Here is a 137,249-nt window from a genome sequence, read left to right on the forward strand (position 1 = left end):
AGAGAGAGGGAGGGAGAGAGAGAGGGAGAGAGGGGGAGGGAGAGAGAGAGGGAGAGAGGGGAGGGAGAGAGAGAGGGAGAGAGGGGAGGGAGAGAGGGGGGAGGGGGAGGGAGAGAGGGGGGAGGGGGAGGGAGAGAGGGGGAGGGGAGGGAGGGAGAGAGGGGGAGGGGAGGGAGGGAGAGTGGGGGAGGGGGGAGGGAGAGTGGGGGAGGGGGGAGGGAGAGAGGGGGGAGGGAGAGGGGGGAGGGAGAGAGGGGGGAGGGAGAGAGGGGGAGGGAGAGGGGGAGGGGAGAGAGGGAGAGAGGGGGAGGGGAGGGAGAGAGGGAGAGAGGGGGAGGGGAGGGAGAGAGGGGGAGGGAGGGGTGGAGGGGGAGAGTGGGGAGGGGAAGAGAGGGTGGGGGAGGGGGGAGGGAGAGAGGGGTGGGGTGCAGGGGGAGACAGGGGGGAGGGGGGAGAGGGGGAGGGGAGAGGGAGGGGGAGGGAGAGAGAGAGGGAGGAGAGAGGGGAGAGAGGGATGGGGTGCAGGGTAGAGAGGGTGGTGGGGAGGGGGATAGAGGGGGAGAGGGGAGGGGGAGAGAGTGGAGTGGAGAGAGGGGGTGGGGTGGAGGGGAGAGAGGGGAGGGAGAGAGGGGGAGGGGAGGGAGAGAGGGGGGAGGGGAGGGAGAGAGGGGGAGGGAGGAGGGGAGGGAGAGAGCGGGAGGGAGAGAGGGGGGGAGGGGAGGGAGGGGGAGGGGGGAGGGGGGAGAGAGAGGGGGAGGGGGCGGGAGAGAGGAGGGGAGGGGGAGGGAGGGAGGGGGAGGGGGGAAGGGGAGGGAAGGGGAGGGAGGGGGAGGGGGAAGGGGAGGGAGGGGGAGGGGAGGGAGTGAGGGGGAGGGGAGAGTGAGGGGGAGGGGAGGGAGAGAGGGGGGAGGGGAGGGAGAGAGGGGGGAGGGGAGGGAGAGGGGGAGGGAAGGGAGAGAGGGGGGGAGGGGGGGAGGGGGGAGAAAGAGGGTGGGGAGAGGAGAGAGAGAGGGTGGGGTGGGGGAAGAGAGGGTGGGGGAGGGGGAGAGGGCGGGGGGGTAGAGAGAGAGGGAGGAGAGAGAGGGGAGGGGAGAGAGGGGAGGTGCAGGGGGAGAGAGGGTGGCGGGGAGGGAGATAGAGGGGGAGAGGGCGGGGGGGTAGAGAGAGAGGGAGGAGAGAGAGGGGAGGGGAGAGAGGGGAGGTGCAGGGGGAGAGAGGGTGGCGGGGAGGGAGATAGAGGGGGAGAGAGGGTGGGGTGGAGGGGGAGAGAGTGGAGTGGAGAGAGAGGGGGTGGGGTGGAGGGGAGAGAGGGGAGGGGGAGAGGGGGGAGAAAGAGGGTGGGGAGAGGAGAGAGACAGGGTGGGGTGGGGGAAGAGAGGGGAGGGGTGGAGGGGGAGAGTGGGGAGGGGAAGAGAGGGTGGGGGGGGAGGGGAGGGAGAGAGGGGTGGGGTGCAGGGGGAGGGGGGAAGAGGGAGGAGAGGGGGAGGGGGGAGGGGAGGGGGAGGGAGGAGAGAGAGGGGAGAGAGGGATGGGGTGCAGGGGAGAGAGGGTGGTGGGGAGGGGGATAGAGGGGGAGAGGGGAGGGGGAGAGAGTGGAGTGGAGAGAGAGGGGGTGGGGTGGAGGGGAGAGAGGGGAGGGGAGGGGGGAGAGAGGGGGAGAGGTGGAGAAAGGTGGGGAGAGGAGAGAGAGAGTGGGGTGGGGGAAGAGAGGGGGAGAGAGGGTGGGGTGAAGGGGGGAGGGGGAGAGGGGAGGGGGAGGAGGGGAGAGAGGGGGAGTGGGAGGGGAGGGGAGGGGGGGAGAGGGGAGGGGGAGAGGGGAGGGGGGAGAGGGAGAGGGGAGCGGGAGGGGGAGGGGGGGGGAGAGGGGGAGGAAGAGGGGAGGGGGAGAGGGGGAGGGGAGAGGAGGGAGGGGGAGGGAGAGGGGGAGAAAGAGAGAGAGGGGAGAAAGAGGGTGGGGAGAGGAGAGAGAGAGGGTGGGGTGGGGGAAGAGAGGGTGGGGGAGGGGGAGAGGGCGGGGGGGTAGAGAGAGAGGGAGGAGAGAGAGGGGAGGGGAGAGAGGGGAGGTGCAGGGGGAGAGAGGGTGGCGGGGAGGGAGATAGAGGGGAGAGAGGGTGGGGTGGAGGGGGAGAGAGTGGAGTGGAGAGAGAGGGGGTGGGGTGGAGGGGAGAGAGGGGAGGGGGAGAGGGGGGAGAAAGAGGGTGGGGAGAGGAGAGAGACAGGGTGGGGTGGGGGAAGAGAGGGGGGAGAGGGGAGGGGTGGAGGGGGAGAGTGGGGAGGGGAAGAGAGGGTGGGGGAGGGAGGGGAGGGAGAGAGGGGTGGGGTGCAGGGGGAGGGGGAAGAGGGGGGAGTGGGAAGAGGGAGGAGAGGGGGAGGGGGGAGGGGAGAGGGAGGGGGAGGGAGAGAGAGGGGAGAGAGGGATGGGGTGCAGGGGAGAGAGGGTGGTGGGGAGGGGGATAGAGGGGGAGAGGGGAGGGGGAGAGAGTGGAGTGGAGAGAGAGGGGGTGGGGTGGAGGGGAGAGAGGGGAGGGGAGGGGGGAGAGAGGGGAGAGGGGGAGAAAGAGGGTGGGGAGAGGAGAGAGAGGGTGGGGTGGGGGAAGAGAGGGGGAGAGAGGGGAGGGGTGGAGGGGGAGAGTGGGGAGGGGAAGAGAGGGTGGGGGAGGGGAGGGAGAGAGAGGGGGGAAGGGAGAGAGGGGTGGGGTGCAGGGGGAGAGAGGGTGGCGGGGATGGGAGGGTTGGGGAGGGGGATAGAGGGGGAAAGGGGAGGGGGAGAGAGGGTGGGGTGGAGGGGGAGAGAGTGGAGAGAGAGGGGGTGGGGTGGAGGGGAGAGAGGGGAGGGGGAGAGAGAGGAGAGGGGGAGAAGGTGTGGAGGGGGAGAGAGAGAGGGTGGGGTGGAGGGGGAGAGAGATGGTGGGGGGGAGAGGGGGAGGTGGAGGGGAGAGAGGGTGGGGTGGAGGGAAGGAGGGGGAAGTGGGTGGGGTGAGGGGGAGGGATGGAGGGGAAGCGGGTGGGGAGGGTGATGGAGGGGGAAGGGAGTGGGGGAGGTGCAGAGGGGGGAGGGAGGGGGAGAGAGGAGGAGGAGATGGAGTGGAGGGGAGAATGGGTGAAGGGGTCAGAGAGGGTAGGGGAGGGGTAGAGAGGTGGGGAGGGGTGAGGGGAAGGGGAAGTAGTGGGAGGAGGGGAGAGGGAGAAGAGAGGGTAGGATAGGTGAAAGGGGGTAAGGGAAGATGGGGGCAGAAGGATGAGTGGAGGAGGAAAAGGGGAGAGGAGGGGGAAGGGAGAGGGAGGAGTGAAGGGGAGAGGGAGGGATGGGGTAGAGAGGAAGAAGGGGCAGAGAGAAGTGGAGAGGGGAGGGATGGGAAGAGTGGGGAGAGAAGGAAGGAAGGTGGAGTGGGGATGGTAGGAGGGAGGTGAAGGATATGGGAGGAGGGAGGAGAAGGAGAGGGAGGAGAAGGAGAGGGAGGATGGAGGGGGAGAGCAGATGGGGAGGGAAGATTGGGTGAGGTGGGAAGAGGAGACGGAGAGACAGATGGTGCTTTGCTTTATTCAACTAGTCTAAATTTTAATGTGACCAATTTGCCATCAAAAGTTAACATTCAACAATGTGTTAGTCTAAACTTTTTAGCAAGTATAACAAGAGGTTTGTAGTAGCTGTTAGTATACACAAAAGATACCTTTTAAGGGGGAAGCATCTGTTCATATTAATATGAGGAGGTACATTAAAGCTTACAATTAGTAGGTATGAGTGTGTATTTCCCCAGAAGAATCACAGATTTTATTCATACGTAGTCATTGCATTCATAAGACCAAAGGATTCTACTCATATGTCTATGTCCTATTCTCTTAAACATTAACACGTCTGCATTAAAATCAAAGTTTTAAAAAAATGACAATTTATCACAGGCCAACCATACCATTACTTCTGCAACAACTACTTTAGAAATAACTATCATCCTTCCTCTTTTTAATAAAATACCCTTCCCCTAAATGAGTTCTCCCCAATCTTCAGTTGGCACTAGCAATCTGACTTCCCTACCGCACAAGCACTATGTCAAGCTGCCTCTTGCATGGATGCTGAACCTTTTTAAGCTCTGTTCTGATGTTCCGCTGGCAGGGTGGAGATACATCTCTACCAAAGGATATGTAAGGCATCCTCTCTCTGTTAGCCTGCAGGTCACCCATGGGCAAGGTTCAGCACATGCTTAACACCCTTTTGTCCCCACTCCCGGTCACATGAAGCCATGGGAGGAGATGGTGAATGGTTGTATGATCAGCTGGTGCCTATCGTCAGTCCCGGTTATGCAATGACCGTCGTCATTCAATCTCTGAAGAGTATATTGATAATGGCTGGAGTCACCCATCTTGTAAAGATACTGCCCAGAAGAAGGCAATGGTAAACCACTTCTGTGGAAAAAATTAGCCAAGAACAATCATAGTCATGGGACCATAATTGCCTACGTCATACACGGCACATAATGATGACGATTCTGATGTTGCTCTGTCCCTGGCTTGTTCAGAGTCATAGTCAAAGTCATACTTTATTGATCCTGAGGGAAATTAGTTTTCGTTAAAAATAATTAAATAGTAATAAAACCATAAATAATTAAATAGTAATATGTAAATTACGCCAGGAATAATTCTGATTGAATACTTAAATTACCAGGAATTCTCAAGAATTATGGGGGTGGGGGCTACTTCACAAGATCGAAGTAAGTTGCAGAAATTTATAAAATTAGTCATGTCCATCATGGGTACTAGCCTCTTGACATCTTCAAGGAGTGGTGCCTTATGAAGGCAGCATCCATCGTTATGGACTCCCATCACCCAGGACATGCCCTCTTCTCACTGTTACTCTCAGGTAGGAGGTACAGAAGCCTGAAGGCACACACTTCACAATTCAGGAGCAGCTTCTTCTCCTCTGCCATCTGATCTCTAAATGGACATTGAATCCATGAACACTACCTTACTACTGTTTTTATTTCTTTTTTTTTGCACTACTTAATTTAAATATTAAATAGACATATCTATACCTACTGTAATTCAGTTTTTTCTCTATATTTATCATGAAATTTAACTGTACTGCCATAAAGTTAACAAAGTTCACAGTATATGCAAGTGATTCTGATTCTGTTAATGGAAACAAAGCATTTCAACGTATGTTTCGATATATACGTGATATAAATAAAATGAATCTGATTCTGCATCTGAAAAAAGGGGAAGAGGAAAATTATGTTCAGGAAGGATTGGCCAAAGGCTTAAAGAGAAGGAATGTGAAACTCGTCCAAGATAAGGTGGTCTTGCAGGCAGCATGACACTTTGCTGCTGAATGAGTTCTCCAAGCGACTTACAGCACCATACGCTAAAGACCTTGAATGTAAGATTTCTTGAGAGGATATATGGTTCTGATTTGTCACATACTAGTCTTTCATTTTCAGATTAACCTCCTCAAAAGGACTCAGGTAATAAATGCATTTATCACCTGAGTCCTTATGAGGAGGTTAATATTTAAAATGATAATGTTGTTCATTTCTAGGATAGTTTCATCTTATTCATTTCAGGACTCCTTCTGACAAAGTAGGTTTAGGCTTCTAATCATCCATAGCACATCACCCCTCCATCACCATGTGTGTGCCATACCCATTGTATATTTGAGTGATATTGTAAATATATTGTTTGATTAAGTATTCTGGTTTGTTTAGATAATTCATTACGGATTATATTAGAAATAAGTGAATTACATACAACATGACGCTACCACATGATATGTGCAGACCTCGCTTAAAGTAAGCACAAAGTTAGACTCGCATTTCACATTCTTTTGTTTTCCTTTCAATTAATTTTATGTTTTGGAGTTACAGAACATAACAGTGACAACAAAGTATTTTTAAAACGAACCTACTTGTGGAAGCACAGCAAGACATTCAAGTTTTAAAAAAGCAGTGCAGTACATATTCTTCAGAAGAGAAGACACAATCGAGTTTACTAACAAGGCAGAAAATGGAAGAATTCACGGGTTCATAAACAGTGAGTTCCGAGTGATAACAATCATTAAAAAAAAGAGCAGAAATGGCTGGCTACATTGGAAAGATTGATGTGTTTAATTACACGACAGATAACTGGATTTTATATGCTGAACAGATTGAGCAGTATTTTAAAGCAAATTGAATACTCAATGAAAAACAAGTACCAATTTTGCTGAGTGCATTGGATTTAAAGAGATACAGTTTGCTTTGAAGTGTAACTGTTTCAACCAAACCACCAAAACGAGCATGACTGATATTGTGAAAGTAAAAGCAGGAACATTTAGAGCCAAAACCATTGTTGATTGCAGAACATTTTAGGTTACATTAGCAAAATAAAAAAGGAAGCTGAGTTTATTTCCATGTACGTGGCCAAATTGAAGAGATTGTGTCTCACTGGTTCAGTAATGGGATTAATGATACAGTGAGAGATCATTTAGTTTGTGGAATCTTACAAGAAAGTATTCAAAAACAACTCCTAATTTATATTTAAAAGAGCAGTTGAAATAGCTGTATCAAAGGACACAGCAGACAGAGACGCAATTGAATTGCAGTCAGGAATGAAAAAGAGTGTGAACAAATTGCAACAACAAATGGAAACTGGCCTAGACAAACAAATTTTGTTACTGTTGTGGCAGGGGCTCACATTCACCAAACCAATGCAGATTTAGGGCTGAAACTTTCAGAAAATGCAACAAAGTAGTACACATACAAAAGGCATTCTCAGTTAGACAAAATAAACAGACTGCACAGGGAAGAGAAAAAGCTAAAAATTCAAGCTGCAATTTCAAATCTGCATGCTGTTGATGAAAAAGCTGATGGTGACGAGAGTGACATAAAACAGCGTAACCTTAAGATTTACAATGTGAAAACTATCAACAAACAAGCAACATGGCTTACTGCAGAAGTGAACAACAAATTAATTAAAATGGAATAGGATACTGGCTTGGCTGTTCAGTCATTCCACATTATAAGTTGCAATGGCATTTCAATGATACTGAACTGAACCCTGCAGATATCCAACAAAGAATCTATACTGGAGAAAATATCATTCATGTGGGTGTGACATTCATAACAGTGAAATATTCCAACCAACAAGCCACATTGGGCCTGATGTGATAAAAACAGGAGGGCCTGCATTGTGGGGATGTGATTTACAGAGACAACCACAACTTGATTGGAGACCCATCCACAATTTGCATGCCACACTCCCTGCAATGAAGACAACTGAAATCAAATTAAGAAAGGCACTGGATGATGTCACGGCAATGTTCAAGGAAAGCTCAAACATATCAAGGGTAAAATGGTGTTACTACGCTATCGCCACGCCCATGTTTTGCAAAGCCCATCCAGTTCCTTATACAATCTCCATGGGAGGCTGAAAGAATACTTTCCACAGCTGAGTGGAGCCCGTGGGCAACACCAGTAGTCCCAATTACCAAGGGCAATGGGTCTGTCAGGATTTGTGGTGATTTTAAGGTCACCATCAACCCAATATTGAAAGTAGATCAATACCCTCTGCCCAGGATAGAGACTATCTTTTCCAACCTTTCTGGAGGGAAATGTTTGCACTTGGAATAGTTTTAGGCCCCATATATCAGAAAGGATGTGTTGTCATTGGAGAGAGTCCAGAGGAGGTTCATGGGGATGATTCTCAGAGTGAAGGGGTTAACATATGAGGAGCATTTGGCAGCTTTGGGCCTGAACTCACTGGAGTTTAGATGAGTGCGGGGAATCTCATTGAAACCTACCAAATGTTGAAAGGACTAGATAGGGTGGATGTGGAGAGGATGTTTCCTTCAGTGGGGGTATCCAAAACCTGAGGGCACAGCCTCAAAAGTGAGCGGCGACCTTTTAGAACAGAGGTAAGGGAAAATTTCTTCAGCCATAGAGTAGTGAATCTGTGGAATGCTCTGCCACAGACTGCAGTGGAGGCCAAGTCTGCGGGTATATTTAAGGCAGAGGTTGATAGATTCCTGATTGGTCAGGGCATCAACGGATATGGTGAGAAGGCAGGTGTATGGGGTTGAGTGAGATCTGGGATCAGCCAAGATGGAGCAGACTCGATGGGCTGAATGGCCTAATTCTGTTCCTGTGTCTTATGGTCTTATACCTTCTGTACTCTTATAAGTGAGCTTAGCTGAGGCCTTTCTACTTATGGAGATGGAAGAAGTACCCAAGGTATTTCTCACCATAAACACTCATAAAGAGCTTTATCACTATAATAAGATTACTTTTGGAGTAGCATCTTCACCTGTCCTCTGGGAGAAAGCTATGAACTAAGTGCTGCAAGGCTGCCCAGGCACCCAGCGTTCCTGGATAACATCATTGTTACCCGTAAGGATGACAGGAAACATCTCCAAAATCTCAAGACAGTGTTAAAAAGATTAGAAGATTATGGGCTCAGACAAGCCTGAATTCTTCAAACCAAGCATGACTTACTGTGGACACCCTATTGACCAAGAAGGATTACACAAGTGTGCTGAGAAAATTTAAGTAGTGGTGGATGCTCCAAAGCCAAAGAATGTGTCACAGTTCATAGTCATAGTCATAGTCATACTTTATACTTTATTGATCCCAGGGGAAATTGGTTTTCCTTACAGTTGTACCATAAATAATAAATAGTAATAAAACCATAAATAGTTAAATAGTAATATGTAAATTATGCCAGTAAGTTATGAAATAAATCCAGGACCAGCCTATTGGATCAGGGTGTCTGACCCTCCAAGGGAGGAGTTGTAAAGTTTGATGGCCACAGGCAGGAATGACTTCCTATGACGCTCTGTGTTGCATCTCGGTGGAATGAGTCTCTGGCTGAATGTACTCCTGTGCCCACCCAGTGCGTTATGTAGTGGATGGGAGACATTGTCCAAGATGACATGCAACTTGGACAGCATCCTCTTTTCAGACACCACCGTGAGAGAGTCCAGTTCCATCCCCACAACATCACTGGCCTTACGAACCAGTTTGTTGATTCTGTTGGTGTCTGCTACCCTCAGCCTGCTGCCCCAGCACACAACAGCAAACATGATCACACTGGCCACCACAGACTCGTAGAACATCCTCAGCATCGTCCGGCAGATGTTAAAGGACCTCAGTCTCCTGAGGAAATAGAGACGGCTCTGACCCTTCTTGTAAACAGCTTCAGTGTTCTTTGACCAGTCCAGTCCAGTTGCAGTCTTTTTTAGGTTTTGTCAATTACTATACAGGTTCCCGCCAAACCTGACTACTATGCTCCACCCCTTGAATTCTTTACTGCAGATCCAGATGAAATAGCAATGGCAAAGTATTGTGAGGTGGCTTTCCAAAAGGCAAAGGAAATGGTGATGTCAGACACTGTACTTGGACATTATGATCTACATCGTCTTTGCCTGTGATGCCTTGCCTTATGGTATAGGTGAAGTCATGTCACATGTTATGAGTGATGGAAGTGAACACCCTATAGTCTTTGCATCATGTTTCCTTACTACTGCTGAGAAAAATTACTCACTGATTGACAGAGAGGCCTTGGATCTGGTTTAAGATGTAAAACATTTTAATCGTTACTTGTATGTGGAGGGTTTACCCTCATTACCGAACTTGCCATTGGCGCAGGTTGCCTTATGTCAGGTTTGAAAGTTGTACTATCCAAACAGAGAGCTAAAGTATTAGAGGAGCTACATGCTGGCTATCTAGATGTGGTCAAAATGAAAGTGTTGGCTTGAAGCTTTGTCTAGTGGCCTGACAGATCAACAGTGCTTGCCATGCACTGTTCAGGTGCCAACACATGCAGAAGATGCCAAGAGCAGTGCCTCTGCATTCCAGGAAATGGCCTGCATTGCCCTGTCAGAGGATTTATGTAGATTTTGCAGGACCATTCATGGACACAAATTTCTTGGTAATAGTGGACGCAACTACAAAGTGGTCAGAAGTGTTCCCAATAGTCTCCGTTACAACCTTGCACACTGTTGATGTGTTGAGAAGCCTCACCTCAAGAACTGGTGTTCCAGAACACTTAGTCAGTGACAATGGACCACAGTCTGTTGCAGACAGTTTCAGTCATTCCCAAATATGAATGGAATAAGACACATTACATCTGCACCGTACCACCCAGCTATAATGGCTTGGTGGAAAGGTTTGTCCAGGGTCTAAAGAACACACTGCGATCAATGTCGGCAGAACACACTACACTAACACTGAATCAGAAGCTCGTCAATTTCCTCCTCGCATATTGCAACGCAGCACACTCCACAGCCAACAACTCACCAGCTATGCTGTTCCTGGGTCGTCCCCTAGGTTCGCACTTGGATCTCCTCAAATTCAATCTCAGGAGTATGGAGAACAAAGAGCTGAGACAAATTGAAGGCTCCTCAAACAAGGAAGTTCGATATTTCACTCCCGGACAAGAGGTCCTGGCGAGGGACGATAGAGGTGATCAAAAGTGGGTACTCAAAAAGATTAAGGACAGAACTGGACCACTCTTTTACACAGTGGAGATTGCACTAATATCACCTAGGGACGACACATTGATCATTTGAGGAGAGGAGGGAGAGTCCATTTTTGGAGAAGAAAGGTGGCTACTGCTGTCAGAACCACTTCCTGCAGTACCAGAGTCAACTCCTACAACCACTACAGAGGAGGCCCCAGAACCTGAGATTGTTTCACAGCCACAGGTCTCACCTGCCATGTAGTGTGACCTCCCTTGTCAGGAAAGTCATTAACCCACAAGAGTAAGAAAGGTTCCACAGCAATTAAATCTTTAGGCCTGTATGGGACAATTTAAAATTTACTATGCTGTGTATGTCTGTATAGCAGTTGTACTATATAGTATACAGTATATCGTTGAGATACATTCTCCACTGAGTTGGAGTCTAAAGAGGGAGGAGTGTTGTGTATACAGTATGTGTTTCAGCAATGTTTGAGTAATATTGTAAATATAATGTTTGATTAAGCATTCTTGTTTAAATAATTACTATGGGTTATATGTAAAAATAAGTGAATTACATACATCATGACCCCACCAAGTGATATGTGCATGCCTCACTTAAAGAAAACACAACATTAGACTTGCAACTCAGACTCTTGTTTGCCTTTCAAGTAATTTTATGTTTTGGGGTTACAAAGCATAACAGTATCATTTGGCATATTCACCCACTCTCCTTGTTCACTGTCTGGGTAGCACAGCATAATATAAATATTAAGACACAATAGGCTGCATATACTTGAATCTCCACAAAATACTGGTGGGATTCCGCAGGTCTGGCAGCATCCGTGGTTGGAAATTGACAGTCTAAATTTTGGATCATGACCCTTTGTCTATCCAGATGAAGGAACTTGACTCAAAATGTTGACTGTCAATTTCCGTCTGTAACATAAATGTCCTTGTGTTTCAATGAATTAGTGTTTCTTCTATTTACTGAGGGTGTCCACTGTCATTGTGATTATGGCCGTTTACATTCCCACCCCCCGTGCTAATATTGGGGAAGCACCGCATGAGTTCTACAGTGCTTTCAGTGACCTCCAAGTCACACACCCTAATAGTTTCTTTATTTTTGCTGGCAGCTTCATCTACGCTAACTTGAAAACAGTCTGCCTAAATTCTATTAACATGTTGACTTTGCTACCAGAAGTGAGATGCTGGTTTATACCAACATCCGTGGTGCATACTGGGCTGCTCTCCGTTCCCACCTAAGATACTCTGACTATTAATATGCTATGCAAATTCCTGCATACAGACCACTGATGAAACGAATCAAACCAGTTCAAAGGGATATAAGGTAATAATAATAATGTAATAATCTTCTTCTCCAGCACTTTACCTTTTCCATCCTATCACCTCCAAGCTTCTTACTTCATCCCCTCTCCCTCACCCAAGTGACTTAACCTATCACCTTCTACAACGCACACAAAATGCTGGAGGAACTCAGCAGGTGAGGCAGCATCGATGGAAATGAATAAACAGTTGACGTTTCTAGCCGAGTTCCTTCTTCATGACTGAGAAGAAAGGGAGAAGATGCCAGAATATCGGCTGGTGGCGGGGGAGCTAGCTGGGAGGTGGTAGGTGAAGCCAGGTGGATGGTAAAGGACTGGAGAAGAAGGAATCTGATAGGAGAGGATAGTGGAACATAGGAGAAAGGGAAGGAGGCGAAGTAATAGGCAGGTGGGAGGAGAGTTTAGTAGAATATAGAAGAAAAGAAAGAAGGAGAGGACCCGGGGGTGGGGGGGAGTGATAGGCAGGTGAGAAGAGATAAAAGGCCCAAGTGATGAAAAGAGGAGGGGGAGGGAATTTTTTTACCAGAAGGAAAAGTCGATATTTATGCCATTAGGTTGGAGGCTACCCAAAAAGAATATACTGTATATAAAGTGTTGCTCATGCATCCAGAGCATGGTCTCATTTTGGCACAAGAGGGAGCTATAGTTTATTCTGCCATCTTCCACCTTCTGTCTCAGTCCTGAAAAAAGTTTCTTGGCCCAAACAATCGACTGTTTATTCATTTCTATAGATGCTGCCTGACCTGCTGAGCTCCTCCAGCATTTTGTTTTAGTTGCAGGGGAAAAAGCTTGCTTGTATTTACCTTCTCTATACCCCTCAAAATTTTGTATACCATCATAGGATCTATCTCCATTCTCCTATGCTCCATGGAATAACATTTCCCAATAACTCAGGCCCCAAAGACCTGGCAACATTTCTGTAAATTTTCTCTGCACTTTTTCAATCTGTAGTTTCCTGTAGTTAGGTAAGCAGAACTGCAAAGAATATTCAAAATTTTCCTGGCAATTTTTCAGTATGTGCTTTCCTATAGTGAGGTGACTAGAAGGCCATGACGACCAGAACTGCATAGGATACCCCAAATTCAGCCTCATTAATATCTTATACAACTTCAACATAACATCCAGTAACTTCCTCAATGCCCTAATTTATAAAGGCCATTGCGCCAATGTACCTATGATGTCACGTTCGTGGAGCAATGGATCTGTATTCCCACGTCCCTTTGTTCTACAGCACGCTTCAGAACCCTGCCATTCACTGTGCAAGCCTTACCCTGGTTTGTCCCTTGAAAGTGTAACATCACACAATTGTATGCATTATTCCATCTGCCATTTTCAGCCCTTTTTCCCAGCTGGTCCATTACACGCTTCAAGCTTTGACAGCCTCATATGGGTGTTTTGTTCCATAGCGTCTATGGATGTGCCATATACCTCCTGAGCAAGTGGGTTTTGACAGATTTGCCTATAAACATTCCTGCCAGATATTGATCTGGTACTGACCAAAGCTCCTTGGTATTCCTCATTCCTAGTTTCACGAAGGTTGCAGGTTGAAGGTGAGATATCTTATTCTTTATGTTGGCTATATCCTCTCACCTTAAAAGAGCCAGAAAAAAAACCAATCCCACCATGCTCTATCAAGGAATTCAGCTAATTTTTTGAAGGATCCATGGAGAGATTAGATTAGATTAGATTATAAGGACACGCAGTCCTCTTTTATTGTAATGCATGCATTAAGAAACGATACAATGTTTTTCCAGAATGATATCACGAAAACACATGACAAACCGACTTAAAAACTAACCAAAACCACATAATTATAACATATAGTTACAACAGTGCAAAGCAATACCGTAATTTGATATGAACAGACCATGGCACGGTAAAAGTCTCAAAGTCTCTCAAAAGTCCCATCACCTCACGCAGACAGTAAACCTCCAGCGCCACCAACTTGCCGGTGCAGCATCCAGGAAGCATCCAACCAGAGTCCGACTCCGAGTCCGTCTGAAAACTCCGAGCCTCCAACCACTTCTCCGACACCGAGCACCATCTCTGCCGAGCATTCCGACCCCGGCCCCGGCAACAAGCAATAGGCAAAGCCGAGGATTTGGGGCCTTTGTCTCCAGAGATTCTCGATCGCATCGTAGCAGCAGCAGTGAAGCAGGCATTTCAGAAGTTACTCCAGGTGTTCCTCCGTACTCTCACGGCTGTCTCCATCAAATCCGGATTGTGCACGGCCCCCCTAGTTACACATACGATATCATTCGGAACGGCCGCATGCGCTGCGTCGCACCGCCATCTTCTCCTCCCTCCCTGTGGAGAGAGGGAGATCAAGATGTCACCTATTCCCTCCTTTTATGTCTAGAGTTGGGTAGTCAGGAGGCTGTGAGATGGCAGCCACTCTCCTCGAGGCCAATGGAGGATGTTTTCAAAATTCCAAGACACATGATTAGTAGTGTGAACAGTAGTTTATATGTCTCCTTCAGTTTTCTGTGTTGTCTTTCTTGTTGCTGATTGGCAGGTGGGCAATATATTACTTTTTGGGCAAGGGAGGGGTTGGAGGTTTTGGGTCTGATATTCTTGTTGGTGTTTTTTTGTGTGGGCAAACTGTAAGTTTTTTGTGTCCGAGAGAGGAGGTCGGGGGTTTGATGTTATTGTCACTGTTTTTTGTGGGAAGGGTTTGGGGGTTAAGGGGTTAGATGATTTAGCTGTCGTGTCCGAGTGGGCAACCTGTTAGCTTTTGTGCGAGGGTGGGGTTGGCGGTTTTGAGGTTTGCAAATTTTGTTTCTTTTTCTTTTTGTGCGGGAGGGGTTGATGTTTTTTCTTTCAGCAACTCCATGGTTTTTCTGTACTTCATGGCTATCTGGAGAAGGTGAATCTCAGAGTTGTATTCTGCATACATACCTCGATAATAAAATGAACCTTTGAACCTTTTGAGGAAGAATAGATGATGCCGCTGCAGTGTAGCGGTTAGTGCAATGCTATTACAGCCAGGGGCATTTCAGAGTGCAAAGTTCAATTCCAGCATCAGTAGGGAGTCTGTACGCCCTCCCCGCGGAATGCATGGGTTTTCTGCCACAGTCCAAGGATGTATTGGGTAGGTTAAATGGTCATTGTAAATTGTCCTGTGATTAGTTTAGGGGTTTGTCAGGGGATGCTGGGGCGCAAAGTGGCTCTAAGGGACAGAAGGGCCTACTGCACGCTGTATCGCTAAATAAAAGGGTAATGAAATATGGTTACCAACTTTAAATGAGTTGGGTGGAGTCTTGAATACCAGGTTGGATCAATGTGCAAGGAGGTAAGCACCCTTATAAACTGATGGTGGCATTGTTTGGAATGTTTCAACTAACAGCTGGAAGATGGATGGGATAAGGGTTGAATTGAATCAAACTGCTGAGGTAATTTTTTTGTAATGAGATGATCAGGTTGATATATTAAAAATCAAAAGTGTTTTGTTTACACTTAGAGAGAGACATTTTACTAACTACTGAAATGGTTGATGATAATTACAATGCGCATTTGCAAAGTAAGATTCAGAACATTCCATCGTATTATGAATTTGCCACTCACTGTCTTAAAGGAATAAAACACATATGTTTTCAAAATGTAGATATATTTTAATCTTCCAACTAATACAAGCTATAGAATAACAATAGGGGAAAAAAACCTTAAATATTCAGCATTGTTGAAGTGAAACTGTGTTAACATCTTAGGTTCAATCAGAAACAAGGGAAATTCCGTGGATGCTGGAAATGCAAGCAACACACCCAGAATGCTGGAGGAACTCAGAAGGCCATGCAGCATCTGTGGAAAAGAATACAGTCGACGGTTCGGGCCGAAACCCTTCATCAGGACTGGGAAAAAAAATCCTGCTGAAGGGTCTCGGCCTGAATCATCAACTGCACTCTTTTCCACAGATGCTGCCTGGCCTGCTGAGTTCCTCCAGCATTTTGTGTGCATCACTAACATTTTAGGTTGATGACCTTTTAGGAGGAATTCAGAAGATTTAAAATATGCACAGAAGCAACGATCAAAGTTAAAGGTGCGGGAATGTGAAAGGGAAATGGAAAATCAAAAACCTGTGTTTGAGTAGTGATAACATGACACAAAAAAGTGGGGCCATGTTAAAGAAACCAGAACTTTGTTCAAAAAAAAGGATAGTTAGATTGCCATTATATTACTATTTCGGCACAACTACTTATTTTACTTGTTATGAAACGTAACGGAAAATGTTCCTGAGGTAAACACGAGAAAATCTGCAGATACTGTAATTTCAAGCAACACACATCAAAGTTGCTGGTGAACGCAGCAGGCCAGGCAGCATCTCTAGGAAGAGGTACAGTCGACGTTTCGGGCCGAGACCCTTCGGCCTGCTGCGTTCACCGGCAACTTTTATGAATGTTCCTGAGGTGACATGTTTCAAGCTGTTGGCTGTAATTTACTGACTTTCTAAAAGTGGCTCATTTCGAGCGATCACGGTTTACACTTTTCAGTCGGATGGGGCCTTTTCCCCGCATGTGCTAGGCCAGGCACAGGACATTACCTTGAAGCAGGGCGGAGGTGTTTTCAGTTTCTGCATCAGGGTATGCCCCGGGAGGAGAAGTTACTACACAATGTACTGTACTGCCGTTTGTTGGTGTGTGTTGACAGGCACTAGGCCTGGAGCTGTTTATTGGGCTGTTGCCATGGTGACAGCGCCGGGTTGCGCTCACAAATTGCGCTCTCGCCGTCGGTCACCTACTCGGAAGCCGAGCGGTTGACGCAGCAACATCGCGGCCGGTCCCCGGCGAAGGGACCGGGGCCTGAAGTGTCGCCCTGTTCGCTTCTAAGCTTCCAGCATGTCGATGCGAAAGCTGCTGGCCCGCGGCTGGCAGCTAGGCCGGTTGACCTTGCGTCACGTCGCCTCCGCGATCAGAGTCGGGCCGAGGGCCCCGGTCCTGCGGCCTCGGGTCAAGCAGCCGCTTCAGTACGTGCTGCCAGCCCGTTACCGTTTTTTCCGCCACTCGGTTGGCAGCCTGGCCGCCCAGCTGCAGCGCCAGGCGTTTCGACGGCACCGCGGGACCTTGCTGGCCTTCGGCCTGGGCCTGGGCTTCATCGAACAGCAGGCAGAGGAGATAAGAGCATGCACTACTGTGTGCGACCAGTTGCAGGTAAAGGGATCTCAGACCAAATTCCCTCATTAAGGGAAAATATGTCGTTTTAGTACCCAGGTTCGCGTGTTTGAAGGAAACTTGCAAATGTCATACGGAAAAAAAAAAGATTTTGCGCATAGACCGTCTTATTTTAATTTGATGTTCACTGGTTGTGTTTAATCCTATGGTTTTAAATAACCAAATACATGATAGCTCTCAACATCAATTTTGCGGCGAATAGCAATTTTATATGCCACCGCTGTCTGATCTCTTGACTGGTCGCTGGTTCTATTCGCTGTAAATTGAAGCGAGTTGCACATTGACATTGTAAATTTGCGTTGAACATTTTTTTTCCACAATGAGATTCTACATTTGCAGTGCAAGAGAACTTGGCTGACAATAACACAGATTTATCACAGCTTTAAAATTTACTTGCATGTATAATAAGTAAGGATGCATGTCTCTGGAAGCTGAACGTCCAAGGATACACGGTGTATCGGAAGGATAGGAAGGTAGGCAGAGGGGGAGGCGTGGCTTTATTGGTAAGAAATGATATTAAATCGTTATAAAGAGATGATATAGGATCGGAAGGTGCAGAATCTTTATGGGTCCTCCAAACAGCTGCAGGGATGTGGACTACAAATTACAACTGGAAATAGAAAAGGCTTTTCAGAAGGGCAGTGTTATGATAATTGTGGGGGATTTTAACATGCGAGTAGATTGGGAAAATCGGGTCAGCACTGGATCTCAAGCGAGAGAATTTGTAGAATGTCTGTGAGATGGCTTTTTAGAACAGCTTGTTGTTGAGCCCACTAGGGGATCCGCTGTACTGGATTGGGTATTGTGTAATGAACCCGAGGTGATTAGAGAGGTTGAGGTGAAGGAACCCTTAGGAGGCAGTGATCATAACATGATTGAGTTCACTGTGAAATTAGAAAAAGAGAAGCCGAAATCTGATGTGTCGGTATTTCAGTGGAGTAAAGGAAATTACAGTGGCATGAGAGAGGAACTGGCCAAAGTTGACTGGAAAGGGACACTGGCAGGAAAGACAGCAGAGCAGCAGTGGCTGGAGTTTATGCGAGAAATGAGGAATGTGCAAGACAGGTATATTCCAAAAAAGAAGAAATTTTCGAGTGGAAAAAGGATGCAACCGTGGTTGACGAGAAGTCAAAGCCAAAGTTAAAGCAAAGGAGAGGGCATACAAGGAAGCAAAATTAGTGCGAAGACAGAGGATTGGGAAGTTTTTAAAACCTTATAAAAGGAAACCAAGAAGGTCATTAAGAGAGAAAAGATTAACTATGAAAGGAAGCTAGCAAGCTTTTTCAAGTATATAAAGAGTAAAAGACAGGTTAGAGTAGATATAGGACCGATAGAAAATGATGCTGGAGAAATTGAAATGGGAGATAAGGAGATGGCAGAGGAACTGAACGAGTATTTTGCATCAGTCTTCACTGAGGAAGACATCAGCAGTATACCAGACACTCAAGGGTGGCAGGGAAGAGAAGTGTGCGCAGTCACAATTACGACAGAGAAAGTACTCAGGAAGCTGAATAGACTAAAGGTAGATAAATCTCCTGGACCAGATGGAATGCACCCTCGTGTTCTGAAGGAAGTAGCTGTGGAGATTGCGGAGGCATTAGAGATGATCTTTCAAAAGTCAATAGATTCTGGCATGGTTCCGGAAGACTGGAAGATTGCAAATGTCACTCTGCTATTTAAGAAGGGGGCAAGGAAGCAAAAAGGAAATTTTTGTCAACCTGTTAGCTTGACATCGGTGGTTGGGAAGTTGTTGGAGTCGATTGTCAAGGATGAGGTTACAGAGTACCTGGAGGCATATGACAAGATAGGCAGAACTCAGCATGGATTCCTTAAAGGAAAATCCTGCCTGACAAACCTATTACAATTTTTTGAGGAAATTACCAGTAGGCTAGACAAGGGAGATGCAGTGGATGTTGTATATTTGGATTTTCAGAAGGCCTTTGACAAGGTGCCACACATGAGGCTACTTAACAAGATAAGAGCCCATGGAATTACGGGAAAGTTACATATGTGGATAGAGCGTTGGCTGATTGGCAGGAAACAGAGAGTGGGAATAAAGGGATCCTATTCTGGTTGGCTGCCAGTTACCAGTGGTGTTCCACAGGGATCAGTGTTGGGGCCGCTTCTTTTCACATTGTACATCAACGATTTGGATTATGGAATAGATGGCTTTGTGGCTAAGTTTGCTGACGAAACGAAGATAGGTGGAGGGGCCGGTAGTGCTAAGGAAACAGAGAGTCTGCAGAGAGACTTGGATAGATTGGAAGAATGGGCAGAGAAGTGGCAAATGAAGTACAATGTTGGAAAGTGGTTGGCAGAAAAAATAAATGGGCAGACTATTATTTAAATGGGGAAAGAATTCAAAGTTCTGAGATGCAACGGGACTTGGGAGTCTTCGTACAGGTAACCCTTAAAGTTAACCTCCAGGTTGAGTCAGTAGTGAAGAAGGCGAATGCAATGTTGGCATTCATTTCTAGAGGAATAGAGTATAGGAGCAGGGATGTGATGTTGAGGCTCTATAAGGCGATGGTGAGACCTCACTTGGAGTACTGTGGGCAGTTTTGGTCTCCTTATTTAAGAAAAGATGTGCTGACGTTGGAGAGGGTACAGAGAAGATTCACTAGAATGATTCTGGGAATGAGAAGGTTAACATATGAGGAACGTTTGTCCACTCTTGGACTGTATTCCTTGGAGTTTAGAAGAATGAGGGGAGACCTCATAGAAACATTTCGAATGTTAAAAGGCACGGACAGAGTGGATGTGGCAAAGTTATTTCCCATGATGGGGGAGTCTAGTATGAGAGGGCATGACTTAAGGATTGAGAAAGGCGCCCATTCAGAACAGAAATACGTAGAAATTTTTTTAGTCAAAGGGTGGTGAATCTATGGATTTGTTCCCATGGGCAGCAGTGGAGGCCAAGTCACTGGGTGTATTTAAGGCAGAGATTGATAGGTATCTGAGTAGCCAGGGCATCAAAGGTTATGCTGAGAACACGGGGGAGTGGGACTAAATAAGAGAATGGATCAGCTTATGATAAAATGGCGGAGCAGACTCGATGGGCCGAATGGCCGACTTCTGCTCCTTTGTCTTATGGTATCTTTTATGTTATTGCTCCAGATTCATGTGGCTTAGTGCCAATTCTCTTGTTGAGGTACTGAAAGAACAAAACAACTTAAGACATCAGTTTCTAATTTCGTAGAATCATTACAGCAGTGAAAGAACCCGTTCAGCTGATTAAATTTGTTTTCTTTTTGTAATAGCAATCCTGTTTATTTAATTCCCTGGTTCTCTTGAAGTTTATTTTGGTTCATTGATTTGTCCATGCAGCGTTAATTATGAGTAGGGGTGTGTGTGTTAACCCCTTTCATGTGTCTTTTGTTTTTTCTTCCGATTACCTCAATCTGTGCCCTTTTGGTTCTGTCCTCTTAGATGGGAACAATTTATTTGTATTTGCTTTGCTTGAATGTTTCATTATTGTCAACACATCTATCGGAACTTCCTTAAATCTTCTCTGATCCAAGTTTCACCCATCTGTACATTCTGCTACTGGCACAGTCATTGGAAATTACTGTTTCATTAACTGTTTAGTGATCACTGAAACTTTCCTAATACTTGTAGAATCCAATCATTTCTAGATACTGTTTTGAATGCCCCTGTATTTAATATCAGATTTGACCAATATAATGTGGAATTGCTGCCTGTGGGCCAGTATCTCAAAAGGGAGATTCTATACCTTTTCAAGATGGTGGAACAAATTAAAAGTTAAGAAGAAATGTCACTACTTTTTAAAGATTTTAGCAAAATCCCTGTCATAGAGCCTTTTTGATTATTTAGGATGATGCCTTACTTTCCTAGGTATACCTTGGATCATTTCAAAGGTTCATTTAGTATCAAAGCGTGTATCCATATGCAACCCTAAGATTTGTCTTCTCCAGATAGAAAGGAAAGGTACATCGCATCTAGAATTTCTCCGGTTAGCGGACGATTTCCCTCCACGCCTCTCTGACGTAGTGGGAAACTGCGTACAAGGCAGGTTACAGCAGTGGTTTGCCATTGCCTTCTGCAGGGTGAGTTTCCAAAGAGATCACCAGCCCAGCACGGATGGAAAGCGTGCAGGGGAGCCGGCTGGATTCGAACTCGGGACCTTTCATCCCGAAGTCTGCCACCAGCCGGGTCCTTCTCCAGATAGCCATGAAATAAAGAAAGAACATAGAAGTCCTATAGAGAAACACCAAACCCACACACCATACAAAAAAGAACGGGATCTCAATTGTCAACCCCCAAACCCCACTCCCCCCCCCCGCTCAAAACGCAACAAGAACATTGACCTCCAAATTCCCCTCCCCTGCACAAAAAAAACTAACAGATCGCAATAAGAACATCAACCGCCAACCTCCCTCCCCTCATACAACAGAACAAAAAGAAATGGGCAAAAATCAAAGAATATAAAAACCTCAAGTCTGGGGGATAAAATCCATGGTCCATAAATTCATTAGTTCAATCCATAACACAGAACAACAGTAACATCCTCCTTCATCGTCGAAAGAGAAGGACATTTGTCCAGAAACCTGGTGGTAAAGGGTGACAGCTTAATTCTGTGGACTAATGAAAGTGCTAGTGGCAGACTTGAAACTTTGTCTGTGCTACTTCCAAAGCTAATTGAAGGCTTTTAATTCATTCAAAACAAAGTGCTTTTTAAAAAATTTCCATTTCCACCCATTGATTACAGTTTGTGCCTTGCTCTTAATAAAATTGTTTTTCTGCTTTTTTTTTCATTTGGCAGACACAATTTAAAAGAAAGAAAACAAAGTATGAAAGCTCTGTACCTTTGCCCACTATTGGCCATTGTTTTGAAGATTACGAGATTGGAGACCCCCTTGGAAAAGGATGTAATGCAGCTGTGTACAAGGCCTTTATTTCTGAAGGGGCCAATCCAAAATCAAGCAGTAAAATAATGACAAAAGAGCGACAGCCAGAAAGTGAAAATGAGGAAAAGAAAGCTGCTGTTGTACCAGATGTCACCAGTGTTTGTTCCAAAATAATAACAAATAATTCAACAGTTTCACAGGAAACATCAAGTCTGAGTTTTATAGTTTTGAAGAGGGATCCACCTTCTGAACCTGTGGGGGACGCCGGCTACCCGAGCATCAGGAACGCCGGCTACCCGGGCACTGGGGACGCCGGCTACCCGGGCACCAGGCCTCTGGGAGACACTAGCCGCCCTCTGGCTTTAAAAATGCTTTGGAACTTAAATGTGAGTTAAACAGATATTTGCAGTTATCAGTGGAATCTTTTGTATTCATGATTTACAATGAGAATTCCCCATCTGAGCTCAAACTGAACATTACTATTTAGGGTTGTACAATATTAGAATTGAGCTTGAATACAGATCATAGCATAGTGGTTAGCATGACACTATGACAGCTTGGAGTTCAGAGTTCAATTCTGGCGCTGAATGTAAGCAATTTGTACATTCTTCTTGTGACTGTGTGGATTTCCCCTGTGTGCTCTGGTTTCCTCCCACAGTCCAAAGGTGTACTGGTTAGTAGGTTAATTTGGTTGTTGTAAATTGCTGTGATTAGACCAGGGTTAAATATGTGGGTCGCTATGTGGTGCAGCTTATTGGGCCGGAAGGGCCTGTTCTATACTGTATCTCTAAATAAATAAATGTGGGGGGGTGGGGTGAAGACTTTTTCAATTGCTGCATATACTTTCAGTTATGTAAATCTCAAAATTATTCCTCTTTTAAGAAAAACTAACAGTAGGATTGAGAAATATTTGTAACAAAAGTATCGACAGCAGTTAGATTCTGCACACTGAACATAGGAACCTGACCACTGGAATTGGCCTCATCTTGGGGTCCGTACAGCAGAGTAATTAAACTCTTCCCAAGTGGTACCAAAATCAATTGCAGAGGACAAATAATTCCTTCAGACTAATAGGTGGCTGTAGAGATGTTATCCTTGCAATACAGTCAGCACTATTCTCACCTAGAAATGCCCTGTGACATAAGAAGCAACATTGCTGCTCCAGTGACTGGGGTTCGCTGCTGATCGTACAAGGTTTGAGTGTTCCTCCTGTGATGATGTAGGTTTCCTCTTAAGTACTACAGTTTTCTCCACATCCAAAAAAGTTTGTAGGTTAACTGGAGTTGTCAATTGCCCCAATTGTCTAGGTGAGAGATAGTCTGGAGATGAACTGATGGGAATGTAGTAAGAGAAAAAAGGGGTTAGGGTAGAATTAGTGTAAAAATATATGGTTGATAGTTGGCATGGATTTGGGGGGCTGAAGAGCCTGTTTCTGTATTGAATCTCTGACTCCCCTCATACTGCAAACCAAGGAGATCTGACTTCAATTTTCCCTCACATCAACACTTCTTTCAGCAAGGAAGGACTCTACTGGGAACTGAATCAAGTTCCATTTATGTCCCAGGGGAAAGGGATATTTGGGTCTTTTCTATACTCCCACAAGGCACTGATCAAAGTTGTATTTTTTTCCTCCATAGTTCTCTTTAATTTACAAAACAGCCACTGATATACTAACGCAAACAGGAGGAATTCTGCAGATGCTGGAAATTCAAGCAATACACATCAAAGTTGCTGGTGAACGCAGCAGGCCAGGCAGCATCTCTAGGAAGAGGTACAGTCGACGTTTCAGGCCGAGACTCTTCATCAGGACCCTTAACAGTTAGTCCTGACGAAGGATCTTGGCCTGAAACATCGACTGTACCTCTTCCTAGAGATGCTGCCTGGCCTGCTGCGTTCACCAGCAACTTTGATGTGTGTCACTGATATACTACTTGCTGTAGTTAAAATATCAAATTTAATGCAAGAAAAAGGCTCATTTGTTGGAAACTTTATTAACAATTTGTAGATTTCTGAGTTGGGTCATGGCTTGCACTTAAGTCTTTGTGTCTTGGTTCTGGTTCCTCATATAATGAAGATTATTAGGTGACAAAATACTATTGCCATGATATCAAAGTTCAAAGTACATTTATGATCAAAGTATGTATAAATTATACAACCTTGAGATTTGTCTGCTTACAAACCTGAGAGAATCTAGCTTAAAATAAAAGACCAGTGCCCAATGTGCCGGAGGGGAACACAAATTGCGCAAACAATAAAACCAAACAACAGCATGTAGATGAAAAAATTAAGTCCATAGACATGAAGCCCATAGCCTCAACCTCGGTTCGTCATACAGTGGGGCAGATCGCTGCAAAGCTTGCAGACATGAAGCCCGGAGCAGTCTTATAGCCTCAGCACAGCGAGCAGAAGTGGCGCGACCCTCGCCTCCGGTTGCGACACCCTGCATTTTCAGTCCATCTGGGCCAGCATTTAAGCTGTCCAAACTCTGGGTTGTCCCCCACACTGGGACCCGGGCCTGCCACAGCAATACGCTCTGGGCCCGGACTCCACCACCACGTTCCGGCCTGTAGCCAACCTGTCCAAATTGATCTGGCGCTTAGATTGCTCCAACTTCGCTCTTGGTTTAGGCTCCAAAACAACTCTGCTCCAATATTTCTCCACTCGCTCCAACTCCATCTCCGATTCTGACTCCATTTTGAATATGCCTTGACTTCACTCCAGCCACTTCTTCTCAAGTGTGCCGTGATCAGACTTTGCTTCGCATGTGAACGCCTTGAGCCTCGAGTCAGCCTGGCCTTCACTCGCCTCGACATTGTTTGCGGTGATCGTTTAACAGAAAAAGTGTTATTCATGAAGTATTTAGTTGTATTTCTTGCCTTATGAACTACCAGTAAGTTGTCACCCAGCTTATGTGGTGACATCTTAAACTGGATACCCCACCCCTCCAAGCTCCTCATTGTAAACTTCTCATTGCAGGCAGAGTCATCCAGTGATGCTATCCTGAGAACAATGGGGAAGGAACTGGTGCCAACCATCCCTAATGCTTTATCTGGAGAGTTTAGTAAAGCCAAAGAATTAGTTCTGTACGTATTGGTGCTTTATTAATGCCTCTTTAGTATGAATTTGTTGAAATAAATGACTGTAGATAGACCAACAAGTTAAATTCTGTTGATATGGGGTGGATTTTCCTTTTTCTGTTACATTCAGTCATCCAAGTTTACCTGCTTGTCTGATTTAAAGTAAAGGTGCAAGGAAAATTTCTGTTTGTTATGAATTCATCTATCTTGTTTAAAATGTGTGAATTCAGATAGTCTTTAGTCTTATTTTATCCATTTTCCTCATTCTGACTCTTGTTAGAACACAGTTGTGCTTGTATCCTCTGGTCCCTTACTAATAAACTGTACTTTTGCCTTTTTCTTTCTCTCTATCTTCTGAGTTCTCCTGCGCAGAACCCCTATGTTCTATTTTCATTCTGGCTTTACTCCCTTCTGATTGTATCCTTGGATTCCCATCCATTTGACAATCTGATTTAAACCTTTCCCGACTGTTCCCTTGTCCTAATTTGTAACATGGTTTTAGGCCAATTACGCCCTGTAGTGTATAAAACACTAAGATGGGCATTAGACCATTACTTCCAATGACAACATCATTGATAATCAGAACACACATTTCACGTGACTGGCAAAAGGACTAGAAGTGACAAAGATTATACAAGCGACCATGCAAATTGAATCAAATGCATTCAATAACGTATTCAGTTAAATAAACCATTACAGTAACATGGTTGCTAGGTAACCAAAGACAGATGGGTAGAAGGCTAAGTGAGGTAATTTTGTTAATAAAGGACAAGCTCACTGCAATCATGATATAGAGGCAGTCTCAGTAGAGATGAGAAACATTAAACAATGAAGTTTCTAGTACTGTATATCAGAATCAGGTTTAATATCACTAATGTGTTGTGAAATTTGTTTCCTGACTGCATTACAGTGCAATATATAAAAATACAATAAATTACAATAAGAATATATATACTCATTGTACAAAAATAGTGAGGTAGTGTACATGGGTTGGTTCATTGTCCAGAAATCTGATGGTTGAGGGGTAGAAACTGTTCCTAAAACATTAGGTGTATGTCTTCAAGCTCCTGTATATCCTCCCTGGTGGTAGTAATAAGAAGAGAGCATTTCCTTAATGATGGATGCTGCCTTTCTGAGGCATCACCTTTTGAAGATGTCCTCTATGCTGGGGAGGCTAGTGCCCATGATGAGAGGCCTTCTGATGGTAGTTAGAACGTGAACTTATAAGAAAGGTACTGCAATGACCGCAAGGGATAGAACACAAATAGACATTAATATTGGTGGAGTTGTAGGTTGTCTAAGTGGAAATAGATCAATTGAAATTTGAGCAGAGTAGTGGCAGATGGAATTTAATCCAGGCAAATGTGAGACAATGTATTTTAGAGATGCTGGCAGGACACGTACAGTTAATGGCAGGAAGCTTGGTGTTAATATACAAAAAGATAAAGTCCATTTGATCTACAAGTTCATAGTTTTTTGAAAACAGTAACATAGATGACTAGGTTACAGAAGAGAATTTATGTGAGGTGTTGTAGTTGGAACAGTTTTGCAGCTGTACAATAGATACATTAGTCATGTCTGTAGTTAGTGTTGCTGCACTACAAGAAGGATGTGGTAATATGAGGAAGAAATGTAGAAGAGATTCGCTAGGATGTTGCCTGGAATGGAGAGTTTTCATTATGTTATGAGATTAGATAGACTGGATTTGTTCTCACCGGAATGTTATAGGCTGATCTTATAAAGGTTATAAGATTATGAGGAACATGGAAGGGGTTGATGGTCAGAGTCTTTTTCCCAGGGTAGGGGAATCTACAATTAGGGGGCATGGGTTTGATGTGAGAGCAGAGGAATTTGAAGAAGATTTGAGGTGAGTTTTTCCATACAGAATGAGGAGGTGATGGAGACAGCAAATTAAAATGTTTAAGTGGCATGAGCGTCACAATCATCATAGACAATTATAAATCTGTACATCAATAAATGACAATATTACTTTTAGCAATTGTTTCCTATAATTTGAGTCCTACATACAGTTCTCATCAACACATGTATAGGAAAGATGTGATAGTGCTGGAGAGGATGCAAAAGAGATTTATTAAGGGACATTGATTAAACGTAGTCAGTAGAAGATTAGAGAAGAAATTAGGAAGAATTTTTTTTTCCCCAAAGCTTGAACAAGTTAACAGAACTAGAGCTACTCTACTTGGGATTGAAGTCTGCGTATACAAACATTCATGGAGTGAAAAAACCATGAATCAAGATAGGAATTCTGTAAATGATGTATAATGCAACTCCACCAACCTGTTGGGAGTGCAACAGCAATTTCAATTGAAGTAATTTAAGTAGAGAAAGGGAAAATTCAGTAATGTAGCATAGGAAAGTATATTATTGTTTAAGGTCAGGACACTTTTTCAGAATTGAAAGAATTACTGTAAAAAGTCTTTTTTTTAAGAGCAGAACAAAAAGTAAGTCTGTGAAAGGATGGAAAGCGGGAACTCATGATAATGTGCATCACAATCAGCATAAACAAGTTAGGCCAAAGTATCTCTTTGTGTGTTGTCAGATTCTATGACCCTATAAATCTGTACATCAATAAACTTATAAACAGTAATAACAGGAAATGCAAAAAAAAATTAAGGTATAATGTTGAATGTTATCTCACCTACAGATATTAGGCCACAGTCATTAGTTGTAATTTTCTCTTGAACTACATGACTTCTCTCTCTTACTCTGGTTAGACCCTCCTATTATAACATAGGGAAGCTGAAACCACATCCAAACATCATCCAGATTGTCCGGGCGTTTACAGCCAAAGTTCCTCTGTTGACCGGAGCACTGGAGGAGTATCCTGATGTACTGCCCAAAAGTTTGAATCCCAACGGGTTTGGACGCAGCCACACACTCTTTCTGGTGATGAAAAGGTAAGTAGTTTAGACTGTGCTTACTGACTGAAGCACTTAGCTCTGCAAAGTAATGTGCTTAGTGCTGGGAGGGAAGGCAGCCTGATTTGACCATGATAGAACAGGTAAGTATATGCTACAGTGTAGAACACAAGAGATTGACTGAGTTTTAGGAACGTAAGAGCCTATAACCTACATAAGCAGGATATAGGTATTCTACCTCATGATTCACAGATCCCACATTGATATTGGAACAATACTACAAATAATGGTGCAATGTGAAAGGTTTTGATTTTTAAGGTTATTACACGGACCTCTTTTTATATCTATCTGAATTGTCTATCTTTTGTTTAATAAGAAATTATCTTTGGAAAATGGTGACCATATTAAAGCTGTGGGGCTACAATATCTGTAGAGGAACTTGCAATCTGTACACAAGTGGATCTATTATACATGTGATTTTACAGCTACTGGATGTTGCATGTGTGCAGATTAACTGTTGCTCCTTTCTTGCTGTCTCAGGAATGAATGAAAAAATGTTGAGATCTATTAGCTACAATTGCTCATACTTAAGATAATTTCAGTTAATACTCAGACTATGCTTGGTAATAGTATTGTAAGCAACTTGGGATGGAGTTTTGTTGCAGCATTCCAAAGACTAATTCTTGAGCAAAACATGCTATGAACTGCAATTTAAAAAAAAAATATAGGTTGGCATTTTGTGGTATATTCGTTCATTTGTTATGTGCCGTGTTGTATCACATGGGCATTCATGGTCTTCCAATGACCATGATTGTTCATGGCAAATTTTTCTACAGAAGCAGGAGTCAATGCTGCCTTCTGGGCAGTGTCTTTATAAGATAGGTGCTCCCAGCCATTAACAATACTCTTCAGAGATTATCTGCCTCGTATCAGTGGTTGCATAAGCAAGTCTTGCGATATGCACCAGCTGTTGGTGACCATCCACCACTTGCTTCCATGGCTTCACATGACTCTGATCATCAGTTCTGTATTGAGTTAGCTGATCTCTGTGACAATAGGACTGGAATGCACATGCTGGGGATCTATACCTCCATTGCTGTGCACAGCTTAGCATGTGGGAGGAGATTGATTTAATGTAGAACTTTATTTTGAAGTTTCCGTGGCTACATAATTTTGTTGCATGCTATGTTGACATTATGTTTTAAAGAAATAAGATTTTGGAACAAAGGAGCATCACGGAATCAAGAATCAGTTCCTTATGGGGGGCGGGGATGGAGAAAATGAAGAAAGTAGAAGAAAAGGCCTTGGGCCGATGCTATGAAGTCCTGTTAAAATTTTTGGTGCCTTTCGAATAAAATGAAGCAATGTGGGATCTCTAACAGGCTTTTCGATACATTTTGGGCAAACCAAATGCAGCTGCTATTTGTCATTTGTATCTTAGCTATCCATGTACCCTGAAGCAATACTTGAAAGTGTGTAGCCCCTGGAGTGGGTACGCTGTGCAAATGATTCTTCAGTTACTAGAGGGAGTGGATCATCTGGTTCAGAATGGCATTGCACACAGAGATCTGAAGGCTGATAATATTCTGGTGGAGTTCGATTCAGGTAGGGGCAAGGAAAGTTCTGTAAACTATCAAAGTTTGTATTTCTGAAACTTTCAATGACTTAAAACAATTTTTGTTTAGTAAAATGTTCAATCTTAACAACAAAGAATAAACAAAGGTAAAGTATAACATTCACAAAAATTATCTACAACAGCAGTTCAGTGAATGGCATAGAGACCATTGCTGATCGTATACCGATGTCTAACTAAAAGGAGACTTTATGTGTGGTGGCTTCATCATTTGGAAGTTTTTTTTTAATCCCACCACCACAAATATTTCTTTGCTGCATTTTTTTTTCCTAAAAGAGACTTGCAGACTTTTCATGACTCATCAAAGAAAATAAAGGTAAGACGTACAAGGTTTGTGCAGAATTCCCAAACATACTACTATATAGGGGGAAGACCTGACCTTGTGTCTACAACATACATTTGTCTTACATTTTTGTGAAAGATGAAAGTGTTTACTGTCAATTTTTCATGCAGTACCCACCATACTATTTCTGTGATACCACAGGAGGCATTTGGTTAAACATGATTCAAAAAGTTTTTATATCACTTTGCCCTCAGTTGTAATTTTTTTAATAAAGGCAGCTTGTGATGTAAAAACAAACACAATTCTTCTATTTTTGTCCACTGTTTAGTTGGCTGGCCACGTTTAGTGATCACGGATTTTGGCTGCTGTCTGGCAAACTGTGATCGTGGATTGAAGCTTCCCTTTACCAGTATGGAGGTTGACCGGGGAGGAAATACCTGTCTCATGGCTCCTGAGGTAAGTGCTGGGGCAGCACAAAATGAATCTGGCACTTGAGCGTAGTTTGTGTTTGAGCTGCGATGTGCATTTCCACAGCCGCACTCAAACCAGCTGCGAATGTTGATGCACAATGGCTTAAATCAAACCCCTGCTCTTGTCCTTTTTAGATTTGTACAGCAGTGCCTGGACCCAGAGCATCCATTGATTATAGCAAATCTGATGCCTGGACAGTCGGTACACTAGCCTATGAGATCCTGGGACTTCCAAATCCCTTTTATCCACATGGAATGAATTATCTGGAGAGCAGGAGTTATGAAGAGAACAAGCTACCACCTTTGCCAGACTACGTTCATAGAAATGTGAGACGGGTGGTGAAGCTTTTGTTGTGCAGAGATCCCAAGAAAGTGAGTACAGTAATTATATCCAAAATTATTTATTAACAATTTCTATAGGAGATTAACACATTTTCCTACCCTTGCATGGTTAAAATGGTACATTTTAAGGTAATGTACTGTAGCTCGGTCTAATTTAGGATCAATAACATGTTCATCCATAAATAAATATCAGATTCTGCAGATGCTGGGAACCCAAAGTAATAACCCCCCCACCCCCGCCCCCGGGAGAAATTCAACAGGCAGCATCTATGGAGAGAAATAAAGAGCTGATGTTTTGGGCTGAGACCCTTCATCAGGACTAGAAAAGAAGAGGGAAGGATGAGGTGGGGGGAAGAGAGAGTACAAGCTGGGAGGTGAAACTAAGTGGGGTGGGGGAGGGAAGATGAAGGCAAATGTGATGTTGGATGTGCTGACATTGGACAAACTTCAGAGGAGGTTCAAGAAAATAATTCTGGTAATGAAAGGGTTATTGTATGAGGAGCATTTGATGGCTCTGGGCTTGTACCCGCTGGAATTTAGTAGGATAGGGTGGGGGATCTCATTGAAACCTATTGAATGTTGAAAGGCCTAGATAGAGTGGATATGGAGAGGATGTTTCCTATAGAAGGGGAGTCTAGAACCAGAGGGCACAGCCTAGAAATAGAGGGGTGACCATCTAGAACAGAGATGAGGGATTTCTTTATTCAGAGGATGGTGAATCTATGAAATGCATTGCCACAGATTGTTGTGGAGCCAAGTCACTGTGTGTATTTAAGGTGGAGGTTGAGAGGTTTTTGTTTAGTCAGAACGTGAAAGGTTACAAGGAGAATGGGATTGAGAGGGAAAATACATCAGCCATAATGAAATGGTTGAGGAGAGAACGGGCTGAATGGCTAAATTCTGCTCATATGTCTTATGGCCTAAGTGAGAAGAATGGAGATTATTCTTTCTTCCTCTGTAGATCCTGCCTGACCTGTTGAGTAACTCCAATATTTTGTTGTGTCATTAAGTAGATTTATCTTCCTTTGAATTTACTTTGAACTTGTATGTAATAATGCAGATAGCAGCCTTTCTCTGTACTAATACCAGTTGCAGACAGTGGTAGGTAGTTCTTGAATTTAATTTTGTTTTCTGTCTCATTCATTATTTTACTTTTAAATGTGGAGCCTTGCTGGGCCGCAGGTTTAAAGTCACAGTGTATACTAAAATGTGGCCGCTTACTCCATGTCAGAACCAAACTCCTGCTTCATCTTGTTCTGGAGCGGGGTTCCCAACCTTGGGTCCACAGACCCCTCAGTTAATGGTAGGGGTCCATGGCATAAAAAAGGTTGGGAACCCCTATTCTAGACAAATGCCTTTACAGCTGGCATCACTGGACAGGGAAATAAAGGCTACATGCTGCAGGCTGTGGTATATAAACCACCGAGATCTGATTGAGCACATTCCAGTCAACCCCTCACCAGAAGGATTTTCTGACTATTGCTTGACTGACCTGTGGAACAGTTTTCCAGTTTAGTCATACACCTCGATGTTTGTAAGGAGCTTGCTCCCCCCTCCCCCAATCAGTAAGATGATTCATGTGAGGCACCAATTTCTTGCAATATCTCTTTGATTCCCTTAACATTTTTAATTCTCCAAGTTACTGTCATGAATATTCTTGTCATTTGAGGATTCTCAGGCTCTTTAGGGTGTGAAGAAATTTCTTTTCTCTTTAATCTGAACAGCTAATTACTTGAGACTGTGACTCTGGTTTGAGGCACACCAGTCAGGGGAAGCATCATTCCTGTATCTACTTTGTAAATTTTTTTTACATTTTAATTTTTTACTTTTTATTCTTCTAAACATGAGAGTATAGACCCAGTATGAATAATCTCTGCTCATCTATGATAAACCTGCCATTGCAGGGATTCCACTTGTGACTACTCACTGTCATCTCCATGTCACAGCTACATGCTTCCTAAGGTGAACTGTTCCAGATACAGTCTCACCAGAGTCCTGTCTACTTGGAGCAAGATGTCTCTATTTTCGTACTCAAACCTTCTTGCAATAAAAAAACTGTTATGTCATCCTAATTACATATTAACTTTCAGTGATTGTGTATAAATGCATCCACTTGAGTGCCAACAACATTTAACCTTTCATCATTTAAAAAAAAATGCTCCACCTTTCCATTTATTTCCTGTAATATATTTTGCCAAGTGTGTTTTTATTCACTGACTTGACTTGTCATTGTCTTCTGAAGCTTCATAGTAACTTCCTCACAGCCCGTAAGATATAGGAGCAGAATTAGGCTGTTTGGCCCATTGAGTCTGCTTTGCAGTTCCTTCATGGCTGACCCGTTTCCCTTTCAGCCCCAATCTCCTGGCTTCTCTCCATATCACTCATGCCCTTGATAATATCAGCTCTGTCTTAACACAAAATAATCTGCAGATGCTGTTGTCAAAGGAACACTCACAATGCGCTGGAGGAACTCAGCAGGTCAGTCAGCATCAGTTGAAAAGATTAGTTGACATTTCGGGCCGAAACCCTGACTTGGCTTCCCCAGCCACCTGTGGCAATGAATTCCACAGATTCACTGTTCTCTAGCTAAAGAATTTCCTCCTCATCTACATTCTAAATGGTGTCTGTCTATTCTGAGGCTGTGTCATCTGGTCTTAGATTCCCCCAGCATAGGAATTATCCTCTCCACCTCAACTCTTATCAAGGCCTTTCAATGGTTTTCAATCACTTGATAGGTTTCAGTGAGATCCCCACTCATTTTTTTGAATTCCAGTGAGTACAGGCCAGAGCCATCAAACACTCCTCATATGATAAGCCTTTCAATCCTAGAATCATTTTCGTGAACCTCCTCTGAACATCTCCTATGCCAGCACATCCTTTCTTAGATAAGGGGCTCAAAACTGCTGATTATCGTAACATTACTACCTCTCCAGCATTGTTTTCCAGCTGTCCGATACCCCTTCTCGCCACTCTTATACACTTTTTACATATCTGAAAAAATGTTTGGTATCCACCTAAATATTATTGGCTAGCTTACTTTTGTATTCCATCTTTTCCTCCTTTATGTTTTTTTTTTGTTGCCTTTTTTTTTAAAAAAAGGCTTCCCTATCCTCTACCTTCCCACTAATTTTTGCTCTATTATATGCTTGTTCTTTGGCTTTCCTGTTGGCTTTGACTTGTCTTGTTAGCCACTGTTGCATCATCCTGCCTTTAGAATATTTCTTCTTCTTTGGGATGTATCTATCCTGCATCTTTCCGATTGCTACCAGAAACTCCAGCCATTGCTGCTCCACCGTCATCCTTGCTAGTGTTCCTTTCCAATCAGTTTTGGCCAGCTCCTCTCTCGTGTCTCTGTAATTCCCTTTACTCCACTGTATTACTGATGTATCTGACTTTAGCTTCTCGTTCTCAACTTTCATGGTGAATTCTATTATGATCACTGCTTCCTAAGGATTCCTTTACCTTAACCTTGTTCATCAATTCCATTTTATTGCACAACACCAAATCCAGAATATCTGATCCCCTAGTGGGCTCTATCATGAGCTGCTCTAAAAAGCCATCTCATGGGCATTCTACAAATTCCCTCCCCTTGAGATCCAACACCAACATGATATACCTAATCCACCTGCATATTGAAATCCCCCATGATTATGAACATTACCCTTTTGGCATACATTCTCTATCTCTTGTTGCAATTTATAAACCACATTTTTGCTATTCTTTGAAGATCTGTATGTAATTCCAATCAGGGTCTTTTTACCCTTGCAGTTTCTTAGCTTGACCTGCAATGATTCTACACCTTCTGATCCTATGTCACTTTCTAATGATTTGATTTCATTTTTTACCAACAGACCATTTTTTTTACCACACCACCCCCTCCTCCTACCTGCCTGTCCTTTCAAAACAATGTGTATCCTTGGAAGTTAAGCTGCTAGCTATAATCTTTCAGCCATGATTCAGTGATATCGACACGTCATACAAACCAAACTGAAACTGTGATGACTATGATTTGTAATTTTGCCCTATCATCAGCCTGTCCTTGCTAGCAGTCTCACTACACACTAGCTCTATTTGTAAACCAACTGCATCATCCTCAGCCCTATGCCTCTGGTTCCCATCCCACTGCTGTTAGTTTAAACCCTCCCAAACAGCTGTAGGACACCTGCCTGCGAGGATATTGGTTCCCCTCTTGTTCTGGTGCAACCTGTCCCTTTTGTACAGGTCGTATCTTCCCCAGAAGAAATCCCAATGATCCAGTGCCATATTGCCTTCAGCTTTCTACCATCAGCAAACTTGAATATATTACACTTGGTTCCTCTCCTTTTTAAATTATTGATTTCAATTATAAACAGTTGGTGCCCCAGCACCCATTCTACAGTACTCCATGATTCTCAGCCTCCCAACCTAAAAATGATGTGTTTACTCCTTGGATTTTTTTGGCCAATAACAAATCTCAATCCATGCTAATAAATTACCACTAATACAGTAGACCCTAATTTTGTTTAATAATGTTATGCGGCACCTTGGGCTTCTGAAAGTTCAAATACCCCACATCCCTGTTCTTTTTCCTAGATCTACTGTGCTAGATGAAACCTCAACACAAATCAACAGATTTATTAAGCATGATTTTCCCTAAAGAAATTCACAATGATTGTGTCTAATCTTATTATTTTCTGTGCTATGTTGCCATTTCCTTATTGAATTTAGCATTTATCTCTAATACTGATTTCAGTCTGACTGCTCTGTAGGTTTGTTTTCTGTCGTCTTCCTTTCTTCAATAATGCGGTTGCATTTGCTACCTTTCAGTGAGTGGGAACTGTTCTAGAATCAATGGAATTCTGGAAGATTACAACCAATGCATCCTCTTCAAATTATTTAAATAATATAATTGAAATCCTTGGCTGCTACTCATTTTCATGTCTTGGGTCTGTTATTCAAGAATTTAAGATTTCTAATCTTAAATTCATGTAATTGCTTTGCTATGATTCTTATTCACTTACTACTTTCCATGACAAACCTCCTAAAATCTTACAATTTGTTTTGTAATCTCAGTGTTACTATAAACTATAAATACAGTTTTTTCACTTTTTTTCTTCCCATTTATAGCGCCTATCAGCAAGAATTGCTGCAAACATGTTGCACCTACAACTGTGGAATTCAGAGCTTCTCACGTCAGCTGAAATCACTGCGGAGAAGTTATTCGACTGGCTTTGCTACCAGCTTCTGCCCACCTGCCTGCAGTTTACAATGAGTTGTGAATCAACAGTGCAAACCGAACTGAAGAGGAACTTCTTGGCAAATCTCAGCTTTGAAGATCTAAACCTGGCACTGGATCTACTGCTAGTTGGGGAAAAACAACTAGTTTGCCAATAATCCTGTGGGTTCCAAAACTGAAATTAAGAGGAAACAAATGCTACTAATTACGAGTCTAGAAATAAAGCATTGAATTTAGCTCCTAATTAAAAAGATGAATATGCATTTAATGAATTGGGGCTGATGGTGGATAAGTAGTTAGAGGTAAATAGTTGTTTTTTTTGCCATTCATGGCTGGCACCAAGGAGGATATCCTTAATTGGCTTCTGTAGAACTTGAACAGTTAGGAAATAAATGTGCAGATTTGTTATTAACTGTTTCCTGAAGAATGTTAATTTGAAATGGAGTCCAGCTCATTGCTCAGATAACTTTGCATTGCTTGTATCTCACCCTGAGAATGTGAATTTCAGGGTAGTATATAGTGAAATATATGTACTTTAATTTAAAAACCCCTATCCTGGCACAAAACACTTTAATCTCTTGTTTTTTGTTCCCATTTTTAAAGAAAGCTTTCCATGACACAAAATGCAAGCATTTATCAAGTTGTAAAAGGTGAGTGAAGTGAAGACATTGTTTAAATAGCACAGGTGATGTCACAAAAGCCATGTTTTTTAATGTATATCTTATAGGAAGAAAGTGGACGTTAGGAGTTCTACACTTGAGATTTTAGGGAAGGAGAAAAAAGTTTATAGATGTGAACTATTAATTCAGTGCGTGGAAAGTCTGATTGGTCTTGAATGTAATCAAAGCACTATTTTCCTTGTTTGTGATTTCTGCATTGTGAAATCTATTAAGCTAATGACTTGGCATTCACACTGATCAACAGATGTGTTCAGTTTGTATTTGCAGTGTAGCTCTATTAAACTGATTTAAGTAAAAAAAAAAGATTGAAATTTTGAACAATGATCTCATTTTTGTTCTTTGCCATCAGAGAAATCATTACTTTCTGCTACTGCCTACTCTCCTATGTGAAATTTAGACACCTTCTCAGAAGTATACTGAACTATAAAACCTAATTGGAGACAAAAGGGAATATGAATGCTGGAACCAGGTGAGGGGAGGGGATGGGAGATATGAACAAAGAGAGAGTATACTTTTTAAGTCTACGTGGTGAGGGAGGAGATGGAGAACAATGAGGATGTGAGATGCTTGAAATTGGGAATAATAATTTCTCTATCCCTCCAATACCCATCCTCCCCTCGACCCACCTGGTTCTAAACATCAATCATCTCCTCTCCATCTGGTTCCAACTATCACCTACTCCATCCCCCTTTATATGAATATATACTGAAACCTTTTTCTGTTCCTTCTCAGTATTTGATGCAGGTTCTTGAACCAAAAGATTGACTTGCACCTTTTGCTTCCATTTGAGATCTCAGTGTTCAGTTTTTGTCTTTTTTTTAAAAAAAAATCAGGAAGGAATTCCTTTTCAAACTGTAAATTCATGATCATTAAATATTTGAACATAATATTAAGCCCTCATTATTTGCACAATATACATATTAAGATGGATCATTCATCATCTGCTCAGGCAATTATTTACAATTGTTTCATTTCATTGCTCAGATATTTCTGACCCACTTTGCCACATATTTGTTATCTTCTCAACACACACAAAATGCTGGAAGAAATCAGCAGGCCAGGCAGCATCTATGGAAAAGAGTAAACAGTCAATGTTTCAGGCCAACACCCTTCATTAAGACTGGGGGGGAGGGGTGGAAATGAGAAGTCACAGTAAGAAGGTGGGGGGGGGAGAAGAAGTATAAGGTGGTAGGTGATAGGTGAAACGGGGAGGGGGGAGGGATGGAGAAAATAACTGGGAAATTGATTGGTGAAAGAGAAAGGGGAATCTGATAGGAAAGGGTAGAAGACCATGGAAGAGAGGGAAGGGGGAAAAGCATCAGAGGGAGGTGATGGACAGGTAAGGAGATAATGTGAGAAAGGAATAGTGAAGGGGGGATGTCAATTACTGGAAATTCATGGAACCAAAGTTCATGCCATCGGCAGATCAGAATGGGAATAGGAAATAGAATTGAAATGGGTGGCCACTAGGAGATCCCACTTTTCCTGGCAGATGAAGCGTAGGTACTGAATGAAGTGGTCTCTCAGTCTACGTCGGGTTTCACTGATATACAGGAGGCCACACTGGATACTGTAGATGACCCCAAGAGACTCGTGGGTGAAGTGTTGCCTCTCCTGGAAGGACTATTTGGGGCCCCTGAATGGTGGTGAGGGAGGCGGTTCAGGGGCAGGTGTGGCACTTGCAAGGGTAAGTGTCAGGAGGGAGATCAGTGTGGAGGGATGAATGGTTAAGGGAGTCATGTAGGGAGTGATCCCTGCAGAAAGTGGGGGTGAGGGAATGATGTGGCTGGATCCTAATGGAGATGGCAGAAGTTACAGAGAATTATGTGCTGGATGCAGAGACTAGTGGAATGGTAGGAGAAGAACCCCATCCCTGGTGGGGTGGTAGGAGGTTGGGGTAAGGACGGGCGTACAAAGGTTTATTTATTATCAAAGTATACAACTCTGAAATTCTTCTTCTCTGGGTAGCCAAGAAACCAAAACAGGCAGCACTATCATCAACACTCAAATCCCACCTCCCCGCACAAAACAAATGAACAAAAATGGAACAGACACATCATCCCCCAAATCGTGCGCAAACTGGAAGAGATGCAGGTGAGGGCAGATTTGATGGTGGAGGAAGAGAAGCCCACTTCTTTGAAGAAGGAGAACAGCTCATTAGTTCTGGAATGAAAAGCCTCATCCTGACTAATGCATGGGAGATGGAGAAACAGAGAGAAGGGGATGCCATACATAATTACATCAATTATGCATGTAGAACACAGTATTGCAGTTGCAGAGAAAATGCAGATAAGCAATTAAAGTACAAGGGCCAGAAGGTAGACTGGGAAATGGAGAGTTTGTCTTTTAGTGTGTGAGAGGTCTGTTCAAATGTTCCGTGTCACAACCGGGATTGTTTTTAAGAAAAGTTTTTTTTTGTCAGTAAGTGGACTATATTTTTCTCAATGTTACCTGGTGAGTATGCATTATCCTTGGATTGTTTACCTTTTCTGTCTAATTGTCTCTGCACTAGCCCTGGTTTCTCACTTTGTTTTGTAGGTGTCTCATTTGGGATCATGGGGTTGTTAAACTTGGTATTTATCACTTTTATTCAACTTGAGATCATTTAATTGGCATGGTAATGTCAATGTCCGAAATTCCTAGGTGCCCCAGGGTGTATTTCAGGGGGAGAGAACAACCTCTCTTTGTTGTGTCGTCGTGGTCCCTTGTCAGGTGTAACTCAGACCGAGTTGTTCTGTGTATCAGGAGCGATATCAGTTCATCAAGATTCTGTACAATTTGCCTGTGGTCTTGTTAGCTTTTTCTTGTTAATTTCTGTAATAAATGTTCAGTTTTATTTTAGTTGCTAAAGGCTCTGTGGTTCCTGCACTTGAGTTCACTAGTGACCCTCACATTCCAGGTCTGGAGGACCTAAGTTATGTGGAAAGATTGAATGTTAGGACTTTATTCCTTGGAACGTAGAAGATTGAGAGGAGATTTGTTAGAGTTATTCAAAATTATGAGGGGTATAGATAGGATAAATGCAAGCAGGCCTTTTCCGCAGAGGTTGGGTGGGACTACAACGAGAGGTCATAGGTTAAGGGTGAAAGATGAAAAGTTTAAGGGGAACATGAGGGGAAACTTCTTCACTCAGAGGATCGTGTGTGTAGAATGAGCTGCCATTGCAAGTGGTGCTTGCGAACTCTATTTCAACGTTTAAGAAAAATTTGGGTAGGCACATGGCCGGGAGGGCTATGGTCCCAGCGCAGGTCAATGGGAGTAAGCAGTTTAAATGGCTCAGTTTGGACTAGATGGGCCAAAAGATCTGTTTCTGTGCTGTAGTTTTCTATGACTCTGTCTGATAACAATAGGATAGAAGCTGTCTTTGTGTCCGGCGCTATATACTCTCAAGTTTTTGGGAAAAAGAAGAAGACCCAAGGTAGCTGGAAGCGTAGATGTAGTCAAAGCAGGGAAACTTGTTTTGTGTCAATGACAAGGCTGCATTCAACTCTGCAATATCTTGTGGCTGGGAAATGATTGTACCAAGATGTGATGCATCTTTAAAAATTAGTAAGAGTCATTTGGAACATGTGCTTCCGTGGCTGGACCAGGACAAATCGTTGGCCGTATTTACATCAAGAAACTTGAAGCTCTCGGCCATCTCCACGAAAGCACTATTGATACAGAGAGGGGTGTGTACTTAATGACTTCCTGAACTTAATGACTCCTTTATTTTACTGACATTGAGGGGTAAGTTGTTGACTTGACACTGTGCCACCAGGCCTTCCTGTGCACTGTCTCATCATTTGGTTGAGGTAGGAGCATCTATGGTGGTGGCATTTGCAAACTTTTAAATGAAGTTCGAGCATAATTTACTCACACAGTTGTGAGTATATAGGGAGCATGTTAGTGGGCTGGCAGCACAGTTTTGCAGAGCACTGATGTTGAGCGTACTCATGGAGGAGGTTTTGTTTCCTGTCTTTACTGAATGTCAGGCCAGATGGATTGCAAAGGCAGGGTGTCAGAACTGATGGCAAGAGTCCGGCCGGTTCTACTCATTGTCCTGCAAAGTTTACTCTGCTCTCCGCGATACTGAGCCTGAGGTTGTGAACCTGCTCTGGGTTTCGTGTCTATGGACTCGCTTTCGTTCTGAATGCTCTTGCTTGCTTTTATTGTTTGCAGGATTTGGTTTTTTACCTCTCTCTGCACATTGAGTGTTTGTTGGTCTTTTTAAAAATGGGTTCTATGGAAATATATCTGTAACCCTGGTCTTTATGGATTTGTAACTTCATAGATGGAGTCTATGAAATCTCAAGGTGCAGGCTGGTTTGTTAGGGAAAACTTACACAAGTCTGTGTTTTATGGGAGGAAGCTGTTTTTTATATGATAGGTGATTTGTTTTATGGCCAAAGGGAATGTTTTGACAACAGAGTCAACAGTATAGAGCTTCTAAGAGAATGAATGTGAAAAAAAGGTTACTGAGGAATGTAAAGTTATTGAATGGATCAACCTAATTACTGTTCTCTTGTAAAAGAAAAGGTATAAAAGAGCATTGGTTGGAACATATGATCGCAGCCATTTTTCCAGACGAAACTTGGCTGGAAGTCCTGCTGAAGGGTCTCTGCCCAAAAAGTGGACTGTACTCTTTTCCACAGATGCTGCCTGGCCTGCTGAGTTCCTCCAGCATTTTGTGTGTGTTGCTTGGATTTCCAGCATCTGCATATATTCTCTTGTTTGTGATTGGAATTATACCTCCCCTTGGAAGGAAAATAATAAATGCATTAATAATATGATCCTGTCTGAATTTGCTGTAGTTTGTTTCTGAAAATTAGAAGAGGACAGAAATGCCTCAGGGAAACTCGGGAGTAGCGGCCGCTGAAGGTAAAGTTTTTTTTTACCCTTGGTAGTTTGACTTCTGTTTTGACTTGCTTTTGCCCTACACACTGCTATGGCCTCGAGTGGATCAGTTTCTCTCCTCGTGATTCCGATGTGACGACAGAAACTTTGAGTAAGAAAAGAGATGAACACTAAAGGCTGACCTAGCATCTGGGACACAGGAAAGAGATGTGCACCAACAATTTGGATAGCTTTTGGTGCCGGGGACACTTGTACAGGTCGGCCTAGTGTCTGGGACGCATGTGCACAAACGTAGTGGATTTTTTTTTCTGTCAGGGACACTTGTACTGGTCAGCCTAGCATCGGAAACACACGAAAGTTTTCTGAGGTTATATGAGAAAGGAAATTAGTAAACTATCCAATAATGAAAAGGTAAGGGGGATACCAGGTGCCAGAACTAAATGGTGAGATCTATTAAACACTACAGGACACTGTGGTGAAAACTGGTAAGTTGATAGAATATTAGTAAATGTAAACAGAACTAAATAAAGATAAAGTAAAAGATGGGGCAGGGTGCGTCTTTCCCTGATCTAAAAAGAGAAATCAGCACAATGAAAAAAGTAGCACTGGAAATAATACAAAGTTCTTAAAGCAGATACAAAAGCTGCAGAGCCAACTTGCTGCATAGAGAGGAGAAATATATGCTTATAACAAACAGTACGCCGTTCGGGGGTACAGCAGCTGAGGGTTATTGTTAAGAATATCGGGACATAGGTGCCCGGGGATGACCAGAGTTGTTCCAAGTAATTAACTGCCAGAGAACAAGGCACAGTCTTATGATAAATGAAGATAGGAAATTGATTTTAAGGTGCTTGCATCTGAACATGCACTCTGCTTTGTCAAGCACAGCGATATGCTCGGGGAATAAATGAGGAATTAATATGATATTGACTCATGGGTAATAAAAATGGGGACCCAATAGATGAGTTACATAAATGTTACCAGAGAAAAGGAAAACACCCCATTGCATTTGTATCCCATCTGTGGATGGTGTTCCAAGGCATGTATGGATCAACATTAGATCGAGATCATTTAGAGCCAGAACCCACAAATAGATGGTTAATAACATTAGTGTCTCATGGTACTGCCAATTCTAGAAAGTTTGATCCCAGTGACCCTGCACATACTGAGGCATGGATACTTAGGAAAATGATTAGACCATGGGAGAGGGAGCTGCAGGCAGCCAAAGTGTTTTCCTTTTGAGAAAAGTACACGGGATGTCATGTGAGGGAAATGCAGGTCAGGGGAGAAACCAGCAGAGGGATTGCTGAAAGTAACACATTGCTGGAGTGTGCCTTCATCCAATTAGGGAAGCTGTTGTCGAGGACAGTACAGCACTCAAATCTGCTGTTTCACCTGGGTCATTACGCTCGGGACTGTAAAGCAAACAGTTCATGTAATTTCAATCCTAACAAAAGTCAGAGATTTCAGTTGCACAAGGGTCAGATATATTGGAATTTTGGTTAATGTGGGGATTTCATGCTTTAAAGTTGTTGAATTTTGTGGATGATGAATAACTTCCAACATTTCTTTGTTTTAGAGACTTAGAGTAACATATTTCCTCAATGTTGTAGATTTGTAACTGAATATTATGGCAATGGTTTAACCTTGAGGAACAAGAGATTTTCTGAGATTTTCTGAAAAGTGTGAATGGTTTTCCATGTAAAGTATGGCCACTAGAGAGATAAAAGGAAGAAAGGAGGGGGGGGACAGGAAGAGAGATGTGCTGTTATAAGAGACTGTGCCATTAAGAGGTTGCAGCAATGTGTTAATGTGTGCACTTCGTTTCTCTCTTCCTTGGTCCTTTGAAAAATGTATGAAAGCTTTTCACAATGGGAATTAACTGTGTATTTTAAGTTTTGAAGTTACTTGCAAGAAACAACAGTCTTGGCTGCGTATTTTTTTTAGTCTGTGTTTCTTTATTCATGGAAAAAGAAACTCAGATTTCATACTGGCCAGGTGTAATATGAGTTGAGGCAGAAGTTTGTGCATCTGTATTTCGGATATGAGATGTCCACATTTCTGAAAGAAATGGGCATTGAGGGAAATTGCTGTTTGGAAGATAATTAAATTGTGACTTTGAAGTTAACAATTTTGGAAAGATTCTAATAATTTTGAGAGCAATTCTAAAAGCTGCTTTGCTAATAAGACTGCTTTCTTTTATAGAATATAAAAATGTTTCCTGAGACCTTTAGCATATTGATTTTGAGTTTGAGGTTCCTTGGAAAATAGTTTTGATGCAATCAGTGTTTTGTCTTGTAAACTGCAAATGGAAGAGGCTAAGGAGTCCCTGGGTGGGGGGGGGGGCAGTTCTAATCTAATACAGTACATGGATGGACTCCTATCGACCTCAAGCAAGGGAGGCTTTGAGCAGGACTCCCTCTACCTTTTACATGAACTAGCTAAGAAAGGCAATAAAGTATCAAAGCAGAAACTATAGTTTGTACAACCAAAAGTTGCTTATATGTATGCTTATTGCAGGATGCAAGGTCATTGATTCAGACTCCAGATTAAAGCAATCGTTAAAGTCACACACTCAACTACTCTTAGGGAAATGAAGTACAAACATTTGTATTTCCTGGGGATGACTGGGTATTGTAGGCAGCGGATTTTAGACGATGCTGTTATTTTCAGGCCTCTTCCCAATCAACCAGCTCCGGAACCTGAGGAAGCGTTTGAAAACAAGCAATTATATTTGCCTCATTTTTGGGCCTCCCAAATCCAAGCTTCACCTTTTGTTTGCCATGAGTAGTTTGTTCAAATCATTTTGACTCAGAATCACAGAACAAAGGCCGGTTGTTTATTTCAGTGCTCAGACCCAACAGCATAAGGTTTATTGGATTGTCTCCCAGCAGTGGCAGTCTCTTGCCTTGCTGTTCAGTGTAACACCCGACTCCCCTTAGGTGAACTCACGAAATCGAGTTTAATAAATTAGAATTACTTGCTCTGCAACTCCTCTCCCTCCGGAGGAAGACGGTGATCCACACTGCTGTGAAACTGTTACTCAAAAAGTAATAGCCTCACGTGGACCTTACTGATAATCCTATCGTTAATGCCGATTTAATGTTCTTTGTTGACGGTCCAGCTTTATGTAACGACATGGAAAACCATGCGCAGCGCATACTGGTCAAATGGATGAGGGCTGTAAAGAGCAAAAAAGCAGAAGATTACACTGCAAAAGAGGCAGCAACAAGGCCCACCCTCGTTGTGCCAGAAAGAAGCGTCCCTGATGACACCTCCTACTGTGGAGGATACAGGAGCATACCAATCTATTGCTCCGTTGGCTGAAAGGGTAAAGTGGGAAAAGCTGGGTTACAGACAGTACGATGGTGTGTGACTTCACCCCAATGACTCATTAGTGTTGTCCCTGGGGAAGGTAACATTTGCCTATGGAACGGGTAAAGCAACACAGAATCTGATTAACATGACATCAGCATTGGGAAAGTTAACACATGAAACTGTATTTGCTCTCGATCAAACCCAACAAGCAATATCTAAAATGTTGACAAAATTGATGGTGGTCTGTACAGTAGCATTGGGGTAAAAAAAACTGCTAAGTCAAGTAAGGTCACTTTTTATTGTCATTTTGACCATAACTGCTGGTACAGTACACAGTAAAAATAAGACAACGTTTTTCAGGACCATGGTGCTACATGAACAATACAAAAACTACACTGAACTACGTAAAACAACACAAAACTACACTAGACTACAGACCTACCCAGGACTGCATAAAGTGCACAAAACAGTGCAGGCACTACAATAAATAATAATAAATAATAAACAAGACAATAGGCACAGTAGAGGGCAGTAGGTTGGTGTCAATCCAGGCTCTGGGTATTGAGGAGTCTGATGGCTTGGGGGAAGAAACTGTTACATAGTCTGGGCGTGAGAGCCCGAATACTTCGGTGCCTTTTTCCAGATGGCAGGAGGGAGAAGAGTTTATATGAGGGGTGCGTGGAGTCCTTCGTAATGCTGTTTGCTTTGCGGATGCAGCGTGTGGTGTAAATGTCTGTGATAGCGGGAAGAGAGACCTCGATGATCTTCTCAGCTGACCTCACTATCCCCTGCAGGGTCTTGCGATCCGAGATGGTGCAATTTCCAAACCAGGCCGTGATGCAGCTCCTCAGTATGCTCTCAATACAACCTCTGTAGAATGTGGTGACGGAACCACGGATGATTTGAATAAACATATCATGGCTTATCTCCCAAAAGACATCATGAAAGTTCTAGAAGGAAGTTACGGGGGTTCATCAAGTTCAAAAAAATAAAAATAATCAGATTAGCTCAGGGTGAGATGGGTAGGTTGTTGATGGAAGGCTGTTCCATGGTGGTTCCAAATATAGAATTATAGTATCTATTTGCGATATCAGGATTCGATTGAACTACTGGGGGAAGAAGCGTTACCTATTTACTGAGATCACCCTAGAGTCAGTCGACTTTAGCCAAAGGAATCAGAGAACAGCTGATCACATTGAAAAAATGTGGCCTTCGGACCTTGTTGTTTAGTACGGAATGTGCAACAGAGCTGCAAGCACGAAAACGACGACTTTGCATTAAGCTGTTTGCCAGTGGGTGCTTTACGAGAAATGCTGAGTGAGCATGTGTTACCATAAATCGGTCTGTCACTACAGCCCGTGACAGATCGCGCTCCTGTCCCGAGCTGCTGTGGAGAATGTGGAAAAAGAGGTGGGCAATTCAAACAGGCTCCTGCAATTGGCTCTCAAGTGACCTTTGTCCAGGGTGGGCTTCTCAGGCTGAAACGTAAATGGCAGTTTGAGGGCTCCAAAACATTATTGAAATGCGCTGTGACGACAAACTGCAGAAGGGTGGTTTCAAAGCTACGAGTTGACCTCGCCTCGTTCGGTCAGAGTCTTGGGGGCGGGGGGGGGCGTCAATGTTCCTGTCTAAAACCTCTGAGATAATCACTCTTTGCTCAGTGGGTTACTGGGTTCTTAACACGCTAGGAATATGGTTTTGCTGGATTCTGCAATATCTCCCACAGTAGCTTTTTCGGTGACCCCACCTTGTTGTCTCCTCCCCACCCCCATGACTTTAGTTGATTTTAGTTTGTATGATTTAATGAAGTCCAAAGATCCTAATATGCCCGAGTCTGTTGGTTCATCAACATGTTAAGGGAAATTATTGTGATATGTTAATCATTTTTACTGGTGGATCAAAAGATAATTTAATTGGAAATGCTGATGTGCCTGAATTACAAGCAACAATAAAGAAATCTCTTACAGTACTTACCATTTACCACCTTGCCATCATTTTGGGCTTGCAGTGGGTGGAGGAAATTTGTCCTTGTAAGGCTGTAATTCTTTCAGATTCTTTTTCACGTTTGATTAGTCTTAAAACAGGTAATTCTAGTAGGTTAGAATTACTCCTGGAAGCTCTTCAAACTTTATTTCATATTCAAAGTATTGGTTTACATGTAATTTTCTTATGGGCCCATGCACATTGAGGGAAATGATCGGGTTGATATTTTGGTCAAAAAAGGAAGCTGGTAAAGGTTCGACCTCCCTCTTAGCAAATCAAAAGCTATGGGGTTGGTGGGGCCAAGAATTAGGGGGTCATGACAAGACCTGTGGAATAATGAGCATAAGGGGAGACTCCTTTGCAGAATGCATAAATCTGTTGGATTGATGGGAGAAGAGGTAACACAAGAAAGGGAGGGATTATATTGGCGCAACATCTTCGCAGATGAAAACTAGTAGGGGTTTTATTTCCCAACTCTACACCACAGTCTAGTCCAGTTGGCGGCGGTAATGTACAGTACTGGACTGTCATGCGCCGGTCAAAAGTCAGAAGGCTCAGTAAGTATGGAGGGGTTTCTCTTTCGTCGTGTCCCTTCTGTGCTGCGGGGTCGCCCGTGGCTGCTGCGCCTAGTGTCCAACCGGAATCTCTCCTCGCTAAGGCTGAATATACCCAAGAGTGCCGCGGAAGTGGCTCGTCCCGTCGGAGTTTGTTCCATGATGCGGCTTCCAGTGCAGGATTCCTCGCAAGGCTTGGATGCTGCCTTTCTCGGAGTGCCTTTGGATATTGGCACCTCGAATCGGCCTGGTGCCAGGTAAGGAAAATGAAGGAAATCAGTTGTAATTTATCTGCCCCTAATTTGGAAACACGGAGTGGCGCAAAAGGGACCCGTGCCAACAGAAAAGTGAGTAATAATCAAAAGGCACAGCTGTAGCAGATTGTAATAGCAACTGAACATAAACTGGTGCTCCAGAAGAGTGGAAAGTGCGAAAAATGTGAGAATAGAATTTGGAATGGTGGAGCAACGTAGACGTTATTTAGAGCTGGGTTCCAAAAGTTGCCAATGTTTAAAGTCCGAACGATCCTGGAGTTTACGCTGAGCTGTAGGAGGTGAAAGACAGAGGTGGGAAACTAAACCAACATCAGAAAGATTAGGGCCACGGATGAGCCCATGGGCACGGATGCGTAACGAGTACGCGTAAATCATGGTACGTCTTCCAGTCGAGGATCGTAAGTTAGAATGCCAGTACAGCTGCTGGGGAAAATGAACACAGCCAATGACAAAAGTTGTAATTGAAGAGTTAATGCCAGCTATGAAAGGACTGAATTGTTTAAAAGCCCATTTAGTTTGGGGTAAGAATTCTGACACCTTTAGTCCGTCTGCCCGTTGTCACTCCACGCACATAATTGATTCTTAACCACCAGCTGAAATATACAACCTCAGTTCAGCTCAGTTCAAAGGTGATAAATGGTAGTTTGACCACATCCTTTGATGACGTAACTATTACTTGCAAACAATCTCTCAACAACAATGACAATTTGTACTTGAATTGCACTTTTAAGGTAGTAAAGCACCCCAAGGAGTTCACTAAAGCTTCATTAAAATACTAATTCATATTCAAAGTTCAAAGCAAAATTTATTGTCAGAGTACATATATGTCACCACATACAACCCTGAGATTCTTTTTCCTGGGGACATATAAAATGACAATAGGACAGAATGAGCTCAAGTATGACAGGTTTCACAATCCTGCAATCTAATTAAAGAGGTGTTTGATTGCTGGACTCCCTGATACACTGCCACACCATTATCACACCTACACCACAGAAAAGAATTAAGCTTACAGACAGATAGCAAGAACATGACAAATTAATTTAAAGGTATTTGAATGATTACTATCAAACGGCAGTATATAAAGCAGTAATTTATTCATCCATGAGACCATAAGATATAGGAGCAGAATTAGGCCATTTGGCCCATCGAGTCTGCTCTGCCATGTCATCATGGCTGATCCAATTTTCCTCTCAGCTCCAATCTCCAGCCTTCTCCCCATATCCCTTCATCCCATGACCAATCAAGAATCTAAGGAAGGATATCTAAGAAAGGATGTGCTGGTGTTAGAGAGGATCCAGAGGAGGTTAACAAGAAGGATCCCAGGTATATAAGGGTTAACATCAGAAGAGTGTTTGAAGGGCCTGTACTCACTGGAGTTTAGAAGGATATGGGGAACCTCATTGAAATCTGCTGAAAATTGAAAAACCTGGATGGCGTGGACATGGAGAGATGTTTCCAGTAGTGGGAGAGTCTGGAACCATAGGGCAGAGTCTCAGAATAAAGGGATATCCCTTTAGATCAGGTTTGAGAAGGAATTTCTTTAGCCAGAGAGTAGTGAATCTGTGAAATTCATTGTCATATGCAGCTGCGGAGACCAAGTCATTGGGTACATTTAAAGAGAAAGTTGGTAGATTCTTTATGAGTAAGGGTGTCGAAGGTTACAGGGAGAAGGCAGGAGAATAAGTTTGAGAGGAAAAGAATAAAGAAGCCATGATTGAACAGCCGAGCAGACTGAATAGGATGTATGGCCTAATCCAGCTCCTGTCTGATGGAACTGTGTCAGTGCAGATATGAATATATTATGATTTCTCTCTAAATCTCTGCTTTTAACAATCCATATCACTCAAGTTCCACCATAAGCATAACAATTGCACCTATGTGCCTAACTCTAGTTCCATTTTCTTCATCCTTGAGACATGGTCGTTAATGAGACAAATGTTGCATTTATTGGCCCTAAACTACATCTTGCTACATTTGAGAAGTTGTGGTGGAATAGAACCTTGTGCAAACATGAACAGACAGCCCACTGTAACCTTGATGTTTAGACTTAGGAGTGTCTTTAAGAATATTCTTAACAACTTCTACTTCTGCACTAAATATAAAATTAAGCAGTGCAGAACATTGTAATGTTCTAATTCACTGTACCATGTATATCAGGGTATCCACTAACAATATCTGCATTATGTCAACTTGACATCCACTTGTCATAAACATAAGAGATTCTGAGATGCTGGAGGTACAGAACACACATAAAATGCTGGAGGAACTCAGCATTTGTGGAAATGAATAAACAGTTGACGTTTCAGGCTGAGACCCTTCATTAGGACCGGAAAGGAAGGGGGAAGATACCAGAATAAAAAAAGATGGGGAAGGAGAACAGGGACAACCAAGAATGTGATAGGTGAAGCCAGGCTGGTGGGGATTGGGGAGGGGGCTTGAAGTAAGAAGCTGGGAGGTGAGAAGTAGAAAAGACATAAATAAATAAAGGCATCCGTTAGTCTTGCGAGACCATGGATCTGCGCCTGGAAAGTCTTCACTCTCCAGGGTGCGGGCCTGGGCAAGGTTGTATGGAAGACCAACAGTTGCCCATGCTACAAGACTCCCCTCTCCACAACACCGATGTTGTCCAAGAGAAGGGCATTGGGTCCCATACAGCTTGGCACCGGTGTTGTGGACAAAGGACTGGAGAAAGAATCTGATAGGAGAATGGACAGTGGGAGAAAGGGCTCTGGGGTGGTGGTGGAGGGGTGGGGAGTGATAGGCAGGCAAGGGGAAGAAGGAAGAGGCTAGAATTAGAAATAGGACCAAGGGTGGGGGAACTAAAGAAAAGATAGTTAGCAGCAGAAATCAACATTCATGCCATCAGGTTAGAAGCTACCAATATGGCTTATGAGGTGTTGCTCCTCCACCCTGAGAGTGGCCTCATCATGGCAGAAGAGGAGCCATGAGCTGACATGTCAGAACAGGACGGGTGATATGAGTTAAAATGTTGGCCAGTTGGAAATACCACTTTTACAGATGGAACAGAGATGCTCGACAAAGCGGTCACCAAGTTTACATTGGGTCTCACAAATCGGGAGCACTGGATGCAATAGACAACCCCAACAGATTTGTAGGTGAAGTGTTGCCTCACCTGGAAGGAGTGCTTGGGGTCCTGAATCCATCTTGTGCTCCCAATCATTCTATCAGTGAGATCATTACAGTGTCTGATGGCAAGAGGACCCTAGACTGTGCAGCACCTTCTACAATGGCTGTGCCAAGGATGCGTGTCCCCCTCAGCATGTACTCCTGTACTTTGTATCAGCTGCCAACATTCCATGCAGATAACTCCTTGCACTGGAAAACCAGCAATCTTCAAGCATCTTTTACCAAGTTTATGATCCTCTAGTAGATGTTTGCCTCAGTTCACATCCCGGGAAGCGGCCCAAAATACATACGGTCTCATAATGAATATTGACAAGGACCTCTGCATTATTTTACAGATGGTTCACAAGGAGGTGGCTATCTATCTCATCCATACCACAGCTGCCTCGTGCTGTGGGATGAGGACTCCAGAACTGTGAGAACTGATGAGAAACTCCATCTCACCAGCGAAGCAGAGTCTTGGCATTTGTTTGAGATTTCTGGTGTTGAGCCAATTTGCAAATAGCTTTGGCAGTCTGTTCAGGGAATGATAAGATACATCATCTCCTTCTCCCTGAGGCCCGTGATTATATTTTATGTTGATTAATACCCCGTTGGCTCAAGGTCAATGAGATTTACCTATGGTTTGCATGAAGAACAGCTAATATTGTGTGGTCCAACTGAGTCAACAATTTCTGCTGTCCTCTTCCCCCCCACCCCCAGTTGCTTGTATATGAACATAATGCCTCCTTTCCTCAAGGATCCTAATATTCTGCCAGCTATCACTGTGTACTCCCAGCAGTTCTGGGCTGATTTAGGCCCACAGAGCCGAATAGGGTTCAAAGGAATGAGACATTATTAGTTCCTTCAGGGTCAGAGACTGTTTGCCAATGTTTGAAACCTGTCTGAGGGAGGTTGTGCTGTCTGGGGCCTTTTCATTGTATAGGCCAGCATCAGATTTATAGATCTATCATACAACCACTTGCCCTCTTCCTTAAGGTTACTGATTATAACGTCTCCTCTCTGTGAGCATGGTTCATCCTGCTCTGTGCAGTAGACTCTGGATTGAAGACGATTGTGATGGATCTTGAGGTAAGGAGCAAGGTTTATTGGCTCTTTTTCTCTTGGAGTCTCTCCTCAACACCCAGACCCATTGACAGCTGCAGAAGCAGATTTTACATGTCTTATTGATGCATTTCCCACTGGCTTTCTCTCTGGTTGAGATAAATGGCCATAAACACCCAAAGCAAACCTCCTTGTGGTGGGTACAGTTCCAATCAGAGAAGCTTTCCCATTGATTCTCATTCACTGTAAATTAGCCAGGGCACCTTGATGCTGCTGCTTTGATGTTTAAATCACTCATCCAACATTTAGATCTTTTCTCCACGCTTACACTGTAACGAGACTGAGAGTGGATAGCCTTGGTAACATCCATCAAAACAGAAGTTAGTAAATGACAGAGAGAAGGTTTTTAGGAATATGGGCAACTAGATCACATTTCACCTGCTTTATGTGGACAGGACTGATAACGTTTTCATCCTTGAGTGGATTCTAAAATAATGTGGTTACAAGTGTGATCGTAGCTCTGGGGATCCTTTCCTTTGTTGCATATATTGCAACCTGTTACTTTATGTAGACTAATCAAATTGTCTGAATGATGGTTGGACCTCAGGAGGATCATGAGATGGGTCAACCACTCATTAACAACACCTTGTCTTTTTCACTCACATGCAAGGCAAAGATGAAGTTAGATGTTATTTCTGTTCTTTGATTGCATTGTACCTGACTAAATGAGCCAAGACTAGGGTTTTGGTTTGACCATTGTCAGACAATCTCTTCCATCCTGCATGGTAGCAGAGCTACTTTACAAAGAAGGGTGCCTCAGAATGAAGACCGGATTTCGTTGCTATAAGATGATCAATGCTAAATGGACAGCTATATGTGGCTGCTGGATGGGCAACAATAAGTAGGATGTTTCCCTGTTTCCTTCACAGCTTCTACAGGTGCATTTTGGAAACTTTGTCCTTCAGTTCTCAGAATGTAGCGTTGGTACTGCATCGCTCTTGGAAATCAACTCACTCACCCATTCCGTGTTCTTCTTGCTGTATCAGAATTAACATGAGCACTGATTTGTCAGCAGGAAGGCACATGTTGCATGCAGTGGGAGACATTCAGCACTGCTTGTATTATGCATGACAGCCTAACAGCGCATTGGATCCATTGTCAGTATGAAGGATCACACTCTCTTAACAATAGTTTACCAGCCTGTTATCACCAATGTCTGTGCCTGATACCTTGTCAGTACTTGAAGGTTAACCTAATTTTATTCCCGTTATATTTTGTTGGAGTAGTTTGGTACAACAAAATGACTTCCATTTCATTGTGTGGCAGCAACTCAATGCATAAAAGCATGCAGACATGGTTAAGAATTTCAGTTGCTGTTCAGACAAAGGATGAGAATGGGGAAGGAATGTGATTTAAATGACTTGGACCACAGAATGATTGGTGGTGCTGGACGGGGTGGTTTGAGTATCTCAAAAACTGCTGATCTCCTGGGATTTTCACACACAACAGCCTCTAGCGTTTGCAGAGAATGGTGCGAGCAGCAGTTCTGTGAGTGAAAACACCTTGTTAATGACAGGAGAATGGCCGGACTGGTTCAAGCTGATAGGAAGGTAACAGTAACTCAAATAACCATGTGTTACAATAGTGGTGCACAGAAAAGCACCTCTGAACACACGACACATCGAACCTTATAGTGGATGGGTTACAACAGTAGGAGACGATGAACATACACAGTGGCTACTTGATGAAACAGGATGTACCTAATAAAGTCATCACTGAGTATATATAAGACAGGCTAAAAACAGAGGATATGTTTTCTTTCCCAGAGATGACTCATGCAACAGATGGTTTCAGTACAATCTAGTAATCATGGTTGCTATCTCTAGCACTGACTTTGTATTCCAATTTATATGATTAACTGAATTTAAATTTATTTGTCACTCTGGTATCTGAATTTGTACCTCCAAAACCTCAGGTTTCAATCTAATTACTCCGGTTACATTCTCATTCATAAATGGCGAGTACTGGAGTCTGCCTTGCCCATCTGATTAGCCAGGTTAGCCAGATCACTTGCCATGATCAAATTGCACTGGTTCTTCTATTCAGTGCTAATCTCCTATTCTACACAATCCATCATGCAGGATGTCAGTCAAGCCCAAAACATGGGTGAGCAGTCAAAGGTATCCTGTTCAGTGTGGTATTTGGCAATAATATCTCTCCGCTGAAAGGAAAATTTGCAAGCAAAATGTTAAGTGCTTTAAGTTGATAAAGAAAATTGTAAGTGGTATTACTTGCAAATCACAGTAGAATCATCTTTTCTTTTTGCTTCTCTGTTTAGGTTTGGCCCTCGACATATCCGAGCAGAGTCAGCCATGGTCAGAGCATACAACAGTGCTACTAAGGCAGCCCCTTTCGAATCCCTGATGGTGGCTGACATTGGTGACATCAACGTGAATCTTTATGACCTGAAGAAGAGCTGCAAGATTATCAGGGAATCCTTTAAGAAGATTGTATCTGCTGGCTGTATACCCCTCACCATGGGTATGATACTGCATGGTCCCTTCTGTCAGTTGGGGAGAAGGAAGAAAAACTTAATATAGGAAGGCAAAAAAGAATTTTGATCCATGTTATGGAGCATATTAGAAATCACTAATTATATGTGTTTGATGTGACCTAGGTGGTGATCACACTATAACATACCCTATACTACAGGCATTGGTAGACAAGTAAGTTTTTCTGCTTATTATTGTAATTGGAATGCATGGGACATCCTAAATTCTGTATTTATTTTTAAATGGACATTGAATCCATGAACACTACCTCACTACTTTTTTGGGGGGTTTTCTGCACAGTATCACTTTAACTTAACTATTTAAAAAAATATTATATATATATAATGTAACTCAGTCTTTTTTCTCTATATTTATTTATCATGTATTTCATTGTACTGCTGCCATAAAGTTAACACATTTCTCCACATATGCCGGTGATATTAAATATGCTTCTCCTTGTACATGCCCGGGGAATGTACGCTGGCCTTTGTTTTACCTGAAACTTTCCCAGTTGATTACCACCCGTGCAGAGGAAATATATTTTCCTCTGATCCTTTTTCTTTCCTCTCCTTCCTTGAATATGTTAAACTTTGAGGTTTCTTTCTGCAGCTGTTATCCCTTTCAGTATTTTATCCATGGTCACTAATTATGAATCAAGACTGCATTTTCTACCAAAGGAACATCATAGCCAGCTGACTCCCTATGTTGTTCCAGGAGAGGTTGATGAATATTTGTCAGGGTTCGGCATCCTACTCTGATTTCCCATCATGCGCTACCAGGGCAGTAGTTTTGCACAAGCTGGTTCACAGATTTATGTCAATTAACTGAACGCAGACTTAATGGTGAACTTGCCTCTTTCCTGGAAGGTTGTCTCTGCAATTTACCAGGTAAAATCCTGCCACAAATAGTATAAAATCTAAAGTTGAAAAATATTTGGCAACTGTTCAAATAACTTTATACTTTATTGTCGCCAAACAATTGATACTAGAGCGTACAATCATCACAGTGATATTTGATTCTGCGCTTCACGCTCCCCGGAGTTCAAATCGATAGTAAATATTAAATGTTTAAATTATAAATCATAAATAGAAAATAGAAAAGGGAAAGTAAGGTAGTGCAAAAAAACCAAGAGCCAGGTCCGGATATTTGGAGGGTACGGCCCAGATCCGGGTCAGGATCCCTTCAGCAGTCTTATCACAGTTGGAAAGAAGCTGTTCCCAAATCTGGCCATACGAGTCTTCAAGCTCCTGAGCCTTCTCCTGGAGGGAAGAGGGACGAAAAGTGTGTTGGCCGGGTGGGTCGTGTCCTTGATTATCCTGGCAGCACTGCTCCGACAGCGTGCGGTGTAAAGTGAGTCCACGGACGGAAGATTGACTTGTGTGATGTGCTGGGCTGTGTTCACGATCTTCTGCAGTTTCTTTTGGTCTTGGACAGGACAACTTCCATACCAGGTTGTGATGCACCCTAGAAGAATGCTTTCTATGGTACATCTATAAAAATTAGTGTGGGTTTTAGGGGACAAGCCAAATTTCTTTAGCTTTCTCAGGAAGTAAAGGCGCTGGTGGGCCTTCTTGGCAGTGGACTCTGCTTGGTTGGACCAAGACAGGTCATTTGTGATATTGACCCCGAGGAACTTAAAGCTTTTGACCTTTCCACTTGTGCACCACGATGTAAATGGGGTCATGCAGTCCGCTACTCCTTCTGAAGTCAACAACTAATTCCTTCCTCTTGCTGACGTTGAGGGATAGGTTATTGTCTTCGTACCATGCCTCCAGGTTCTTAATTTCCTCTCTGCACCTAAACTCATCATTATCCGAGATATGGCCTACAATTGTGGTGTCATCAGCAAACTTATATATTGAGTTCGATGTAAACTTGGCTACACAATCATGGGTGTACAGTGAGTTCAGCAGGGGGCTGAGTACACAGCCTTGTGGGCCACTGGTGCTCAGAGTGATTGTAGAGGAGAGCTTGTCCCCTATTTTTACAGCCTGGGTCCTGTCTGTGAGGAAGTTGAAGATCCAGCTGCAGATCTGAGTGCTGAGGCCCAGGTTCCGGAGCTTAGGAATCAGTTTATTTGGAATGATGGTATTAAAGGCAGAGCTGTGGTCAATGAAAAGGAACCTTACATATTGAAAAGTAAGAGAAGAAATAACTGGATATGTAGAGAAGGAGGGAAATTAAACACTCATTACTTGCTGTCCGTGATGGTCTTTTGTGTTTTCTTTAAATCAGATATGGTCCAGTAGGACTGGTTCATATTGACGCACATGCAGACACAGGTGATATTTCGCTTGGAGAGAAGATATGCCATGGGACGCCATTCAGGCGCTGTGTGGATGAGGGATTGCTTGACTGTAAACGGGTAGTACAGATCGGGCTCCGGGGTTCAACTTATGAACCAGATGGTTATCTTTGGGGCCGAGAACAGGTAACATATTTTCCCCCTTATAGTGCTTATAACGTGGCTATCTGGTTGGTCAGGTGAACTCGAAGTGTTTCTATTCATTTTTCCATACTCATCTCCTTTGACTTTATTTTCTCCTAAAACATAGAAATAGGAGCAGGAGTAGGCCATTTGGCCCATCGAGACTGCTCAGCTATTCACTATCATGGCTGATCTGGCCATGGACCCATCTCCATCTTCCTGCCTTTTCCCCATAACCCTCAATTCCCCTACTAAGCAAAAAATCTACCTAACCTTGTCTTACTGAGGTAGCCTCCACTGCGTCATTGGGCAGAAAAGTCCACAGATTCACCACTCTCTGGGAAAAGCAGTTCCTCCTCATCTCCATCCTAAATCTACTCTCGCAAAGCTTGAAGCTATGTCCCCTAGTTCTAGTCCCACCTACCAGTGGAAACAACTTTCCTGCCTCTATCTTATATATCCCTTTCATAATTTTATATGTTTCTCCAAGATCTCCTCTCATTCTTCTGAATTTCAGGGAGTACAGTCCCAGGTGACTCAATCTCTCCTCACAATCTAACCCCCTCATCTCTGGAATCAATCTGGTGAATCTCCTCTGCACCACCTCCTGAGGTCAGCTGTCATTCAGTTTGTGCAGGTGCCCCTGCCCAACAGTACTTCTGTGAATCTGTGCAAGGAACTCTTGTTACACATATTGAGTAATTTCTCAAGGCCCAGCCTGACTGTTTCGTCCCACAGCAATTTTCGTTTACTCAAGACATCAAAATAATTAAGAACACAGTTTAAAAAAAAACCTAAACAGCCTGATTTCTTGCAGACCTGAAGTGATCAGACTTGGCTTCTATTGTGTGACTTCTCAGGGGTGGATGAGCACTTCCCCATGTGGTTGTTAACTGATAACAAAGCAACCCCTATTTACCTCTCTCACAGTAAAGATAGCAAGTTTTATCAGTTAAGGAGTATAGCACAGTGACATGGCTGGTGCATGATGATAAGTGGTAACCAGGCAGCAAAACGTTAAAGACATAATAATTGGAATTTTTAACTATTCTGTTATAGATTAGGATAGCAAAAACACAGGGAGTAAAAAGTTGGAGGAGTTTCTGAAATTTGTTCAGGAGAACGTTTTGTGGCCCAAGGTATAAGATAGTGTTGCAATTAGACCAAGTGGAGCAAACATCAGTGGGGGAGCATCCAAGAAACAGTGATCACAATCAAGGAAAGTTAAAATAGCAATGGGAAGGAATAAATTACACACCAAGTTAAAACTATGCAATTGAATTAGGGACCATTAAAGTGGCATGTGAATAGATCTTGTTCCTGTAAACTGGAATCAAAGTTTGGCAAGCAAAACTGTAACTGGGGGGGGGGGGGGTAGTAGCTTCGGGTGGAAATGTTTCGTCTAGGTACATTCTCATGATGGAGCAGGGTAGTGAAATTAAAAAGCAGAGGTTTCTAGATGACCAAAATGAAGTAAACAGCAGAGGGGAAAAAAATCATAGATGTTATTTTGTTCACAGAAGTATGGACCAAATTCATTACATGATGGTAGAATGGAAGAAAGAGATGCAAATAGAGAGCATGAGCAAGGAGGCAGCACATAGAAAAGGGTCCATAAATATTAATCAAGTACATGAACAGGGAAAATGTTGTAAGATTCAAAACTGTTATAGTGAGGGGTACAACCAAGTTGTTAACAGAAGGAAAAGTAGGTTTGAAACAAATCATGTAGTACATGTAGTCAGTTCATTTAAACCCATGGTTTGTAATTGTTCAAGAAAAATAAATCTATCAGTCCTTTTGCCCCGGGCATTTATTGTTTCCAGGGTTTCCGTGTGGTTACTGGACAGGACTGTTGGCTACGTTCCCTTGCTCCACTAATGGATGAGGTGAGGCAGCAAATGGGAGATGGCCCTGTGTACATCAGTTTTGATATTGACGGACTGGACCCGGCCTTTGCACCTGGAACGGGAACTCCCGAGATTGCAGGTCTTCAACCAAGCCAGGTAACTAAGCACAACAAGTACTCCACGGTAGAACGAACCATGCTTGACAAGTGGGTTCAAGTGAGCTTTTCCAAAGTGATAATTTGAAGATTAGTTTTCAAAGATTCATTTTCACAAAAGTTTTTTGAAAAATCAGATTAAAGGTGATAATGTCAATTTGATTGCCTTTTCTCCCACGGGCAGATTAGTAAATGTGTTAGGTCCTTTTCATTGGTATTGGTTCTCACAGGGATTACGGGAGAAGAATCTGTCTTCAAGTAATGTTGCAGAATATTTTATATAACCACTAGATGGGGTTCTGAATTAAATCTCATCTGAAGAAAGCCCTTCCATTGTGCTGAATGCATTCATTGATTATTTGATACCCGAAGCACTCGACTCTACAGAAAAATTAAGAACAGGAGTCAAACACCCACCCCCGCTGGCTTACTCGACCATTTAAAGGGCTGATTGTATCCTTATCTACATTACCACTTCCAGTAACCTTGATTTTATTCTCTAGCTATCTCTGCCTTAAAACATATTCAAAGACTCTGCTTCCTTCTGAGGAATGTTCCAAGGACTCAAGACTCTGAGAAAAAAATAACTCCATTATTTTGATGTTATAATTTTAACAGTGAACTCTAGTTCTAGACTCTCCCACTCAGGTTCTAGACTCCTGTTGACTTCCACTCCACGTCTATCAAGCCTTCTCAGGATCTTATTTTTAAATCAAGTTCTTTCAGTCTTCTAAACTCCAGCAAATACAAGCGTCATTAGTCCTAACGTCTCCCACTTCAGATATTAAGTGTGCTAAAACAATCTCTGAACTGCCACCAATGCAATAACATTCTTCCTCGAATAAGGAGACTAACACTGTTCTCCAGCTGCAGTCTCATCGGCATCTAACATAAAAGAATAACTTCCACCTCACAATGAACACCATTGTTAATTTCCTAATTACTTGCTGTATCCATGGTTTAAACAACACTGCTTCCAACCTAAACAGCCAACGAACCAACTTTCCAATTGCGTGGCCACCAAAATATGTGAAACATTTGAGAGAGCGGTCTTAAAAGGTAGAATTACAGGTTAAAAGGAAAACTTCTTGGCTACTCAGATCATTCATGAAATTTTGCATGTAATGTGGAAATGGAAAGAGGCTCCTTGTGTGTTCACAGGCTTTGGAAATTATCCAAGGGTGTCGGGGGATGAAAATAATCGGCTGTGATTTGGTTGAGGTTGCACCAGCATACGATACTTCTGGTGAGAAAACATTCAAATTAAATTTCATATCAACATATCTGCGGAATTGTGCAAAGTGGACCTAACAGAGATAGTTATTCATAATTATGAAACTGTCAAATGCCAGCTTAGTTGAGTTAGTGGTATTTGCCATTGAAGTGAACAAAGTACATAAGCACAGAGTGGTGCGTTTGAGTGAGGCCCTAGTGCTAAATAAAGCAAATTGGAAAACCCGTTTTGTGAATTCAAAGAAAGGAAAATGGTGGGTGACACCCTCGAGCTTCCCTGTTGTATATGACTGATGGTTGAGCCCTTTCCCAGGAAAAACCCAGGAAAACTAACTTGTATATAGTGTCAACACCACTGCCAAGGGGTGTTAAAATGAAGAATAAATAACAATAGTAATATTGCAAATGTATGAAAGGGAAAAGAATTCATGCCATTTAAGTGTATCTTTTTCTTTCAGGTAACACAGCTCTGACAGCTGCCAATCTGCTCTTTGAGATGCTTTGTGTTCTACCTAATGTTAAGTATTATTGAGATTTATGGGTTATTTGGGTTAAAATGATGACACAAGCTCACGGTGGGGATTCACCTTCTTACAGTCAAATCCATTTTATAACAGCTCTGTTCAACTTAGTATGTACACAATAGGAGATATAATAAAAAGAATCTTGAATGTGCAGTAACACGGTGTGAAGCTTTAACTAACTTGCAGTGCAGTGCACACCACATGAAAACTGAATATGCTATGTTTGCAGAATGGCTATGTTTATAAGCCAAGATTATATTAATATTACAAATGCTTACTTAAAATAATCTAAACTGCAGTAATTCCTTATCACAGATGGGCAAACTTAAAGTATTTCTGGTTATGAATAACTCTTTTAATATCTATATGCAGTACAAGTTCTCCGCAGGTTATGAATACCTGACATATGAACAGCTGTACATGTGCATGAGCATTTGGGAAATTGGCAGGTTAAATTTGTCAGCTGCTGCAGGCATCTTCTGCCACATGAGAACTCATTTGTGGCTGCAATTCTGACTTGCAAACTGTTTAGATTATTGACATGTTCACAGGAACAGAACCTTGCCACTAACCTCCTAATAGCAAACTAAACTCAAGGTCTTCCATTGCTTTACACACAAGAGATTTCGCTGATGCTGGAAATCCAGGGTAGCACACAAAATGCTAAGGAACTGAGCAGGTCAGGGAGAGGAATAAATAATTGATACTTTGTACTGAGACCCTTCATCAGTTTGGCTTGGACTGAGCATTTTAAGGGCTCCATTCAGAACCCCTGTACAAGAGTTTCCTTCAATAATAAACCATGGTGCTTTGGGAAACACAATCTGCAGTCAGATCCGCAGAGAATAGGCGGTGCAGATCAAAGCAGATGAGGTAATGGGATAAAAAGATGTAATGGCTGTTCATTAGATCAGAATGAAAGGATAGGTTGTTCTTTGCTTTCAGCATCCTGTGCAGTGTGACCCTAACTTCTAGATTGACTTTGGATGTATCTGTTGCTGGCTGGAATATATGGGCCTCTGAGGTACTCACACAGAAGGGGCAGCACGGTTGCGTAGTGGTTAGCATAACGTTATTACAGTGCCAGCGACCCGGGGTTCTGTAAGGGATTTATACGTTCTCCCCAAGACTGTCGTGAGTTTCCTCTTGCATTCCCGAGTCATACGGGTTAGTAGGTTAATAGTAGACAGGTGCAATTGGGTGGTGTGGGCTTGTTGAGCTGGAAGGGCCTGTAACCCTAAACTATAGATTAAATTATTACTTTCATGGGCCTTTTATGCATGGATTTAGAGGAATCGTGCAAGTAATGACAATTCAGTTTTCTAACATGTATATAGGTCTCCACAAACACATCTCACCCAAAATATGGCACAACTGTACAACTTTTAATTTACCGAAACACACCAGACCATAGTAGACTGTATAAGTATACAATTTTATCAAGGGCACCTTCTGAGGTTTTAATTATGCAATTTTTTTTTTGAGTACAGCTAATTACTTGCAAATAAATATAAATGTTATTCTATTTAAATGAATGCCTACATTTTGCATATTTAAAGTGGCATATAGTGTCAGAGACATTCAGTGGTGCAAACAATGAACTTTGGACTAGAACTGCATATCAATTTAAATGTTGCAAAATTTTTTAAAAATGAGATTCTTTTGTAAACTTATTTTGTAATAACTGAATGGGTAAAGACACTAGCCCGTGAAGTATTAAAGCACACAGGACAGATTATTGCAAGTTTTACCCAATGATAGCCAGGAGAAAGTTAAACACAAGAGATGCATGAAATCCACAGCAGCACACAGAAAATGCAGAAGGAACTCAGCAAGTCAGGCAGTATCTATGGAAATAAATAAACAATCGATGTTTCGGGTCGAGACCCTTCATCAGGACTGAATAAGGAATCAGAAAGTTAATATTAAGGACTCTCATGTCTAATCAGTATTGAGAGATCACTGTTAAAAAATAGATTGGGCCAGGGCAGGATTAATTTTGTTTTGTGCAAGTGGAGGTCACCATGTATGAATGGTCAGCTGAGTCTCTTGCAGAGAGGGACATAAAAGTGAGACAAAAAGCCACTGTAGATATGATCTAAGACTCATGGGTGTCATGCCAGGAGTGACATATCAGAAATTTGAACAGTATGAAATAACATTTTTCGCAATGTTTTTAATTTAAAGAGAAATTTCATAAGCAAGAGGATATAAACTCAAGCCTTAGCTAATGCAGCAGATGACGGGTAAAAACAAAAATCAGATACGTACTTTACATACAACTGAATTCCTGAGCAGATCTGAAATAATTGAACTATATTTCATCGAAATTTGAAAGAAAGGTTGGTCAGAAGGAGCATTTTCCCCACAAACTGAAGTGGTGGAAGCTGGGGATTCAAGAATTAGGGGCTCGGTGGAAGTTACCCACCTTCACTAATGGGCACATCAAGCAATCCACTTGACCCATTCTCCTAGTAGGGAAACAGTGCTGGAGAGGATCCCGGGGGAGATACACATCAACTTCAGCCATAGATAAAACACACATTTTCTTGTGGTGCACCTGCTACCAGAAGACTAGCCTGCCTGCTGTGCAGGACTGTTGGTCATCCAGCTACCTTCTGAAAAAAGGATTGTTGCACAATTTTTAGGCCATTATCTTTCACACTCCATGTCTTCTCCAACGCTGATCAACAGGGCATAAATATCCAATATTCTCTGCCTTTATTTCAGACTCCATTCTCTTGCTGTGACACAAATGGACAGCAAGCCAGGTATAAATAATCCTAAACTTCTAAAATTTAATAAATATATTAAATACAGTTTACATTACTTGAATTAGATACTGCTACAGGCAACCGTGCAGAATAAATTATTTCAGTCCATTAGTGAACAGTTATAGCTCAACTCTGTTAATATTTGATCTAATCTAAAGCAGACCACATGTCCGAACTCTGCTTCCCCAATAGACTTGCACAACTTTAATCCAGCTTCCTGCAATTGAGACTTAAACTACAATTAAATTCCAGTTCCAAAACACTTGTCATTCTATTGGTTAGATGCAATGTTTGCCAGGTCAGAAGATTAGGGGTTGTTCAGAAAGACAAATCTGTGTTTGGTTCAAGCATTAAATGATCAACAGTGAAACGCAGCACGGGTGGAGTGGAAGGGGTTAAACAAGCTTGCACTAAGGAACGCAAGACGAGCAAGGGGAATTGAAATATGCCAAGTTTCTACTCCCAATTACCATCAACAGTTCTTGGTAAATGCATCTTACGGCTTTTGAGGACATTATCGCTGAGTGACTTTGACTCAAACTAACTTTCAGTTCTAATATTTCAGCAAAAGCTACTATTTTCAGGAGGGAGGTGGGGGTAGAAAAGGATAGGGTTGGGTAGTGGGGAAAGAGAACAGCTGAAAAGTGCACCAGGCAAAGTAAAGTTTCATAAAGACTAACTGGCAACTTCAGAAAAGTCTGCTAACTCAATTCCAAAATAGAGGACAGGGCTAAAATACGCTGCTGAGAAAAAGAAAGCAGCTTTATTTGTTTGTTCTGCGGTGAAGGGAGGGGGAGGAGGTGGGAAGCTGGAGGTAGCTGCCTGTCTATTTTCATTTCCCAATGATTGCTGGTAAACGTACCATGCACAAGGAAGACAGGGGAAGTAGGGGGAAAAATACACAAAACTTGAGGTACAAGAATTCAAGTACTGTACTTATGCAAACTCTGCTATCCATGACTCATATATCATCATTGTATTACCCACCTGCTTTAAAAATTCACTCACTCACCAACTCCCAATGGTTGCAGTGCAAATTAAAAAGAGTTTATTCTTTTCCTGGTCAGACAAAAGGATTGTGTGAACAGAACTTTTAACCGTTCATTTGCCTGGTTCGTCTGTTTCAATTTACATGACTTGTTTTTGTTTCAGCTGTGTAATGCAAAGAGGACAAAATATTATTTTAAAAAATGAGATAGAGTCGTGTACTTCTGCATGATGAAAATGTGGCTCAGATGCAATTCGGCACAAAATGCTACCAAGACTACAGAATATCAGTGAAGCTCAGGCCAAAATGGTACATAATATCGTTGTGGAATCCCTTCAAGCAGCCTGTCCATCCATAGGTTAAGTCTGTTGAGCAGTTGCTTGGTCTGTTTAACAGATGGATTGGAACTAAATGTATGTTGGTGTGGGTCGTCTGTTTCCTTTGTATTAGCTGTCGTGTCCGATCCAGTCCCGCCTTTTGTTGCTTCTGAGCTATTCAGTGCACCATGGTTCTCAACTTCATTATGGAGTTTGGGTTTAAACAGGCAAAAGTATTTCCGATGGCCATTTAGTGCTAATACGTAGCCAGCATAGTTCTGGTTGTGGTGATTTTCATTTTGTTTATCGGAAATTCGGGCAGGGTCCTTGGCATACTCTAACAGATCTTCCAGCCACTTGCCATGTTTTGATAAGTTTAGAAAGGAAAAATGTAACGACTTATTCCTGGAACAAAAGAAAGAAAACATTTAGAATTGCACAAAGGGAACATCTCAATTTTTAAACAAAATATAGATACCAAGGATAAAACAACTAGAAATTAAAGTATCTCTGTTAAAAGACATTTCAGCTACCACTAAATTTACATCACATTTCTAGGTCAAAATATTGAATGAATGATGAAAGCAAAATAATTGCAATTATACAATTACTCATTTTCCACAGTTTTGATTTCCAGTCTCAACAACAACAACAACAACAATAGAAAGCTGGCATAGTTCTCTGTGACTTTTAGGTGTTTTACCTTTTGTATCAACTCTGTTACTGTTTCCCTAGCTCTGATTCAGTTTACACTGATTCCAGCTAAGTATCCTGCCAGTCAGCTTTGCATAAGGCTTGAATTTTTAAACTTTTACCTAACAAATAGAATCCAAGGCTCATCTGGATATCAGAATTTGCAGTTACATTTTTCTTTAAGCATGCTGCATTGATTTTTAAAATGTTCACTAACTTCTGTCCAATTTCCTTTCTTTGTGGATGTACTATTTTGACTCTTCTGAGTTGGTGGGGAGAAGATGTCACGAAACAAACTGTTATCCAATATAGATAATCAGGCACATCCTCTCCATGACCTACTGAATAAGCAGCGGAGCACCCTTTCCAACAGGCTCACTCAGCTCTGCTGTCACAAGGATTGTTACAGAAAATCTTCCCTATCACATGCAATAAGCATATACAACAGTTCACATCTGAGCAACAGAACACACATCATAGTACAACGATCTCCACTTCATTACTTCATACATTATTATTGCACATTGGTACATTATTATTGTGAATATTATTACTCTGTACACTTATTAATTAAGTCTGTACACCGCTAAGTGCAGTTTTAAATGTTGCTGCTGTAACGAAAGAATTTCCCACTTGGGATCAATAAAGTACTTATTATTGTTCAGTAGCATGCTAGTGGTGAAAAGACCATAAAAGTGCAGGTAGAAATGAGGAAAAATAAAAAAAGGTGTTTGCAATTACATGAATTGTATGATAAAGCCAGAACTTTATAAACTGTAGTTTACATTTTTACTGATTAGTTTCAGTTGCATCTGTGATTTTCTTTATGAATAAGCAAAACATCTTGATTTTTCTTTTCGTAAAACTCTGATAGAAACAGGATGAAAACAAACTGAACCAAAGATAAAGAAAAATTCAAGCCCTACTTATAGGATTGAAGGCAATCTTATTATCTCCCAGAGTGTAATATTGTAAGCTGACCCGCTGTTACTCCATTGAGTGACCAAATCCAAGTGAAGGGACCCAAGACCAATTAACAGTAAGGGGGAAACAAATGAAATTGCAGGTGATGAAATAGGAAGCAAAAACAAACACTTGAAGAACTCGGCCAGTCAAGCGGCATCTCTCAGAGATGCTGTCTCAGGAGGAGGAGGAAGTTCAACAAGGGATTTCATTTCGTTGGCACACACTTGAAATGTGGCTGAATGCAAATGTGTAAGTATCCCTGATTAATGTACTTACCACATTCACTGTCTGGATCTGTCAAGGAATACAACTTTATGTGATGGGTGCTGCAAGGATAGAGGAAAAAATAACAACAGTGGAATATGGTTCCTCTTCTTGTGTTAGGGCCAGATTAGGTAGGAATAAATAAATCTGTTATCGTCAAGAGTTAGGGTAGGGTAGGATAGGGCACGTGAGTGTGCAAAGATCTGTTATCATGCATCGGAATCTTATCTAATGCCTCCTTTCATTCCCCCCCCCCCAACCCGTGCAGACTCTTCTACTACTGTACATGGTCAGTTAATTCACAATTGGCTAGGGACTGCACCAAACTTTTCTAATGATTATAATGAAGTTGTGGAAAGGTGCTGTATTTCTAAACAAGATTTTACAATTTCCACCCCTACCCACCATTAGCACATACAAAACTCACCAGGTAACAGGATAGACTTCGTGTGCAAACCTTTGTATCAAAATATTCTTCGTAGCATCAGTAACAGCAACCAGAACATTTATGTTTCCAGGCATGAGGCGCACAAGGTTGCTCATATAGTTAACATAAGTCAGTTCAGTCACTTCCACAAAATCCTGCTCCGATGACCTAATTAGTGAAGGAAAATTCATTACTTAAATAGTGCTATGGTTTCATTTTCAGATCCAATTTTACCTTTCACATCTTAAAATTGAGTAAGAGATAACTGCTGGCCAGGCTTCAAGAACAATACAGTAAAACTCAGAGAATCTGGTACTGTTGAAACTTTACTGAAGAATTTCTAGAGTATTGGATGTTATTTTTTTTTTAACAATATCCCAATTTTAATTCACTTTTTCTTAAACGTGTGTTACACAGTTTTATAATAAATGTTCTTAAATGAACCAAGTGAGTGGAAAGAGAGTGAGGGAACTAGTCCCTCAGTGAATGGAAAGGGATCACAGCAAACATCACCAGGTGAGCCACATACCAAACCACTGGGATTTCCAGCAACATACATCAAAGTTGCTGGTGAACGCAGCAGGCCAGGCAGCATCTATAGGAAGAGGCGCAGTCGACGTTTCAGGCCGAGACCCTTAGTCCTGACGAAGGGTCTCGGCCTGAAACGTCGACTGCGCCTCTTCCTATAGATGCTGCCTGGCCTGCTGCGTTCACCAGCAACTTTGATGTATGTTGCTTGAATTTCCAGCATCTGCAGAATTCCTGTTGTTTGCACTGGGATTTCCAAATGGTTGGATAACTGATTACTAGTTCTACTTGACCTTGAAGAATGATGTCCCCTTAAGACTTTTCATACAAGTTAGGGGGTTGCCATTGTGACGAGAATACACATAAATTAAGATGTTTGCTGGCCTGGGCTTGCACCAGTGGCATCAGCAGTGGTCTGCCACCTGTCCTCAGGGGAGGGAGAGATAAGGCACACAATGAAGCAGCATTTGGAGGTGTTAATGAAGGAGCCATCAGTCTGGGTATCGTCAAGAGCGGCTCCCCCTTTGAACCCTGAACTGTTTGAAGTGATGGACAGGCGATCTGGAGATGTGTAATGAAGGGACGGGAGAGAGAGCTGTCTAGAGCGGCTCCCCCTTTGAACCCTGAACTGTTTGAAGTGATGGACAGGCGATACCCCAGCAGGGGGATAAAAAGGGACAGGTTCGCTAAGGCAGGACACACACGACACCCGAGGTAACGAGACCCTGGAAGCGGTACGCCTCTCACAAGTCGGTGGGAAGTACCGGGCCATAAACGCACAGGGTGGAAAGGTACGATCAGTGGGAACCCGGTGTGTGTCCACCCTCGCTTGGGTGCCGGGTTCACTGCAGAGGATCCACCGCATCTGGAGGAGGGGTCACAGTCGATGACCTCAGGTGACATCACAAAGGACCCGCCCGAAAGCTGCTTGTGAGCAATATCGCCGGTCTGTGAGTGGAAGCCGTTCTGAATGATCAGTCATTCTCGTTCTCTCTCTCCCTCCCCCCACGTTGTCCATCGCCATGGCAACGATTACTGCGAACTGAACTAAATTGGACTGAACTTTGTGTCACTTTGAAATTGGTCATTTACCCCTAGACAACGATAGAGCTTGATTGATGCTGTTATCTTAATTCTGTGCACATGTGTGTTTATCATTGCTGAACTGTTGCATTTATTATCCTTTCGATTACTGTGTTGCTTGTTTCTTTAATAAAACTTTCTTAGTTCTAGTAATCCAGACTCCAACTGAGTGATCCATTTCTGCTGGTTTGGCAACCCAGTTACGGGGTACGTAACACCATTTAGCAAGATCAACGGAGATGTGACTGTAACTTAAGCTCTGAAATCCTGTCCTGTGAATCTGAGGATTTCAGGTCACCATTCCTTCTTTCACCCTCCATAGATATGTGCCTTTCAGTTCCAGTTTGTTTCTCTTTTTCTTTTCTGTAACCAACAGCTGTATCTCAATGAAGAGTACAGCACAGGAACAGGCCCTTCAGCCCTCTATGTCTGTGTTGACCATGATGCCAATTTAAATTGATCCATCTGCCTGTACATGGTCTACATACTGTACCTCCAGTTCCTGCTTGTTCACGTGCCTGTCTAAATGCCCCCTAAATGTTGCTATCATACCTGCTTCTACCATTTTCTCTGGCTGTGTGTTTCAGGCACCTCCCACTCTTCTGTAATAAAAAAACAACTTGCCTCCTAAAACTTTAAACTTTCTTCATATAATTGCTACCTTGACAACTGTGATCCTTCCATTCATCTCCAAGTGCAACTTTAAAAACACCTTCCATTTACTTTCTCACTTTCCTACAAGAGTCAATGACTGATGCGTCATGACCTTTCACACGCACATGCTCCGAGCTTTCGCAACCTCTGCCAGTGCATCTAACACTAGCACAGCATGACATCAGTAACAATTATTAGCTGATTCAGAGTTGAGGGTTGCCGACAGTGAGCCCAGTAGATCAAGGTTAGAAGTGGGCAGAAATATATACAAATGAATTACATTTACTTGTTCATATAGTAGTACCTTAAATTCTTGGAGGTATTGGTTTGCTGGTTTTTTGTAATATCCGGAACCTTTGCTGTTGCCGGTTCCTCCCTTTTCTGAGATTCAGACCCCCTCTCCAGGTCTATTGGATCGCTGAAATATATACCCAAAACCAGGACTGAAGTTTTCAATCTCAAATTCCAGTTTTGTTATACATGCATGCTGGCATAAAAAAATCTCCAACCAGCAATAAATTTCAAATTAACACATTTAAAAAATGCATGATCAATTTTAAAAATGGACATTATGCTAAAGCTAGAGAAGATATTATATTACTAGGAGACTTATGAGCATTTATAGGTAGGCAACACAAATCCATAAAGGAAATTCTTGGCAACTGAAGGCAAACCCACTAATGGAAGGAAGAATATACAAACCCTACATTCTGAGAAACACATAAACTTGACAGACAGGGAAAGACCAAAGTGGTCCTTTAAGTCCTGCCCCATGAACAGATAGCTCTGTAAAGTTAAAAGAGGTTATAATGTTAGGCATGGTAGATGGGATGTTGAGCAGCAGGGTGTAAAAACAGATTGTCACAATCTTCAGTAAGGATTTAAACAATGAATGGGCAAGAATGAAATGTTGAAACTTTATAAAGCACTGGTGAGGCCTCACTTGGAGTATTGCGAGCAGGTTTGGGCCCCGTATCTTGGAAAGGATTGCTGAAACCGGAGATGGTTCAAAGAAAGTTCACGAGGATGATTCCAGGATTGAAAGGCTTGTCATATGAAGAGCGTTTGATGGCTCTGGGCCTGTATTCACTAGAATTCAGAAAAATAAGGGGTGACTTCATTGAAACCTATTGAATGGTGAAAGGTTTTGATAGAGTGGATGTGGAGAGGATGTTTCCTATGATGGGAGAGTCTAAGACCAGAAGACACAGCCTTAGAATAGAGGGGAGCCCTTTTAGAACAGAGTTGAGGAGAAATTTCTTTAGCCAGAAAATAGTGAATCTGTGGAATTTTTTGCCACAGGCAGCTGTGGAGGCCAAGTCTTTATATATATTTAAGGCAGCGGGTGATAGATTCTTGGCTGGTCAGGGCATGAATGGATACAGGGAGAAGACAGGAGATTGGAGCTGAGAGGAAAATTGGATAGGTCATGATGAAATGGCAGAGCAAACTCGATGGGCCAAATGGCTTAATTCTGTTCCTTTATCTTATGATCTTATGGCCTAGAAGTACAAATAAATACAAATTGTGCTAAAGTTGTATGTCAGAGTGTCTAAGAACTGAAAATTCTATTTTGGATAATTACAACGTCAAGCTTCCAAACATTTTGTTTCAATGCAGCACAGTGATTTGGATCAGCACCAATGTATACAAGTTTCATGGAGGGAAATGAATACAAAGGTATTGGTCTTCCCAATTTTAAAATTGGAGGAAAGACTGGATTCTGAAAACACAAAATAACAGTGGATGTTGTTTCCCCATGCCAACAGTCAACATATTAGCTTTAACACCAACTGCCCACTCTAAATAATAGACAGTAAAAGTAAAAACAATGTGATAAAAACACTTCTTCTTGGGTACTAATTATTAGCACTACATTCATAATTTAATTACAAAAATAATCACATTTGGATCTGTGATTGAAACTGCACGGAACCACATTCAAAGACAATAAAGGTTGTGACAAAAACAAGTAGCGCAGCATCGATGGAGAGATACACAGAATTAGCAACTCAATGTCTCACTGTCAGTAGAATATTCCATTAAACAGACATAAATACAAATAGGTGGCACGATCTACTCCCAGTTATATTTTAACTGTCTAGAATTGGGAGGTTGTATCCAAAAGCTTCAATCACAAATGAAATACACACAGAATTTCACCAAGAAATGATTGCTAGAGCAATCTAACTCAGGTTGAATTGCTTTTGTCAAAAAAAAAGAAACACAACAGACATTGGATCAAATTACTATACTTTTGTCCCATCTTGATGCTTACTTGGTCTACTGAGCATTTCCAGCACCACATTATTAACAAAATGGTGGTCTCTGCCAGCACCACCGTGGTACTGAGAAAGGAGTTGTTTATTCTCACCAGGCTGACAATGCTCAACATATGCTTTGTCTGCAATATGTAATTAATCCCATTTGCTCTCAAGTTCATTTTCGCTACAGCACGTAACTTAATCCTGTCTTCGTCTGCCAATATTCCTGAGTTCAGACAGATGGGTCATACAGTTTGAGGGATTTGAACAAGAAGAAAAGGATTTTAAAATCAATGAGAACACATGCACAAAATTAGAAGGCAAACTAAAGTTGACAGTTGTTGGAGAGCAGAAAATGGGAGCATTGGGACAGTTGATTCTGGAGTTAAACGCTTGAACAAGACTTTGAGAAGTAAATGGGTTGGGGTAAAATCTAAAACAGGCAACACTACGAGTTGATCCAGCTTCTAATTCTTTATGACGAAGCTCATGTTGTTAATATCCCAGCTTCCCTAACCAAGGTTACAAAAACTCAAACAACATGAAACTGCGATCAGTAGTGAAAAAACAAAGCTTATTGGAGGGATACTTTAATTCACTCAAAGTCACACTACAGTTGACTACAGAATCAGGTTCATCAGCAATGGACAAGGAGTGAATCAGTGGGAGAGTTAAGACAGAAATTAGGAAGCTGGAGCTCTCTCATCACCAGTAAAAATGTGGAATCTGAATCTATCATCTATATACAGCATGATAAGAAATCAAACAGATGCAAGGATGGACGTTGGGGGGGGGGGTGCTGGGGGAGGGAAACCTCAAAGATAACCGAGTGGATTTTCTGGTCATGATTAGATTTGCAGCAATGGAACAAAGAAATGCCATTCTCACTTAGCTAGAAAATAGAAGACAAAAATTAAAGAAGAACAATAATGTTATTTGTATTAAAAGCTACCAACAGCTGCCGTGTGATCGTCATGGCCACAGACTGATCCTTTAGCATTAATTTAGAATTCAGCAAGCACAACCATTGAGTTGCAAGAAAAGTGGACAGCTATGAGGTCAACGGTCAGGAGCATTGCCTTTTACTCCATCAATGCAGGCAATGGTTATGTGTAACTGCAGGCAACACAAACTCTGACTCCTCTCCAGTCCTACAGTTTCCCTGCCAGCTGAGCTTTATGTACCCATGAATACTACTCCAGCTCTTCCTCAATGAAGAAAGAATGAGATAACTCTGGGTGACAAAGGATTTGGTTCATTTTTTGATGCTCCTTTGTACAGAAAATAATTTTTGTTCATATTTCTTCATTTGAAGTAGCGTTTCCCTCCACTGGCCACAACATAAACGTTAACTTTTTTGTGCTTCAATGATCACCTCTGCACAGAAGTGCATTTGTAATGCCCTCTGACAAAATAGTTCCCTTGTGAAAGGAAGGAGCATCTTAGTAGCCCAGGGCTCCTTAGTCATTCCAGGAAGATGGTAGGTAATTTTGAGGTGATATCTGACACCCATCCCTCTGTATTCCATGCCTTCACCCCAAGTAATGTTAGCAAGAAGCATCTGTTGAGGATTCCTTGTGAAAAATCAGCTAAAACCACGCATCAGAAGAACACTGTGATTTCTTCCGCTGCTTACTCGATACTGTGGCCTCCTGGCAATGACCCACAGGCACTAAATAAATAACTTAGCAAGTATGGACAAATAAAAATAAATGCAACTACATTGAAAAACAATTAAGAATAAAGAGACAATCTGGTGCCTGCATTCCTGCATCATAGCATTGTAGTCCAGAATCCTCAACAGATGCTTCTTGCTAACATTACCTGGGGTGAAGGCATGGAATACAGGAGGATGGGTGTCAAATGTCTCCTCAAAATTAACTATCATCTTCCTGGAAGAATGCAGTATTTACTCAGTTATTTGACTAGCACTAGGCTACTAAAACGCTCCTTCCTTACAGCATTCAGCATGCTTGAAAGTCAACCAACTGATGAGTGCATTCAAAAAATGTGCTACTTAAGTATACTGGTGCTTTTCTGCATCTCGTGCCGCTGTGAGCTTTAATAGTTCTCAACATCTTTGACTTACCCACCCAGAATTGGTTGATTAAGTGATAAACTACCATATTGTTGATAAGAACTCAGCAAGGAGGCAAAAAAACAGTTCTGTGGTTAGACAAAGGAGCAGAACATTATCTTCTTGGTTGACTTACAGATCAACTGGCCAAAGGCCAGAGAGGTAAGGCAGGTCACAAGATTAAAGAGAACTACATGACTGCAGTTTGCGTTAATCATTATGAATCTGGAATTACATTGAGGCCAATTCTACCTCTCAAATCTCTCATCTCTGCCAGCTGAGACAAGACTTTCACAGTGAGCTATTTCCTGCACCCTGAAAGCATTTCCTCTTCCATCCAAACTACCTAAACCAGCAAGCTTCAAATGCAACCTTAATGCATAATCTCCATTCGGATCACATTATTCATCTCTTACTGTATTTGCTTCTTATGAGTCTACATGTCTCCCATCAGTCTATGCTGTGAACCCCATCCTCTATACCATGCTCCTGATTTCCCCTTCTCTTCATGTACTGTATCTCCACCTTTTCAGCCTACGCTCACTCCTTACTCCCCAACCTATCGCAGGCTCCTTTTTCTCTTTGCTCCTGCATCCATCCTCCAATTTTATGTTTTATCTGGGAACCCATCAACCCCCATCCCATGCCCTGCTCCTTCTGTGCTCTTAGTGAAGAAGTTACATTCAATTTGCATTTCAACATTGTACATCTCTTACATAATGATCCAGCTTCATCCCCAACCCCCACTAGAAATCATGTAGCAAGTCCATCAGTATTCCAAAGAGAGCAAAAACAACTTTAAATTTTGCAAATTGACATTCGTAAAACTCAAACCTTGCAAATTAAAACATTAACCAGCTTGTTCCCTTTCAGCTGATGACCTCCAGTTACTCAGTGACATAAACCTGCACATTGCTTACCCAAAAGCTTGAATGATGAATGCTCCAAGCAGAATGAAAACCACAGAAAAAAGCAGAGAAATCAAGGGCATCATCTCTCTCCTGAAGCAGAAAAAAATAAAATTAACAAAGTCCGTTTTATTAAATTTAATATTAGATGCTTATTCTGTAACCCACCTCTACACCTCCTTCAGACTGCACTTTTGTTCCCTCATTTATCCGGTTCTTCCGTTTCTGCCATCCTAATTTTATTCTATTTAATTCTTCCACCTTTCTGTCAGACACCTTTCCACGCATTCTCCTTCTCCCTCCTTTCTATGATTCAGAAAACTTGTTTGTCTTCAACATTTCCAAAATCTCAACTTGAAATATTAACAGTTTCCTGAAAATATTAAATAATCTTTGTTTCTTTGCAACAGAAGCAGATCTGACTGACCTGCTGGGTACCTCAAGCATTTTCTGTTTTCACTCTGTCTTTCACCATTTGCAGCATTTGACACAAAGCATGCATCAACCTCCTACATTCAGTAGCTTTAAAACTTTTCTCCTAGCATAGGATATTGATACTTTGGTAAGGCACGTTTTTTTTTAAGCTCCAGATGCCCAATGATAGATATTCTAACTAAGTGGGGTGACCTGTTGAGCACTTCCTGCATTTTTAGATTTTACCGGCAATTATTTGTGTTTGAACATTGAAAGTAACATTAGGTTCTGTAGGAAATATTACCGTCAAACTTAATCTTATTCTCCCTATAGTTCTATAATTGCAAAATTTCCACTGGGGTAGAGGGAATTACAGAAGAGAAATAAGATCCGGAAAATGCTCCAGTGAACATATTAACAAGTGTCTCTTATTCAGATTTCGAATGACATTGCAAAATGCTTTTGTCACTGTTGTCACTTCAGAATTTTGATATTTGTGGTTTTGGATTTTAGCTCCTTCCTAGCCCTATGATAGCTCCCTGACATTTGCTCAATCTCTGGTAGGGATTAGTTTACGATAAGCCACTTTAATTATTGTTGGCATTAATACCAGCCACTTACCAGTTCTGAGTGAACCCAGAATCCCAGATTTGCAATGCATAATCTCTCATGGCATACAGCCAGCGTAAGAGGAAAATCTGGACAAAGAATATACTGGGTCTGAGTTTTACAAAACAAGTCGGTATCAACTAATACTACAGATCTCTGCTGCATACATATTGAAAGGTTATTTCTAAAGCAAGAACTTTTATTTAGCACTTCATCACACACACTACTGTGCAAAAGTCTTAGGCACCCTAAATTTTTAATATGAATTCTGTTTTAGATGTTTTTGTCTCTGCATTATTATGTCAATAGCCAAGAGCAAATTTTAAATTTCCAAGCATTCATTTTCCTAAAATTTAAAGGTTACAGAGAAAAATATTACATTTTGTTGAAGTAACATATTAAATAATAGACCACTCTTCAAATAAAAATGATTACTTTGTAGGTATACAGCCCAGAGCATGATTAAACAAAGATATCAGGAGCTAATGATCAATGGCATAATGAGCTGCATGAACTAAACTGATTAACAGGGTTGTATATGGTGACATATATGTACTTTGATAATAAATTTACTTTGAACCCTTTTTTGCACTTGTGCTGATTTACCGATACAAGGTGGACTGCTTCAAAAATTTATACAGATAAATAAAGACTCTTGGCAGCTAAACAACAAAAATAATGGATTCTGAAGACTAGATGTCACAGGATAAACCAAAACTTCATACACTTATGAGATAAATAAAATCCAAACTGATTGAGTACATTTCTGTGTCGGTTAAAACAATCAGTTCTGAAGGTTTGCTTTTAAAATGCAACACAGGAGAGTAATCTAAAGTTTCTTTAAGTCTTAACTGTTGATTCATATTTTCAAGGCCTCCCATATAGAATGCCTAGATGGACAGCAAAACCTGAATTTTCTCTTCTCCATTTTCTTCCCTGGCATTGCTCTTAGCACTGCTGGTAAACGCAGTGCATCACCAACAGTGTGTTCTTTGTATATCTGTAAAATACCACCCACTACCAATGCATGCTAAACAGAGACTATTATCTTAGTGACACAACAGATTATCAGAATAGAATTATAATATAGCTGGATGCAGCTAAACCATTAGGATCAAAATACTTATTACTCTATATGCAACACAATTTGCTAAATGGCTCCTTGTGACATTATGGAAATTTAAGAGGGCAGCCGTTAGCCTATTAAACATGTTAATAGTTGTACCAACACAAGCTATGGAGGGAATCTGTGAGGGAAATGAACTGTTGATGTTTCGGGCCAAGACCCTTCATCAGGACGAACGAGGAGGAGGATGGTGTGAAATATAGAAGGGAGTGGTTACCAGAAACTTTAGCTGTAACATATATTTGTAGACAGCAGCAAATGTTTTATCCAACCACAAACCAGTTCTCTAGTATCCAGAACCTTCCAAAATGTTGGCTGATACCCATTTTACTTGTTAATAGAATTACATCACATCAATCCAGCATGCAAACTAATCTTATTTCGCTCAGTTCACAGCTTCATGAAAATCACAGATAATATTAGAGACTGACATAACCATTCAAATAAGAGTGCAAACCATTCAAGTGCAAAATACTTACAGGTGCAAATTCGTCATTTAGTTCAGGCAAAATGGCTTCATGGGAGAAGAATGTGTGGTGCCCCACTTCTAATAACTGATTCACCTCAGTAAAAAGTTGGATTTTATCTCCTTCGCTTCCATTCCATCCATTTTCAAGCAATTTATAGAACACTTTTCCTGGAGTAGTGCTTTGCTGTAGAATCACAATCTATCCAATAGATATTTAAAATAAGTCAGTGATATTTTATAAAAACACATCACTTCTTTAAAAAGAGAGCCACCAAGAACTATAATGAAACACAGTAACAGGGTATATCATTAGATAAATGAATTGATATATCTTCCAAGCTGAAACACTAAAGTTCTCCCACAAATACATCTGGCTGCTTTCATCGTTGTGTTTTTATATACCTTGAAATATGTATTTTTCAGAACCAGCAAACAAGATGATTGATTTAAGGCAAAAAGTAGTAAAAGCTCTTTCCTGATAATTTATGTTTTTGTTTTTTGGTTGTGGTGAGTTCTGCTTCCAGAATATTATCTAACAAACTGCAAATAGGCAAGGGTTTTAATAGGAGCAATAATATGATTCTAAAGAACTAGCTCAAAATCTTCATTAGAATACAACAGCACAACTGAACTTTCTATAACTTTAAGCAGTGCGTGGAAGCTGTGGTTTGTGCATTGGACCAAAGGATCATTTCAAACATGAAAGCAATATCTGAATAGACGGAAATGCAGCTATGTATGTGATTCTATTTTGAGTTGGCACCTTGGGAAATTTTCAAAAGTATTTTCATTAGTTGGGAAGCCCTTTGGAATGTGGGGAGTTTCATTTGAAGGTAATTTATCCTATTCAATGACCCTCAATGAAATGGCTTCTGTTTTCTCCTAGCAAAGATGAAATATACAATTTAAGATTCATTAATGTCTTTTGCATCAATTAATTTAAAAATAGCAGAAAACTGAAAAAAAACTTACTTTGGATAATATACTAGACAACAAACTTGTAAACAAAGTTTACAGTGTTATTAATATATAATGTTGGAAATTACTCCTGCTAATAGAAGTGTGAGAATATTTATTGGGAAGAACATTGCATTCATTTACGCGACATTCCTTCATTCATTACTACCAGCAGGGAGGAGGTACAGAATGCGAAGAGCCACATACAACATTTTAGGAACAGCTTCTTCCACTCTGCCACTAAGTTTCTGAATGGTCCACAAACACTACCTTGCTATTCCTCTTTCACACTACTTATTTATGGTAACTTAGAGTAATCTTGTACATCATGCACTGTACTGCTGCCACAAAACAACAAGTTTCACAACCTATGTCAGCAACGATAGACCTGATTCTATATTCAGTGGACGTACAAACATAGTAGTGGAACAATTCAAAAAGCAGACAGAAGAAAAAGAATCTATCACATTCTTAATGACTTGCCATCCAGCAGCTGGGGTTTGATCCTGACTTCTGGTGCTCTCTGTGAAGAATGTGCATGTTCACTATGTGACTAACTGGTGTTTAGTTTGCTCCCACATCCCAAAGGCATGTTTATTGTTAGGCTGTTAAGTTAATTTGCCACTGTGAGATGCTGCTTGTGCAGGCAAGTGGTAGGATAATCAATAGTGTTCATAAGCAGGGATGAGAAAATAGTGTACAGGTTAAAAACAAAAGTGGGCAGTGGATTTTATGGAGTTGGTCCAAGAGCCAGCACAGACTGGTTTGGTCAAATGTGCTGAGCACCTCTGCTCCATCCGTCAAAAGCGGAACTCCCAGGTGACGAAACATTTTAATTCTGATTGCGATTCCCTTTCCTATTCCGACATGTTGGTCTGTGGCCTCCTGTAGTGCCAAGATGAGGCCACTCTCAGGGTGGAGGAGAAACACATTATGTTCTGTCTGGGTAGACTCCAATCTGATGGCATGAATATAGATTTCTCCTTCCTGTACAAAAATATTTCCCCTCCCCCTGTGTTCTATTCCCCACTCTCTCCTTTTACCTCTTCTAACCTGCCTGTCATCTCCCCCTTGTGCCCTTTCTCCTATTTTCCACTCTCCTCCCCTATCAGATTCCTTCAGCCCTTTAGCTTTCCCACCCACCTGGCTTCACCTATCACCTTACAGCCAGCCTTTTTCGCCTCCCCCCACCTTTTTATTCTGGCATCCTCCCCCTTCCTTTTCAGTTCTGAAGAAGGGTCCTGGCCTGAAACGTCGACTGTTTGTTCATCTCCATAGGTGCTGTCTAACCTGCTGAGCTCCTGCAGCATTTTGTATGTGTTGGTTTGGTCAAATGACTTCCTTTTTGAGTGTTAAGGGAAAGATAAAATGTAAAGACTTCACTCTTCAAAGGACATTTAATTTTATAGCTCCAGCTACTGGACTTCATCTTCTATACTCTATGATGGCCATGAAAAAGAAATGACAAACACTGATAAATTTATCAAGCAATATCTCACTTAAGAGTGGATAAAGTTTGTTATTCTACTCACATTTGATGTGGCACCACTTCTCAGTGCTGGTGGGAGTAAGGCATTAATAAAGGCTTGTTGACGTTCTGGATATACATATGCAAATCTTAGAGACTCTTTAGGATTCACAGAGGCAAAGGAAATAAAGGAGTAGTGTGGGGTTTTCAGCTTAAGTTTCTCTCCGATTATTAGCAGGACACAGTATCTGCAAAATTCAAGTGAAATCAAACATATACTATAGCTCGGCCATGGTAGTTTTGAAAACTCATGAAAACTTTTGAAAAGTTCATGTAGCAGGAGCATAAAGAAGCCTGAATGGCAGAGGTGGTGCACTGGCTCATCAACCACCAACCTGCATTGGCAGATACCCCATGCCCCACCTGTGAGAATCTGCAAGTCTCACAATGAACGCCCTTCTGTGTCACTTCAGAACTCACAAGACCAAAGTGAAAGCAAATCATTCTTCATCAAAAAAACCACGTTAAGCACAATAATTGTTTACAAATCACTCTCTCAACTAGGCTGTGTTACTCATGAGAAGATAGATAAAATGGATGCAAATTAGCAAAACCCAATAAGGAAAATACCCATCATAGAATGGCTGATATTTGATAGCTGATACCTTTATTACAGGCATGAACTGCTGTTTTGTTGAATTTTCATACTCCACAACATAAGGACGATGAAAGGGTTACTTCTGAACTGTAACTCACATGTGTTTTGCTGTCATAGAAATCCATGGTGTCAGTACCAAATTCCCAATTGGCACCAATATACCTGGAGGCTCCCTTGGCCCCCTGATAGCACTGATTTATAAATTATATTGCAATAGTGAGCTAGGGATATTATGTTTCCTTGTATTCTCCAATCATTTCTCTTGAAGATACTGGCACTCACTGGGTTGCAGTTTTGCAGAAGTTGATTTGCCCTTTCCACTGTTTCAATTAGTGAGCGCTAAAGTAATGCAAAAAGTCACTGCCAACACTGACTCAGCCCTTTAATTACAGATGCAATTTACAGCAAGGGACAAACGATTAACAGTCACTTTAAGAAATGATGGATGATTCTAATTCTTTCAGTGCCATGCAACTGCTACGGTTAAAGTTTGGCTGATTCAGCACTGATCATGCATCAATTCTTGCGTTTCTGATCTTGGTGATGCAGTATTAACATGCTCCACCAAGTAAAAGCCTTTGGAAACCATAATCTGGATAGCTCATTATCACCGAATTAGAATGCACCTGGTTGTAAAGTGCACCTTGCCTTTAGAGACCTGGCAGAAAGTGCTGCATTTCATCAATGACATCCTAGAGGGAAAGATCAGCGTAATTGCGACAGTCACAATAAACACTCACAAGCGTTTTAGGATAGTGCTTGAAGTAAAAACTGTATCCTGATCATCAAAATGCTATGGAATCATCGAAAGCATACAGGATCATACAGTTCTCTGCAAAAGCAGGCTCAGTTGGCAGCACTCTTGCCTGAATGGGTTCAAGTCTCACTCCAGAGAATTGAGCATAAAAATCCTGGTCAACACTAATTTAATTAGTGAGGAAGTGTTGCTTTCATTTGAAACAGATGTTACACAAAATCTACGCCAGATACAGTAAAAGACCCCACAATGGAAATTAAAACAGCAGGGAAGCTGTCCCTGATGTCTTGGCCCAGACTCATTCTTCATCTGAAATCCTAAAAACACAGGTTCTCTGTTCATTATCAACAGGATCTCTTGGAGCTTGTTGTGTTTAAACGACAGGCTACTGCATTCCCTGAAGCACTGAAATAACCACTAGAAGCTTTGGATTCTCAGCTTCATGAAACATGATATAAAATACAGGAAATGTGCGTTTCTTTGTCTTTTTCCATTTTCTTTCACAGAAGGGCCTGGTGAAGACTAGACAAATATATGCATCCCATTCAGCAATCAAAATCAAAAGAAATGGTTGATTTCTGCAAAAGCATTTACCTCTTCTGGCGACGATACTGTCTCACCGGGCACAACTCCTCGAAAAGTCTTTGGTTTGTAAGGCGAGGAGCCAATAGGAATTTGTTGCTAGAAACCAATTGATCTATTAATTGCCTTTTCATTACTTTGGCCTGCAAGAAAATCATTTAAAACCCATCAGCTGTTTTCACATACCAAGAACATAAATGGTGTTATTTTTTAAAAAATTGTACTCACATCCCTTCTCTGCTGCAAATACTACTGCTCACTGGTTTGCCACACACAGTGAGAATAGCCGAGAGCAAGAGTTAACAAATTCCCCAAGCATGTAATAGTACCCAGGAAGGTGGGAATGGTGAGTCAGTGCAGAGATAAAGGTAAAATGTTGCACTATGTAGAGGCAATTAAAACCTAAAGAATCAGCACTTGCTAAAGAGGAAAAAAATGATGACAGATACAGGAAAAACTCTTGTGCATCGGATGTACACTGCAGCAACAACTCAGGGTAAGCTAGCTTTGACATGAGATCCGCAATTGCAGAACAACTTAACTGAATCTGAAATCTGAACACACATAAACACACTTACCTGAATAACATCAGATGCTTTCTCTATGTTCTCCTTAAAAATCATTATGGTAGATGTGTATCTATTTATATTGTATTTAGTTAGAATTTCCTCAGTCTTTTCTATATCAGTCTCCACATAACCAAATGCAACATAGTCTTTAAACTGGAACGCAGTCAGCTTTAAAAAGAGAAGTGTATGTTAGAACTGCAGCTTGATCATTTGCCACAAAGGATGCACTAACAATCAGTTAATTGCAGCCAAGACATTTTGGCAGCAGCTTGCTGATATTGATACATGTTCTATTTTATGAAATATAAAACACCCAGATACGTTTTACAGATTATACTGAATATCCATGACTACACAATATTATAGAATATTAAACACAGAGGTACTGAAGATCCATATATTATAACAAATCACAAACTAATAATAATGAATTGAATGTTACTATAATTAAATTCTTCATTTCTCAAATTATTTAGAAAGAAAAAAAGTTTGAAATCTCACATTTTTATATGAAAAAATGGTTTTAAATGGCTAACAATGGAGCTTACCAAAATACTTAGAATATTACAAGGTGAAAGAGGGGGAGAAACTGACAGAGACAATGAAAATGACTGAAATTTAAACCTACACTGAATAATACAGTGGATTCCGGTTAATTGGGGTAACTGCCTATTTGGGACAACTCTTAAAGAACAAAAACTAATCAAGAAAATAGCCAGAATTTTTGAGACACTATGCCGCTTAATTAGGATAGGAGACTGTTGCCAGTTTCTAACTAGCGTCAATCGCGAGCACTTGTGTAACCATTAAGCGTGAACATTTTTAAATAACGTCAGTTGTGTGCTTGCATTCACAAAGCAGTGACTTTTGTCACAGATAGTAGGCAAGAAATAAGTAGTAAGACAATTCAGAATTGTTTTTCTCACTGTAGTTTCAAGCATTCAGACTTCAACAAGTTAGGAACTATGAAAAATTTGAAGATATTGACAATCATTTAGAATGTTACAATGAAAATGAAGATTTAAAGGAAACAACAATCAAAGCATTGTATGAAAACAGTCCATCATCTTCACTAGGTGGCTGCGATAATTTTGTTCATTTACAGTCAATCAAAAGAACACAACAGTGTACACTGGATTCCTCTGTCTATTTGGAACTAATACAGTCTGATAGTACTATAGTAGTATTGGTAGTGTTGTGATTTCTTCTGTATTTCATTTAAATATATAATTTATTACTCAGTTCAAATAGAAGTTTGTCTTTTTTTAAAAAACACCTTTTTAAGCCAAAATGTACTGGTCCTGATGTGTCCCAATTAACTGGAATTCACTGTATTTGCAAAGGAGACAAACTAAGAGAATTAAGTGCATAATTTGAAAGGCATTTCCAAAGAGGAACTTCATTCAAAGGGAATAAATGTTGCATAAATAGTCATTTTACATGTAGCAAGATTCAGAACTCTACAATAACAGCAAAAATCAAATAATTACATACTTGGTATGTTTATACATAATCCCAGGAGGAAAAAAAATTATTCATACTTATGTCATCGACACAATTTTTTTTGTACAGAAATGAACTGCCCCACTAATTGCAAGCAGTACGATCATATTCTGATCAGACTGCAAACTGATATAGATCACACACACAGCACTCCACTGAATGTTCTATACATAATGTCCGGTAAAAGTTACTAAAATTAAAACTACTTAGATGTGCCTTAATGAGAAATTGACATCTGGATTCTAAATAGGCTCTCACATTATTACTGTGACAAGTTTCTTCAGCACTGTCCAACTTCAAATTCAAGAACACTCATGAAATGTGGTAAAACAATTTAGACTTAAACCTTTAAAATTAAAGCTTAGCAACACCCTTGCTTTTTAAAAGGGCCATGAAAATTCTACCATGAAAAAGAATTTCATTCAAACTTGTTCAAGATAATTAAAACACCAGTGAATTGATCACACAAATAAAAGTAATGTGCAACATAGCACTGTTTGGTGATACGCATAATAGCTCCATTATAGGCTACAATTCAGCAAACCACACAAAATAGATTACCTTGTACAACAGTGGCACTGCAGGTTTCTGGTGAAATATTAATGCATGTGGCTTGTTCTCTTGCTCCCAAGCAGACAGAAATTGTCCATAGTTCCTGTCGGTTATCTAAAAGTGAAATCCAAATATCTAGTTACACTCTACATTGTCCATCCTTCCATTTGTCCCCTAGCCATACAATTTGACCCTCTGTTAAGACCACTTTAATTTTAGACCAGAAGATCTAGGAGCAGAATTTGGCCATTCAGCCCATTGAGTCTGCTCCACCATTTCACCATGACTGAATTACTATCCCTCTCAACCCTAGTCCCCTGTCTTTTTGGCCTCATTCCCACTCCTTTTCAGTTTCTATTTGTTCTTGTTCTTTTTCTTGTGCTGTTGCTATATTGATTTTAGTCTGTACCCTATCACAGATATTCATTCTCTTCTCTCCATCCTTACCCCTTTCCTCTTTACAATTTAAAAGTATGCTTAGCCCCTTGCTTTTCCATTTCTGATGGAAGTCCCAGCTTGAAACATAGACTAGGGTCCACTCATTAGATACTGCTTGACCTGCTGAGTGCTCCCAGCATTTGTTTTTATTTCTGTTAAAAGTCAACTACGTTTATTTAAATACGTAATTGAATGAACTAAATTTAAACTAACCGATCTATGATTAAATGGTCACTTCATTATCAAAGTTCCAATGATGTACTTACAAGCGCAAAGTTGGAATTTTTCAAGTATTTCGCAGAATCTTACATCACAAACTGTAAATAACTTGTATCATATTTTTGCTTTATTTTTCCCTCAAGTTTTCCTTTCCCAACCAATATCATCATTGTGTATCATGTTTTTAAATTATGAAATGTCCATATAAAGAATATTCTAAACACATTTTTGGAGTCATCACTGACTAAAGCATTTAATAACATGAAGTATAGAAACTCTACCTTCAGTATACCAAAAAAAAATTGATGCTAAAGGATTAGTGCAGGTGAGCCATAGTTCAGTCAAAGAGATGGGATTTTCAGGATTATGTTTCAAAGTTACATTAAAAGTAGCAAAGCAAGGTGTACCATATATATCAATATTAAAAATGTATGGGGCCTTGGAGTGCTGTGAACCTTAATTTAGGGATGATTAGGATGACCAGAGGTGAACAGGCAGATGTCTGAAGTAGACTGTAGGGCTGGAGGAGACTGCAGAGAAAGTGAGGAAGCAAGGCTTTGATGGGGGGGGAGAGGAAAGAATGCAAACTAAGAAAGAGGAAAACCACTCCATAACCAGCAAGCAAGACTGGTCAGCATATACATAAGTGATGACTGAGCAGAACTTGGTGTGCATCAGGACCTGAGTGCAGCCCCGTAGCAGAGATTTGAATGCATATCATGGCTAAAATAAAAGTTTCAGAATATTCATATCAAGGTGTAATAAAGAGGTGAGACACCAGGAAACTTCACAAGGGGAGAAGTTGGGGAAAAAATGACTTGGGTGAAGGCACAGATTAGTAGTCAAACATGAGAAAATCTGCAGATGTTAGAAATCCAAAGTAACAGACACAAAATGCTGGAGGAACTCAGCAAGCCAGGAAGCGTGTATGCAAAAAGTGTAAGCAGTCTACGTTTCAGGCCAAGCCCCTTCATCAAGACCGGAAAGGAAGGGGAGAAGTCAGAGTAAGAAGGTAGTCATAATCATAGTCATACTTTATTGATCCCAGAGGAAAAGGTGGGGGGAGAGGAGGAAGAAGTACAAGGTGGCAGGTGATAAGGAAGGAAATAAGGTGAGGGTGGGAAACAGGAATTGGGAATGATGAAGGTGGAGGGGGCAATTAATTTCTATTTCCCATTCCGACATGTCAGTCAATCACTTTCTTTACTGCTACGATGAGGCCACTCTCAAGCTGGAGGAGCAACATCTTATATTCTGTATGGGTAGCCTCCAACCTGATGGCATGCACACAGATTTCTTGAACTTCCAGTAATTGCCCCCACCCTCTGCCCCTCTACTTCACCATTCCCGTTCCCCCTCTCACCTCATCTCCTTACCTGCCCATCACCTTCCTCTGGTGCTGCTCTCCCTTCCCTTTCCTCCACGGCCTTCTGTCCTCTCCTATCAGATTTCCCCTTCTTCAGCCCTGTATCTCTTTCACCTATCAACTTCCCAGCTCTTTACTTCACCCCCTCCCTCTTTCACCTATCACCTAACACTTTGTACTTCTTCCTCCCCTCCCCTCACCTTCTTATTCTGACTTCTCCCCTTCCTTTCCAGTGTTGATGAAGGGTCTTTGCCCGAAACGTCGACTGTTTACTCTTTTCTATAGATGCTGCCTGTCTGTTGAGTTCCTTCAGCATCTTCTGTGCTGATTAGTCGACAAAACTCACTTCAAGTGTAAGACGCTGAACTGTCTGGTTCAGCTTTAGGAGGTGATGGAATCAGTGAACAGGGCCAGATTTTGTGCCTGAACAAAGTCACAAACTTTGATCTTCCCAGTCACTGGCTGAAAAAATTTCAAAGCAGTTTCATTCAGAAGGGCAATATAAGAGTAGAAAAAGTTGGCAGATCAAGAACAGTAAGAATGGATGGATTTCTTTTATCACAGACATTGATTTATTATTGTCACATGTACTGAAATACAGTGATAAAGTTTGTTTGTATGCTACCCACTTGTTACAAAGGACATGAAACCTGTTTCAGAACCGTGGGAGCTTTGGAAACATGGCTGGTGGGTATCAACCATGAAATTCTGAGAAAACACTGTCACCTTTGGAATCATGGGGTCAGCAAATTATTGCACTTACAATTTTATATAAATGAGTGTATTATATAAAATCAGTGAATTCCCACTTCTTCCAGGTGATTGTTTAAAAACATACCAGATCCAGAAGCTTATTTGACAGAAGGTTTTCCACAAATTGCCTCAAATTTTCTTGAACAACAGCATTCTTAAAGAATGACACTCTTCCATTGATGACTCCCACTATTGTTGGGTGCTGATATACCCCAATCTGATTTAACAACTGCCGCTCATAACCTGAATCAATGACACCAATCCCAACACCTGAAAGGAAATCAAAAGCAAGATTATTTATGCACTGTGAACACTATCACTGTGCAAGAGAATACTTTTACCAAACCCCTTGTAACATACACCACTCCACCCAAAATCCATGACTTGTACTGCTAGTACAGGTACTGCGGTCCTGGGAGTGCTTTAACATTTTGCATATATACAATGCTTCAGACATGCTGGTCAGCTTTGGGAAGATCATGAGAGCAGAACCTGATCTTGTCTCGCCCAATGTAAGTTTACAGATGAGTTAACCATCCACAGTTAGGAGCCAGATTGGTCAATTGCACTAGCTGCTAGAAGAGAATTTCTTAGCTTTAAATAGTTTTTTTTCTCATCAGAAATAGTTTTTGTTCTTTTCCATGCCTTGTGGTGCATCGGGTGACAACCTTGCTGTTTCTTTAGCATTTTGTCTGTTTTTTTTCCCCAGGTCAAATTGCTAGCTCGATGCTCAACCCAGAAACGATGGAAAGTGCGCAAGGATCTAGCTGGATTTGAACCTGGAGCTCCTCACCTCGAAGTCTGGTGCAGATGCCTCTACACCACTGCTGGTTTCATCAAATATAAGTTTCTAATATATTCAGAGACCAACCTACCTAGAGGTTCAAGTTCCTGCACCACTTCCTTCCAGATTGGCTCAATGTGAATGCAGCTGAAACACCAGTCAGAAGTCACTTTAATGAGATAGGGTTTCTTATAGCTGTCTGGCACAACTTCATTCATGTACTGAGAGAAATGCAGTAAGTACTTGTCATCAAATGAGTCATGGGCAGAATTAAACTGAAAGTTAAAAACAGACTCATCGAAGAAGAAGCTGTCATATTTATGAAAACTCCGAAAGTGGTGCTGTGGTTGTTGGTGGTTTCCTGGCTGTCCATCAATATCTCCATATTTATCAAAATTCAACCTCTTCTCATCATTTGAAAGAATCTGAGCAAAGAAAAGAGCCAATTAGTTCATGCAGAGGGCACAACTTTCACTTAACTTTGCATAATCTATAATAATGATTCACTGCACATGGTCCTGAGGCACCAGTTCCTGTCAGCTTCACCTGTGACTCTTTGACAACAACCAGTTGTTGATAACTGCGTTGCTCCAAAGAGCATTATATGAGTTCATTCTTACCCTCGGCCATTAGACTCTATAACGAGTCAATCTATAGCCCAGGAAGTGATGACTCCCTCCTGTTAGACTGTTTGTGGTAACTTATTTTTTATTCTTTCTACTTTCTTCTCATATTTATATCAGTGCACTTGTAATGCTACTGTGACACTGTAATTTCCTTTGGGATCAATAAAGTATCTAAGCTCTTAGAGACACAAATTCAGGCTTGAAGGAGCTACATAGAGACTACAATGGAAAAAGTAAAACAAATATCACAAGTATTAGAAACTGAGTGCAAACATGATGTAATTTGAAATTTAAAAGAGAAAACACAAATATAAGCAGCAAAACATAAACACAAGTGATTCTGCAGATGCCGCAACACACACACAAAATGCTTGAGGAGCTCAGGTCAGGCAGCACCTATGGAAATAAATAAACAATTGACGTTTCGGGTCGACACCCCTCCCTAGGACTGGAAAGGAAGGGGAAGGCACCAGAACAAAAAAGTGGTGGGATGGGAAGAAGCATGTATAGTAACAGCACAGGAAAGCATGCAAAAGATTAAATAAAATGCTGAATATTGTAATGGAAATTATTTTGGATGAAAAATTAAGGCACAATAAATTAAACAATTTAAAAGTATATGAAAGGAGAGACCTCTGAAAGCCTATACACAAATCTTTGAATGTGGTTAAACAAACTGAAAAGAATCTAAAATAAAATGCTATGCTTCATTACTAAGCAGTACACCTAGAATTTCAATTGCTTTCAGTTTCTGGGTCACTTCAGAAAAATTGATTCAGCACTTCCAGCAAGGACTCACCCTCACGAATCAATGCAATTTCCATACCCGGAGCGTATGGAATTAAATCATTCCCCTTGGAATGCACTTTGTCAATCCTGCAAGTTCCCAATTTCCAGCTCTAACATTAAAACTGCTGCGTCTGGTTATGCACTCCCTCCCCTACAACACACTAAATGCCAAGCAACACACACAGAATGCTGGAGAAACTCAGCAGGCCAGGCAGCATCTTGGAAAAGAGTAAACAGATGACCTTTCAGACAGCAACTCTTCAGCAGGATGAAGGGTCTTGGCCCAAAACGTTGACTGTTTACTCTTTTCCTTAGATGTTGCCTGGCCTGCTGAGTTCCTCCAGCATTTTATGTGTATTGCTTGGATATAAACATTTTCCCGTGTTTGTGGCATGAAACACCAGTCATTTCCTTTTAATTCTTTTAATCCTTAATCAACCCAAAGCCCCCATACTGTATCAGACCAAATACCAATCTTGTTTCCCATCCTTCTATTGTCCACCCTCCAGAATCACTTCAAAAAACCTCGAGACAAGCCTCAGGTACAAGTGAAAACCTTTCGCACGGGACCAACAACCAAAACTGCTTGCTGCTGCACTTCTTAAGAGTGTGCTAGGATTTAAAGGCAAGTATTGAATAAAAGGTAAGAAATTATGATTAACCTTCATAAAACTGATTGGGCTTTAGACAATAAGGAGGAGGCATGTTGCAATGACAATTATTTGGACTCCGCAATAGGATACATATGGATTGAACAAGTGGTTGAATAGTTGGTAAATGTAGTTCAGTGTGGGGGAATTTGAGTTCTTAGTACCTCATATGCCTTGCTAATCTGAATGAATTGATCTTCTGCCTTTGGGTCCTTATTCTTGTCAGGGTGCCTGAAGACAGAAACAAAATCAGTAATAGATAAACGTAAGATTCTCAACAATTGTATGATTAAAGTAATGATTAGGATAATAGGTTTTAATTTTAAAAAGTACTCCACTAGGCTAACAGAGAGCTCCAGTTAATATATTTACAGCAACCTTGACTGTATTTCACATTAACTGCAAAAACATGATTATGCTAATAAAATTTTCATATTTTTATGGTCTTCAAACTTTCTCTTGAAGTTTAAGTAATAGTTCAAGGTAAATTTATTATCAAAGCACATATATGTCATCATATACAACCCTGAGATTCATTGTCTTGTGGACATATTCAATAAATCTATAGAACAATGACCATAACAGAATCAATGAAAGACTGCACCAACTGGGCATTCAACCAGTGTGCAAAAGACAACACACTGTGCAAATACAAAAACAAAGAAATAATAATAAATAAATAAGCAATAAATATTGAGAGCCTGAGATGAAGAGTCCTTGAAAGTGAGTCCATTGGTCGTGGGAACATTTCAATGATGGGGCAAGTGAAGTTGAGTGATGTTATTCCCCTTTGGGTCAAGGGCCTGATGGTTGAGGGGTAGTACCTGTTCCTGAACCTGGTAGTGTGAGTCCTGAGGCAGTTGTAAGTTCTTCCTAATGGCAGCAGTGTGGTTGGAGCTTGGCCAGGGTGCTGGAGTTCCTTGATGAATGAAGCTGCTTTCTTGTGGCTTTCCTGTGACAGAGTTTTAATTAGATGTGCTCAATGGTGGGGAGGGCTTCACCTGTAATGGATTAGCCATATGCACAACTTGCTGTAGGATTTTCCATTCAGGGGCATTGGTGTTTCCATACGAGCTATGATGCAGCCAGTCAATATACTCTCCATTACACATTTATAGAAGTTTGTCAAGGTTTTAATGTCATGCTGAATCTTCACAAATTCCTAAGAAAGTAGAGGTGCTGCAGTGCTTTCTTCGTAAATGCACTTACATACTGGGTCCATGGCACGTCCTCCAAATAAAAGCACCGAGGAATTTAAAGTTGTTGACCCTCTCTAACTTTGATCCTCTGAGGAGAACTAGCTCATGGAATTCTGCTTTCCTTTCCTGAAGTCAATAACCAACTCCTTGGTCTTGTTGACATTAAGCTGCTGTTATGGCACCACTCAGCCAGATTTTTAAATCTCTCTTCTATATGTTGATTCCTCACCACATTTGGTTTGGCTTATTTGGAACATGGCCCAGTCATAAGCGTAAAGCGCGTGGAGCAGGGAGCTAAGCGCACAATCTTGTGGTGGACCTGTGCTGATGGAGATTGTGGAGGGGCTACTGTTGCCAATTCAAACTGACTGGGTTGCACAAGTGAGGAAATCGGGGATGCAATTGCACAAGAATAGGAGAAATGCTTCACAACAAAAATAAATCTCTGGACTAATGTCCGCCCATATACATGACTGTGTGGCCAGATTCTGCTCTAGTACCATCTACAAATGTGTAGATGATACCACCGTAGTGGACCGTATCTCAAACAAAAACAATGAGTTGGAGTCCTTACGTATAGAGAGCCTAGTAACATAGTGTCATGACAGCAACCTTTCCCTCACTATCAGCAACACACTCTAGTAGAGTGGATAGGGGAGAACCAGTGGATGTGGTATATTTGGATTTTCAAAAGGCTTTTGACAAGGTCCCACACAGGAGATTAGTGTGCAAACTTAAAGCACACGGTATTGGGGGTATAGAATTGATGTGGATAGAGAATTGGTTGGCAGACAGGAAGAGTGGGAATAAACGGGACCTTTTCAGAATGGTAGGCAGTGACTAGTGGGGTACCACAAGGCTCAGTGCTGGGACCCTAGTTGTTTACAATATATATTAATGACTTAGACGAGGGAATTAAATGCAGCATCTCCAAGTTTGCGGATAATACGAAGCTGGGTGGCAGTGTTAGCTGTGAGGAGGATGCTAAGAGGATGCAGGATGACTTGGATAGGTTAGGTGAGTGGGCAAATTCATGGCAGATGCAATTTAATGTGGATAAATGTGAGGTTATCTACTTTGGTGGCAAGAACAGGAAAGCAGATTATTATCTGAATGGTGGCCGATTAGGAAAAGGGGAGGTGCAACGAGACCTGGGTGTCATTGTACACCAGTCATTGAAAGTGGGCATGCAGGTACAGCAGGCAGTGAAAAAGGCGAATGGTATGCTGGCATTCATAGCAAGAGGATTCGAGTACAGGAGCAGGGAAGTTCTACTGCAGTTGTACAAGGCCTTGGTGAGACCACAGCTGGAGTATTGTGTGCAGTTTTGGTCCCCTAATCTGAGGAAAGACATTCTTGTCATAGAGGGAGTACAAAGAAGGTTTACCAGATTGATTCCTGGGATGGCAGGACTTTCATATGATGAAAGACCGGATCGACTAGGCTTATACTCGCTGGAATTTAGAAGATTGAGGGGGGATCTTATTGAAACGTATAAAATTCTAAAGGGATTGGACAGGCTAGATGCAGGAAGATTATTCCCGATATTGGGGAAGTCCAGAATGAGGGGTCACAGTTTAAGGATAAAGGGGAAGCCTTTTAGGACCGAGGTGAGGAAAAACTTCTTCACATAGAGAGTGGTGAATCTGTGGAATTCTCTGCCACAGGAAACAGTTAAGGCCAGTTCATTGGCTATATTTAAGAGGGAGTTAGATATGGCCCTTGTGGCTAAAGGGATCGGGGGTATGGAGAGAAGGCAGGTACAGGGTTCTGAGTTGGAATATCAGCCACGATCATACTGAATGGCGGTGCAGGCTCGAAGGGCCAAATGGCCTACGCCTGCACCTATTTTCTATGTTTCTATGTAAAAGAAGTGGTCATTGAATTCTGGAAGTGAGGAGGTGCACATGCTCCTGTCTACATCAATAGCATTGATATTGAGAGATTCAAGTTCTGAGGAGTGAACATCACCAACATCTTGTCTGGTCCATTTATATTGACACTACTGCCAAGAAGATCCACCAGTGCTTGTACTTCCTCTAGAGGCTAAAAAAAAATGCATGTCTCCTTTGATCCTCACTAAATTTTAACCAATGCACCACAGAGGGCACCTTATCCAGAAGTATTGGAGTTGATCATGGCAACTGCTCTGCCTGTGACCCCAAGAAACAGCTCAGCACATCACAGAAATCAGCTTCACCTCCAACGGACTCTGTCTACACTTCTCACCGCATTGGTAAAACAGCCAGCATTTTCAAAAACATAATCCAGCTCAAACATCCCCTCTTCCCTCCCGCTGGACAAAGGATAGAAAGGCTGAAATCACACATTTCAAGGATGGTTTCTGTTGCACTGTTATCAGACCACTGAACAATTCCTGGATTATTGATATCACAATCTACCTCATTATGACCTTGCATTTTATTGTCTACCTGCACTGCAATTTCTCAACAACTGTAACAAGTTATTCAGCACTCTGTTCCTGTTTTACTTTGTACTACTTATGTACTGTCGTATTTAATCTGTATGAAATGCAACACAAGTCCTTCATTGTACCTTGGTTTAGGTGACAATAATAAACACATTTACCACCCCATTACAACCAAGGTTCAGTCAGAAACTCACCATTCCCGAGCCAGCTGCTTATAAGCTTTCTTTATTTCTGCTTGGGTTGCAGTTCTTCCAACTCCCAGTAACTTGTAGGGGTCAAATTCTATTCCAACCAGGAGAGGGATGTTTAACAGGAAGATTAGAATCACTAGTAATCTTGCAAAAGCAGCCATTCTAGAAACATTCAAAAATTGTGATATAAAGTATTAAAGATTTGTACTGAAAGCCAAGAGTAAAATGAACATAAAAATTAAAAGATAAACTCTTTCGTACTTTACTGTTTCCAATCCGGGTCCAAGGACCCCTTGCTTAATGATATCATTCCATGGCTTAAAAAGGTTGGGAGCTCCTGGTCTAAATCATTTTGAAGGAAAGTATCTGCCTTAATGAAAAATAGTGCGGCCTCAAATATTATACTTACTGTATAAAATTTCAAAAAAATCAATATTTCATGCATTAACACTTCATGATAACTTATGCCTGTTGCTGTTCTTCAGTTGAAAAAACCATAACCAAGAATAGTAAGAAGCATCAGCCACCTATTCACAGCAAACCACTTATTTACAACTATTTTAGTCATAGTCATAGTCATCTTTATTGATCCCTAGGGAAATTGGTTTTCGTTACAGTTGCACCATAAATAATTAAATAGTAATATGTAATTTATTGGTTTCTATTACAGTTTTCATTCTTAGAAATAACCATTATTGCTAATTGTAACTTTCTACTAAGGTAGTGTATTATCTAAGAAAACGTAGAAACATAGAAAACCTACAGCACAACACGTGCTGTGCTGAACATGTCCCTACTTTAGAAATTACCTAGGGTTACCCATAGCCCTCTATTTTTCTAAGCTCCATGTACCTGTCCAGGAGTCTCTTAGAAGACCCTATAGTATCCGCCTCCACCTCCGTTGCCGGCAGCCCATTCCACACACTCACCACTCTCTGTGTAAAAAACTTGCCCCTGACATCTCCTCTGTACCTACTTCCAAGCACCTTAAACCTGTGCCCTCTCGTGTTAGCCATTTCAGCTCTGGGAAAAAGCCTCTGACTATCCACATGATTAATGCCTCTCATCATCTTATACACCTCTATCAGGTCACCTCTCATCCTCCGTCGCTCCAAGGAGAAAAGGCCGAGTTCACTCAACCTGTTTTCATAAGGCATGCTCCCCAATCCAGGCAACATCCTTGTAAATCTCCTCTGCACCCTTTCTATAGTTTCCACATCCTTCCTGTAGTGAGGTGATCAGAACTGAGCAGAGTACTCCAAGTGGGGTCTGACCAAGGTTCTATATAACTGTAACATTACCTCTCAGTTCCTAAACTCAATCCCACAGTTGATGAAGGCCAATGCACCGTATGACTTCTTAACCACAGAGTCAAGCTGTGCAGCAGCTTTGAGTGTCCTATGAACTCGGACCCCAAAATCCCTCTTATCCTCCACACTGCCGAGAGTCTTACCATTAATGCTATATTCTGCCATCATATTTGACCTACCAAATTGAACCACCTCGCATTTATCTGGGTTGAACTCCATCTGCCACCTCTCAGCCCAGTTTTGCATCCTATCAATGTCCTGCTGTAACCTCTGACAGCCCTCCACACTATCCACAACACCCCCAACCTTTGTGTCATCAGCAAATTCACTAACCCATCCCTTCACTTCCTCATCCAGGTCATTTATAAAAATCATGAAGAGAAGGGGTCCCAGAACAGATCCCTGAGGCACACCACTGGTCACCAGCCTCCATGCAGAATATGGCCCATCTAAAACCACTCTTTGCCTTCTGTGGGCAAGCCAATCCTGGATCCACAAAGCAAGGATCCCTTGGATTCCATGCCTCCTTACCTTCTCAATAAGCCTTGCATAGAGTACCTTTCAAATGCCTTGCTGAAATCCATATACTCTACATCTACCGCTCTACCTTCATCAATGTGTTTAGTCACATCCTCAAAAAATCAATCAGGCTCATAAGACACAACCTGCCTTTGACAAAACGACGTTGACTATTCCTAATCATATTTGGCCTCTCCAAATGTTCACAAATCCTGCCTCTCAGGATCTTTTCCATCAACTTACCAACCACTGAAGTAAGACTCAATAGTCTATAATTTCTGTAACCCTCCTTTATATTTGTCTACTTTGAAAAAGTTATAATGGTTCATAGTTTAATTAAACTGGCACCCAAGAAAATGTATGTTGGTATAGTGCATTAGGGGGATTAACAATTAGATCCAAAGTTACAGAGATGAGTATTGTTTCACAAGTACAAAATAGCCTTCTAAAGTTAATTCTCACATTACACTAATAAGTGTTGGAAGGATATTCAATGGCAGAACTATGGTCAATTCTTTTTACAAAAGTTCATAAAATGACACTTTTCAGAAATGTACAATTAACTTAGTCAGCCAATTCATATAGAGTTGATGTTAAAGCCTGGGTACATTTCAGGACAATGTCTCATAGTCATAATCACAGACCACTGCAGCATAGAAACAGATCCTTTAGCCCCTCTAGTCCATGCTGAACTATCATTCTGCCTAGCCCATCGACCTGCACCCAGAGCATAGCCCTCCATAAGCTTCCCGTCCATGAAACTTTTCAAATTTCTCTTAGATATTGAAATCGAACCCGCATCCACCATTTGCGCTGGCAGCATATTCCACACTCTCACCAAACTCTGAGAGAAGGAGTTCCCCCTCATGTTTCCCTTAAACATTTCACATTTCAATACTTTTGGGACATTTCGGGTGCCACTGTTAGCCTGAAGCTATTATAGCTAGGGGCGTTACAGATTTCGGAGCTGAGTTCCAGTGTCGTTCTGCAAAGATCTCCCCATGGAATGCGTGGGCTTTCCCCCGATGCTTTGGTCTCCTCCCACAGTCCAAAGATGTACCAGGTAGGTCAACTGGTCATTGTAAATTGCCCCCTGATTAGGTTAGGGTTTGTCATGGGTTGCTGGGGTGGCGTGGCTCAAAGAGTCAGTAGTGCCTACCCCGTGCTGTATCGCTAAATAAATAAGTCTTTCACCCTTAGCCCATGAACTCTAGTTATAGTCTCACCCAACCTTAGTAAAGACCGGTTTGCATCTATACCCCTCATTATTTTGTATACATCAATCAAATCTCTCATTCTCTTACGCTCCAGGAAATGAAGTTCTAACTTATTCAACCTTTCCCTACAACACAGGATCTCAGGACTCAACTGAACTCTAGATAAACAGTTATCAAGAGTGCCGGATACAGATCTGATTCCTATTTTGCTCCATGTGAATTTAGCCAAGAATTTAGCACAAGGGTGAGAAATCCTGTCTCACCAGCAAAACGAAAAATGAAAAAGGACGGAGCACTTTCCCAGCGGATATGACAAATAAACTCTTCTAGGGCTTCCAGTTGGATACAGGTATTAATTTTAACCAACATTTCAATTTCAAACTCTGCCATCTTCATCAAGGATAATCCTAGGCATGTCTAGTCCGGTGGTTTTTACACCCCGTCATCCGTCCCTCCTGATTGGTTAGTCCTCATCCAATCAGATTTCTACTGTTCCACCTTGTCTACAATTGAATTCCACTTCTTGCTTAGAGTGAGACCTTTGTCTTTGTTAAAATTCTTTTCCTCTAGTTTTATTTCAATGGCTTCTTTTACCAGGCCATCCCAAAGTCCACTGGCATGGCACAGTAGTTTTGTGGCATCCTATGGTCATTGAATGCAATGTTCTGCTACAGCCAATTTCTCCAGGTAAACCCAAACAGATAAACCTCCTGTACTCCATGAGTTTGCCATTGAAAAGTCAGTTGAAATCCCGGCTAGAAGCCCGAGAAGAGTTTAAAAGACAAGATAATTGCATACACATCTATGTTATTCTCAGATCATCCAATAAACTAGGGGCTGCACTTCAAAAAGAATGATACAGAATGGAGGCCGAAAGGCTTTATCCCTTTCTAGGTAATTCTACATCTAAAACATTTAGATTACAGGGACAGAGGTTCTGAATGACTGAGCAAGACCGATGAAGACTCCTGGTTTCTTTCCAATCAGCACTGTTAGGTTATATTACCAAGGATGACAGTAACTTAAATAGCATTTGAGCTGGGGAAAAGGGAAACAAACTTGCTTGTGGACGATACAGAGTGCTTGTGGCGTCGAGGTTAGGGGCTTGGAGGGTTCCGCGGTATTAATCCTTCAAGGTCAGTAAAGAATTCTGTGCATACTCACATTCTAGCCTCACACAAGATGAAAGGCCATATTGACAAAATGCCACAGAGCATGCAGAACCCATTGATCCGTACTCCAGCTTCCAGCAGAGAAGGGAAAGAAATCTGTAGGAAAATTCCCGGGTCATTAAAACGGCAAAACGTTATCAACCAGTTATGTCACAAAAATACACCTACTTTGATATACCAGGCCGATTCATTGCCCTATCGCCGGTTTCCCAGGCCTGTATATTGCCCCATTGCGGTTTAATGTCACTCTGCCAGCTGTGTACCGGTCTGATTTACCTCTCGCAGCGGACGCACCTTCGAGCCACAACCGGGGTCTACAACAAACGTTCACGTTTCTCAGTGACTGAACAGCAAGGCCGCAGAGTCGGCGCCCGTCTCGCCAACGCCAACTTCCGGTTTGGTGGCCGTCGCTTCCCGACTCACTCCAGCCCGTTGCCATGGTTTTGAAACCTACGTCAAAACAAAGCCCCAGAGCTGTCGGAGCGGGAAATATAAAGCAGCAGTAGACGAGTCGTTCTGGTTTTCGGAGGGTATGGTTGTGCTGTGATTAGTTCTCGGTCTTGACATCTGTTGTAGGCCAGACATTCTAATTGAGATTGGACAAGTGTTGAGGCTTCAGGGTCTCGGCCTGTGCGAATATATTTCATATGGATTCCTGTCCATGTTGGGGTTGAAGGAAACGAGGTGGCAGGCATTCTTGTCATGCAATCACTTAAAATTAAGTATATAAATGTAGTGGTGCCTTTGTGGAAGGAGGAGATGAAAGTCTATTCAATCACTGTGGAAACTAAGTTGGGATAAGGAAAAGAAAGGACGACATTTATATCATCATTATCAGGTGCCACGCCCAGTTTGAGCTTCGACTGTCATGGCCCACACACTCCTGTTTCGGGTCAAGTGGATCAATTCATTGGTATTCATTTCCAGTTCTCTGGCTGCTGTCTCCATCATCATTTGTCTTTGTCTTCCTCTTGCTTTCTTCCCTTCAATCTTTCCCATAATTATCGTGCATTCTAACTCCTCTTTCCTAATCACATGTCCAATGAAGTTACGTTGCCTTTTCATGATCTAAAACGTTATTTCTCTTTTTGTGCTTGCTCTGTTCATGACATCCTCATCAGATATCTGTTTCGTCCATGATATTCTTTCCATCCTCTTCAAAAACCACATCTCTGCTGCTTCAATTCATTTCCTCATGTTACTAGATATTGTCCAACATTCTGAGCCATAAACTCGTTGGAATTTAGAAGATTGAGGGGGGATCTGATTGAAACGTATAAGATCCTAAAGGGATTGGACAGGCTAGATGCGGGAAGATTGTTCCCGATGTTGGGGAGGTCTAGAACGAGGGGTCACAGTTTGAGGATAGAGGGGAAGCCTTTTAGGACCGACGTTAGGAAAAACTTCTTCACACAGAGAGTGGTGAATCTGTGGAATTCTCTGCCACAGCAAACTGTTGAGGCCAGTTCATTAGCTATGTTTAAAAGGAAGTTAGATATGGCCCTTGTGGCTACAGGGGTCACGGGGTATGGAGGGAAGGCTGGGGCGGGGTTCTGAGTTGGATGATCAGCCATGATCATAATAAATGGCGGTGCAGGCTCGAAGGGCCGAATGGCCTACTCCTGCACCTATTTTCTATGTTTCTATGTTTCTATATAACATAACTGGATAAACGTAATATTTCAGTACTCTGAGGCAGGTTGTCATGCCTAGATAAGTATTGGTCAGTATACTCTTCATTCTCGTAAAGGTGTCTTTTGCGGGATATTCTTCTTTTGATGTCCATGTCACACCTACCATCTGATGTCACCCAGCTTCCTAAGTAGCAAAAGTAGACATTTATATAAAACTATATGAAATGGGGATCCAAATGGGAGCTGGGTATAAAAGGAAGGAAGAATTTATCCTTAGAGAAAATCTGCAGATGCTGGAAATCCAAGGCAACACATGCAAAATGCTGGAGGAACTCAGCAGGCCAGGCAGCATCTATGGAAAAGAGTAAACAGTTAATGTTTTGGGTTGAGACCTGAGCGGAACCTGATGTGTGTGTTGCAAGAAGTTATACTTGCATGTTTATGAATTAGACATACTCGTCATCATCATTTTGTGCCATGTCGTATGACATGGGCAATCATGCTCTTATTTATGACCATGATTGTTCTTGGCAAATTTTTCTGCAGAAGTGGTTTGCCATTGCCTTTTTCTGGGCAGCGTCTTTACAAGATAGGTAATCCCAGCTGTTATCAGTACTCTTCAGAGATTGTCTGCCTGGTGTCAGTGATGCATGACCAGGACCTGTAATATGCATCAGCTGCTCATATGACTTTCCACCACCTGCTCCCATGATTTCACGTGACCCTTATTGAGGGCTTAAACAGGTAATACATCTTGTTCAAGGGTGACCTGCAGACTAGTGGAGGGAAGGAGCACCTTACAACTCCTTTGGTAGAGTCGCCTCTCCACCCTGCCACCTAATTAGACATACTAGGGTGAATAATTCCCTGTTCAGAATTAATATGCATGACCCTTGCATTTGTAGGGAATGCACTTGTCAAGATACAGTGCAACATATATTGTTTGAATGAAGTTACGATGAGGTGCAGAGGAAACATCTAACTAGTAAAATTGAGATCTTTGGGACAGACACAGTTTAACAAGGAATGTTTGTTAGGATGTAATGTATCTAAGTGCGTATTTGACTTTCTGAAAAGCATTAGATTTTTTGATATTATTTGAGCTTTCTGTGGGGAAATTTCATAGGTATACTTCCTGCCTCTGCTCCACACTCCAACTCAGTAGGTGGCAGTAATGCACCTTATGCCAACCGCCATTAAACTTTACAAGAAGGAGGAAGAGGTATGGTTTGGCCATTCATCAGTTTTGTTCCAAAGAGTTTACAAACTGGTGCTTATCAGAACAATGCAAGATTATGCTGGGAGAAAAAGGCTAATTAGACCATCTCCTTGCAGTTTGGATAAAAGGTTATTGACCTCATATCAACTCTGCAGTCACTATAGATGCTAACTGACTTTGCACGTGGCCAAGTGGTTAAGACGTTCATCTAGTTACCTCAAGGTCGCTAGTTCGAGCCTCAGCTGTGGCAGCGTGTTTGTGCTCTTGAACAAGGCACTTAATCACACATTGCTCTAGTCTGTGCGAGGGGTGGCGCCCCACACAGACTTCCAATCTGCGCTTTGTAAGGCATGAAAATGCCCGATGCAGGCCTCTCAGGGTCTGAGTCGACATTCCCTCCCTCCCTTGCTGGGTAATCTTGGTCACATTTCTTATCTAAACCACCCTTTAATCCCTTCAATGAGCTCCTGATGTGTTCTTAACAGTATTTATTTGCAAGCTAATTTCAAAAACTGAGTTATCGTTTGGATTGATGTTGATCACGTGAAGGTGTGAAATAGGATTTTATTTGTCAATGGCTCAGATTTGGTTTCAGTTTCATTTCAATTGATCTATGTCAGCTCTCTTCATAGTCCTATCAACATAATTCCTTTCTTGTTCATATTTAGCTAGATCCTCCTTAAGTAAACCTTTGCTATGTGCCTCTATTATTTATTTCAGCAGTATATTCAACTTCCTAACCATCCCCCAATAAAGAAATTCCTTCTGAATTCCTTACAGAATTTATGAGTACTTTTTTTTGTTTTCTTTATTTGTTTTTAGTTTTCTGTTTTCTTCATGAGTGGAAATATTTTATCTGCCAATGAACAAATCCCTTTGTGTCGACTTGGCTTTCCTTCATCCTTCTTTCTTTTAGAAAAAAAGGGAGGAATGGTCTCCATGAAAAATAATTGGCTTAATTATAAATAACTCTGCTTCCCATTCCCATTCGGAAACTCTGCTTCCCATTCCCATTCAGAACTCCGCTTCCTATTCCCATTCAGATATGTCCATACATGGCCTCCTCTACTGCCATGATGAGGCTAAACTCAGGTTGGAGGAGCAACACCTCATATACCATCTAGGTAGTCTCCAGCCCCTTGGTATGAACATAGAATCCTCCAACTTCCGGTAATTCCCTACCCCTCCCTTCCCCTATCCCTGTTTCACTCTGCCCCCTCCCCAACTGCCTATCATCTCCCTCATGGTTCCGCCTCCTTCTACCCTTTGTGTTTTCCCCTATTCCTTCCTCACCTTTCCTGCCTATCACTTCCCTGCTTCCCCTCCCCCACCCTTTATCTTTCCCCTTACTGGCTTTTCACCTGGAACCTACCAGCCTTCTCCTTCCCACCCTCCCCCAACCTTCTTTATAGGGTCTCTGCCCCTTCTCCCTACAGTCCTGACGAAAGGTTCCGGCCCGAAACGTCGACTGATCGTTTCCACAGATGTTGCCCGACCGGCTGAGTTCCTCCAGCGTGTTGTGAGTGTTGCTTAAATATAAATAAAACAGAAAAAGAGACCAAGATAAATAAAAGCAAGGATTTTGGTAAATAAATTATGTTATAGTACAGGAGTCTAATAGAATGGTTAACCATCAATTGAGAGGAAATTCTATTACATCAAAAAAGAGTTAAATGGAACAGGCAAACAACAGGAATTCTGCAGATGCTGGAAATTCAAGCAACACACATCAAAGTTGCTGGTGAACGCAGCAGGCCAAGCAGCATCTATAGAAAGAGGAGCAGTCGACGTTTCAGGCCGAGACCCTTCGTCGGGACTAACTCTCCTGACGAAGGGTCTCGGCCTGAAACGTCGACTGCACCTCTTTCTATAGATGCTGCTTGGCCTGCTGCGTTCACCAGCAACTTTGATGTGTGTTGCTTAAATGGAACAGGCATTGTGTCTAGTAAAATAGGCTGCTAGAGGCATTTGTGCATTGGGGGCACATACAGTAGATGTACTGTGGTAGGGATTACTGAACCACAATAGAGTGTATGTACCAAAAATGTATGCCCTTTGGAGAGTCTATGGTCTGCTAGGCAAGGCATAGGTGTGTAGCTTATTCAAGGGCTCTTCACAGATTGACTCTGGAACATTCTGTACGCATTGTTGCACCCAAGGGATGAGTAAGGATGCAATCCTTAAAGCTATAATATTTTTTCACAATCAAAATTACAAAGTTTAACATTTCATTTCTCTTTTTAAAATTAATGTTTTTTAACCTGCATTGCAACTTATCATCATGTGTGCATCTGTATCTCAATCTTCATCTGATTATGCAAATTTACTGGGCGGAATGAAAAAGTTCAGTTGGCCAAAAGAAGGCTATCCAGTTTACTCCTACTCTCTATAGGCATGTGGGCTGTAACACCAAGATTATTATCTGTACTTTTAAAATGTCACAGTGAGTACAACCTCTTTCTTGCAGACACTGAATCAGAATCAGGTTTAATAATGTTGTGAAATATGTTGCTCTGCGGCAACAATACATTGCAATACATAAACTATAAGTTACAATAACAAAAGATATATACTGTATGTAACTAAACTAAACAAGTAGTGCAAAAAGAGAGCAAAAAAAGAAAAAAAAATAGAGGTAGTGCACGTGGGTTCATTGTCCATTCAGAAATCTGCTCATGGTTGAGAAGATGTTCCCAAAATGTTGAGTGTGTGTCTTCAGGCTCCTGTATCTTCTCCACGATGTTAGCAATGAGAAGAGGGCATGTCTCGGGTGATGAAGGTCTTTAGTGAAGGATGCCGCCTTTTTGAAGCATTGCCTTTTGAAGATGTCCTTGATGTCGGGGAGGCTAGTGCCCATGAGGAAGCTAGTTGAACTTGCAACTTTCTGAAGCTTTTTTTCCAATCCTGTGCAGTGCCCCCCTATACCAGATGGTGACACAACTAATTAGAATTCTTTCCACAGTACATCTGTAGAAATTTGCGAGAGCGTTTGGTGACATAACAAGTCTCCTCAAATACTTAATGAAATATAGCGGCTATGGTGCCTTTTCTGTAATCTGAATCAATATGTTGAACCCAGGATAATTCTTCAGAGATATTGATACCCAGAGTTGCACATTCCATGGTTCCCTGCATGAATTCCTTTCTGTTATCCTACCAATTACTTTAAAACTATACCCTTTGGCATTGACCTTTTAGTGAAGGGAAACAGATCCTTCTACCTCGGCCTTAAATACTGTATTAACATTAATTAAATTATGCCTTTGCCTCTATGCCAAATAAAAAATCTTTATCTACCCAATATTGTCCAGTCCTTGTAAATTTCATTTACAGTATATCCTCTGTAGAATGGAGAAGTGACCAATGAATAATTTCAATAAATGATGCCTTATTTAGTTATAGTAAAAGGATTCAGCTTGTCAGAGAAGCACTTGGAATATTTTGTTTCATTTCCTATTAATCTATTGAAAAGGGAATCTTATTTGTGTTACTTTTCCGTAATGTGGCAACTGGAAGTGTACTTCAACTCTCAACTGACTGAAGTTTACTACCTACCCAAAAGATTCATAGTTTCTGGAGAAGCTCTGTATTAAATTCAATAATTTAACGGCGGGAGGAGAGAGAAGCAGCGTGCCGCGCGTGCGCAGCCCTCCGGTGAAAAATGATATCGTTTCCGTTAAATAGGGGCCGTGGGCAATTCTGATTTGATGGAGATGGACGTGAAAGCACAGAGGAACATCTGGAAAAATTTCTGAAACGCTCGTTAGCTGCTGTCGTTACTGTGCGGTCGGGAATCTTTCGGAGGGAAGGCCTCAAGATCCCCGGCTTTGCCTGCTGTTGGTGACCGAGATGGAGGTTGAATTGTTTGGATAAAGATGGTGCTCAGTACTCGGTGTCAGAGAGCTGATCAGAGCTTGAAGTTTTCGGATGACTCAGAGTCAGACCGTGGTCGGGTATGGCAGAGAGAATTTTTCTTCCTTCTCCCGTCTGCGTGAGATGTGGGACATTTGAGAGACTTTGAACTTTTACTGTGCTCATGGACCTCTTCATCAAGTTATGGTATTGTTGCACCGTTGTAACTATATGTATAATTATGTGATTTTGTTAGTTTTTTTCAGTCTTGGTCTGTCCTGTGTTTTGTGATATCACAGCAGAGGAAATATTGTATCATTTCTTAATGCATGCATTACTAAATGACAATAAAAGAGGACTGCGTGCCTTCATAATCTAATCTAATCTCTTGAACACCAAAGTTCCAAAATAAAGGAAATCACATTTGCAACACTCTTAGAATGTCCAAACTACTTTACAGCCACTGAGTTATTCACCTTTTGCAGATCATCCTGTTGTAACATGAACAAAATCACTGGACAGACACTGAAGCTAGTGGATACAGAAGTGTGTGTTCAGCAAATTGAGACACTCTTGAAGGAAGAAGCCTCTTGACCCAATGTTACATGACACTTTTATATGCTAAAGATCAAAGGTAACAGCAGGACAATTCTATAGTTACAATGTATCTACAATGCTTCCTTTGAACGACATATAGTTTCACACCTCCTTCTTCACACCCAACTCCAGATGCCCAAAATGAATGTTAATTAGCATTGCGTGGTTTGATATTAACTCCAGTCCACAGCTTCAGGAAAACTATTATTCCGGGCTGCATTTTAAATTCTATCTGTGATCCAAATTCAAATCTGAAGAGTGGCTGCTGTTGAACTTAATATTTGTTATCTACTCAAACTCCAGAATATGACATATTAACCCTATATTGCCACACATGAGTGAGGGTAAGAATTAGTAGAATAACTTGTGGCTGAGGAATTGGTGCAAAGGACGGGGATCATTGGGATCTCTTCAGGGGAAGGTGGCCTGTACAAAAAGGATGAGGTACACCTGAACCTGAGGGGGACCAATATTTTTGTGGGCAGGTTTGCCAGAACTGTTGGGAAAGGTTTAAACTAATTTGGCAGGGGGATGCAAACCAGAGTGATAGGGCTGAGACTGGGGCAGTTGGTATACAAGTTTGTAGTGAGACTGTCAGAAAGGACAGGCAGGTGATAGGGCAAAATTACAGTCAGTGGGATGAGTTAAAGTGTAATGGGGGCCAAATTCGAAAAGGGTGATGAATAGATGACTAAAGATGCTGTATTTGAATGCATACACTACATGGAATAAGGGAGATGATCTTGTAGCGCAGTTAGAGATGAGCAGGTATGATGTTGTGGGCACTGCTGAATCATGCCTAAAAGAAGATCATAGCTGGGAGCTTAACTTACAAGAATACACATTATATCGAAAGGATAGGCAGTTAGGCAGAAGGGATGTAATGGATCTGTTGGTAAAAAATTATCAAATCCAAAATGTAGAATTCTTGTGGGTAGTGTTAAGAAACTTCAAAGGTAAAAAGACCCTGATGGGAGTTATATACAGGCCTCTGAGCAGTAGGTGTGGACTACAAATTACAACAGGAGATAGAAAAGGCATATGAAAAGGGCAATGTTGCCAAAGTCATAGGGGATTTTAATGTGCAGGTAAATTGGAAAAACCAGTTGGTACTGGATCCCAAGAGAGGGAATTTTTAGAATGCCTATGAGCTGGCTTTTTAGAGCAGCTTATGGTTGAGCCCACTAGAGGAATGGCAACTCTAGATTTGGTGTTATGTAATGAACAAATTTAATTAGGGAGCTTAAGATAAAGGAACCCTTAAGAGGCAGTGATCAGAGTATGGTAGAATTCATATTGGGTACTAGCCTCCGTAGTATCCAAGATGTTTTTAAGGAGTGGTGCACTAGGAAGGTGGAGTTTATCATTAAGGATCCCTACTACCCACCACCTCTTCTCATTGTTACCATCCATAAGGACGGACAGAAGCCTGAAGGCACACACTCAAGTGATTCAGGAACAGCTTCTTCCCCTCTGCCATCTGATTTCTAAATGGACATTGAACCCATGAACGCTACCTCACTACCTTTTTTTTGCACTGCTTAACTTAACTTAACTACTTAATAGACATATATAAACTTACTGTAATTTTGTTTTTTTTCTTTATTATGTATTTCATTGTACTGCTCCTGTAGTTAACAAATTTCACAACATATGCTAGTGATATTAAACCTGATTCTGATTCTGAATTCGCCTGCAGTAAGAGAAGGACAAGCTAAAATCAGATCTATCAGTGTTAAAATGGAGTAAAAGGAATTACAGAGGCATGAGAGAGGAGCTGGCCAAAGGATTGGAAGGGGACACTAGCAGGGGTAACAGGAGAACAACAGTGGCTGGAGTTTCTAGGGGAAAATTGGAAAGTGCAGGAAAGATACATCCCAAAGATGAAGAGTATTCTAAAGGGAGGATGGGGCAACCATGGCTGACAAGGGAAGTCAAAGACAGCATGAAAGCAAAAGAGAGTGCATGTAATATAGCAAAAATTAGTGGGAAGGTAGAGGATTGGGAAGTTTTTAAAAATCAACAGAAGACAACTAAAAAAAAGGCAATAAAGTGAGAAAAGATGAAATATGAAGGTAAGATTGCCAATAATTTAAAAGTGTATACCAAAAGTTTTTTTCCGGATATATAAAGAATAAAAGAGAAACGAAAGTAGATATTGGACTGCTGGGAAATGATGCTGGAGAGGTAGCAATGGGGGGACAAAGAAATGGCAGATGAACTTAATAAGTGTTTTGCATCAGTCTCACTAGCAGAAAGCCAGAAATGCATGAGTGTCAAGGAGCAGTAGTGAGTGTTGTTGCTATTACTAAGGAGAAGGTGTTTGGGAAGCTGAAAATTCTGAAAGTAGATAAGTCACCTGGACCAGATGGACTACACCCCAGGGTTCTGAAAGAGGTAGCTGAAGAGATTGTGAAAACATTGGTAATGATCTTTAAAGAATCACTAGATTCTTGAATGGTTCTGGAGGTCTGGAAAATTGCAAATGTCACTCCACTCTTTAAGGGAGGGAGGCAAAAGAAAGGAAATTATTGGTCGGTTAGCCTAACTTCAGTGGTTATAAAGATGTTGGAGTCTATTATTAAGAATGAGGTTTTAGAGTACTTGAAGGAACATGACAAAATAGGCTAAAGTCACCTTGGTTTCCTTAAGGGGAAATCTTGCCTGACAAATCTGTTAGAATTCTTCGAGGAAATAACAGGCAGTAAAGACAAAGGAGAGTCAGTGGATATTGTTTATTTGGAATTTCAGGAGGCCTTTGACAAGGTGCCACACATGAGGCTGCTTAACAAGATAAGAGCCCTTGGTATTAAAAGAAAGATACTAGCATTGATAGAATAGTGGCTGACTGGCAGAAGAAAGAGTCAGAATAAAGGGACCCTTCACTGGTTGGCTGCCTGTGACCAGTGGTGTGCCACAGGGGTCAGTATTGGGACTGTTTCTTTTCATGTTATATGTCAATGATTTGGATAAAGGAATTGATGGCTTTGTGGCCAAGTTTGCAGACTAATGCAAAGTAGGTGGAGGGTAGGTAGTGTTGAGGCAGGCAGGATGTCTGCAGAAGGACTTAGGAGAATGGGCAAAAAGTGGCAGATGGTCATGCAGTTTGGTAGAAGGAATAAAGGTGTGGACTATTTTCTAAATGAGGAGAAAATTCAAAAATCAAAGGTGCAAAGAGACTTGGGAGTCTTCGTATAGGATTCCCTAAAGTTTAACTTGCAGGTTCAGTCAGTGTTAAGGAAGGCAAAAGCAATGTTAGCATTCATTATGAGAGGACTAGAATACATAAGTAAAGAAATAATGCTTAGGATTTATAAGGCATTGGTCAGACGGCGCTTGGGGTATTGTGAGCAGTTTTGGGCTTCTTATCTAAGAAAAGATGTGCTGGCATTGGAGATACTCCAAGAGGTTCACAAAATTGATCATAGGAATAAAAGGATTAACATATGAGGAGTGTTGACTCTGCCTGTACTTGCTAGAGTTTATAAGAATGCGGGGGGGGGGGGTCTTATCGAAAACTGTCTAATGCTGAAAGGCCTTGATAGAGTGAATGTGGGGAGGATATTTCCTATAGTGGGGGGGGTCTAGGACCAGAGGGCACAGCCTCAGAATAGAGGGATATCCATTTAGAACAGAGATGAAGAAAAGTTTTTTTAGCCAGTATGTGGTGAAACTGTGAAATTCATTGCCACAGATGGCTATGGAGGACAAATCATTGGGTATATTTAAAGTGGAGATTGATAGGTTCTTGATTAATCAGGGTGTCAAAGGTTACAGGGGGAAGGCAAGAGAATGGAGTTAAGAGGAATGATAAATCAGCCATGATGGAATGGTGGACCATGCTCGTTAGGCCAAGTAGCCTAATTCTGCTCCTATGCCTTATGGTCCTATGATTAGGTAGTAAGAATCATTCTGTGGCAAGGCCTTCTGTGATGCAGAGGCCATGGTGGGTTCAGGGTTGGAGCAATGTGGCTAATGAGATGAGGATGAGGGGGAGGTTTGTTCAAGCCCCACAGGAAGAAAGAATTTCTACAGCTTTCTTTCCTTCATCCCTGTATTCAGACAGCTGCCAAACCATTTTAAAGCTATAACAATGTAAACAGTTAAACACCTCACACAAGTTGAAAGGCTAAGCACAGCTTAAGTGCCATTTTTAAGTTTGCTAATGACGTTGCTGTTGGCTGAATCAAACTTGGTGAGGAATCTGCAGAGAGGAGAGAGTTTGAAAATCTGGTTGAAACTTGCCTCAACAACCCCTCACTCAACATCAGTGAAACCAAAGAGCTGATTATTGTCTACATAAGGAAGAAACCAGGGGCCCATTAGCCTGTCCTCATTAGGGGATTGGAGGAGGATCAGTAACTTTAAGTTCAACTGTGTGTTATCATATTAGAGTATCTGTTCTGGGACCAGCACGTAAGTGCCAGTTCAAAGAAGCACCTCTACTTTCTTAGAAGTTTGGGCAGATTCAGCATGTTCTCTAAAACTTTGCAAAACTTCTACTGATGTACAGCGAGAGTATCCTGACAGGTTGTATCACGGATTGGTATGGAAACACCATTGCCCTAGAACAGAAAAACCTACAAAAAGTGGTGAATGCAGCCCAGTCCATCACAGGAAAAGCCCTCCCCACAAGGAGTGCTGCCACAAGAAGGCTGCATGCATCATCAGAGACCCCCCCACCCCCACCATCCAGACCATGCTCTCTTCTCACTGCTGCCATTGGGAAGGAGGTGCCACACCAGCAGGTTCAGGAACAGTTATTACTCTTTTATCATCAGGCTCCTGAACCAGCATGGATAACTTCACTGTCCTCAACTGACCTGTTTCCACAAACTATGGACTCAATTTGAAGGACTCTAAACTCATTCTCGGTATTATTTATTTATTAGTTTTTAAAAATTTGCTGTTTGTCTTCTTTAGTTCGTTAGTTGTTTGTCAGACTTTGTATGTAGTTTTACATAGATTCAGTTGTATTTGTTCTACTTGCAAGAAACTGAATCTCAGAGCAGTATATGGTGACATACAAACATACTTTGCTAATACGTACATTTACTTTGAACTTTGAATTCTCTCGAATCTTAGCACAAATGTTACTCAAGCCTTCCTTATAAATATACAGAGTTCCTGCAGTATCCAGACAAGAATTCCTGTTTTTGCAATCATAGCTCTCATGAAATGTTATCTGTTTGCACGTGATCCTTTGCAATATGAAACTTGTGCAATCTCTTTTCCAAGAATAGATTGGTTTCACAGAAGTGGGAGAGGAGGGGGCCGAGATACCCTAATTATTAGCCAATGTTTCCTGACACGCTTACAATCTCCCTAACCTCAAAATGAAGCAATATACAGCCTTTGAGAACAGGGAGGCTTAGTTCATGAGTTAAGGGGCAGGTAATTTTCTTAGATCTTTTATTTTCATAAAACTTACATCATACTTGACCACTTCATTTTCATCATGGATGTCCAGTCCCTATATACTTCAATCCCCCATCAAGAAGGGGCTTAAAGCTTTCTGCTTCTTTCTCAATAAAAGAACTAACCGGTTCCCTTCCACCACCACTTTCTTTGTCTGGCAGAACTGGTTCTCACAGTCAAACAATTTCTCCTTCAGCTCCCTCCACTTCCTCTAAACTCAGGTGGTAGCTATGGGCACCCAGGTGGGCCCTAGCTATGCCTGCCTTTTCGCTGGGTATATGAAACAGTCCATGTTCCAAACCTTCACCAATAATGCTCCCCAATTCTTCCTCCGCTGTATTGATGACTGCATAGGTTCTACTTCACACACCCATGTTGAGCTAGTCAATTTAATCAACTTTGCCTCCAACTTCCACCCTGCCTTTGAGTTCACTTGGTCTATTTCTGACACCTCCCTCCCCTTTCTCGATCTCTCTGTCTCCATCTCTGGAGACAAAACTGTCAACTGCCACCTTTTATGAACCTACTGATTCCCATGGTTATCTTGACCGTATCTCTTCCCACTCTGTGTCCTGTCAAAACGCTATACCTTTTTCTCAATTCCTTCATCTCCACCGCATCTGTTCCCAGGATGTAGCTTTTCTTTCCAGTACATTAGAGGTGTCCTTCAAAGAACTGGGTTTCCCTTCCTCCACCCACAACTTCTCCATTTCCCAAACACCTGCACTCACCCCATCTTCTTGCTGCTTTAATAGTGGTAAGAGTTCTTGTTCTTACTTACCACCCCATGAGCCTCTGCATCCAACAGATCATTCTCCGCAACTTCTGCCATCTGCACCCCCCCCCGCCTTATGCAGGGATTCGTAAACGTCCTGATGAAGGGTTCTGGCCCGAAAAGTCGACTGATTGTTTCCACGGATGCTGCCTGACCTGCTGAGTTCCTCCAGCATGTTGTGAGTGTTACGCAGGGATTGCTCCCTCTGTGATTCCCATGTCCATTCATCCCTCTCGGCACTTATCCCTGCAAGTGGCCAACGTGCCCATTCACCTCCTCACTCACCTCCATTCAGCGTCCCAAACAGTCCTTCCAGGTGAAGCTGTGAATCTGCTGAAGTCGTCTATTGTGTCCGGTGCTCCTAATGCTCCTCTACATTGGTGAGACCCATCATAAATTAGGGGACCTCTTCGTTGAGCACTTGTGTTCCGTCTGCCAAAAGCGGAACTTCTCAATGGCCATTTTAATTCCAATTCACATTCCTGTTCCAATATATCGGCCCATGGCCTCCTGTTGTGCCAAGATGAGGCCACACTCAGGAGTGGAGGAACAACAACTTATATTCCCCTGGATAGCCTCCAATTTCTCCTTCCGGTTAAACAAAAAAAAATCCCTCCCCTCTTCTTCTATTCCCTATTGTGGCCTCTTACCTGTTCTCACCCACCTATCACCTCCCCCGGATCCTCTCCTACTGTCCACTCTCCTCTCCTATCAGATTCCTTTTTCTCCAGCCCTTTACCTTTTTTAGTGTGGTGACTTCCCCCTTCCTTTCCAGTCCTGAAAGAGAATCTCGACCCGAAATGTCGACTGTCTGTTCACTTCCATTGATGCTGCCTGACCTGCTGAGTTCCTTCAGCATTTTGTGTGTGTTGCTTTGGATTTCCAGCATCTGCACAACTTCTCATGTTGACGGCATTCACGTCAGCCTCCACAGCTGAATGACTGCCAACTGTACCTCTCTGTCATTACGTTCATTCAACAGTCTTACATTATTAGATTTTTGCCCAACATCCAATTGTGAGGGAGTTGCAACTCAGTCTGATGTCTTTCAGTAAGTTCTTCTCTTTTGTTGCTTGTGTTGTCTGAGGTTAAACAATGTTTTTTTTCCCTCTAAGATCACCTTACAATGATCTTACCTCTCTCTTTCTCTAATCTTTCACCATGCCTCTATTTTCCCCAGATATCCATTCTATTCCATGTCTCACTTATTCTCAAATTTAATTATTCCACTTTGGCAGGCATTCACTCGGTTAGTAATGCCTGTAATTCGGGAATACTCTTTCTGGATCTCTCTTCCTCCCTCCCTTTCTTTTTTTTAAAGAAGCTCTTTAAAACCTACTTTTGACAAAGTTCTTTAACAAAAACAGAAAATGATGCAAGCACTCACCAGGTCATAAGGCCAACTGAAGTAGAAATAGGAGATAGTCATCTCATCGTTCCAAGCTGTTCTGCTATTTATTAAGTTTATTGTTGATTGTCTACCTCAGTGGCTTTTTGATCTTTTAGTGAACACTTGTTGGGCATCCATTGTCCTCTAAGGTGCAGAATTCCATAGTTCATCAACCAGTGAGAGAGGATATTTCTTGTTTTAATTCTACTCGCTTTGAAATTGAGCCCTTTATCCCTCAATGCTCAGTCAGGAGAACCATCTTCTTTGCAGCTAGCCCGCCAAGCCCTTTAAAGAACCTGTAAAGCTTCAATGAGATTCTTCTAAATTCCATAGTCCTGGTCCACATCAAAACCACTATCTCTGAAACCAGTTCCCTGAATCTTTCGTGCACTTACCTTAATGGTAAGTACATCCTATCTTACCAAAGCTGTACCCAATACTGACTGGGTCTTACCAATGTACCAAACAATTGCAATACTGTACAACTTCCATACACTTGTATTTAAATCATCCTACAATAAAGAACAAGCAGCTCCAATGTGAAAGAATCAGAGCCAATTTTTCAGACCACGGACCTGTTATCAGAAATCAAAAAGTGAGAAAATAAGCATGTTTTAAGTTGCAAAGAGGAGGAGGGTATATTGGTTGATGCCCTATGTTTATTGTAAGCCCATTCACTTTCACAGCTATTTCAACTTCTTCTCTCACCCTAGTTCATGTGGGGACTCCATTCCCTCACTCAATGTATTTATTTACTCTGGCAATGAGACTTTTGTCATCAATGTATTTAAATTGTTTCCCCCTCTATCACAGTTGACGTGGCTCTCAAAAGCATCTCCTCTTACTCCCACAATTTTGTTTTTATCCTTACCCATTGTTTTCTATGTTTACATCACCAGCTTCCATATCCAACAGTTCTCCACAATTTTCAGCAACTTCAACAAGATTCTACCACCATGTACTTCTTCCCATTCACTCCAGCTGCTCCAGTTTTTTTGCTCCTGTCAATATCCTCTTTTGTGATCCTGTCAATTTCTATTTGATAACTTCTCATGTAGATTCTTGGACTATTTTGTTCTGCTTGAAGTTTTTTTTCTAATTGAGATCTTCCAGCCCTTTGAGCCTCGCTGCCCAGCAACCCCTGATTTAATCCTAGCCTAATCACAGGAAAATTTACAATGACCAATTAACCTACCAATTGATACATCTTTTTGGGCCATGGCAGGAAACCCATGCAGTCACAAGGGCTTGTTTACAGGTAGCGGCAGGAACCATATGCTGAAGCTTGAGGAGGCTATCAATTCAAAATGTGCTTTAATAATGAAATCCACCAGACTATAATTGAAATTCATAATAAAATTTATTTTACCACAATGTTTACACAAGATATATTAATAACAAAATCTTTAAAAACCATTGCACAACAAATGTGAAACAAAAAAAAATAGTGGAATGAGCTCTTGACTATAGGGATATCTTTTGTGAGTCCTTTATGAAGTGAAGGAACCATAGAAACTGCAAACTTTACCACAATTTGTTAGAGGGAATGTCACTACTGGTATAAATACATGCAATTTTCTTTTCACATGAAAATATTCTATTCCTAATATCTTTTGTACCTGCGTGGTGTGAAATTATAGGTATCAGGTGGCTGCTGCAAACTCCTCCACGTTGTTTTTATTGAACCCTTTACCTCTTCCTTCAGAGACATTAATAGAAAGTGTTTCATTAGGTGGTAATTATGCTCTGCTCATTTTTAGTTTATTTATTTCATGCCTTACTATGACCATTGATGTACTGTTCAAATAATGGAATATCACAGCTGGACTCAATCCCACCTTCGAAGATCTGGCAAGGTTTATGGACAGCATTCATAAACCATCACCCAGCTTTTATCTCCATATTTCAGGAGACTGAGACCATCATTACTACTACTCTAGTTAACACCAGCAAATCCCATTTCTCACATCTTGATTAGGGCGCAGAAATGCAAAGTATTACATAAAGTTTCAGTTCACAATTTGACCGAGCAGTACAGTGGGGTAATTTGTCCATAATTGCTTATGGGTTTACTAATCCTCTGTGGTCCTTATTTGTTTGGAAAAAAAACTATTTGATTCTGTTTTACTCTGTTCAACACTGCTCTTTCAGTACTATGTTATGAACTATTGCAAATAAATTTCAAGAATAGATCTGTGACCCTCTACCAACTTAACAGCTAAAATGCTTGAAAAGAAAATTTAATTACTTGTCTTCGCTGAAAATGTAAGATTCTTTTGGCAGTATTTTAATACAAATGTAATGAAGATGGTGCTTATAGAAATGATCAAAATAACTGTCATCTGCGTGTCAAAATATATTCCATAATTAATTTGCATCTAACATCCTCCATTTTCTTTTACAAAAAAAATTTAACGGAAGTTTTTTGCTGCAATACAAATATACAATCAAGATAGCAGTTAATCAGAACTCAGAATCTTCCTTTAAAACCAAGGTCCTGAGATGGGTTTGAAATTTTTTACATCCAGACAACTTCGTGCACGTCGTCATAGTCCTAAAAAGTCACTGATTCTCCTTGTTAAGAAAAGTAAAGATGTTTTCGAAGAAAGTTGAAAGAACCAGGAATCTGCTTAAACATGCCATTAGCTTCCTCATTTTCTGAAATACATCTTGTCACCTGGAAAACAGACATATGTTGAATGATACCTTTAAAACTCTCCAGCTGAAAACCAGGTGCAGGCTCTACTGCTTCTATTTTAAAATGCAGAAATGCACAGGAGTCCACACTGAGCCATTAAGATATCTCAGACTGAATTGCTGGATAGTGTTCGGTGACAGCTAAGGTAATGTAATTCAACCCATTTTATACCAAGTGGGGGTGCGGGGCTCAGGATCGCTAATTTTTTTCCTGACAAATGCCAGAGGTCTAATTTTAAGTATGTGAGAGGAGCATGGAATCAGGCTCAAATGTAAAGCATGAAATGGTTCAACAACACTCAATCAATACGGCCCAATCCAGGGAGAATTATCACCTAGACAAGGTGCTTAGCAACTCTAAATCCTAGTCCAGAAAGAACAATATATTCAGAAAAAGGACTAGAGAGAAAAGAAAGAGACCAATCAGGTTGCTGAACTTGTTCTATCAATATTCTATGTGAAATTTACATTTCAGCCATTTGGCCAAGAACACATAATAAGTATTAGAATCTGTCCAATTTCATAATATTTCCAATTCAGCTTTAATGTGAAAACATCTGACAGTACAAATATGTGTTCACTTCTATAGATGGGGACTGACTTGCTGAGTTCCTCCAGCATTTTGTGTGTTGATCTGCAGGACAATTATAGATTTGTCCTCATTAACTTGGCTGATATCTAATATCTAATCAAAGCTGACTAACAGTGAAGCTGCTAATGAGTGCAGACCTATTTGTTGTGGTGGTAACAATGTGAGATTATTTTAAGAAAGTAAAGTATTGCATCCATATACTAAAACTACTGCTTCATTTACACTCAGTGGCCACTTTATTAGGTACACCTCTGCACCTGCTTGTTAATACAAATATCTAATCAGCCAATGAAATTTGGCAGCAACTCAATGCGTAAAAGCATGTAAGCTTTACAGAGAATGGTGTGAAAAACAAAAAAAAAATCCGGTGAGCAGCAGTTCTGTGGGCAAAAATGCCTTATTAATGAGGGAGGTCAGAGGAGAATGGCCACATGGGTTCAGGCTGACATGAAGCCAACAGTAATTCAAGTATTACAAATGGTGTGCAGAAGGGCATCTCTAAAAGTACAACAGGTCAAACCTTGAAGTGGATGGGCTACAGCAACAGAAAAAGCATAAATATACACTTAGGGGCCTCGCTATTAGATACAGCAGGTACCTGATAAAGTATATATACCAATAAACACTCTGGTTAGAATTCACTTTCTGATCAGTTGAAAAAGGGATATCCAAATTTGCATTATTCATAAATTCCAGACTTCTTAATCGTAGACATTTTACTTTTGTCTTCAAATTCTCTCAGCTTCAAAAGAAAAACCAGTTTAACAAGTTAATTCCAGTTAACAAATATTTGACACTGGACTGAGATGTTCATCATGACCAGAAGACATACGAGCAGAATTAGGCCACTTGGTCCATTGAGTCTGTTCTACCATTCTACCTTGGCTAATTTATTTGTCAACATCATTCTCCTGCCTACTTCCCATAACCTTTGATGTGCTGACTAATCAAGAACCTATCAACCTCTGATTTAAACATATATATACCCAATGACTTGGCCTCCACAGCCATCTGTAGTAATGAATTCTACAGATTCACTACCCTCAGGCTAAAGAAATTCCTCCTCATCTTTGTTCTAAATGAACCTCTCTCTTCTCCGAGGCTGTGTTTCCTTTGGAGCTTGTGGAGATTTGGCATGACATCTAAAATGTTGACAAACTTCTATAGATGTGTGGTAAAGAGTATATTGACCGGCTGCATCACAGCCTGGTATGGAAGCCCCAATGCCCTTGAACGAAAAATCCTATAAAAAGTAGTAGATACAGCCCACCCCACCATTGAGCACTTCACATGAAATGCTGTCGCAGGACAGCAGCATCCATCATCAGGGACTCCCACCACTCAGGACCTGATCTCTTCTCGCTGCTGCCATCAGGAAGAAGGTACAAGAGCCTCAGGAGTCACACCACCAGGTTCAGGAACAGTTACTACCCGTCAACCATCAGACTCTTGAACCAAAGGAGATAACTTCACTCAGCTTCACTTGCCCCATCATTAAGATGTTCCCACAATCAATGGACTCACTTTCAGGGACTCTCCGTCTAATGTTCTTGATATTTATTGTTTATTTATTTATTATGATTACTTCTTCATTTTTTATTTGCACAGTTGTCTTCTGCACTTCGGTTGAACACCTAAGTTGGTGAGCTCTTTCACTGATTCTGTTATAACTATTATTCTATAGATATGTTGAGTATGCCCACAAGAAAATGAATCTCAGGATTGTATATGGTGATTGATATTTATATATGTATGTATACACACACACACACACACACGTGTGTGCGCACTTTTGAAAGTAATCTTCATTATCACTCTGCTCTCTGGTCCGAGACTCCCCCATGACAGGAAATATCCTCTGAACATCCACTCTATCTAGTCCTTTCAATATTCAGTAGAATTCAATGGGACTCCCCCCTCATTTTTACAGGCCCAGAGCCATTAAATGCTCCTCATATGCTAACCCTTTCATCCCTGGAGTCATTGTCACGAACCTCCTCTTGACCCTCTCCAATGCCAGCGCATCTTTTCTTAGATAAGGAGCCCAAAACTGCTCACAATTCTCTGAGTGTGGTCTGACCAATGCCTTAAATTCTAGTCCTCTTGCTAACATTGCATTTACCTTCCTTATCACTGACTCAACCCGCAAGTTAACCTTTAAGGAATCCTACACGAGGACTCCCAAGTTCAGTTACACCTCTAATTTTTCAATTTTTTTACAATTTAGAAAATAGTCTGCCTTTAATCTTTCTACCAAAGTGCATGACCATACACTTTATTCCACCTGCCATTTTTGCGAAATTCTCTCAATCTGTGTAAATCCTCCTGCAGACTCCTTGCCTCCTCAACACTACCTACTCTTCCACTGCCTGCAAACTTGGCCACAAAGCCATCAATTCCATTATCCAAATCACTGACATGTAACATGAAAAGAAGTGATTCCCAAAGCCAATCTCTGTGAACACCAGGAGTCAATAGCAGCCAAACAGAACCGGTCCCCTTTTTACCCGCTCTTTGCCTCCTGCCAGTCATCCAGTCTTCTATCCATGCAAGTATTTTTCCTGTAATACCATGGGTTCTTATCTTGTTAAGCAGCCTCATGTACAGTACCTTATCAAAGGCCTTCTGAAAATCCAAGTAAACAACAAACACCGATTTTCCTTTGTCTATCCTACCTGTTATTTTCTCAAAGAATTCCAACAGTTTTGTCAGGTAAGATTCTCTCTTAAGGAAACCATATTGACTCTGGCCTATTGTATCATGTGCCTCCAAGTACCGTAGCCAGCTGGTGGCATAGTGGCATCAGCGCTCGACTTCGGAGCGAAGGCTCCCGAGTTCGAATCCAGCAGACTCCCTTGCACGCTTTCCATCCATGCCGGGTTGAGCGTCAAGCTTGCAACTCGGCCTTGTAAAAACAAGAAAGCCTGCCAAAAAAAAACGCCGTCATGATGGCGTCCCGATGACTCCACTCAGAGTTAAGGGCTTTCTTCTTCTTCTTTTTTCCAAGTGCCGTAAAACCTCATCCTTAAGAATGGATTCTAATATGCTCCAAACCACTGAAGTCAGGCTAACTGGCCTATAATTTCTCTTCTTGTGCCCCCCTCCCTTCTTGAAGAGTGGTGTGACATTTGGGATTTTCCATTCCTCCGGAACCATTCTAAAGGCAAATAAATATGAGTTTAGAAATAACTGGCTCATCAGAGTCTGTGTGAACAACAATTTTAGACTTTGCCACATTATGTCTAACCTCAACCATATTAATGGGCTCAAAGTAAAATAAAACAACTCACCCTCGTTAGTAATGTCTGTAGATCTTCCAAGTGAGCATATTCATTGAAAACACGCACCAATGTTTTAATGTACCAAGATCCCTCTCTTTTATCTCGCCAGGACACATAGCCTAAAGAAAAATAATTAAACACGTATGGAAAAAGTATAGTGCTACATCAAACTAAAGGAGAAATTTTAATTATAGGAAGATGAACTCCCAATCACGGCGTGACAAGTGCTATGCCTGTTACTACACCTCTGGCCTCACCACCACCAAGGCCTGAAACAGCCTTTCCATGTGAGGTGACACTTCACCTGTGAGTCCGTCAGGATCATCTATTCTATCCAGTGCTCCCGATAAGATCTCCTCTACATTGGTGGGTCATGATGTAGATTAGGGAACCATTTTGTCAAACACCTTGCTCTGTCTGCTGCAAAATGCAGGATCTTCTGGTGGCTACTTATTTCAATTCAACTTTCCATTCCTATTCTGACATGTCTGTCCATGGTCTCCTTATTTATAAATGTATTATTTATTTAAAAATATTAGCTTTAAATATAATTTATGAAAATGTACTTTTTATTCCCCATGATACAATTGCCACTAGCAAGATTTTTCAGTACTTATGCTCAAAAAAACCACAAAGTTGTCTAATAAGACAAATGGAAAATATCAGCAATCAAGAGCTTGAAATGGAAAATGCTATATTTTTCAGCATTAATATTCATTTTTGCAATATTCACAAAAATCCCATAAAATATGTTATTGTTCAAGGCCAAAATGTGGATGTGTTGACATACACTTGGACCTATATTTAAAGATGAGCATATTATTCCAAAGTTATTAACTAGTTAAGTGAAAGTACCTGGGAATGTAGAGTATGAAACTAAAATATCACTGGGAGTTGGTAAGCTTGATACTGCATCGGGCTCATCCCCTCCTTGAAAAGGGGTAGCATCAGTCTGTAAACTGGTAGTTTCAGAGAATTTACCAGGAGCACTATCGACTTCCTCCATTGTGTGGAATCCTTTGTCTTTCTGATCTGCAAAAATGTAAAAGTTTAACACTTAATAATTTATTGACTGATATTTCAGCTAAGTTGCATACCCAAATATGATGCAAAAGAAATCCCTTTATTATAGCATTGCTCTCCCTTTCTGCAATACTGATCTGGATTCTTAACTTTCTCATCAGAAGACCTCAATCAGTGAGGATTGGTTGTGGTAACAACACCTTCTCCTCAATGAGGACTTCAAAGCTGTGTGCTTAGCTCCCTGCTCTACTCTCTATACACTGTGTGGCTAAGCTCAATTCCAACCCCATCTTCAAACTCGCTGACGACACTACTGCTGTAGGATAAATCACAGGTCGTAGTGACTCAGCATACTGGAATAACATAGGACACTCAGTTGAGTGGTGCACAACAATAATCTCATTTAACACCAGCACATCTAAAGAGCTGATTGTTGCCTTCAGGAAGGGGAAGGAGATTGAACACGCACCAATTTACATTGGGGATTGGTGGTGGAAAGAGCAGTGTTAAATTCCTGGGCATTAACAAATCAGGTAAGCTGTTCTGGGCACAACAGATAAATGCAATAAATAAGAAAAGCACAACAGTGTCTTTATTTCTGAAGAAAAGGTTCAGTTTGTTACTGAACATTTAACAAATTTCTATGGATAGAACGTTGAAAGTACCCTAACAGCAATATGAATGCACAGGAAAGAAAGAAGGTGCAGAGAGTCATGGACTCTGAGCAGTACATCACACCCTATCCCCTCAAGAAGGCAACATTTATCAACAGATATCATTATCCAGGTCAAGGCATCTGTACCTCCACTGGCCAGGAGGTACAGAAGCTCCATATCTCCAGGTTCAAGAACAGCCACTTTCCTTCAGCCGTAGCTTATGAACAAACTGGCAAACCCAAATCATTACAGCCTAGCAACACGGTGACCACTTAGATCACTTGCACTAAAAGAGGTTTTTTTTTAACTGTACTTCTAATTGTGTTTTTTGTAAAAATTGTATATAATTTGTGTTTAATATGTTTTTCTTGCGAATGCTACTTATGTGATGCTGCTGCATGCAAGTTTCTCATTTAACTTGCGCGCGTGCGCACACACACACACACACTTGTGCATATGGCAATAAACTTGACTTTGACTTTTAATACTCTCCATCTACCGCTGCTCTTTCACCTCTGATTCCCAAGTTGTGAGAAGGACAGTCTCATGGAGAGATACAAGTGAAACTCAAATGGATACAGGACAAATGGACACAATGAAGCAGTAGGTAAAGAAGTCAAGAATAATAATAAACAGCAAAAGGAATTTTGTGAAGAACATGAGAGTGATCCAGCAAGAACTATACAACAGGCAGTAAAAGCTTCCATGGATATTAACAAAAATGTTAAATTTGAATCCCTTTTGTAGACTGAGTAAGGAAAAATTATCCTAGAGAAGCAAAGTGGCAGGGAAGTTAAAAAAAATATTTTATGCATGTCTTCATTAAAGATAGAAAAATCTCCTGGAAATAATGAGAATAACAGGTCCGCTATGAATTAGAACTGACAGAACATTAGTACAGATTGAACACACTTTGTCCAAAATGCTTAGAACTGGAAATGTTTCAGATTTCAATTCTGCAATATTTGCATCTATATAATGCAATAACTTGGGGATGGAACCCAAGTCTAAACACGAAATCCATTTACATTAGATATACAGCTCATCTACAGCTGGTGTGAACCTCACAGAGTGAACAGACGGCAATTGAAGCAGTCTGACTCGATGGAGCTGGGTCAGAGTTGAATGACTGCCCTCAATGCTATTATTGGATTCATATCTGCCATCGATTTCAAACAGCGGCCCATTCCACAGCAAGGAAGGAGGGGGTAGTTTATAAAATATTTTTAATAATTCTGTGCGTGAAACAATAATGTGTACATTGAATCATCAGAAAGGTAAGCTATCACTACCTCAGCCACCAGGTGGACAGTCAGTGGCTGTTTGGCATCACTATCATTCCCAACTCTGAATTTATGTGTTACCAGTACGCAGTCTTTGTCTTATACTTGTTCATCACACATTTTTTGCTGATACAACCGATCAGCATGTAGATTTTCATCAGTGACAATCTTGGAAAACTCATCAGTGAATTTCTCTGCTGCTTTGTCATCTTTAAAATCTTTAAAAAGTTAACACAGTGCTCTGAAAAAAAAACCCTTTCATGATCGAGATCTTAATTTTTCACTTTATGCAGTGTTTTTTTTCATTAACTTCTGTCATTTCATAGGTGAGGTCAGAACTGTCGAACACCTCAGAACTATCTGTGGTATACAGAAATCTGTGCATCGTCTAGAACCTTCCCAGCGCCTTGTGGAATTTTCCATTTGTGACGTCATGTTCAGCGTTCAAAAAATTCAATTTTTGGAGGTTTTCAGATTTTGTAATATTGGAAAAGGGGTGTTCAACCTTGTCAGTAAAAATACAATGGTACTGAAAGCCAGTGGATCTCCAGACTGTATCTTGAGCCTTGGAAGAGGTGGTGACTGAGATTGTGTAGGCATTGATTGTCTTCTTCCAAAATTCCAGAAGTAGTAGAGTAGTTTCCATCAACTTCTACTGTTTATTAAAGGAGGAAGGGAGGGAGGAAGTGGGAACCATAGACATGTTTGTCTGACATCAATATTAGATAAAATTCTAGAATCTATGACTAAAGGCATTTAGAAGATAACGCCACGCATGGACTGAGTTGACACAGAATAATGAAAGGAAAATATATTTGATAAATGTATTAAAGTTTTGAGAGGCTACAACCACCAAATTAGTTAAGGAGGAAACCAGCAGATGTGATGTTTATCAATATATATTGCCACACATGAAGTTAGACTCTAGAGTTGCAAGGGGATAGGAAACAGAGTAACGGAATGCCAGAACAGATAGTGGAGTGGTTGTGAACAAAGATGCTGTTAACCCTACATACAAAGTCAGGAATCAAAAGGTCATGCATGATGGGACTAATGCTCTGAGCTATGCATATTTCAATATAAGGAGTACAGTAGGAAAGGTGGATAAGCTTAGGGCATGGATCAGCATGTGGAATTATGACACTGTAGCCATTAGTGAGACCTGGTAGCAGGAGGGGAAGGACTGGCAGCTCAATGTTTCATGCTTACATTGTTTTGGACATTATAGAGCCAGGGGGATTAAAGGGAGAGGGGTGGCATTACTAGACACAGCAGTGCTCAGTCCTGTTCCTGCATTACTTTCATGATACAGGTGTCCCCCGCTTTTCGAACGTTTGCTTTACAAAACCTCGCTGTTACGAAAGACCTACATTAGTTACCTGTTTTTGCTAACAGAAGATGTTTTCACTGTTACAAAAATAGGCAGCGCGTGCCCCAAGCAGTCAAGCTCCTCCCCCGGAACTGCATTCTAGTCGGCATTGCTTAAACACGTGCCTGTGAGCATCTGTGCTTTATCTCAATTTATTTTGAGCATCCGTTAGCAAGGTGAGTTCTAAAGTATTGGAAAAGCCTAAAAGAGCTCGTAAAGGTGTTACACAGCGTAAAACTAGACATAATTAAGCATTTCCATCGTGGTGAACAAAGTAAGGACAAAGTGAGTTTGGCTTGTGGAAGTTGATGAAGATGATGTTGAAGAGGTTTTGGCATCCCATGACCAAGAACTGATAGATGAAGAGCTGATGCAATTGGAAGAGGAAACCAAATGCAGTAGTGAACAGACCGAAAGTGAAGTCGTCCAGGAACTGAACGTGAAGCAACTGCGTGAGATTTTCACTGCAATGATTGCAGAAAAGTACGATTTTAATTTTGAAAGGGTACTTCAGTTTAGGGCATATTTGCAGGATGGTTTGAGTGCTTACAAAGAACTGTATGATAGAAAAATGCGCGAGGTTAAGCAATCAAGCATACTGTCATTTTTCAAGCCTTCCACCTCAGCCACAGCAGACGACGAACCTCGACCTTCGACATCGAGGCAGGCAGACATAGAAGACGACGACCTGCCTGCCCTGATGGAAACAGACGACGATGAGATGACACCCCAGTGTCCCACCACCCCAAACTCCGGGCCGCGGACTGATACCGATTCACGAAGTGTGCAACGGTAGCCAGGACACACCCAGCACATCTTTAAGAAAAAAGCCAAAATAAACAAACTAATTAATTAGGTGCCGCCTGGCACCTAAATGTCGGCTCAGATCAGAGGCGACCGCTTGTTAATTAGCTTGTTTATTTCGGCTTTTTTCTTAAAGATGTGCTGGGTGCGTCCCGGCTACCGCTGCGTGCTTCGTGGATCGGTATCAGTCGGCAGCCTGGAGGCTGGGGACCACTGCACCACCCCAACCTCCGACAACTCAGCCTAACACACCATCATCAGTGTGCTCGGCGCTGTCTTCCCAATTCCGGTAAGTAATACTACACTGTACATACATTATTTCTACGTTATATAGACTGTGTATTTTTATGTGTTATTTGGTATGATTTGGCAGCTTCATAGCTTAAAGGTTACTGGAGAGAGTGTTACTGCCGAGAGCACTTGTGTGAGATTTTCGCTACGGTGGACAGTGCGGCAATGATTGTAGAAAAATATTTCTACTTTATATAGGCTGTGTATTTATCATATCATTCCTGCTTTTACTATATGTTACTGTTACTTTAGGTTTTGGGTGTTATTTGACACGATTTGGTAGGTTATTTTTTGGGTCTGTGAATGCTCACAAACTTTTCCCATATAAATAAATGGTAATTGTTTCTTCACTTTACGACATTCCGGCTTACAAACCATTTCATAGGAACGCTCTACCTTCAGATGGCAGGGGAAGCCTGCATCAGCAAAGCTAATTTCTGCTGGTTTGGTTGAAGCAGTCAAACTCCTAAGCAAACTCTATGCCTTTAAATACAATGCACTCATCAAAACTGATACTTGTTTCTCATTGGCTATTCCATTTGATTTAAAATACTGCTCAATCCATTAAGTATACAAAATCCAGTTACCTGTTGTGTAATTAAACGTGCCAATCTTTCCGAAGTAGGCAGGCATTTCTGCACTTTATTTTAAATAATTATTGTCACCTAGTACTCACTGTTTATGAACCCATGAATTCTTCTGTTTTTCTAACTTTTTATTAACTTGATCGCGTCTTCCCTTCCGAAAACACCTACTGCACTGCTTTTTTTTGAAACTCAACTATTTTGCTGTGCTCTTTTAAAACTCAAACATCTCACTGCATTTCAACAGGCAGGCAGTTGTCTTGGGTTCATTTTGAAAATTCCTTGACACCACTGTTATATTTTGTAACTCCACAACATTAAACTGATTTGAAAGGAAAGGACAGGAACCCAAGAGATGCAAGTCTTAGTTTGTGTTTACTTTAAGCGAAGTGCAAACATGGTAACATCATGACGTACGCAATTCACATATTTTTATATATAACTATAATGAATTCTATAAACAACAAAGAATGCCTAATCAAACAATATATTTACAACATTACTCAAATATTAAATACACAATATATTTTCAAATGGAGTTGAATAAGCTTATTGAGTCCCTTCTCAGACCTTTCTGTTGTTCCACTGCAAGTGTTGTTCCACCTTTGTAATTCTTTGTACCCATTGACTAGGTTATTTAATTGTGAACCCATCTTTTGGTTCAGGAATAACAAATGGTGTTGTATAAGGAAAGGCAGTATGTTTGTTCACTTGAAAGTTTATTTTGGTTTTACAACAAGTAGCTTACTGTTCCTAATACTAATCTTTTATCACCTTTGGTTTGTTTTAATAGCTAAACTGCTATTCTTGTAAAATTTGAATTCATTTTTTCTTGATTATTAACCTGGGACACTGGGTTATTATGCCTCTACAGATCTTGATTGCAAATATTTTGATACTGATATTACAGTTTAAGACAGATGGGGATTTGAACTAAAATTGAGAACAGAGCTTGACTGGACTAATTCTCAAATAAGGCCACCATCCCTTCAATAGTAACTTAGACTAATTTTTTTCCAACTGTTAACCTACCTCCACCACAAGCTTGAAGGAAGAATATTTTGGGCTTTTCACGCAATGTTAGACTGTGCGAGCCATCAAAGAAGCTGACGATGTGTTGCACTGCCACGGGGACTCTTCCATCCACTCCATATATTGCACCTGGAAATTGTCTATGTTGAGCCTGAGTATAGAAACACATGTATAACTTTAAACATTATACAAGGCCAACAAGGACCTAAATCCAAGAAAACTGGCTAATATAATTTCTAACAAATTATTAACTCATCCTTTGCTAATATTATTGCAAATAAATTATTTATAAACAGTAGTTTATAAGTAGGTATGTCAAAGGGCAAAGTTGGGTTTTACGGGAAATGCAGAATAACAGAACATTGCAATGGGGATGCCTTTTGAGGATGAGCTAAGTTACACTGATGGAGTGATATGGAAGAAAACAGAGATTTACTCTGTATTTTCCTCACATTGGACCTGACATAGCTGTGCTTCATAAGAACCAAAAATTATAAAGCTTCTTGATCCCAATGCAAATATTCACCTGTCCAATGAGGAAAAGTGTAAAGAAGATTCTATATGTAGATTGACAGTTATAAATATCAGTCAAATAAAGGCATATTCTATACACTACTGGTACTTTCCCCCTTTTTTCCCCCGAGATGGTCCATCCAGATTATCCATCATTTAAGAATTGAAGTGATAATGCAGCTGAACTAAACTCTTTAACAAATATACCGGGGAATATACCATGAAGAATTGAGCTCTACTTTTTTGTGCTGGCTTGTTGAATTTTTAACATAGACATAGCTCCCCTTATTTTTCGACTCAATTAAAGAAAAATTTTCATTCAAGTAGGCAAAAAGCACAATGTTGTTCTGAAATAGTAACATTAGATAAGTAAATGTTTAGGATGCAAAATTTTGATTGAAATATAATGAAGTAAGAAATCTAATCGGTATCAAAAAGATTATCCAAATCTTAATCTAGTCTCTGACAGACATTGACAATCCTGCAATCCATTTCCAGTATTCTGTTTTCACTTCACTTCCTTTAAAATGCTTTATGTAAGAATTTAATGTTTCTTACCTTGCTGGTAACAGTGTCCTTTGCAGCAATTAAAAAAAAGGCACCTTCAGATATTTGGGAACCATATAATTATAGTGGATTTTGTGATTATGTTGGTGCATAAAGGTTAAGATATCTTAGGTACTGGTGACAATACCATATTGCACACAATAATAGTTATTTTGAATAGTTATTTGTTGGAGAAGATCCCGAGAGGCAGGATTTATAAGCATTGGAGAGACATAATCTGATTAGGGATAGTCAGCAGGGCTTTGTCAAGGGGAGGTCATGCCCAGCAAGCCTGATTGAATTCTTTGAGGATGTAACAAAATACATTGATGAAGGTAGAGCAATAGATGTAGTGTATATGGTTTTCAGTAAGGCATTTGATAAGGTTCCCCATGCAAATCTCATTCAGAAAGTAAGGAGGCATGGGATCCAAGGAGACCTTGCCTTGTGGATCCACAATTGGCTTGCCCACAGAAGGCAAAGGGTGGTTGTAGATGGTTCATATTCTGCATGGAGGACAATGACCAGTGGTGTTCCACAAGGATCTGTTCTGGGACCCCTCCTCTTTATGATTTTTATAAATGACCTGGATGTGGAAGTAGAAGGGTAGGTTAGTAAGTTTGCTGATGACACAAAAGTTGGGGGTGTTGTGGATAGTCTGGAGGGTTCTCAGAGGTTACACCAGGACATCAATATGATGCAGAACTGGGCTGAGAAGTGGCAGATGGAGTTCAACCCACATAAGTGTGAAGTGGTTTATTTCCGTAGGTCAAATTTAAAGGCAGAATATAATATTAATGGTAAGATTCTTGGTAGTGTGGAGGATCAGAGAGATCTTGGAGTCCGTGTCCATAGGACACTCAAAGCTGCTGCACAGGTTGACAGTGTTATTGAGAAGGCGTATGGTGTGGTAGTCTTCATCAACTGTGGGATTGAGTTCAAGAGCCATGAGGTAATGTTACAACTATATAAGACCTTAGTTAGACCCCACTTGGAGTACTGTATTCAGTTCTGGTCACCTCACTACAGGAAGGATGTGGATACTATACAGAGTGCAGAGGAGATTTACAAGGATGTTGACTGTATTGGAGAGCAGGCCTTATGAGAATTGGTTGAGTGAACTTGGTCTTTTCTCCTCGGAGTGACGGAGGATGAGAGGTGACCTGATAGAAGTGTATAAGATGATGAGAGGATAGCCAGAGGCTCTTTCCCCAGGGCTGAAATGGCTAACATGAGGGAGCATAGTTTTAAGGTGCTTGGAAGTAGGTACAGGGGGGCTGTCAGAGTTAAGTTTTTCACAGAGTGGTGGGTGCCTGGAATGCACTGCCAGTGACAGTGGTAGAGACGGATAAAATAGGGTCTTTTAAGAGACTCTTAGATAGGTACATGAAGCTTAGAAAAATAAATTTCCCTATGCAGTAGGTAAATTCTAGGCAGCCTCTAGAGTAAGTTACCTGGTCGGCACAACATTGTGAGCCGAAGGGACTGTAATGTGCTGTAGATTTCTATGTTCTATTATGAGTCAGATTCAGCAGGAATGGAACAAAATAAGGGATCCAAAACATAGAAGGTAAATAACTCAATTTGTAGTATAACCTAAAGTCAAAGAAAAAACAGCTAAACACTTGAACACAGATGAAACAAAAACAGAAACGCATCCTTAATAATTCACATAATAGTGGCCCACAGAAATTCATGCAGCAACGCCACCTATTACTGAGGTCAAGATCATAACTAACCTGATTGCCATGCGAAAGAATAACTACAACACAACAATCAAAATGTGTATGGTCCTTACTCGCCAGGCTTTTCAGTTCGTTCAACATACACTGTCCAAAAAGAAAAACAGAGAAAGAATAAGGATTAAGCAACAAATTATGGAATGATAATGAAAAGTGACCATCTAACAGGAGTAAAAAATCTATAATGCTACAGGACTCTCTTAGAACTTGTCTTTCATCAAATATCTGAAAGAATAAATTCATTATGGGAATGCTCGTATTTGGTTCTGTTAAACCGTACACTACCAAGCAGAAGCCTGTGTCAATAATGTCTACTTTTCCCAAATCCTTGCTAATTTTTAGAAATTAAAAGTGAGATTCCAAGAAGGAAGTATTTTACAATAGTTTTCTGTATTTGTACATCAGCTTCCTATATTTTAATTATTTTGTTTAAGACTATAAGTGCTTCAAGACAGAATTTGAATGGCTAAACATGTAGTCCCGAGTTACAAATGAGTTCTGATTTTTCAGATCTCTGCAAGTTGATTTTGTTTACCAGTAAGAAAGTATACAAAATGTCTTGATACGATAATCCACAGTATTGTAATGAATACCTTTGAGGGCCAATTAATGTGAGCATTTATTTATCATCTTCCCCTGCCTGGTTATAATGGTACATAATCAGGATGTCCCATGCTCAATAGGTTTGACGTATTCATAGCTTTTGAACGCATCAAAGTGAAAAGGCACTTTTCACTTGAGGCCGAGTATTTGTAACCCATGAGGACCTGTATTTTATACACAAAAGGCATGCATACAGAAGAGAAAATCAGTCTCTTCATGTTAAAACTTTCCTTTCTGGCTCTTTGGAAGACCTTAGTATTGAAGCTGTGGGCCCCATTTAGTTGACTAAGAACTCATTGGATGGAGGCTAATGCAAGGCAGCACTGCAATAAAGTGTGAGCTCCATGACCCCATAATTAGTGCTTAATTGTGGAAGTACTCACTTCTTTGGTCAAATTTTTTTTAACAATAACCTTAAAGGACAATTTCTCAAAGAGATTTTCAACACTTTTACAATCAACATCAGAGCCCAGGCGACTTTTCAAATTGCTGTCTGGATGGAAGTCCACATTGTTGATGATCAAACAATACCCTCGAGGATTGGCATCCATTTTGTAAGCCTAGAAGTAAGCAAAGGGGTCAGTAAGAACCAAAGAAAGTAATCGTGGTTCCATGCTGCTTCTCTCTATGACTCATACTGAAAATGCAAATGTAATTTTCGCCTATTACAGTCTCCTCTCGATAATTCAATGTGTTTTTCTTTCACTGAAATATTAAATAATCTAATAATTTACATTAAATCCTGTAAATGTGGATAAGATAAATTTAAAGGTAATTTGACATTTTTTTAAAGGATTCAGTGATTTGGAAGATGGATAAAGAAATCATGTTTCTGACTGTGGTGTCCAAAAGGAAACCACAAATGAAAGAGTTAATAATAAATCCATGAATTAATTCAGGAAAAATATTTAGTCAAAAAGTTCTAAGAATAAAGAATGTGGGGATGGCTGAAGAAAATACCTTTTTGGATTTAATAGGTGAAAGAGAAAGAAAGATATGTTGATATGAAGTGAGACTGGAGATTTTCCAGAGCATATATACCAAATGGTTTGGTTTAGTAATGCAAGTTCATGGTAAATTATGCTACAAAATGGAAATGTGATAAAAAATAAAATATTCATTTTAAAGAGAATAAAGTAGTTGTGAAATAAGAATAAATATAATACACTACATCTGCACAAAAATAAAGGTAATAATATTGGCTTAATTTTTTTCAGGAGTGGGAAACCAAAGATATGGATGTCACCAATGGGAAACTGTCACTATCAGCATCTCATCTTAGTATAATAGAGATATTAATCTAGTTCCCGGCTTCAACAAATGTACTTATAGCAGCAGATAATAGTATTAGTAGGAATTACTCCAATCATATTGGTGGGAATTCTTATAACCAATCAAGCACTATACTGCAAAAACCTGTATAACAAACCAATGTATACCAATAACTAAATTGAGAGACACTTTGCACAAGAGCCTTACAGCCAACTGGAACACTGGTTCATAAATAAATTTAAAATTGGTAACATCTCTAGTCCCAATGGAAAGGCTCAGTATGTTCATCATCTGTCAGATCACCTATTGAATTCCTCATTTTATATCTTAATAAAGTATAAATTTCATCTGCGTAGTATCATATTGGTTTAGATTTGGACACAAATTATTTCTACAAAAAACTCCATCATTAGAACAATTATCTTCTGTATCAATAAAGATCTTTCATAAATTTAAAAAACCTTCATTTCACACTGATGTAAATGCTCACCGTGTCATACTTTTGTCCTTTGTTGGCTGGTTTTCCTGGAACCAGGAAATCAATATCTGAACCTGAAATATGAGGACAGTTATCATTATACTGTTTCCTCTACATAAAAAAATCTTTGCTAAGTCATTGTAATTGTAATTTCAAACTCCTGCCGATTTAACCTCTGACTCTGTTAGTCACTATTCATCTGCACTATGCTCCTTCGACACATTGACATTGCTATCAGCAGAAAACCCTCATTTTCTCTTAAATTGACTCTATATTCATGTTAGCATGAACAAATTTAATGCACGTGTCATTTAAATGTTCCCACTGTTTATTTGATATATCCAAATTTCATAGCCCATGTCAGGTGTGGAAATGTATTTGAAACTTTGAGGTTTTATGTATTTCATCTCGTAATGTAACAAAATGGAACCTGTAAAATCCCATAGTGCTTTGCTATATCATAGTCATAGACATACTTTATTGATCCCGAGGGAAATAGGTTTCCCAATTTTTCTTGGAATATATGCTGAGTATGTATGTGACAGGAGCCATGTAATGTCTTTGATCATTGTTCATTGCTCTGCCACTAAGGGGAGGTTGATGCTGGCCTTGAAGTGTAGCTGTACTAGAGGAGCATAACCTGAAAACTTGTATAAAAAGGAACATCATAAGCCGTAAATCAGAAGCAGCCTCCAGCCATTGAGTGGAAATGTTTCATGTTATTGCTAGCAATAAATATGTCTCTGAACAGAAACACACTTATTTTTGGTTCTTTGTATAAAAACATAGTAAAAGGTACACAACACAGTCTTCGTAAATATCTGAAACACTTGATGATTCAGATCCGTTTTCCATTTTGCTATGCTATGTTGCACACCATTCAAACCTCTTGTCTATTAGTCATCTTTTTAATACTTTCTACATTCTTCTCAGTGGGAGGAGAGAAGGAGGACCTTCTGCTACAACTGATGGCTGGGACACATAGTTACAAACTCAGAAGCTGCAACTAGGCCTGAATTAGTATAGAAAACAAATTTAAACAATTCCATTACCAAGTAATTAGTTCTTAAAATGCACAACCAATTCTTTAGATTTTTTACATACATTGGACTGGGAGAGGAGTCTGGGTCACTTGCGGTGCTGGTTTATGTCGTTCGCCTATTTTGATTGGTTTAACTGAGATGGAAGCGCTAGGCTGCATCAGAAGCCCCTCTTTCAGTAAATCAGCAAGATTATGTTGTTTGGTTTCTTCTAGACTCTCCAAAAAAGCTGGAAATGCTCTTGTCCCACGACTCTGCAGATCAATTATCAACTGACGGGCTTGGTCTCTGCGTGTCCCCGAGTTCTACAGTACAAGAAGTACTCTATGAGTCAAATTTTGATCAATTATAAAATGTAATCTCAAACTAACTAACATTACAACATTAACAAAATGCTGCCCGGCCTGCTGAGTTCCTCCAGCACTTTGTGTGTGTTACTCAGATTTCCAGCACCTGCAGATTTTATCTTGTTTGTCGACTTTACAACATTTGCTGGCATTCAATTTATTGAAATGGTTAATCTTCCAGAGTTTCATCATGACAAGCAGAAATCACAACAAATTTCAGCAAATAGTCATAACATCTCTTATACACCTCCAATTCAAACACTCTCCAAATGTCTGGATTATACATGTAAATATAAACATGGTGATGGGCAATGTGTTAAACATAATGTTTTCAAGCTCCCACACTCCCAGTTATTTTATCTTCCTAGACTTGTGTTAATGTCCTCATCCAAATAATATGCAAGGTTTTGATTGAGGAAAGATGACAATTGTGTATCTTATTCCTTCCACTTGAGATCAGGGCAAAAATTAAAAATGGGACCTGTGGATTTTTTTTCCCAGGATGAAACACCACAATAATGACTCAAAACTTACTTTAAGATTCAGAATTTTCATTTTCATCTCTTGATTTCATTGCAAACCTGCCATAGATTACAAGTTTTTTAAACACCATTGGCTTGTCATCTTATTAAATAGTCTACCTCCTCATTGGGAGTCAATTTTGAAATGAAAGTAGATTACATCCGGACTGACTTGCACAATTACAACGATTTGTTTGGGTTGGGTATTTTTCAAGACGATAGATAAGATAAAGGGAAAGAAATGTGCCAAACAGACAGGAATTGTTCAAGCACATCAAACTGACCGGATTTTCTTCAAGCAAATGGACTTTCTATGTATTACATTCCTGACACAACCTCAGTTGTGGAAGCAATTAAATGAACATTTAAAACATTAAAAGATCCAAACAGGAACGTTTTCCAAACCATCTTAAGTGCATATCAAAACAAGTAGATCTTAACGAATAATGCAGAAAATGACGGAAACAATACAATGTTGTCATCTCTCCACTGAAGCTGCCTGACGATTTACTATTTTTAACCTATTGTTGTTATTTCATATTCCAGCATCTGGACGGTTTCAGGAAAATAATGTATTACCGCTCCTTTAAAATCCCACCTAGCCAAGGACTAAGCGTCTTTAACCTGAAATGTTATTTCGACAAATGCTGCTTAACCTGCTTTGCCTTTCGTCTCTTGCACTTTCTCTATTTATTTCAGAACGCCAGTATCGCCGCGCTTTATTTATTTTCCTAGAATCTCGGCCAGGAACGACCGGACTCCCTACATCTCTCCGACGATGGAGCGGAGAGTGTCACTAACATCCCAATCACTCCCGGGAGTCCCATCTCCCTCTCACACCTTGACTTCCTCGATCATGTCCTCAGTGAAAATATTTTTCGCCACCAGCCGGCTATAAAGGTGTTCAGGTTGCAGGTTGTTCACCAACGTTACTCGGTGTTTTTGCAGCAGCCTTCGTTGACTCTCTTCCATCTTGGCGGAGCCCTCGACCGCTGAGCTACCCGGGGTTTCGACCCACCCAAGATGGCTGCGCGACGTTGACCAACTCAAGATGGCGCCGTTGACGCGCTCAAAATGCCTGCGCGAGGTTGACCCACTCAAGATGACTACGCTGATGCACTCAACATGGTGGCGGCTCCTGTATTTAAGAGCAACGATCCTTGTGGGAGTTTTAAAAGCTTGCAGATGCTGGAATCGGGTGGAAAAATAAATACACTGCTGGCCGCTGAGTTCCTCCAGTAGCCTGTTTTTTAAACACCCATGGGAGTCTGGCTCAGAAGCCAGAACAGGTCAAATCTAATATAAACGCTGTTTCAAAAATTCTCTAAACACTTGCCAGGGTCAGACAGCATCTGAGGATTCAAGGAGGAACGTTTCCAAACCATCTGAAAAGTGTATATCAAAACGAGTAGATCTTAAAGAACAAGTAATTCAGGAAATGCTGAAGCTGCCTGACCTACTGAGCATCTCCAGGGTATTCTGTTTTACTTCCAACATCTGGAGGATTATTTTTGTTTGTTACTTTGTTATTTTAAAACTTACACATCTAACTTATCATTTGCTGCACCTGCTGATTTAAAGGAAAATTTCAAAGGATTTAAAATCAAAAACGACTCAGGATGTAGGCATAGAACTAAAATTATTGTTTATAGAACAACTTCTGTCAAGGTTGCTAAGGGAGCAACCCTATATTCTCTCAAGTTCAGGTTCATTGTCATTCAGACATACAAGTGTGTACTGTCAAATGAAACAACGTTCCTCTGAAGCAAGGTGCACAACACGGTACATATAACTCACAGACAACACATCCTTTAATAATCCCAAACACGAGAAAATCTGCAGATGCTGGAAATTCAAGCAACACACTCAAAATGCTGGTGGAACGCAGCAGGCCAGGCAGCATCTATAGGAAGAGGTACAGTCGACGTTTTGGGCTGAGACCCTTCGTCAGGACTAACTGAAAGAAGAGATAATAAGAGATTTGAAAGTGGGAGGGGGAGGGGGAGATCCAAAATGATAGAAGAAGACAGGAGGGGGAGGGAAGAAGCTAAGAATTGGACCCGCCGACTGAACTTCTTCTCATAGATGCAGCCCGGCCTGCTGCATTCCACCAGCATTTTGTGTGTGTGCTTGAATTTCCAGCATCTGCAGATTTTCTTGTTTTTGTGTTTTTAAATTCACTACTGCGAAGCCTCTTCCAGTGATGCCTACACTGAAGAAGTTTAAATCTTCTCTTCGACGGGAGTTTAGTGAAACCCTCTCTCACTGCTCCCCATCTACAATTTCTTCGGCCCTTCAACTTTTTGACCATGCTCTCACCCAGACCCGCTATTACAGCCATATATCCTTCCTTGGAACATGTCCAGCTCCTAGCTTCTTCCCTCCCCCTCCTGTCTTCTATCATTTTGGATCTCCCCCTCCCCCTCCCATTTTCAAATCTCTTAATATCTCTTCTTTCAGTTAGTCCTGACAAAGGGTCTCGGCCCGTAACTTGGACTGTACTTCTTCCTATAGATGCTGCCCGGCCTGCTGCATTCCACCAGCATTTTGTGTGTGTTGCTTTAATAATCCAGTTATTTTTTCTGTCTGCTTGGACAGGAGGTACAGAAGCCATGTCACCACGTTCAAGGACAGCTACTTCCATTTGGTTCTAGAATCTACCAGAACAATTTCAATCCCTGCAGTGTAACAGCATGATGATCACCTTCAAAGTTGCTGGTGAACGCAGCAGGCCAGGCAGCATCTCTAGGAAGAGGTACAGTCGACGTTTCGGGCCGAGACCCTTCCTCAGGACTAATCGTTAGTCCTAACGAAGAGTCTCGGCCCGAAATGTCGACTGTACCTCTTCCTAGAGATGCTGCCTGGCCTGCTGCGTTCACCAGCAACTTTGATGTGTGTTGCTTGAATTTCCAGCATTTGCAGAATTCCTCGTGTTGATGATCACCTTGGTCACTTTGCCCGAAAAAAGACTTTGTTGTTTTTTGTTCTAAGTGTGTTCTTTCTTGTAAAAAGTTGTGTATAATTTATGGGTTTTTTTTACATAAGATGCTATATGCCTATATGTTATGCTGCTAGTACATTTTTCATTGCGCTTATACATATGACAATAAACTCCACTTTGACTCCAGCAATAGTTGTAAATCTGTTGATTTCACCCCTCTGATTTTCATTTTCTGATTTACTTTTCACTTACTTCATCATGCATCCCATTGCCTTTGTGCTTGAGCAGATCCCAGTTATCCCATTAAAACAGAATTTGCTGGAAAATCTGAAATTAAAAAAAAACAAAATAAAATGGTGGAACTACTCAGCAGTTCTGGTAACACCTGTGGAGAGAGAAAGAATTATATAAATAATTCAGGTGCTGGGGGGCTGAATAGGCTGCGTGCCTCTTTGTGCTGCCTCCTACACTCAGTGAACAGAAATAACCATGCTAATTGTTGTTGTGTGAATGAAATCACTGGAGAAAATTACTGGTAGATGTAAAGCAGCTTCTTTATTGTAATAAACAAGGTACAGCAGACATCACAAGGAAACGCTTTCGGTCGAAAGGTCTGCTGGCCCGACGTGGGGCTTAATACTTTATGTGTCCAACATCAAAGGACTGCTCCATATTTACAATGTATGGACAATGCTTTCTTTGAAAGTACATACAACCCTCACACCTCCTGATTCACACCCACACCAATGACATCCAAATGAATTTCAATCAGCATGTCTGGACTGGGATTCACAGCTTTTCGGAACTCATTGGTTCAGAGCTGCACCGCAAATTAAATGCACAATACATATTCAGATATGAAGACTGGGAGCCAAAGTCAATTGCTAAATGTCTATGTCCTAAACCCAAAAATCACTGAACACTAATCAAGGTGAGGTCCAGCTAGAGCGTGATCAGACCAATTTGGATTTCCTTTGATTGGCATTTATTTGTCCTGCTTGGTTGTTTCATTAGCTCATCTTGGTAAATCTACCAAAGCTTCCTGATGCCTGTCTTCTGTTCTCTTTGCCGTATTTCATTCTCGTCCATTTTAATTTTATCATCTACTTTTGATTTTCACATATTTTACACTTAACGGTTTGTGATCTCCAATTAATGAACATACTGCTCCTTCTGATCTGCTAGCACTGCATTTCCAG

At 41.3% G+C, this 137,249-nt stretch overlaps 4 protein-coding genes across 9 annotated transcripts; 2 read left to right on the forward strand and 2 right to left on the reverse strand.

Moving 5' to 3' along the window:
• Window positions 1–16,455: 16,455 nt before the first annotated feature.
• Window positions 16,456–37,444, forward strand: pink1 (PTEN induced kinase 1). Its single transcript, XM_063032940.1, has 8 exons — window positions 16,456–16,912; window positions 21,717–22,187; window positions 24,778–24,884; window positions 27,614–27,796; window positions 29,199–29,362; window positions 30,002–30,129; window positions 30,279–30,515; window positions 35,592–37,444. Exons 1-8 carry the CDS (start codon window positions 16,601–16,603, stop codon window positions 35,856–35,858), a joined length of 1,869 nt encoding a protein of 622 aa, XP_062889010.1. The 5' UTR covers window positions 16,456–16,600; the 3' UTR covers window positions 35,859–37,444.
• A 9,575-nt stretch (window positions 37,445–47,019) lies between these two features.
• On the forward strand, window positions 47,020–64,317 carry agmat (agmatine ureohydrolase (agmatinase)). Its single transcript, XM_063033425.1, has 7 exons — window positions 47,020–47,328; window positions 53,876–54,078; window positions 54,215–54,263; window positions 56,325–56,520; window positions 58,344–58,523; window positions 59,684–59,768; window positions 60,214–64,317. Exons 1-7 carry the CDS (start codon window positions 47,027–47,029, stop codon window positions 60,285–60,287), a joined length of 1,089 nt encoding a protein of 362 aa, XP_062889495.1. The 5' UTR covers window positions 47,020–47,026; the 3' UTR covers window positions 60,288–64,317.
• Window position 64,318: 1 nt separating this feature from the next.
• On the reverse strand, window positions 64,319–97,960 carry dnajc16 (DnaJ (Hsp40) homolog, subfamily C, member 16). 4 transcript variants are annotated; one of them, XM_063033424.1, is made up of 17 exons: window positions 97,827–97,960; window positions 97,543–97,646; window positions 93,336–93,494; window positions 89,676–89,742; window positions 87,538–87,871; window positions 86,748–86,932; window positions 83,896–84,000; window positions 81,841–81,999; window positions 81,275–81,405; window positions 79,330–79,513; window positions 76,851–77,039; window positions 75,258–75,334; window positions 74,235–74,315; window positions 69,278–69,391; window positions 66,709–66,876; window positions 66,294–66,343; window positions 64,604–64,763 (listed from the first exon to the last, which is right to left on the reverse strand). In XM_063033424.1, exons 2-17 carry the CDS (start codon window positions 97,593–97,595, stop codon window positions 64,735–64,737), a joined length of 2,085 nt encoding a protein of 694 aa, XP_062889494.1. In that variant the 5' UTR covers window positions 97,596–97,646; window positions 97,827–97,960; the 3' UTR covers window positions 64,604–64,734. The 4 variants fall into 4 exon arrangements, with proteins under 4 accessions (XP_062889491.1, XP_062889493.1, XP_062889492.1 ...); XM_063033421.1 differs by lacking the exon at window positions 66,294–66,343 and having other exon boundaries at window positions 64,319–64,763; XM_063033423.1 differs by lacking the exon at window positions 66,294–66,343 and having other exon boundaries at window positions 64,319–64,763; window positions 97,845–97,957.
• Window positions 97,961–113,784: 15,824 nt separating this feature from the next.
• Window positions 113,785–134,117, reverse strand: casp9 (caspase 9, apoptosis-related cysteine peptidase). 3 transcript variants are annotated; one of them, XR_010016057.1, is made up of 10 exons: window positions 133,950–134,117; window positions 132,306–132,546; window positions 131,214–131,275; window positions 129,835–130,011; window positions 128,846–128,935; window positions 126,048–126,198; window positions 119,861–120,037; window positions 119,015–119,124; window positions 118,400–118,648; window positions 113,785–115,112 (listed from the first exon to the last, which is right to left on the reverse strand). XR_010016057.1 is itself a non-coding variant. In XM_063032957.1 (10 exons), the coding sequence occupies exons 1-10, from the start codon at window positions 134,079–134,081 to the stop codon at window positions 115,087–115,089; spliced, it is 1,314 nt and encodes a 437-aa protein (XP_062889027.1). In that variant the 5' UTR covers window positions 134,082–134,117; the 3' UTR covers window positions 113,785–115,086. The 3 variants fall into 3 exon arrangements, 2 of the variants coding, with proteins under 2 accessions (XP_062889027.1, XP_062889028.1); XM_063032957.1 differs by having other exon boundaries at window positions 118,501–118,648; XM_063032958.1 differs by lacking the exon at window positions 118,400–118,648 and having other exon boundaries at window positions 113,786–115,112.
• Window positions 134,118–137,249: the final 3,132 nt, after the last annotated feature.

Source organism: Mobula hypostoma, chromosome 25, assembly GCF_963921235.1.
Source record: "Mobula hypostoma chromosome 25, sMobHyp1.1, whole genome shotgun sequence".
Lineage (NCBI taxonomy): Eukaryota > Metazoa > Chordata > Chondrichthyes > Myliobatiformes > Myliobatidae > Mobula > Mobula hypostoma.

Excerpts from the sequence above, each read along its gene's own strand:
- pink1 (XM_063032940.1), top strand. The coding sequence starts at position 16,601 with ATGTCGATGCGAAAGCTGCTGGCCCGCGGCTGGCAGCTAGGCCGGTTG. Across the intron at positions 24,885-27,613 it reads AAAGCCAAAGAATTAGTTCT|ACCCTCCTATTATAACATAG; the intron begins GTACGTATTGGT and ends TACTCTGGTTAG. Across the intron at positions 27,797-29,198 it reads CTCTTTCTGGTGATGAAAAG|CTATCCATGTACCCTGAAGC; the intron begins GTAAGTAGTTTA and ends TTTGTATCTTAG.
- agmat (XM_063033425.1), top strand. The coding sequence starts at position 47,027 with ATGTACAGTACTGGACTGTCATGCGCCGGTCAAAAGTCAGAAGGCTCA. Across the intron at positions 54,079-54,214 it reads CTGTATACCCCTCACCATGG|GTGGTGATCACACTATAACA; the intron begins GTATGATACTGC and ends GATGTGACCTAG. Across the intron at positions 54,264-56,324 it reads CTACAGGCATTGGTAGACAA|ATATGGTCCAGTAGGACTGG; the intron begins GTAAGTTTTTCT and ends TCTTTAAATCAG.
- dnajc16 (XM_063033421.1), bottom strand. The coding sequence starts at position 97,595 with ATGCTCTGTGGCATTTTGTCAATATGGCCTTTCATCTTGTGTGAGGCT. Across the intron at positions 87,872-89,675 it reads AGATTAGCAAGGCATATGAG|ATTCTTTCAAATGATGAGAA; the intron begins GTACTAAGAACT and ends TTCTTTGCTCAG. Across the intron at positions 77,040-79,329 it reads GAAGTGGTGCCACATCAAAT|ATTGTGATTCTACAGCAAAG; the intron begins GTGAGTAGAATA and ends TCTATTGGATAG.
- casp9 (XM_063032957.1), bottom strand. The coding sequence starts at position 134,081 with ATGGAAGAGAGTCAACGAAGGCTGCTGCAAAAACACCGAGTAACGTTG. Across the intron at positions 128,936-129,834 it reads AAAAAAATTTGACCAAAGAA|TGTATGTTGAACGAACTGAA; the intron begins GTGAGTACTTCC and ends CTTTTTGGACAG. Across the intron at positions 119,125-119,860 it reads TTCATACTCTACATTCCCAG|GCTATGTGTCCTGGCGAGAT; the intron begins GTACTTTCACTT and ends ATTTTTCTTTAG.